Consider the following 138,229-nt stretch of genomic DNA (forward strand, 5'->3'; position numbering starts at 1 on the left):
GGAGAAAACCCAAGTGGTCACGGGGAGAACATAAAACTCCGTTTAGACAGCACCCATTGCCAAGGTCGAACCCAGGTCCGTGGCGCTGTAAGGCAGCAACCTTTCCGCTGCACCACTGTTCCTTCTCTACTATTATGTATAATACAAAGATTAAACGAGAACTTACCGTTTGAAGCCTGATCTTTATTTTATGAGAAGTTGGAGTGAGGGATTACGTGAAGAACCCGCCAGCCCGCATGCGCATCAATCTTCAGAGCCACTGTATGAAACCACAGTCCACTTGAACCAGATTCACGCTATAGAAACTATTAATAACCCTTGACTTACTGAATGAAATTTATGAGATTCAGGGTTGGGAGGGCACGTAGTCTCTCACTCCAACTTCTCATAAATTAAAGATCAAACTTTCAAACGGTAAGTTCTCGTTTAATCGTTCTATTTTATTTTGAAGTCTCGTGACTAGACTACGTCAAGCCTTTGAAGCTCTGTGGTTTCATGCAGTAAACCAATCTGTATGTGAACACACGACACAGATAAACCATAACTGGTAGAAAAGACATAGGCCATTAACACATGATGCTAACTTTACATACATGTACATCGTCCTTAACAGGTCCACAGTCCAATTTGTCTTGGAGTTGCAGACAAACAGCTATCCAGAATTCTATCTGTAATCGTCAAGATCTGTTAAGCTGTTTCTTATAAAACCTCTGAAAGTGCGTTCATCTGATCATCCTGCTGTTGCAAGAATGTGATCAAGAGAAACATCCATCCTATTGGCTGCAGACGTGCAAGCAGCCCAGGTAGAGTGTGACTTGAAAATATCTGTATTCACTCCCGCTTTCAACAGCGTAAACTCTATCCTTCTTGAAATAGTTTGCACCGCCACTCTCTTGTGAGACATTTTGATTTCCTTTCATCTTGTAGGTTCTTAGTAACCTCAATTTACTTTTTCACATAATTAACACCCACAATCTCTGATCTGGTGGGTATGATGCCAGCTCCAACTTGTACCCAACCGTGCCTGCTCTCCTTTATGTTCATTCACATAAAATGCTACCCTCTCGTCAGATATGACTGAGCTATCCAAACGGAGATTTCGCAAAGGCTGAGCTCTTCATGCTGAAATAAGTGCCACAAGCATGACTAACTTATGAGTAGCTGCCTCAACATTAGAGATGCAGCTGGTGCCAATTTGCGTAAAAAATATAATACTGATTACACATTCCACCCTTGTTTGTATCTAGGCTTTAGAGGGTTCATATTAAAGACACCTTCCATAAACACTGTCACCAGTGGGTGAGAACCAATCATTTGTTGTCCCACTAGATACGATAATAAGGCACTTTAAACAGTGTTAATTAAGCTATATCTTAGCCGCGTCTCATAAGACCAAACTGAAAGACATGTTGTGGCAAATTAGGCCTATGACCAATGGGCTTATTGTAGGTAATCATAATCATAATAATCATAATCATACTTTATTAGCCAAGTATGTTTTACAACATACGAGGAATTTGATTTCTCATATGTTGCTGCCGCCCGTAGCTGCAACTGCGGAGGGCTTGGCGAGACCCTGACCACGGGGAACAGTGGAGGAAGAGACTGACTGACTTTGGTGCCTTCCCACACAGTGGGAAACTTTGGTTCTGCTGTGTGGGGATGTTTTGTGTTGAATTCTATAGTGTGTTGTGTCCTGTTTATTTTTATTGTATGGCTGTATGGGAATTCATTTCACTGTGCCATCTGGCACACGTGACAATTAAATTTATCTTGTATCTTGTATCTTGTATCTTGTATCTTGATTTACCATACAGTCATACCAATAAAAAGCAATGAAAACACAAAATACGGAGATACTGAGTTGATGATCAGCCATGATCATATTGAATGGCGGTGCAGGCTCGAATGGCTGAATGGCCTACTCATGCACCTAATTTCTATGTTTCGATGTTTCTAACATAAACATCCACCACAGTGACTCCTCCACATTCCTCAGTGATGGAAGGCGAAAAAAAAGTTGAATTTCTTCCCTTCTTTGTACTCCCATGGTCGGGGGCATCGAGCCTTCCGTTGATGGGACGATCATGGTTCCCGAAGCCAGTGGTCGGGCTCCCCGCGTCGGGGTGATCAAGCTCTCGCATCGGGGAAGGTCTCAGGTCCCCCGCGCTGAGTGATCGACCCTGGATTGGGGCTGGTTGAACCTTCTGCATCATTTGGAGCTTCCCGACATTGGCCTCTACCCTCTATTGCGAGCTCCTCGATGTTGAAATCCGCAAGTCGTGGCATCAATCCCAGGCAAAGGATCAGCTCCGATGGTAAGTCCATGGCCCCCACGTTACGGCTCAAAGTCAGTCCCGCAGAGCGACCAGAGATATGATCCAGAAAACAGTCGCATCTCCGGCAAAGTAAGAGATTGAAAAAAAGTTTCCCCCGACCCCCTCCCCCACGCCCCACATAAAACAAACCAGAGAACAGTAAAACAAACTTAAAACACACTAAAATAACAAATAAGACGAAAAGACAGACAGACTGCTGGCGAGGCTGCCATTGCTGATGGCCCCACCGAGTGGAATAGATTTTTTCAATCTGTTACCTTGCTGGAGATGCGATTGTTTTCTGAATCATATCTCCGGTTGCTCTTCGGCCTAAAATCAAGGAGCTGGAGGCTCGGGACTGACTGTGCCCCCCCAAGTTTCCCTCTTTCCAGAGTGATGTTCTATTCACCGCAGCTCAGGTGCAGCTGCAAATGGCCCAGATGGGTCTCCGAGTGAGCTGCATGTCTTAAAGAGATGGAGAACTGCTTGCTCAGTACACAGATAGAGTCTCAGCCGCCTCTGTTGAAATAAATAAGTACATTCCTGAGCATTGTGGCATCCAGTATATATTTATATATCTGGCCAGTAGCTGGATATATAGGTCTAACATGGGCAGGACCTATCCAGTGAATGGTTGGACTCTGGGGAGAATTGTGGAGCAGAGGGATAAAGGAGTGTAGGTACAAAGTGCTTTGAAAGTGGTGTCACAGGTGGATCGAGTGATCAAGAAGGTTCTCGGCACATTGGTCTTCATCAGTCAGAGTATTGAGTATAGAAGTTGGGAGGTCATGTTACAGTATATAAGACGTTGGCAAGGCCACATTTAGAGTATTGTGTTCAGTTTTGGTCACCATGTTATAGGAAAGATTTCTCAAGCTTGAAAAGGGTTCAGAGAAGGTTTACCAGGATGTTGCCAGGACTCAAGGGACTGGGCTATAGGGACTGGTTGTGCAGGCGAGTGCTTTATTCCTTGGAGCACAGGAGGATGAGGGGTGATCTTATAAAGGTGTACCAGATATATAAATATATACTGGATGCCACAATGCTCAGGAATGTACTTCTTTATTTCATCAGAGACGGCTGAGACTCTATCTGTGTACTGAGCAAGCAGTTCTCCATCTCTTTAAGACATGCAGCTCACTCGGAGACCCATCCATGTACTGGGCCATTTGCAGCTGCACCTGAGCTGCGGTGAATAGAACATCACTCTGGAAAGAGGGAAACTTGGGCTGCACACATTGTCTGAGTTGCAGCTTCGTTCATCGGAGTAACTTTTTTTTTTTAAGAGTTGCATTTGCAAACTTTTTTTTCCCATTGTCATTTGCTTGAAGGGCATTTGTAACATTCTTTGATGATGCCCAGTGCTGTTCCAAACTGAGCAGAAAAGTCAAATTTACATTAGTGTTTGCATTATTTTACATATGATCTGTACTCTTTCAGCTGGACTTTGGCTACCCAAATTCCCCTTAAATAATTGACCTGAATAAAAAATGAAGTAGGCAAATGTTACTCTTTAAAAAAAAATTACTTTGATCACTATGCAGCGCATCAGATCTTAAAGAAACCCTTCCCTTGGTAGCCCAAGGATGGCTGCTTGATACGCTGGTAAGAAGGTAACATTGGGCTACCAAGGGAAGGGTTTCTTTAAGATCTGATGCGCTGCATAGTGATCAAAGTAATTTTTTTTTAAAGAGTTACATTTGCCTACTTCATTTTTTATTCAGGTCAATTATTTAAGGGGAATTTGGGTAGCCAAAGTCCAGCTGAAAGAGTACAGATCATATTTAAAATAATGCAAACACTAATGTAAATTTGACTTTTCTGCTCTGTGGAACAGCACTGCGCATCATCAAAGAATGTTACAAATGCCCTTCAAGCAAATGACAATGGGAAAAAAAAGTTTGCAAATGCAACTCTTAAAAAAAAGTTACTCCGATGAACGAAGCTGCAACTCAGACAATGTGTGCAGCCAAAGAAGAAAACAACATGTAATAGTCAGTGCTGTATCATCTCGCAGCAAAGGGATTATAACAGCCAAGAGGGGGAGAGGATTCCCAGCACATTCTCATCCTCCGCAATGACACAACAGGGCCCAGCTAGACTCAAGGCCGAAACATTTGCAGCTACATTCAGACAGAAGCGCCGAACAACTAATTCTCCCCAGTTGCGCACCAACGCCAGTCTTCAGCCAATTTGATTCATTCCAGATGTTATCAGGAAATGGTTGACAGCACAGGACACAATAAAGTCCACAGGACCAGACAACATCCCAGCTGTATTACTCAAGAACTGGATTCCAGAATGAGCTGTGCCATTTCCCATGCTATGCCAGTCCATTTACAACACAGGCCTCTACCCAACAAAGTAGAAAGCTGGGCAGGTCTGTGGTGCATTTGTCAATAAATGTAACTTGAACTTGAACTTGAACAAGACTTTTAATGGTGTTACTATTGTTGAAGCCCCCCACTGTCAGCATCCTGTGCGTCATCATTCACCTGAAATTCAACTGGAACAACAATGTAAATATTGTGGCTATAAAAAGCCAAGTTCGGGTGTGTGTATCTTGCAGCAAGGTATTATCTCCCAACACCCCAAAGCCGTCTCACTATCTACAAGGCACAAGCGTAATGGAATACTCTATGTACCTGTACTCATGCATTGTCTTTCCACTGATTGGTTAGCACGCGACAAAAAATTTTCACTGTACCTCGGTACACGTGACAATAAACTAAACTGAACTGGACCTGGATAAATGAAGCACTAATAACTGTAGAGAGGTCTGACAATCTCCAGAATAAATCAGTCCACTTTGGGGACACAGAAACTACTGGTGTAGTCTGGATCAAAAAGCAAAGTGCTACAAGAACTTAGCGGGTCAAGCATTATCTGAGGAGGCAAGGAGTTATGGGCCTCTCCCACTTAGGCGATTTTTCAGGTGACAGCCAGCGACTGTCAAGTTGCCGGCCGTCGCCTGAAAAACCGGCAACTGGAACGGCGACTGTCGGAGTGGAACACATACCCGCACACATCGCTTCCTCCCAGCCTGTTTTACAGGCGTGGGGCAGGACAAGTGGGGGGAGCGCTGCCCGAGTGAAATTCACACGGTGCAAAGCCAAGGTGATATAGACACATACCGCAATGAACAGGAAGGTTGGCGCTGTAATTAAGGGCTAAGCACAGTGTACGGTAAGTCCTTTAAAAGGAAGGGGGTGGGGGAGAGGGGGGAGAAGGGGGCAGAAAGAGTGGCGACAACATTTAAGAAGCCAAAGATACACGTCTGTGAAGCTCGGCGGACATTTAACATTACCGGTCGGTCATCCTTGGTTCTGAAAACTACTGCTTACGTTTTTTTCCCCAATGAACCAATGAAATTCACCGGTCAGCACCGGCTACAAACGGTGAGAACCTACATGAACCTTCGACCTCCTGGCAACCCACTCGGACCTCCTGGCGACCCACCTATAGCACGAAAATTCTCGCTACTCTCCATGGCGGCTTCAATCTACTCGCCGCTAATTTTTCAACATGTTGAAAAATTCGCAGCGACCATAATGAGGCCGCGACTAGTTCCCAGAATGCGGGAACTCCTCACGGCCATGACAGCAACTCCCCGGCAACCACCCGCGAACATGTGGCGACCAAGTGGCGACCACAGAGTCTCCTGCAGTCGCCTAAAAAGTCGCCTAAATGGGACAGGCCCATAAAGTTGACAATTTGGGTCAAGTCCTTTCATCAGGATTGACGTGGGGCCTTGACTGAAAAGATCGACTATCCCTTTTGCAGCCACAGATGTTGGTTGAGCCACTGAGTTCCTCCAGCACATTGATTTTAATTCAGTTCACATTGCGTATGGACATTACATGCTAGTCTTGCCAGTAACACTAGGACCCAAGAAATTAATTAATTAAATGCATTCTGCTCATTATTGACACATTTATTTTACTTGAACCTATTTGCTTTGTTCCTCATCTGACTGCTGTAAATAAAACGCCAATAAATAAACTGGGTAATTGTCGTTCCTTTAGGTAGCTTTAAAGAAGCACTGTAATACAGTTTACATTCTTGGACATGCATAGATAGTTAATCATAGGGATAAAGGATGGGGCTGCTCACACAGGCATGGGAAATTACATATATCTTTATACATCAACCAGTCAATAACAAAAACATGTAATTTATTAATATACAAATATTCAGCCTTCAGGATTAGGACTTTTTTTTTAAAAAGCTTTAGTTCAAGTATTTACAATCTCGATAATTTCTGGTTTTAGCCTGCATTTCTGCCCCAGGGCCTGATGGTCTGCATCCCAGGGTACTTAAGGATGTTACTCTAGAAATCATGGATGCAATGGTGATCATTTTCCAATCTTCTATAGATTCAGGATCAGTTTCTGTGGATTGGAGGGTAGCTAATGGTCTCCTACTTTTTAAGAAGGGCGGGAGAGAGAAAACAGGGAATTATAGACTTGTTAGCCTGACACCAGTGGTGAAGAAGATGTTAGAGTCAATTATAAAAGATGACATAGCGGCACATTTGCATAGCAGGAACAGGATTGGTCCAAGTCAGCATGGATTTACAAAGGGGAAATTATGCTTGACTCATCTTATGGAGTTTTTTTAGGGTGTAACTTGGAAAATGGACAAGGGAGAGCCAATTGATGTAGTGTACCTGGACTTTCAGAAAGCCTTTGATAAGGTACCACAAAGGAGATTAATGGACAAAATTAGAACACATGGTATTGGGGGTAGAGTGCTGACATGGATAGAAAATAATTTGGCAGATAGGAAACAAAGAGTAGGGTAACGGGGACCCTTTCAGAATGGCAGGCAGTGAAGTGGGGAACCGCAAGGCTCGGCGCTGGGACCACAGCCATTTACAATACACATTGATGATTTAGATGAAGGGATCAAAAGTAACAATAGCAAATTTGTAGATGACATAAAGCTGGGTGGCAGTGTGAACTGTGAGGAGGATGCTCTGAGGATGCAGGGTGACTTGGACAGGTTGGGTGAGTGGGCAGATGCATGGCAGATGCAGGTTAATATGGATAAATGTGATGTTATCCACTTTGGTGGCAAAAACAGGAAGGCAGATTATTATCTGATTAGTGTCAAGTTGGGAAAAGGGGAAGTACAATGAGATCTGGGGATCCTTGTTCATCAATCACAGAAAGTAAGCATGCAGGTACAGCAGGCAGTGAAGGAAGCTAATGGTATGTTGGGCTTCATAACAAGAGGAGTTAAGTATAGGAGCACAGAGGTCCTTCTGCAGTTGTACAGGGCCCTAGTGAGCCACACCTGGAGTATTGTGTGCAGTTTTACCATAGACAATAGTCAATAGTCAATAGACAATAGATGCAGGAGTAGGCCATTCGGCCCTTCGAGCCAGCACCACCATTCAATGTGATCATGACTGATCATCCCCAATCAGGCAGTTCCTGCCTTCCCCCCCATATCCCCTGACTCTGCTATCTTTAAGAGCCTTATCCAGCTCTCTTTTGAAAGTATCCAGAGAACCGGCCTCCACTGCCCTCCGAGGCAGAGAATTCCACACAATCTCTATGTGAAAAAGTGTTTCCTCATCTGCGTTCTATATGGCTTATCCCTTATTCAAAGGTCTTTCAAATTTGAGGAAGGTCATTCTTGCTATTGGGGGAATGTAGCATAGGTTCACAAGGTTAATTCCTGGGATGGCGGGACTGTCATATGTTGATAGAATGGAGCGACTGGGCTTGTATACACTGGAATTTAGTATAAGAGGGGATTGTATAGAAACATATAAGATTAGTAAGGAATTGGACATGCCAGAGGCAGGAAACATGTTCCTGATGTTGGGGGAGCCCAGAACCAGGGGCCGCAGTTTAAGAATAAGGGGTAAGCCATTTAGAACAGAGATGAGGAAAAACTTGTTAACCAAGAGAGTTCTGAATTTGTGGAATTCTCTGCCTCAGAAGGCAGTAGAGGCCAATTCTCGGGATGCTTTTCAGAGAGAGTTAGATAGAGCTCTTAAAGATAGCGAAGGGATATCGGGAGAAGGCAGGAACGGGGTACTGATTGTGGATGATCAGCCATGATCACATTGAATGGCGGTGCTGGCTCAAAGGGCCGAATGGCCTACTCCTGCACCTATTGTCTATTGTCTATTGTCTATTGTTTATAAAGGTTTTCCATACCTTTCTGGGATTTGCAACATTTAAGTATATTCACAGAGGAAAAACTGAATATTCCTTTTCAACCATAGGTTCAAAGTAACTCGATTTTTCCAAAATATCTTCTGATGATCCTGTTAATATTAATCAGCCAAAATATCAAGAAAATCAACAATTACAAACTCCATAATCTACTATAAAAATACAAACATGAAATAAATAGATATGCACTTAACACACGCACATTAAAAATAACCTACCCAGCAAAAGTGTTGCCTGCTTCTAAGCTTATGCTCACAGAAACGCATAATTTATTAGATCTATTTTATATTCAAATAAACCTATTCATAACCACCAATCTGCAACTGTTGTACATGAATATCCGTCAAGGCCAAAATAACTTTTTGTTTCCAGTGAATGTCGTCACATTACATATTTTTCTTTAGTTTTGTGGCTTTAGAAAACAAACTCGGGTCTGAGTATCTTGCGACAAGGTATTATCTCCCGACACCCCAAAGCCTTCTCACCATCCAAAGACACAAGCATGAAATACTGAAATACATACCTAGATGAATGAAGCTCTAATAAGCTCTGAGAAGTTTGACACCACCAGGACAAAACAGTCCACTTTGGGGACACCAGAGACTACTGGTGTTGTAGCCTGGATCAAAATATATGGATTCTAATAAACCCATTCATAGCCGCCAATCAGCAGCTGCTATGCATAAATATCAAACGAGGTCAAAAACAAAATTATTTGCCAAGGAATTTCATCACATTGCATGCCTTCTTTTATCAGAAAATCAACACATCACATAAAAATCCATGCCAACATCTCTGGTATTTTTGATACGACACAAAATGCTGGAGTAACTCAGCGGGACAGTATCTCTGGAGGGAAGGAATGGGTGATGTTTCGGGTCGAGACCCTTCTTCAGAACTATGCAGTGTCAGATGCAGAAACAACAGCTTTGAAAGCATGTTTTGTCAATTTACGGCCTTCACAATATAAACTGAATCTCAAACGTGCAGATAGCGACTGTAGGAAAGCAGTCACAAATAAAAGGTCTCCAATATGCTGCATTTTCAATTCAGATGCAACTGAATTGATGAAGGTTTGGCGAGCCAGGCAAGTTGAGATAATGATTTTTTATTGACAAACAAAAAACAAGAATTGAACTCAGTATACGCGTGCCCGGTCAGCTAACTCCAGAATAGCTCCTGCTGCTGGGAGGAGCTAGAATAGCTCCTGCTGCTGGGAGGAGCGCTGTCGACTGAACAGAAAAGTTTGTGAATGAACCCCCGCAGTCACGTGATCGAGCCAACCAATGACGAGGGTTCACACTTCCCCAAACCACCACTAGGTGCCGCTACAAAGGGATATTTTGGAAAGGTGTTTCAAAACTCTCCGAAGACCTCACATATCTTCCATAGGTCATATTATTTGATCAGTTTAACTCCTGAAGAAACAAATAATTTGATACTTCAGTGCTCACGATACAGGCAGCTTCATATTAAGTTCACAGTATGACTCGGGACTCTGATGGCGGAAACATAGAAAGTCAAACGTTCAGAGCCCCTTTCCCCGGAGAGGTTTCACCAACATACAACCCCATCTTCACCTGTCAGTGAAGCAATGAAATGGCAGTTTCTTGTTTCACTGGGCAGGCTTCACGGTGAAATGTGGACATAGGCTGGAAAATATTCACTTGTAAAATTGGACAAAACTGTTGAAGAGCAAACGACCTGTTCAACAATCTCAAAATCCAGCGTCAGCAGCAGATATGGATGTCAATGATTAATTGTTCCTTATGGCAGTCCGCCATAAGGAACAGTTGGCTCTGGTGTGTTTACTCTATGATGAGGGTTCACACTAACGAGACCTGGGGGTCATGGTACACCAAGGCAGGTGCAGCAGGCAGTGAAGAAAGTGAATGGTATGTTAGCATTCATAGCAAAAAGATTTGAGTATAGGAGCAGGGAGGTTCTACTGCAGTTGTACCTTGTGAGACCACACCTGGAGTATTGTGTACAGTTTTGGTCTCCTAATCTGAGGAAAGACATTCTTGCCATAGAGGGAGTACAGAGAAGGTTCACCAGACTGATTCCTAGGATGGCAGGACTTTCATATGAAGAAGGTGGGGGAGGGGGAAGGTGATGAGGGGAGTTTCGAGGTGGAGTGTAGGGGTCTCCCCAGAACCGTGCGTTGGAGTTGGGGAAAGGCACGGTGTCATGCGTGCGGTGGTTATGGACATCTCCGAAGGGAATGTCCTAGCTGGTTTGTGCCTCTGCCCGGATGGCGATGGCTGGGGCTCGGCCGAAGGAGAGGAGCTACTCAGCGGTGGCATCGAGGGGTCGCTGCTAGAACTTCTCGCGCAGCGGCCCAGGAATGCACTGCTGGCCCATCAGGGGTTGCTCGTCATGTCTCGGAGGGGCGGGGTGGAATCGCTGACCTGGCTGGGGCTGCCGGCTCTGCCTCGGTGATCCGGGGCTGCGGGGATAGCCCTTCTGGGTCAGCAAGTTCTGCCTTGGGGACCCGGGGCAGCAAGGGCCCTCCCCCCACATCCTGAACCTGTGGGGGTGGCTGAAGGTGAGGCACAGGGGGAGGGTGGAGAGAAATGGGAGCAGCAGAAGAAGAAGAAGAAGAAGAAGAAGAAGCTGAAAAAGATCACCCAAGTGAGTCAAAAGCAGGCGGGTGTGCTACTGCCGAGTGCGGAGATCACCCAAGGGGCGCCTGTCAGCTCCAGGGGGGTCCAGAGTGAAACTGCCGTGGCCCAGCAAGGAGCTGAGGTGGCTCTGAAGGGGGTAGGGAAGGCAAAACGTGCGGGTGGTAAGGAGGCAGGGGGTAGTGTAGAGGAGGAAGATCCTCTCCTCATGGAGGTTACCACACCGCCGCATGCCAGTGGGACAAAAAGGAGGATTGGGCCTGGTGAGGAAGAGCAGGGACGTGAGTCCAAAGTTAGGGGGGTGGATTTTTCCAGATCTTCCACCACCCATGTGGTTGGAGGTCAGGAAATGATGTCGTCTGGGTTGGAGGTTGAGCCTCCACCTCAGGGAGCTCCCGAGGGTACCACATGGTCAGGTGATGGGGTAGACCCCTCTGGAGTTGTGTCCTCTGGGCGGGTGGATGTCGTTTTGTCTCAGGGGCCCTCCGAGGGGGGGATATCATCGTGTGTTGATCTTGGCTCCCCTGCGGGTGTGTCCTCTGGGTCGGAGGAGGTCCCCTTGTTTCAGAGGCCTACTGAGGGTGTTAGCACGCAGGAGGGAGGGTGGGCTCCCCTGGTAGTGCGGACCCTGAGACGGGGGATGAGCAGAGTCAGCCCGAGGGGGGGGGGGGAGTCGGGGGGAGTGGTGTTCCAATCAGTGATCAATTTTAGAGCCAATGGTGGTTCTGAGGTGTTCTATTGTATTGCCGGTTGATTTGGTAGGGGAGGGGGAAAAAACTAGTGGAGAGCCTCTGGGTGTTGCTAGTGGAGGGGGTGCTTTCATAGAAACATAGAAACCTAGAAATTAGGTGCAGGAGTAGGCCATTCGGCCCTTCGAGCCTGCACCGCCATTCAATATGATCATGGCTGATCATCCAACTCAGTATCCCGTACCTGCCTTCTCTCCGTACCCCCTGATCCCCTTAGCCACAAGGGCCACATCTAACCCCCTCTTAAATATAGCCAATGAACTGGCCTCAACTACCCTCTGTGGCAGAGAGTTCCAGAGATTCACCACTCTCTGTGTGAAAAAAGTTCTTCTCATCCCGGTTTTAAAGGATTTCCCCCTTATCCTTAAGCTGTGACCCCTTGTCCTGGAGTGTGCTGTGGAGGTCGGAGTTATTTCAGGCAGCGACCTTCTTTCAGATTCTGGGGGTGCCAGTTTACCACAGACCCTGGGGGTGCCTCTTGTTTTCTCTTCCCCAGGCCCAGGTATAGAGGGTGAGGACAGAGCGCAGGAGCCCAGCCAGTCAGTGGGCTGCGTGATGCGGATAGGGGCTTCGGGACCCTTCCCCGGCATTGATCCTGGGGGTGGTGTCATGCCGGAGGAGAGGGAGAGTGATGGGGTCGTTTTGTGTGGAGGGGTTGGCGAAATTCTAGAGAGCTCTGGTTTTTCGAATTCTGAAAATGACCTTGGTGATGCTGAGCGCGTTGTGTCAGGTGCGAGTAACTTGGACGATAGCCCAGGATCCAAGGACGAGTCTCAAGCAATTGTTATCTGTGAGGTGCGGGAGTTTCTAAAAATAAGCCGCACAAACAGAACAAGGTTAGAGGCGGCTAAGAGACGTTGGGCTGATCTGGCGTCCTTAGTTAAAACTCTCGAGGCTATCCTTGCGACCAAGGATAGTGATCTTCTTGGCTCTGAGCAGTGCCAGTTTAGGGACTTTTTGGAGTTCCTAAAAAGAGAGAGGGCTACAAAGCCCAGGAGGAAAAGTATGAGGATTTCAATTTAATGTACATTCACGTTAGCTACCCTAAACTTAAACGGGAGTAGAGCGAGTTTTCGCAGGTTCCAGCTTTTATCGGTCCTTAGGGAGGGGAAATTTGCAGTGTGTTTTCTGCAGGAGACGCATACTGTTGTCAATGATGAACCCACTTGGAGGTTGGAGTGGGAAGGTGAGGTCTATATGAGTCATCTTAGCTCAAATTCGAGTGGGGTGGCCATTCTGTTGGCTCAGAATTTCCTGCCCAATATTATAAAAGTGCAAGAAGTTGTGCCAGGACGTTTGCTCCATCTGGCCGTGAGCCTGGATGGCATGCCGTTGCATTTCATTAACGTGTATGCCCCCAGCTCCGGCACGATGCAGGCCGGCCTAATTCAGGAGGTGAATGCTCTGTTGAGCACTATTGATCGGGGAGAGTGTGTCTTCCTTGGGGGGGACTTTAACTGCACACTTGAGGTGCGAGATCGTTCTGGTACTCAGTGTGCTCCTGCTGTAGTAAAGAAGCTGAGAGGGTTGATTGATTCTTTTGAGTTGGTTGATGCGTGGCGGGACCTCAACCCAGACTCCACTGCTTTTTCGCGGAGGTCTGAGGGCGGTGGTTCCCGCATTGATCGAATATATATCTCCCGAGCGTTTGTTTCCCGTGTCTCAGCGGCCTCAATGCAGCTGGTGCCATGCTCGGACCACTGTCTGGTGCGTGTGGATTTTAATCCAGCGCGCGTTCGGGCTGGGTCTGCGTACTGGCACTTTAATAACCGGCTGCTGGAGGATCGGTGTTTCCGGGAGTCATTCACTCGGTTTTGGGTGCGGTGGAGAGAGAGGCAGAGATGCTTCTCTTCCCTAAGGCAGTGGTGGGATGTGGGGAAAGCTCACATCCGTATTTTTTGTAAGGAATACACGTGGGGGTCGACCGGGCGGCGGGACTCAGCGGTTGAGAAGCTTGAGAGGGAGCTGATGGACGCAGAGTCTCGCCTGGGTCAGGTTGGAGGTGACTCTTGCGAATGGGGGGGTGTTTCATGAGAAGAAGGAAGCCTTGATGAACCTGCAACTTGAGCGGTCCCGAGGCGCTTACGTGAGGGCGCGGGTCCAGATGCTGCACGATCTGGATCGAGCTTCGCCTTTCTTTTTCTCTCTGGAGAAAGGGCGGGGAGCCCGCAAGCAGCTCGTGGAGCTGCTCGCAGATGATGGCTCCTCTGTCACAGATCCGGAGAGGATTAGTGCCTTGGTCAGGTCCTTTTATGGTTCCCTGTTCTCCGCAGGTGGAGTCAGCGGGGAAGCTCAGCAGGACCTGTGGGAGAGTCTACCGATTGTAGATAGGGAGGTGGCCGAACTTCTTGATGGCCCTTTATCTTTGGAGGAGTTGACTCGTGCATTGCATCAGCTCAGGAGGGGTAAGTCCCCCGGGCTGGATGGGCTGACGGTAGAGTTTCTAAGAGCCTTCTGGGGTATCCTGGGGGGTGATTACATGTTGGTTCTGGGGGAGAGCCTGGCGACAGGGGAGATGCCCCTCTCGTGGCGTCGAGCAGTTGTTGTCCTGCTGCCCAAGAAGGGGGAACTCCGCCTGCTGAAAAACTGGCGCCCGATCTCTCTCCTATGCACAGAGTATAACGTTTTTGCACGGGCGATGGCAAATCGCCTGGGCTCCGTGCTGTCTCAGCTGATTCACCATGACCAGTCTTACACAGTCCCTGGTCGGTCAATTCAGGATAACATACACCTGGTTAGGGACAGGATTCATCTAGCACAGAGAACTGGTCAGTCAGCTGCGTTTCTGTCTCTTGATCAGGAGAAGGCTTTTGATAGGGTAGAGCATGAATACCTGTTCGGAACGTTGCAAGCGTTTGGATTTGGACCGCATTTTGTGGCCCGGGTCCGCCTCTTGTATGCTGCAGCGGAGTGCCTTGTGAAGGTTAATGATGCGTTGTTGGTTCCCTTTCATTTTGGGAGGGGGGTCCGTCAGGGGTGCCCCATGTCAGGTCAGTTGTACTCGGTCTGTGTGGAGCCGTTCCTGTGTCTTCTTCGGAGGTGGTTGACAGGACTGGCCCTACCTGGCCCGGGGGTGGAGTTGGTTCTTTCGGCCTATGCTGATGATGTACTCCTTATGTTCACCGATCCTGGTGATCTGCGGAGGATGCGTGATTGCCAGAAGATTTTCTCGGATGCATCTTCTGCCAGGATTAATTGGAGCAAGTGCTCTGGACTTTTAGTGGGTCAGTGGCAGGTGGACTCCCTGCCAGAGGAGATGGCAATGTTTGCGTGGAGCACCACGCACCTCCTCTATCTGGGGGTGTACCTGAGTCCCACTGAGGATGCTTGGCCGGCAAATTGGCAGGAGTTGGAGACGAAAGTGGTTGCCAGGCTGGGGCGCTGGTCAGGCCTGCTTGGAGTTCTTTTCAGGGGAGGGTGTTGGTCATAAACCAGCTGGTGGCCTCCATGTTATGGTACCGGCTGGCTACTCTTGTCCCGCCTCTCACTTTTGTAAATGCTTTACAGAAGAAGCTGGTGGACTTCTTTTGGGGAAATAGGAAGCACTGGGTTTCCGCAGCGGTCCTGAGTCTCCTGTTAGAGGAGGGCGGCCAGTCCTTGGTATGCGTGCGTACCCAGGTGGCGGCTCTCCGCCTCAGGACTCTGCGGAGGTATATGTATATAGAGAACCCGCCCAGATGGCACGTTTTGGCCACGTATTTTTTCCGACGGGGTCGTTGTCTAAGGGGGGTCTCGCGGCTCCCGGTTGCGGGCATCAGTCGACCCGCCCTAAGGGGCTTGCCTGTTTTCTACCGGGATGTGCTAAGAGTGAGGAATCTGGTTGTTTTCAGCCAGCGTGTTGATCCACAAGGGGAGGGGGATGTTGCGGCTGCGGGAGTGGCCGGTCCTCACCCAATCATGGCGGGTGTCGAGGAGAGGCGTGCGCCCAGAGTGGTTTTGAATGAGCTTTTACCCGCTCCGCCAGATCTGCTCATCGGGCCTCGGCTCCGGGATATTTCCCGGGCACCGGCTCCACATAACCACATAACGTGAGCCGCCTTTCTGAGATGACTAGCGTGCCATTTCGTGATGCAAAGAGACGCTCACTGTATAGAATGTTCCTGCACATTCTGCACCTCCTTGCCTTCGTTTCCCGTCCCGACACATCATGGCGGACGGTGTTACCACCTGAAGGCGGGGAAGGTCCCCAGTGGGGGTCCCTCTACAAGGGAGTTGTCCCCCTTTACATTGGGGACCTGGGGTGGAGAGTGCTGCACAGAGCGGTGGCACGTAACAAACTTTTGAGTCAGTTCACGGGCTCGTCCGCTGCCTGTATTTTCTGTGGCGAGGAAGAGACCATGTTCCACATTTATATGGAGTGTGAGAGGCTACTGCCCCTGTACCAATATCTGAAGGGGTTGTTCCTAAAGTTCTGGTTGCATTTTAGTCCTACGATTCTTGTGTTTGGACACAAGGCAGGGTGTGGGGAGAGCCGAGTGGGGGGGGTGGGACCTACCTGTCGGTCTACTCCTGGGCCTGGCCAAGATGGCCATACGCGGGTCCAGGCAGCAGGCGATGGATGGTCAGGCTAGAGTCGGCTGCCTGCCTCTCTTTCAGGCAGCGACGTGTGTCCCTGGAGAGGGAACAGAGAGAGGGACTTTGGAGTCTTCCGTGGGCGCTGGTCACCACGTGGGGTTGAGAGATTGTGATGATTGTAATGTTGTATTATAATGGCACTTGGTAAGGGATGACTTGATCTGTTGTATCATTTGTTGTGGTCTTGGGGGTGAGAGAGGGGGGGAGAGAGGGGGGAGAGGCAGAAAGAGGGAGGGAGAAGAGAGGAGAGAGAGAGGGAAGAGAGAGGAAGAGAGGAGAGGGAGAGAGAGAGGAGACAGAGAGAGGGGGGAGGGAGGGAGAGGGGGAGGAGAGGGGGAGAGGGGGAGAGAGAGAGGGAGAGAGAGAGAGAGGGAGAGAGAGAGAGGGGGGAGGGAGGGAGGGGGGAGGGAGGGAGAGGAGGGAGAGAGAGAGAGGATTGTGATCTCTACCCTGCTGCCCTGGACGGATACCCCACCCCATGTGATTCACAATACCAACATGGAGATCAGCAGAGGATGTGCCGCCCTCCCTAATGTCCAATTAGCCCACCACCCGACCATCGGTACATGGGACCTCCATGACGGAATACATCTAAACAGACAGGAGGTGAGGGTCTTCGCAAAGAACCTCAAAGATACTGCCCTGGGACCAAACCTTGATCAATGGGAACCCAAGAGGCCAATCTGGACTCCCTTCCCCCCACCATGTCAGGATCACCCTCCAAACTGTGAGGAGACAACAGCCCAGTCAGGGCCGCCATTGCCCCCGACTCATCATTCCAGCCACAGCCACGGATCACCTCAGAGATGGGTGAGATCAGGCAGCTGCTGCATGCCCTATGTTCCCACCGTCTATGGTAACAAAGGATACAAATATATAAACAGTCCCTTCCGAGCGACTGATAAAATCAGCACTGTTGATATTGTTGATATGATTGCACTGAATTAGGACTGTTGATATTGTTGATATTACTATTAATACTGTTGATATTGCTATTATTAATATAGTTATTATTACTAGGTAGCAGTACGAGTCTGACTTACCATGGCATACAAAACATTACCTAACATTCCCCAACTATAGAAAAAACGTGTTTTCGCACCTGCCCCACAAAATAGGTTTTATTTAAATTAAAAAAGAAAAGAATATAAATACAAAATAAATGAGTTCATTCCATATAGGCTGCTGGAATATCCAGGGTCTCTACTCTTCAACCTTCGGGATGAAGACTGGGAACCCTGAGTTCCTAAAGTCTATAGAAGACACTGATATAATGATATTAACAGAAACATGGTACCGAAAGGATACGTTCATTCACTGCCCCTCAGGGTACCATGAAGTCATGGTGTAAAAACTACTGATATACATAAGGGCAGAACCTCTGGGGGGTCTTGGTGTGGTACAAAGAAGAACTAGACAGTCACATTACATCAATAAAACAGGGGAAATCACATATATGGTTGAAACTAGATTAAAAAATTGGAATAATTGGAAAAGATATATATCTATGTGCTGCCTACATACCCCCAACAGAATCGCCATAGTTTGAAGAGGATATATTTGAAACTCTCCACAGGGAAATCAATCATTTCCAGGCCCAGGGAAATGTGCTACTATGTGGAGACCTGAATGCAAGGACCGGATGTGAACCCGATTCCATAGACCCACAGGGCAACAACCATGTGTTCGGTCAAACCCCCTTGTATGTCACACCAACTATCATTAACCGAAACAACCTTGACTGTGAAATAAATAAAAGTGGTAGAGAGGTAGTGCATCTCTGTCGAGCCTTGGGCCTGTACATAGTTAATGGTAGGCTCAGAGGGGACTCGCTGGGAAGGTTTACATATTCCTCAGCTCTTGGGTCTAGCGTGGTTGACTACGCAATTACTGACATAGACCCCTGCACTATCAGTGCATTCACTCTTATGCAGCAGTCCCCTCTTTCAGACCATAGTCAAATCAACGTGTACCTAAAATTTCCTGTTCAAACTAAAGACGTAAAAAAGGAACCCAGTAAGCTCTATAAACTAAATCAGTTACAGATGGGCTTCAGATAGTGGAGATAAATTCATCATGGCCCTGAACTCACCCGATCTCACAAATAAAATATTGAACTTCAAGGCAAACCATATGAGACTACTAGAGATGATGTAAACATTGCTATAAATGACATTTTACTTCGGAGTCACGTGAGTGACTACATGAAGAGCCCGCCAGTACGCTTGCGTGTCATTTACGCTACACGCATTGCAACTCGTCATTGTCGGGAGGAAGGACGTCCCTCCCGAACGGCAGGGTTTCGAACCTGCAACAGTAAGGTAAGGGAACATCGTTTCCATACTTACCTTTTTTCTACAGAAGGCTGTTGAAAGCTGGCGGGGGAGGAGTCTGCAAGCAGCAGGCAGCCAGCAACGGCCGGTGGCACGACAGTCTCCCTTAGCGGGAGTTGTGCACGACAGAACGCCGACAAGGAGTACTACGGGGAGCCCGCCAGTAGCGGGACAGTTCGTGAGACCGACGCTTCATGGGTCTGGGGCTGTGGAAGAGAACGCAGAGGCAGCCAGCAAGGGAAGGCACCACTATCTCCCATAACCGGAGTGCCAACTTCACCCCAGTCCGACAAAACTCGGACAACAGCCCCCTTTTAAAAAGGGGACCGACGCTCAGCTGGGAGAAAACGCCGACAAGGGGTACTGCGGAACAAGGACAAAGCCAAGGAACGCTACATGGGTCTGGGGCTGCGGAACAGGTAAGAAATTTCCTTACCTTTTTCTTCTTGTTTCCAGGAAGACTGCCGAGCTGCCGCTGAACAGCAGCAGGCAGCCAGCAACGGACGTCGGCACCACTATCTCCCATAAACGGGAGCGAGTGCCAACTTCACCCCATACGGGTGGAGAAAAACGGAGCCAATAACCTACACAACAGTAGGTTGTATTAGTGCTCTGCCCCCTTTTTAAAAATTAGGGGACAATATGAGATTGCGCTCCTGCCGTGGCTAAGCCAGGTGGAGTAAGCGCAACAGGGGACAACAGCTGCGACCGGAGTTGGCTCCCGTAATAGGAATAGCTGTGCCCAACTTTCGCTCCCGACTCGCTCCCGCAACGGGCGGGAGAGGGAGCAAAAAAGAAAAACTAATGTTTCCCCACACTGGGTCTGTACAGGAGGGGAAGCTGGACAAAGGACTGTCCATAGTGCTGCTAGTAAAGCTGGCTGGGGAAGACAGAGGCAGCCGGCAGCAGCAGCCGCCATAGGCACGTTTAACTCCCGTTATAAGGAGAGCAGTGCTGACCTGGTCCCGCACCAGCCAGAACACCACGGCCGGGCGGGAGACCATTCAAATAGAGCCGTTGATTTGACCAGTCAATAACGGCAGCAGACGGGTGGAACGACGCTCACCCCTAGCAACAACTTGGACCTGCAGGTAAGAGCTGCGGTCTTTTTTTTTTACATTTCTATGGTGATTGCAGGTGCAGAAACAACGGGCTGCGACAAAGCTGGTGGGCTAGATGGAATCAGCTATGCCAGATGTCCTCCACACCGGCCATATCCACTCCACGGAAGGAAGGACAAAGCTGGAGAAGGAGGACCGTGGAGCAGCGGGCAGCCAGCAGCAGCCAGCAGCACTTGGATCACCCGTAGTGGGATCAGCTGTGCCCGATGTCGCCCCTGCACCGGCCAGATCCATGCAGCCGGGCGGTAAGGCTAGACACAAAAACAAACAAGGTCGTGGACTCAGAGGGGTCCGACTTTGCATAACCGCCCGAGAGCGCTGGAGCGGGAAGAAGCGGTGTATGGAGCATTTGCTCCAACGTGACAGACTCCGGGAGATGGAGTCGGGTCACTGTGGGCCCTATGATAAACCCACAGCAGTACCTCTTTGAGGGCTGCACAGTGCTTCTACCCCATCAGAGGGGAGCACTGCGGGTCAGTTCTGGGCTGACCTGGAAGAGGGGTCCGCAGAAGAAAAGACAAGAGTGCAGGGGGTGCAGGAACAAGCGAACCTACTGGCACCCCCAAGCACCCACCAGAGAACTGGTGAAAGCTCGAAGGACCGGTACTCAAAACATGAGTCTTTTTAAGGCCATGGCCCAGGCCGGCCTTCCTAGAAGATGCGGGACCTCCAACGCCAACCAAACTGCAAATCCAGACCAAGCGCTACAACAACAGCGAAGAACCTACAAAAAGGTAAACCTGCCACTAGTAACATGGAGGTAGGTGGGTCTGGTTCCCTACAAACAGTGGGCACGGAGATTTGGGTGGAGATACACTCTCTTCTGAATGCATGGAGCATGATAAAAACCAATACCTACATCTTAAGCAGTATCCAGGGATATACAACAGAGTTTATACACAAGTACAGCCCTCCAGTTCAGCATATACTGAACCAAATGTTCGTGCTTCTGATAAAGGAAATCAAAAGCGCAAGCTGAACTGAAACGGCTTTACATAAAAGGTGTAATTGAGAAAACTCAACACGAACCATTAAAATTCGTGTCCAATATATCTATCAAAACAAAAAGATGATGGTCATCGCATCATCATAGATCTGACAAAATAGATACCTTTGTTACTGCTTAACAAATTATTGGAAACTAGGATTCATTATCCATCCAATTAAATCAAAATTAAAGCCTTCAAACTAAAGGGATTATTTGGGGTTCACCAATAACTCAGTTCCTCATGTCAGTAACTTTGCCAACAGAGGTTACAACCTTAACAAAGGCATACAGCAAAATCATTGACATGAGGATAAACCATCCATCAGACTGGTAGCAAGAATTGGCAACAGGTGGTACTGGGAATATGGGTTCCAGCCACATAATTCAGACCCTTACATTATAAAGATTACAGAGGGCCAAAATATGAGCTCTTAAAATTAATGGTGATCATTTCGATAGAATGATGAAGCCATACAGAAGCCATATTGGAACTAAATGGTGGAAAGATAACATTGGGCATTGCTCCAATCCTATCATTGTCAGCAACCAGTCTATGGTCCTACATATGCATGCTATGCACTAGGATGGTGTGTTACCAATTCCATCTCCAGCTGTGGAGGAAGATGGAATACACAGGAAGCATCATTATTACTAACACTGGGCATAACTACCTGGAAATGTTGGGTGTTTTTTCATGGCCTAAAGTCATGTTGCTCTGGAATATGTTAAACAGGTTATTAGATTATAAATTAACAATACCACTGTGGTGGCACATATCAACTGTGGTAGCACATGGGTGAAAGGGAATCTACATCATGTAACAATCTGGCCAACACAATTTGGCAACCTCATCAGTAGGGGTGTTTTTAATAGTACCCCACTGACCTACCCAACCATGATTCTCGGTGGTACTGGGAATGAGATTAGAACCATGCAGCACCGTCCTAAACAGACGATGAAGTATGGGGAAAACCACCCGTGCCATGAACATATAAATCGCTTAAATCGTAGAGTCTGAAAGCGCCGCTATTACATCTGGGACTGACGGCCAGAGCAATGGACATGATCACAGCGGGCCACAGACAATCAACCTAAAGACAATGTCTAAAATACATAAACTAATGGGAGATGTGTTGCAACCATAATACATCATCCAGCCTGTTTGGCAGCTTTGTTAACCGACAGGGGCTTAGTATTAGTGACATCAACTGTGCCAGAAGTGGTCCATCTACTTACCTATGGCAAGAGAACGGAACAACAGCTTATGGAGGACAATTTTATGGGAATTCCCCAAAGACCGGGTATTCCCAAATATGGGACATCAGCATCGTCTTAACGTTGTTAAAGAAGTGGGCTCCAGCCACAGCGCTGTCATTACAGTTTTTGACATTTTACAAAACTGTCATGCTGATGGCTTAGGTCACGGCACTAAGGACTCAGTCCCTACCAAATTAAGGCTGGATAACTAGACCAGTTCACCTGGCAACTTACATTTCTATATTCAGGAATTAGGGAACTAAACAGACAGGGGTCAGCGGGCCTTAAAATAACATTTTTAGAGCCTACCCTACAGATGATTGACTGTGTTGTGAGACATCTACAAATATACATGGAACAAACCAAGACCATCAGTGGCACAGAAGAGGAACTTTTCATCAACTACAGACAGCCTCATTAAAGAATAACAGGCCAGACCAGCTAAATGGCTAACATAGTATTGACCAAAGTTGGTGTAAACACTAACTGGGTTAAAATCTCACTCCACCAGGCTGCAGCAACGTCGGCAGCATTTAAATTGGAGGTTCCTATGGATAAAATCCTCAGGACTGCAGGATGGCCATCGGAAAGAACATTCTAAAGATTATACAAACCAGTAATGGAAACTGGAATTTTTTCAGAAACATTGTTAAGTTTCTATACCATAATTTACCCCAAAAAACAGGGGCTATCAATTATTATTAACTTTATGGTTATTTATATATATCATATTGATGTTTAATATGTTATCACTATTCTCCCCAAAACCAAGGCAGACGTGATGATGGACTCGTTCCACGGCTTGAATCACAGAGCTTTGAAATCTTCACGTAGTCACTCACGTGACTCCGAAGTAAAATAGTAAGATTAAACGAGAACTTACCAGTTCGAAGTTTGATCTGTATTTTATGAGGAGTAACGTTGAGGGAATACATGCCCTCCGCTCCCGCCCTTGATCATAATCACGACTGGTATCTTTTCTCTAATCTTACTATGCTTAAGTCATTACAGGTATCTGTGATTCACTCCGCTGCTTTGAAGAATGACACGCAAGCGTACTGGCGGGCTCTTCATGTATTCCCTCAACGTTACTCCTCATAAAATACAGATCAAACTTCGAACTGGTAAGTCCTCATTTAATCTTACTATTAATGTGATCTTTCACAAGGCAGCTATCAAAGCTGACCTTGTGAAACAGAAGAGGAAAATTATCAAAAAACATAACCATGAAAAATGGTTCGACCATGAGTGTAAAAGTGTCAGAAAAGAATTGAGGAAACTATCAAACCAAAAACACCGTCAACCAAACAATCCACACTTACGTATTAGATATACTGAAACTCTTAAAAGGTATAAACACACTATTAGGAACAAAAGACAAAATTACACTCATAAATAACTCGAAGAAATTGAAAATTCCATAAATCAAAACAATTTGGGGATGTGGCACAACAAAACTACAAACATTACCAATTCAAGACAGTGATATCTGGATAACACATTTCCAAAATCTATATAAAGACATCCCAATAAATAAAATAAACTTAAATTATTCTCATATCAAAGAAAAACTCCAAACACTAGAAACAAGAATTAAATGATGTTCAAACCGACTCTGACTAGAATCACTAAAAGAGGGAGACGCAACAGATGAGAGACTCATTCATCTAAACAGAGAATGAAAGCGTTAACAGACCATAGAAGCACTGAATGTTCCAGACAGCACTGGAACACATTTTTCATTTAAACTTTAACCCGTCAGGAGATAGAATAAACATTTACAAAACAAAAGTGTATAATTGAGGAACTAGTGACCATTAGAGCAATCTGTTGTGGATGTCACTAATAAATGTATTAAAGGACAGGTTTCTGCCCAAATTAAATATTTCCACATGGAAATTGTTTTATTTTCTGTAAAACAAATAAGACCACTTGTAGCTCAGTGGAAAGGCCTTTGAGCCGTTTCCTCACATACGTGTGAATAATTTGCCTGCATCTTGTGACAGGCTTACCAAGTGTCAACTTCTTTATTTGTAGGGTCCCGACCTGAAATGTCACCCATCCTTATTCTCCAGAGATGCTACTTGACCCGTTGTGTTACTCCAGAACTTTGCGTCTATCGTTTAATTATTACTGCCTGCTTACTTAACCAGGAGTCTGCTCAGAAGCTGCAGTCCCCTAATCAATAGAGAGGATTTTTCCCTCCACTCAAGTAGTTCAAATAGTTGCTGGCCATGACAAAAAATGTTTGCTGAGAGATGGACATTGAGAGACAAGGCCCAGTCACTGTTAGCATGGCATCTGTCACTTCTGTGCACTCTGACCATTCCAGCTGAGCCAACAGCCTTCTCAAGGTGAAATTACACCATCTACACCAGTCTGCATGTTGTTAGAGAATCCTAATTAACTAAATGTTCCACTGAAGAAGAAAAATTGGCATCTTGTAAGTTTGCATCCTCTTCATACCTCACATCTATTTACCAACAGCTTGCTGGTCAAAACAGCTGGATGATCTAGTTTTGCGCATCGCCTTCCCTCAAATTCGCTGGGCACATCTGATTGTGCTGATGAAACGAGGTCCTGCTCTATGAATTGAATTGTGATACACCAATGTTTCATTTATTCCCACAAAAAACGCATAAATTAATTTTTTTTTGCACACATTTTAGATTCTTCAGAATTTACCATAGTGCTGTGGCGGCACCTGGTGGCAAGCCAAGGGCTCAACGAACCATCGGCTCTAGAGGACAGCATCTTGGTATGGGAAGCGCTAGTCACGGGGTCGGTACCTGAGTTGGTATTTAAGGCCGGGCAACGCCCGTGACCTTGGAGGAGTAGGGAGCTGTATTGGAGAGAATAAACACGTCCAGCGCACGCAACTCGTGCCCGAGTAGTTTTTGACTGGACTCCTTCGCGTCCGCGCCACAGTGCCTTAATACTTTGGTCAACATTAACGGTAATCAATTATTACTTGCGGCAATGCAACTGAGAGTAATAAGCATTGTAGTAGCCATTTAGCTTAACTAAGTATGTTATAACTATAACCAGTTACCGTTAAATTTTATCTGCCTATAATTATTTCGGTGGGATTTATACATAGTCGGAGTCATGTTTGCAGCTGGGATTCTCGCACAGATGTCTTATAATTAATTTAGTTTAGTTTGAAGAAGCATGGGGGAGAGGTCACAGCTTTTATCCATGTACAAGTTTGACTACGAATAAGATCAAAATGTACTTAAACAAGAAGAGGCTTGGATGAATATCATACTGTTTTTACAATAAAGAAATTGTTTATTAAGAGACGGCGTTTGGAAGATTTATCTTTCAACGCCATTGAATGTCTCGTGAAGAGCTCATTGATGCATATTGATTATCTCCTAAACCCCTGTCTTCAATCATAGTGACTAGAGGAAAATGTTCTTGAATGATATGAAAATTTGTCACTTTAAGCATTATAATGTCATATACAGAGCAGCATGCAGAGGGAAAGCATGGACAAGCTTTAGTATTCCTCATGCACCAGATCTCACTGATTTCTTGAGAGTTTCCTTCAGCCAGCAGTATATTGAGCCTCTGTGGAGCATCCAGTGCAGGGATGAGAAGAATCATCTGTGCATGCAAGATAATTTTCCAGCATAAGCAGAATTATATGTCAGAGAGGGGAAGGCATTGGTTATTGGCACACATATGTAGTAAAGCACTGGTTAAGGCCTCATTTAATATCTGTCCTCAATCCCTACTGAGTTAACAACTCAAATGCATACAAAATTTCCAGCAATGTCCCACTTTAATTGCACACATTCAGAAAATCACAATTATTTGATTTCCAATAATAATGCCTCTATGAAAATCCCGAGATCATTCTATGGATGCAGCAAGCACTTCATCAACATGATGTCCTGCAATGCAACATTTTGAAGAAGACCTTTGTATTGGAAAACCGTTCTGGATAGTAGTGATTACTGTGCCAGAATTGTAGCAGGGCTCTAGTTCCATGTAGGAACATTAAACTGCCATTTGTGCATTAAAAAGTTCTTAACCTTATCTAGGTTATTGTTTGAGGCTGCAAGGTCACTGTGGTGCCTTGGGAGTTAGCTGAGAAGAGAACCCCATAATGTTAAATCCTTCATGCCCTTCATTTATAACGAAGTGAAAAAAAATGTACAAATGTATAATGGAAGCTTATTACATATTTTTTTTGTTTTGAAATTGATCATGTTTTTTCCCTGGTGACCACCTTGTGTGAGCTTCATTGCTGTCACGTTGCATCACAGTTCCCTGACCCTTGCAGATGCAGCCAGACTGCTGAAACGGTGCCTCCCACTCCTTAGGAGTCTGATAATAGTGATGATAGACACCTATAGGACAATAATAGCAGCTTGCAGTCCTCATTGAACTGAGAGATGCTGAATACGAACATATAGTTATTTTGCACCAACAGATGGTTAGGCTGCAAAGCACAAAACACAAAACTAGACAAAGACAGACACAAAGTTTAAGAAGAAACTGCAGATGCAGGAAAATCGAACGTAGATAAAAATGCTAGAGAAACTCAGCGGGTGAGGCAGCATCTATGGAGCAAAAGAAATAAGCAACGTTTAAGGGTCAAAACCCTTCTTCAGACTGATGTGAGGGTGTGGGGGTGGGGTGTGTGGGGGGGGGGGAAGAAGAAAGGAAGGAAGAGGTGGAGCCAGAGGGGCTGAGGGAGAGCTGAGAAGAGGAGAAAGTAAGGACTACCTGAAATTAGAGGTCAATGGTCATACCGCTGGGGTGAAAACTGTCCAAGGAAAATATTAGTGCTGCTCCTCCATTTTATGGTGGTCCTCACTGGCCATGGAGGAGGCCCAGGACAGAAAGGTCGGATTTGGAATGGGAGGGGGAGTTGAAGTGCTGATTGAAGTGTTGGATTAACTCAGTGGGTCAGGCAGCATCTCTGGAGAACATGGATAAGTGATGTTTCGGGTCAGAAGTCATGTCGGAAGATGATTTGGCTACCCAACCCAAAACCTTTCCTAAACATGTTCTTCAGTGATGCAGATTAACCTGCTGAATTCCTCCAGTACTTTTTGTGGGGGGGGGGGGGGGTTGTAAACCAGCATCTGCAGTTCCTTATATCTCCAAACACAATAAAAATGAGTTTGGAAAATTAGTACAGCAAGGCACATCCATGGTAGTTCACAGAACTGAAGCATTGCGTTTCGATATTGGTTATATATTTAATCACATGTTATTTGCCAAACAATCTTTGTGAATGGGGCCTCCTGTGGAGGGTGAACATCTTTCTAACCCACTGCCTTTCTCTATGGACCTTGCCATCATTCTCCCCATCATGCTGATGACTGAGGTGGCAGTTACCAATTCCAATGTTTAGGAACTTCAGAGTTTAGATAGAAACATCAAAAATGGATGTAGGAGTAGGCCATTCGCACCTTCGAGCCAGCACCGCCATTCAATGTGATCATGGCTTATCATCCAAAATTAATACCCCATTCCTGCTTTCTCCCCATATCCCTTGATTCCGTTAGCCCTAAGAGCTGTATCTAACTCTCTCTTAAAAAACATCTAGTGAATTGGCCTCCACTGCCTTCTGTGGCAGAGAATTCCACATTCACAACTTGTTTGCCTGCAAACCTGACAAAAGAGCATTTATCTTGGATACTTCCATTTATACCTCACGCTGCCACGGCAAGCCCACCAGCACAATCAAGGATGAGTCGCACACTGGCCACTCTCTCTTCTCCCCGTCCCATTGGGCAAAAAGGTATAGAAGTGTGCAAACACGCACCATCAGATTCAGGGACAGTTTCTTCACAGCTGTTATCAGGCAAATATTCAATCCTACCACCAACTAGATCGGACTTTACTGGCTTTGTTCAGTAAGTATAGGTCCTACATAACCCAGTCATTAGGTGGCAGCATTGCTCATTTCTCATCATATAGATCTCCAAAATCCATCTGTCACATTTGCTGAAAATTAAGGTATCAATTATATACATTTTTCAAAAAGCCCAGTTTCAGGTTAGCCCTAACCCCTTAGAGAAACTCAACATTTCTTTGCCGTCTGTTCCGTATTCTACAGCTCCATCCTCTGGTTAGTACAGAATGTACAGAACAGCACTGAGTCTGTAGGGCGAGAGTCGTCATTTTTATGCCATTTTACAGTTGCAGCCGTTGCCTCCATTCTGATTGTCCCGCGGACCTTCGTCCCTCTCCTCACATGGCCCTCTTCAGCCCTTGTTCCCTGGGGGTAGGGGGAGGGCCCTCATTCCACAGACCTTGAGGGCAAAGGAGGTTCGCCCGGAGACCTTGTCACCACGTGTGACTCGGTGGGTGACCTTCGCTCTCTTACCGGCATCCACCGCCAACTCTCTCTACCCTCCAACTCGGTCTTTGGGGTAAACAGGAGACAGGCCTCGGACTGGGGTACTTTGTTATTGGGATGGGGAACTGTCAATTGCTGCATAATGTAATTATATATCACACATAAGATATGTGTGATTGGCTTGTAGGGGTTGCCACCCACATGTGGTTCTGTCCCACAGGGTCCGATGACTTATAAAAGGTGATCCCCACTAGGATCGATGTCGATCTTCTGGAGGGGCGCTTGGGACTGGGTAACCTTTTGGAGGTGTCTGCTTGCACGAGGCTGAAGGGCTTGAACAAGCAGAGACAAGGATCGGACCCGCGGTGGTTAGGTATTGTGTTGGGAGTTTGTCATTGTTTCAAAGAAAAAGTTTAGTGGTCCAGTGCTTGACTCAGTGTTTTACTGAACTAGAACTAAAGGGGGTTAACTCTAGGAGCATAATTACAAAACCAGCTCTCAAAGTAAAGGACAGCTGTACAAGCAGAACTCTTCCGACTACTTATATGATTTCTATTGTTGCCCATTTGTCGAACAGAAAGTATATTTCTTAATTGTGATTTTTGCAATTTCTCTTAATATAGTTTTCAAATTGAATGATTTTTAGTGATGCAGAAACATGTAATGATCTTATTGTATAGACATTATTATGCCTTTATAAGCTTCAGATGTTAATGTTGTTTTAAACTTAAGGCCTTATAAGAATCCTAACAAAAAAGCCTAGTTTTTATTTTAATATGAAATCTTTCCAGATCTGCACTACAAATGTTCTGATTTCTAGAGTGACACTTTCTCTAACATGCAAATAAACTGATGTTTAATTGATTTATATCCCAGATGTACTTGTAAGGGAAGTCCTTAATTCTTCCTTGGAATAAATATAGAACAAAACAGCACAGGAATTAGCCCTTCAGCCTACAATTGCTGTGCTGAACATGATACAAGTTAAACTAATCTCATCTGCTTGCACATGATCTATATCCCTCATCTCCCTATATATTCATGTGCCTATTTAAAAGCTACTTAAATGCCACGATTGTAACCGTCTCCACCTTCATCCCTGGCAGCGCATTCCAAGCACTCACCACCCTCTAAACAAACTTGCCCTGCACATCTCCTTTAAATTTGCCCCCCACTTTAAAGCTAGGCCCCCTAGTCTTTGACATTTCCACCCTGGGGAAAAAGACACTGATTATGGAATAGGCTTTTCATAATTTTATATACTTCTATTGTATTCGGTCAATATTCCGTCAATCATCTTTCATTCAGTCAGTGTGATATTATTTTCCAATCTCTGACCATCCCTGAAATGTAGCAAAAAAAAATTACCAAAATAAACCTTAGTAATCATTAAATGGAATAAATGGGTACAAAATAATTAAACAGATCTTTACTGTGATGAAAATGTTTGAGCAGTGTAATTTGTTGCTCAAATTATTTATGATTAATCAAGTTCAGTTTGTTCAAAGCTGCTGCAGGAAAAATATATTTCATGCTGCTTCTGAAAATGAACCTGCAGTGAAGTAATAACTTGCATTGACTTGAATCAGGCAGATATAAGAAGGATGGATTGAAATGTATATTTATGTTTAGCCTATTTTGGTTTAGGTATGTTTAGTACAGTGTTGCTGCTTGTAAAGGCAAATAACAGAGGTAGAGCTGTCATTGGAATATCCTTAATTGAATTAATTGAGCCAACGATCAGTGGTCAGTGGTCAGTGGTCAGTGGTCACCATACAACAAGGTCAGATTAGTTAATTCACTCAGTACTTAAACGTTCCCTATATTATTGCTTAGTATTCTCCTTTAGGGGTTGAGAGGGAAAGATAGATCAGCTATGATTGAATGGCGGAGTAGACTAGATGGGCTGAATGGCCTAATTCTGCTCCTAGAACTTATGAACGTATGACCCAATTTTCTGTCTAGGTTATGTGACGATGCATCATCCCTAGGGGGCCGTCCCGATCCCCGTCACCAGCAGGTAGGCCAGGAGAAGCCGATCATCAGCACCGCAAACAGCGCCTGGCTGCCGGAAAACACTGGACAGAGCTCTGGACTGAGTTGAGGCCACAGTCAAAGGAGAAGTAGCTCCGGGGTTATGACGGCGCCCACGTGGTACTAGAAAAGGACTATGGGCTGTCCACAGGAACCCTAGTGCCTACCGTGTAGTCTAGTCTAGTTTAGAGTTACAGTGCAGAAACAGTGCAGATGGTTGTGTGTCAACACCTCCAATAAACATTTTTATCCGTATGTTCCTGGTCTAAGAGTGTTATTTGATACTTCCCAAACCAAGTGGAAGATCCCTATACGGCACATATTAAAGCTGTGTTATATAGCATTTTACTTCTGCAAGAAAGGGTCAGCAGAATAATATGGTTCCCTGAAAATGTAGGGTGAGAGAGTTGGAGTCAGATGCTTCAGCACCCAAGCAGCAGGTTTGCGGAACATGGCAATGTTTCAGGTTGGGACCCCTCGTCGGACTGATCAGCCTGAGGAATGTTAGGGCAAACAAGATACTTTTTGAAAATCTAATTTGAAAACTTTTGATGCGGGCAGGTGGCACTAGTGTAGATGGGCACCTTGGTTGGCATGGGCAGGGTGGGCCGAAAGGCCTGTTTCCATGATATATGTTTCCATCTATGACTAAAAAAGAGTACTTTTCAAGGATTTTGTTGTCCACAAAAGGAATAATGAAATACGCAGATTAAATACTACTTGTAGATACAAGGAACTGCAGGTGCTAATTTACAAACAGTATTATGTGTGTGGGATTCTTAGTGACAGGATCTATCAGCATTTGAATAGGCAGGAAGTGATTGGGGATAGTCAGAATGGCTTTGTGCATAGCATGGCTCACAAACCTGATAATTTTTTTCTGAAGACGTCAGTAAAAGCATTGATAAGGGTGGAGTAGTGAATATAGATACATAGACAACAGGTGCAGGAGTAGGCCAGGAGTAGAATCCATCTCGGAGGCACTCTACAAACTCCCTTTCTTGGGATCAAGTAACAACCTGATTTTCCCAGTCTACCTGCATGTTGAAATCTCCCTTAACCACCGTGCTGGTGCTGACCGGTTATTTGTTGTTGTTGAAGTAATGAATGTATTTCATATTTTATGGCGAAGGAGTGTCCAGTCGCCAGTTTTTCAGTGACCTTCAGTTCACCAGGGTACCTTAATGGACTATGACGGTCGCCGGCAGTCTCCTAAAAATAGTTTAAGTGGGACAGGCCCATAAGAGCGTCAAAGGTTGCGGGGAGAAGGCAGGAGAATGGGGTTGAGAGGGAAAAATAGATCAGCCAGGGCCAAATCCGGAGCGGACATGATGGCCCGAATGGTCACATTCTGTTCCTATCTCATATGGACATGACCCAGGGATCAGCTCAGATAGAGACCAGACCACCCTTTTGATCATGCTCAGGGTCTGCAATTTGCCTCATCAGTTCCACACCTCACATCTGATTCTGCAGCAGACCTGCAGACCAGCAGCCCAACCCATTCACATCCCTTGCTTAAAGAAACTAACTGCCATGAACCAAGGTTACCAACACAAAACATTTAATGGACAGGAATTAATGGCAGGGTTTAGATATTTTAAGAAAGTATAGAAGTTCCTCATGGTAGGCTGCTCTGGAAGGTTAGATCGTGTGGGATCCAACGAGAGATAGCTGAATGGATAGAACATTGGCTTCATGGAAGGAAGCAGAGGGTGATGGTGAAAGGTTGCTTCTCGGACTGGAGGCCTGTGACTAGTGGTGTGCCTCAGGGTTCGATGCTGGGCCCCGTTACTGTTTGTCATCTACATCAATGATTTGCTTGAGAACATACATGGCAAGATTAGAAAGTTTGTAAATGATACAAAAGAGGGGGGTTTGCAGATAGTGAAGATAGTTGTGTAGAATTACAGCAGGATCTTGATCGATTGGCCAGGTGGGCTAAGGAATGGTTGATGGAATTTATTACAGAGCAATGTGATGTGTTGCATTTTGGGAAGTCACACTGGATAGATATATATGAGTAACACTTGGTTTTATAGTCAACTGGCCATTTGTAATTGTGGACTCACAATATATGCTGTCTGTATTAAACCTCCAGAGTCACTTATCCATCAAAATTGAATCCATAACTGCAGCTGGGGCCATTTCTGTCTGATGTGGAAGTGTAGATGTTCGCAATTGTTGGCAAAGGTGGAAAAATTGAAATGTTATGTTTTACTGATAAACATTTAATGCACCTCAAAAATGAACTAATATATATATATATATGTAACAGAAGACATAAGGAGTCATTTAACAATAGCCATTTTAAGTTTAGGTAAAATTTATTCAGTAAAGTGAACGAGAGGGTAAAAGATTCAGAGACAAGAAGTACAGTACTATGGGTTGTAAGAAGGAACTGCACAATCTGGTTTAAACCAAAGATAGACACAAAATGCTGGGGCAATGAAGCAGGACAGGCAGCATCTCTGGAGAAAAGAAATGGGTGACATTTCGGGTTGAGACCCTTTAAGAAGGGTCCCGACCCGAAACATCACCCACAGTACGATAGGACCATTTACAGCAGAAACACATTAGCAATGTAAATAATCTATGTCTAGATTAATCCTACAAAGAAAAGAAGCAGTTTTATCTGAAGTTCCCATGACAAGGTCTGTAAAATATTACAATTGTAGTTATCTTGAATACAATGCAGAAAACACATTAACAATCTTCCGATAAGACAAAACAATGAACAAACTATTTGATCAAAAACCTTAGGAAATTATTTATATTCCATCGGTTAGTTGACCAGATAAATCACCTCTAATGAAATAACATTTGAATTATTTGTATCAGCAGGATTTATCATATAAAATGGATTGTCATCATGTGTTCTATTTTCTACCATTCCCAAGGTACGCAGTCTAAATTCAATGGTAAAAGTTAATTGATAGTATGTTGAAGGTACGTACTTCAACCTTAAAATCACATGGTGGATTCAGTTGCCACTCAACCCCTAAATAATTGTATTCATTCCAACAGAGTTCAGAGCAGTCACGTACTATGTCACCATTTTGATATATTGAAAAGGGGAACAATTTACCTTCCTGTAATGCTTTTCTAACATTCAGGTAATCAAATACCAAAGAAAATACTGTCTGATTATTATTCAAATGTTAGAGTGTCCCCTCAGCCTCCAACGTTCCAGAGAAAACAATCCAAGTTTGTCTAATCCCTTCCCATAGCTAATGCCCTCTAATCCATGCAGTGTTCTGGTAAACCTCTTTTGCACCCTCTCCAGGGCCTCCACATTGTTCCTGTATGAGGGGATCAAAACTGCACCCAATACTCTACATGTGGCCTAATCAAACTCTTACAAAGCTGCAACATGGCTTCTTGACATTTGTACTCAATGCCCCAATCGATGAAGGCAATACTCAATGCCTTCTACACCATGCTATTTACTTGTGTTGTCACTTTCAGCGAGCTATGGAGCTGAAATTCACATTCCCCTTCTCATTATCACACCATGGGTGCAGTCTGTATCCATTCATAGTAGGCAAAATATAAATTTATAGTCATAGAATGATACAGTGTGGAAATATGCCCTTCGGCCCAACTTGCCCACACCGGCCAACATGTCCCAGCTACACTAGTTTGATCCATATCCCTCCAAACTTGTCCTATCCATGTACCTGTCTAACTGTTTCTTAAACATTGTGATAGTCCCAGCCTCAACTACCTCCTCCGCCAGCTTGTTCCATACACCCACCTCCCTTTGTTGAAAAAGTTACCTCACAGATTCCTGTTAACTCTTTTCCCTTTCACCTTGAACCTATGTCCTCTGGTCCTCAATTCCCCAACTCTGGATAAGAGATTCTGTGCATCTACCCGAACTATTCCTCTGATTTTGTGCACATCTATAAGATCCCCCCTCATCCTCCTGCGCTCTAAGGGATAGGGACCCAGCCTACAACCTCTCCCTATAGCTCAGACCCTCTAGTCCGGGTAACATCCTTGCAAATCTTCACTGAACCCTTTCAAGCTTGATAATATCTTTCCTATAACATGGTGCCCAGAACTGAACACAATGCTCTAAATGCGATCTCACCAATGTCTTATACAACTGCAACATGACCTCCCAATTTGCCAAAGGCTTCCTTGCCGCTTAAACCCCTTTGAGCTATATTGCCCAGAGCACAAAGTGACTGTTATAAGACTACAATGGTAGTCATCTAACATGTTCAGTATTTGTATCGGATAAGCTAATATTGAAACCGCCAATTCCAGAATTATCTTCAACATTAGCAACATTCTCTGGGATATTTATTACATTTCTCAACTTTCATCAGCTCATTAAAACAAATCAATCAAGTTCTTGTGACATGTTTAATCTATACAAATACATGTTAGATCTCTCATAGAAACACAGAAACATAGAAAATAGGTGCAGGAGGAGGCCATTTGGCCCTTTAAGCCAGCACCGCCATTCATTATGATCATGGCTGATCGTCCCCAATCAATAACCCGTGCCTGCCTTCTCCCCATATCCCTTGATTCCACTAGCCCCTAGAGCTCTATCTAACTCTCTCTTAAATCCATCCAGTGATTTGGCCTCCACCACCCTCTGTGGCAGGGCATTCCACAAATTCACAACTCTCTGGGTGAAAATGTTTTTTCTCACCTCAGTCTTGGCCTCTGCTTTATTCTAAGATTGTGGCCCCTGGTTCTGGACTCGCCCAACATTGGGAAAAATTTTCCTGCATCTAGCTTCTCCAGTCCTTTTATAATTTTATATGTTTTTATAAGATCAGCCAAATCTCATCGGCCAAATTAGCACGGATTGAAAGTCATTTGAAGAAAATTTAGAAAATTGGTATGATCTTGATTAGACTGCCTAAAGGTATTGGTGAAGCATATTCAACAGATATTTTAAAAATGTAGTTGGATAAACAATCTCCCTGTAAACCTGTCGCTCCAAACTTGTTCTATTCATGTACCTGTCCAAATGTTTCTTAAATGTTGCAATACTATCTGTCTCAGCTACATTTGCTCGTTCCACACACCCACCGTGTGAAAGATTGCACACACACACTGTGTGAAAGATTTACTCCTCAGGTTCCTATTAAATCTTTCCCCCCTCATCTTAAACCTATGTCTTCTGGTTCTTGATTCCCCTACTCTGGGCAAGAGACTTTGTTTGTCTACCCGATCTATTCCTCTCATTTCACACCTCTATAAGATCACCCTTCATCCTCCTGCGCTTCAAGGAATAGAGTCCTAGCCTGCTTTACCACTCCCTCTAGGTTAAGCCCTTGAGTCCTTGCAACATCCTTGTAAATCTTCCCTGCACCCTTTCCAGCTTAACAACATCCTTCTTACTAGACCACGTGCAAACATTTTGGGTCTGCTCCCCCAACGCAATATTCCATCACTCACCTGTTCCCCCAATGCAATCCGTTCCCTCAATACAATATTTCACCACTTTCTTTCTCCAACGAGGGGTCGTGGGGTGAATCACCCTGATGTGGGGGTCGGGTACCGGGTGCGGGTGGGGGCTGTCCCAAGGGATCTGCTCCTACCGCCGCTTACACCTGGTGTCTGAATGTCCCTTGGTGCTCGGATTCAGACCGCTCAGTCACCCTCCAGCCCCAGGTGGGTGTGGTCCGGGACTTGCCCTCAGTCTGCCGGCACGCTGCTCTTTCACAAGTCAGTCACGAAAAACATTTCTATCTTCTCTGTCCATGAGCAGCAGTGATGTTGGCGGTATTTACCAAGTAAGAACGTACGTGTTGCGTGTGTGGTACGTGTGTGCAGAAGGCTTGATCGACTCACGTCCTTTGGCCTTGTGACCTTCCATGCAACCCCCCTATTTAAATGCAGCCCTCCCCCTGACCTCACTCGAAGCTGATGCCTGCCCACCCCCCTGTTGCGGGACATCCAAGATGAGACTTTTAATAGTATACTAGACTTAGAGGGACCCGTTGGGTCCCATGTTCACAGGGGGGGGGGGGGCGCTGGTACCCCAATGCAATATTCCACCTCTCCACCAATTCCAATATTGGTGGCCAGTGGGGGGGGGGGGGGGGGGGGAATGGATTCTTGGGCTGGCAGGTCAGTCACTCAGGCCTGGTGGGCTGGCAGTTCACTCACGGCTATTCCTTGAAATTCCATTTCAAGCAGAGTGCAGGCCACCAAATCCAAATACAATTTCATACCATTTCAAGCAGAGTGCAGGCCACCAATGCAAATACAATTTCATACCATTTGGGCCACCCTATATACCTGTGATGTCACTTTCAACAAATTATGTACCTGTACTCCTAGGTCCCCTCTGCTCTAAAACACTCACCAGAGCCCTACCACTCACTGAGTAGGGTCTGCCCATATTAGACTTCCCAAAATGTACACCTCACATTTCCCTGTATTAAATTCTGTCAACCAGTCCTCACTCCAACAGTCCAACTGATCAAGATCCTGCTGCAATTTTTGACAACCAAATACTTGAAAATTTAAAAAAAAACAGATTGGAGAGAAAGAATGGGATAGAGAATGGATACAGCTGTCATGTGTATCTGTGATCTTTTAAAATGTCCTTATGCATTCTTCAACAGAGATTTGACCATAATTAAAGAAAAATGAACTTGTCTGGAATGTGCTCAAGTAGAGAATGAGCAAAATTGTTGCAATTCCTAGCACATCTTGCAAACATTTGTGATAGTACATGAGAAATGCAATTTACACTGAAACTTTGCAACATTATGTAAAATACTAGGCAGACCGCTTCTGAATTTGCAGTATTTTTTCACTGCACCCTTCCTTCATCAGGACTAGTTCTACCAATATTTTTAATTGCCTGACCAGTATTAGCCAACCTATGGGGAGAAATTGAATTAAATGTAATTGAGCTTTAGACAAGAAGGATAAAATAATGAGAAAGTAAAATTAACAGGATGTAAAGCAATTCCTTTGGCCCAACCCGCCTGTGTTGTGTAAGCAAGCTAGTTGTCTGCACCTAACCATATCCTTCCAAATCTTTTATTTTCTGTGCCTGTCCGATTGTCTTTTAAATGTTATTAATTGTGATGATTTGTAAAAGACAGTCTGCTTATTTATTTAGGTGGGGGAGCTGGAAGCAGTTTCAATTCACAATCACTGGGCAAGCGGGGTCAAAGGGCCTGTTTCCACACTGTATCACTCCATGACTCTATGGAGTGATACGGTGTGGAAACAGGCCCTCTGACCCCACTTGCTATCATCAGCCAACAAGTCCCAACTACACAATTCCCGCCAGCCTGCATTTAGTCCATATCCCTCTAAACCTGTCCTATCCATGTATCTGTCTAACTGATTGTTAAATGTCGGGATAGTCCCACCCTCAACTACCTCCTCTGGCAGCTTGTTCCATACATCCACCAACCTTTGTGTGAACAAATTACTCTTCAGATTCCTGTTAAATCTTTTCCCCTTCACCTTAAACCTATGTACTCTGGTCCTCAATTCACCCACTCTGGGCAAAAGACTCTGTGAATCTACCCAATCTATTCCTCTCATTATCTTATACACCTCTATACAATCACCCCTCATCCTCCTGCACTCCAAGGAATAGAGTCCCAGCATACTCAACCTCACCCTGTAGCAATGTTACAAAATTTTGAGATTTTAAAAATCAAGTCTGCAATTTATCCCATCAGATAAAGCATAACAATAAGTTTAATTTGACACCAAATTCACTTTCATATCTCAAGTATTAAAAAAGTTATGGCCATTTCCATACTCGGAAATTAGCATCTTGTTCCCTATTGATTTTCAATGGACATTACAAAAAAGCTGTGATCTTGGAGTCAAAAGCCCATTTCTTAAGGAAAGATTAACATTTTTAAATAGCCTAAGTGTCCAAAGATTATTCACAAATAATTCACAATATAACATGATTTTTATATCTAATTTACATTAATTTATAGGCCAAATGGAAGGAATTTAGTGCTCAATTGCTGTAAATAAATGCCCATTTAAATCGGCTTTCTAGTGGGTTCATGTGGAACGCGCTGGTTTAGAATGTTGATATCGCGCTGGATTAGTGCCCTCAAATGCCGAGAAAAATACTGCGGGATATAAAAAGCCCAAAAGGAACTACTCGCTATAGATAACGTGATATATAGGGTTATATATATGCCCCATTTAATGTAAAAATAAGGTACATACCTTTAATTGTTTGCTTTATAAAACCCTGGGGCTGCGAGATGTTGCGGAATAAGACAGTAATTTTAAAACTATTAGAACTATATTATCGAGGCCTATAAAACTAATAATACCTTTTGCGACCGGGTCTTGCAGCGATTTTTCGTTAATGATTTACTAGGCTGAACATCTGCGATTAGTACAGCCTAGTAAAAATCGCGTTTTAAACCCGCCCCCTCCAAACAGCGCCAAAATCGCGGACCTGGCTGAGGGCAGATTCCCAATGGCGATTCAGGTAGGTTTTGTAACATACCTACACCCTGTAGCTCTAGTCCTAGCAACATCCTCATAAATATGTACCCTTTCCAACATCTTTCCTATAACACAGTGCCCAGAAATGAAGACAACACTCAAAATGTGGCCTCACCGACGTCTTATACAACTGCAACATGACCTCCCAACAGCTATACTTAATAGGTACACAAAAATGCTGGAGAAACTCAGCGTGTGCAGCAGCATCTATGGAGCGAAGGAAATAGGCAATGTTTCGGGCCAAAACCCTTCGTCAGACTGAAGAAGGGTTTTGGCCCGAAACGTTGCCTATTTCCTTCGCTCCATAGATGCTGCTGCACCCGCTGAGTTTCTCCAGCATTTTTGTGTACCTTTGATTTTCCAGCATCTGCAGTTCCTTAAAAACAACCTATACTTAATACTGTGACCCTGATGGAAAGCCAATCTCGCCAAAAGCCTTTTTGACATCACCTGATCTACCTGCGTCTCAGAATTTCAAAGAACTATTCACCTACACTCCTAAATGGAACTTATGAACTTTCTGATATTGTTTGCCTTTTATTATTCTGTCCTATGCAATTTAAATGCTTCCAATAATCTTATCTCACCAGTAATGAGATAAGAGGTATGTTTATTACCAGCACGATTAAAGTGCTTCATGCCATATATTCTTTACACTGCAAAAGCTCTTTAGGGTTATATCTAAATATGAAAGTATTTTGTTTGTTTTTGCACTTTATGGATGTTGACTTTGTACCTCGAGATTGCAGCTGCTGAAATTATTAATGTTTCACCTACAGATATGCATCTCCCCTTTTCCTAATCGGCCACCATTTAGATAATAGTCTACTTTCCTGGTTTTGCCACCAAAGTGGATAACCTCACATTTATCCACATTATACTGCATCTGCCATGCATTTGCCCACTCACCCAGCCTATCCAAGTCACCTTGTAGCCTCCTAGCATCCTCCTCACAGCTAACACTGCCCCCCCCAGCTTCGTGTCATCCGCAAACTTGGAGATGTTGTATTCAATTCCCTCGTCCAAATCATTAATATATATTGTAATAAATAGCTGGGGTCCCAGCACTGAGCCTTGCGGCACCCCACTAGTCACTGCCTGCCATTCTGAAAAGGACCCATATACTCCTACCCTTTGCTTCTAGTTATTCTGTTAACTTTCATTTCAGGACTCCTCAGCTCTGCGAAACCATCTTCCTGCATCCAATATGTCAAAGCCTGCAATAAATTTGTAAGTTTCAATTCCATTCCTCTAAATTTTAAAGAATGTAGGCCTGATATGCCCAATCTCTCCTCGTGTATCAACAACCTACCAACCCTGGACGCACCTAATGAATAGCTCTCTACATAGTAATCACATCCTTCCTCAGATGAAAAACCCTTGGGGGCAGATTGAACGCTGGTTTAATAGAATTTGGCATTCATGGTCCTCTGATCTGCCCACCAGAAAATGACGCACACATACAACTTGCGACCAATTCCAAATAATTCAATCAATCGACGCAAAATGAGCAGGGATTTTTCATAATATCACTTCAGGAACTGGCCTCCCTGATCAGTTCAAGAGAGATCAAAGAGTAAAGGTCTGAAACATAGAAACATAGAGAATAGGTGCAAGAGGAGGCCATTCGGCCCTTTGACTCTATGGAGTGATACGGTGTGGAAACAGGCCCTTTGACCCCACTTGCCCACATCGGCCAACATGTCCCAACTACACTATTCCCGCCAGCCTGCATTTAGTCCATATCCCTCTAAACCTGTCCTATCCATGTATCTGTCTAACTGATTGTTAAATGTCGGGATAGTCCCACCCTCAACTACCTCCTCTGGCAGCTTGTTCCATACATCCACCAACCTTTGTGTGAACAAATTATTCTTCAAATTCCTGTTAAATCTTTTCCCGTTCACCTTAAACCTATGTACTCTGGTCCTCAATTCACCCACTCTGGGCAAAAGACTCTGTGAATCTACCCAATCTATTCCTCTCATGATCTTATACACCTCTATACAATCACCCCTCATCCTCCTGCACTCCAAGGAATAGAGTCCCAGCATACTCAACCTCACCCTGTAGCTCGGAACCTCTAGTCCTAGCAACATCCTCATAAATCTGTACCCTTTCCAACATCTTTCCTATAACACGGTGCCCAGAAATGAAGACAACACTCAAAATGTGGCCTCACCGACGTCTTATACAACTGCAACATGACCTCCCAACAGCTATACTTAATAGGTACACAAAAATGCTGGAGAAACTCAGCGTGTGCAGCAGCATCTATGGAGCGAAGGAAATAGGCAATGTTTCAGGCCAAAACCCTTCGTCAGACTGAAGAAGGGTTTCGGCCCGAAACGTTGCCTATTTCCTTCGCTCCATAGATGCTGCTGCACCCGTTGAGTTTCTCCAGCATTTTTGTGTACCTTCGATTTTCCAACATCTGCAGTTCCTTCTTAAACAAGCTATACTTAATACTCAGACTGATGAAAGCCAATCTGCCAAAAGCCTTTTTGACCACCTGATCTACCTGCGTCTCAGGCTTCAAAGAACTATTCACCTACACTCCTAAATGGAACTTATGAACTTTCTGATATTGTTTGCCTTTTATTATTCTGTCCTATGCAATTTAAATGCTTCCAATAATCTTATCTCACCAGTAATGAGATAAGAGGTATGTTTATTACCAGCACGATTAAAGTGCTTCATGCCATATATTCTTTACACTGCAAAAGCTCTTTAGGGTTATATCTAAATATGAAAGTATTTTGTTTGTTTTTGCACTTTATGGATGTTGACTTTGTACCTCGAGATTGCAGCTGCTGAAATTATTAATGTTTCACCTACAGATATGCATTTCCCCACTACAATTGAAAAACATTGGAGGAGGATAAGAACTTAACAAAGAAAAGCAGGAACAAGTTTGGAACCTGCTCTATCATTCATTAAAATTATGGCAAATTTACCATCTCAATATTTGTTTTTCTGTACTATCCCCAGATCCCTTAATTCCCTAACTATCCAGAAATCTATCCTTCTCTATTTTAAACTAAGTCCAAGCCTGAGCCCCATCTGTGCTCCAAGCCAGAGATTTTGAGATATTCGCCGACATCTGCATCGAGACATTTCTCCCCAAAGGCATAAGAAGGTCTTACATAGAAACATAGAAAATAGGTGCAGGAGTAGGCCATTCGGCCCTTCGAGCCTGCGCCGGCATTCAATAAGATCATTGCTGATCATCCAACTCAGTATCCTGTACCTGCCTTCTCTTCCCTTTAGCCACAAGGGCCACATCTAACTCCCTCTTAAATATAGCCAATGAACTGGCCTCAACTACCTTCTGTGGCAGAGTTCCAGAGATTTAGCACTCTCTGTGTGAAAAATGTTTTTCTCATCTCGGTCTTAAAGGATTTCCCCTTTATCCTTAAACTGTGACCCCTTGTCCTGGACTTCCCAAACATCGCGAACAATCTTCCTGCATCTAGCCTGTCCAACCCCTTAAGAATTTTGTAAGTTTCTATAAGATACCCCCTCAATCTTCTAAATTCTAGCGAGTACAAGCCGAGTCTATCCAGTCTTTCTTCATATGAAAGTCCTGACATCCCAGGAATCAGTTTGGTGAACCTTCTCTGAACTCCCTCTATGGCACGAATGTATTTCCTCAGATTTGGAGACCAAAACTGTACACAATACTCCAGGTGTTGTCTCACCAATACCCTGTACAACTGCAGTAGAACCTCCCTGCTCCTATACTCAAATCCTTTTGCTATGAATGCTAACATACCATTTGCTTTCTTCACTGCCTGTTGCACCTGCATGCCTACTTTCAATGACTGGTGTACCATGACACCCAGGTCTCGTTGCATCTCCCCTTTTCCTAATCGGCCACCATTTAGATAATAGTCTACTTTCCTGTTTTTGCCACCAAAGTGGATAACCTCACATTTATCCACATTATACTGCATCTGCCATGCATTTGCCCACTCACCCAGCCTATCCAAGTCACCTTGTAGCCTCCTAGCATCCTCCTCACAGCTAACACTGCACCCCCCCAGCTTCGTGTCATCCGCAAACTTGGAGATGTTGTATTCAATTCCCTCGTCCAAATCATTAATATATATTGTAAATAGCTGGGGTCCGAGCACTGAGCCTTGCGGTACCCCACTAGTCACTGCCTGCCATTCTGAAAAGGACCCATATACTCCTACCCTTTGCTTCTAGTTATTCTGTTAACTTTCATTTCAGGACTCCTCAGCTCTGCGAAACCATCTTCCTGCATCCAATATGTCAAAGCCTGCAATAAATTTGTAAGTTTCAATTCCATTCCTCTAAATTTGAAAGAATGTAGGCCTGATATGCCCAATCTCTCCTCGTGTATCAACGACCTACCGACCCTGGACGCACCTAATGAATAGCTCTCTACATAGTAATCACATCCTTCCTCAGATGAAAAACCCTTGGGGGCAGATTGAACGCTGGTTTAATAGAATGTGGCATTCATGGTCCTCTGATCTGCCCACCAGAAAATGACGCACACATACAACTTGCGACCAATTCCAAATAATTCAATCAATCAACGCAAAATGAGCAGGGATTTTTCATAATATCACTTCAGGAACTGGCCTCCCTGATCAGTTCAAGAGAGATCAAAGAGTTAAGGTCTGAAACATAGAAACATAGAAAATAGGTGCAAGAGGAGGCCATTCGGCCCTTTGAGCCGGCACCGCCATTCATTGTGATCATGGCTGATCGTCCCCAATCAATAACCCGGGCCTGCCTTCTCCCCATATCCCTTGACTCCACTAGCCCCTAGAGCTCTATCTAACTCACTTAAATCCATCCAGTGATTTGGCCTCCACTGCCCTCTGTGGCAGGGAATTACATAAATTCACAACTCTCAATTAGGTGACCAAAACTGTACACAATACTCTAGATGTGGTCTTACCAGAGCCCGAGACAACTGCTGAAGAACCTCTTTACTCCTATACTGAAATCCTCTTGTAATGAAGGCCAACATTCCATTAGCTTTCATTTCCATTGCCTGTGATAAAATGTATGCTCGGATTCACTGGATTATGATCTAATAGTGTAAACTATTAGAACCGATAAAGTGAGATTGTTATTGAGTGGGGTGTTAATCAACTCAAATCATTAGGTCATAAATTATATAGCTGTTAAAGGTTAGAATTTCCTACCTGATAACTTTAGGAGCATTAATATTCACATGAAGAGCCTCACAATGTAATCTCCTACATCACAGCAACTTTATGCTTTAAAATTACACAAAGGCTTAAAGATGGAGTAGCAATGTTACAAAATTTTGAGGTTTAAAAAATCAAGTCTGTAATTTATCCCATCAGATAAAGCATAAAAAGAAGTTCAATTTGACACCTAATTCACTTTCATATCTTCAGTATTAAAAAAGTTATGGCCATTTTCATACTCGGAAATTAGCATCTTGTTCCTTATTGCTTTTCCATTGACTTAACACAAAAGCTGTGATCGAGGACAGTCAAATGGCCATAACTTTCTTAAAAATTAAGAGAACTGAAAGAAATGTTCAGTTATTGTGGATTGAAGCATTCTGAAACAAATATGAAACACTTACTTAGATGTCTTGAAATTAAAGCATATAATTAGTTAGTTACCTAATTGTAGCTAATTACAAAATTCAATTACTAGATCTAAACACCTATCGATTTCTTAAGAATAGATTAACATTTTTAAATAGCCTAAGCATCCAAATAACATTCACACAAGAATTCACAATATAACATATTTTTTAAATCTCATTGTCATGGATTTATAGGCCAAATGGAAGGAAATTAATGTTTAATACCTGTAAATTAATGGCCATTTAAATCAACGTGCCTGTGGGTTTTTCTGGCACGCAATCATTTGGAACGTTGCGGTTTGCGGTGATTTAGTCCCCATATCGGCATGAAAAATACTGCCGGTTCATATGGGGACTAAATCACCATTCCGCAACTTAAAATGGGAACTAAAGGCATCTTAAGGACCACTTTGATACATAAAATAAACGGCTTTTGTTTACGTGTCCCCTACCTGAAATCCGTCCCTGTTGTGGGCGTTGACGGCTTTAGAAGCTGATTTTAAAATGACTCCAGCATTGAACTAATCGGGCGATTAAAAAAAAAATACACAGAACGCCCGTCAGAACGATTCTTCAGCAAAAGCTTGCACTCCAACCAAATATAATCCAGGACAAGATAAGAAAAAAACGCGTTTTAACCCCGCCCCCCCCAAAGGCGCCAAAACCGCGCACACAGCCAGTGGCAGAATTGCAGCGCCGCTGAAGGGTAAGTTTTGTAACATTCCTAGATGGAGAGGAGCCATGCAAACATTCAGCTACTTCCTCATCTATGGCAGAAGATGGATTCATACATCATTCATTTTTAATGGATTCTTAGCTGCTTAAATGTTTCCTGTTAGGCACTGGCACTATTGTTACAGCCCCACATTCTGGCTAAACCTAATCGACATGTCTCTACAGCTTCCAGGTCATCCTTTTGCTCATGAGGAAATTGCATCATCAATATCAGCACACTTTAAGCACGAAGTAAGAATAGTAATGCTGCAGGATCAACATCACCTCCTATTTCCCAAGATGATGCACGTTAACTTGTCTTGACATACAGGCCCATTCTTTTTATCTTCAATATCTTTGACCACTGGAATAGCAAGAGTCTGTCCCCATCTATTTTCCAAAAGCATGAATGAGCCAGTTCATGGAAGCATGTTAGCTGAACAATAGTATGCAACGGATGCCTGAATTTCAGGTCTATCAGCTTAAGACTAACTTGGTGGGTCCAAAAAAAAATTCTATTACTAAGTCAATTTCAAATCATTCATGGTTTCACCAGCTTAAGCCCTTACAAAAATCACATGTCCTTGCATTTGAGCTGGCACCAACTGTGCCCTTCCTTCCAGCTCAGTAGATTAGAAGACTTCCATTGCTTCTAGATGGTTATTTCTAGCCTTGGTGTAAATTAATTGAAGGGGTACTAAAACATTGGGAGGTTGAGGATGATGGTAGTAGGTGGGAAAATAGTGCAAAAATAAAAATACACATACTGTGGTTGAAAATATGTTAATAATGCAAGACAATCATATATGATTAATCAGATTTATTTCCTAGCATCAGCATATCCAAGGCATTATCTAATTTTAATTAATTACAATGACAAAATTACACATTAGAATATAATTTAGCTTAAACATGCTTGAAAGAATGCATTTCTGTTGTATCATAGTAAACGAAATTTTAAAATAACCATCAACCACACACAAAAAACACCAAATAGGCTTTTTTCCCTCAAAATAGAGAAGACAATTATTTACATGAAATATCAGAATCGTGTTTATTAACATACACTGTAATACCAAACACATCATTTACACTTAATCACATTATCGGTCTCATTTATTTTCTCTCTAGCATAAAACAAAATATACTCTTCCCAAATGTAAAAATGCAACCTTATAAACAGTGTTTTAGGAAACGGTTTGCTTCGGGAAAATTTAGTTTTTCAGGAAGTGCACTCATAAAAGGTACTCAGCTGTTTCATCAATTTAATAGATTATATCACAAGGTTGAGATTAACTTTCTAATAATGCATTTACGATGGATGAGGAACAGCTTCTACAATAATACCATCACATTGCTGAACTCGGAGTCCCGCCGATAGATTTCTCCGGTCCCCCCGTCCCCATTGTTTAATTATTCTGTATATTTTGATTATTCTGTATCTTCTCTCTTTCTATTTTTTTATTTTTTGTATTACTTCTTTATGCACAACTACTACGGACTGACGCAAAACTGCATTTCGTTGTACTCATACTTGTATTTGTGCGATGACATTAAAGTTGAATTGAATTGAATTGAAAAAACGTCTATTCCTGGATTAAACAGCCTAGCCCCGCCTACAACAGAACCAAGGCGACAGACAAGCTCCAATTGATCTGTATAGGTAACAATTGCGCCAATAAAATGTCAGTTAAATGTTTGCATCTAATCTGCAGGATCTTAACCATTTCTTCACTGCTCAGTCAGGATCCCCATTTATCAGGATCCCTATTTATCAGGATTTATGGATTTCATTGTCAGAAAAATCGATGTATTAATTACACCAATACCATGCCTGTACAGGAAAACTAGATAATAAAAGCTCTCTGACTAAAGGCTCGCTGGATCGGGACATTCCAGGACTTCCCAGGCTGGACTTTGGACTGGTTGTGTTTTATGTGGGTTTTTTTTTAATTGCGCTAAAATTGTGGCGACTGTGCATTTGCTGTGCTGGCTGTGTAAAAGAATTTCACCGTGCTGTACATAGGTGACAATAAAGAACCACTGAACTTTACCCCTCTCTCTTCCCCCAAAAAGTCCACAATTAAGCTCAGGGAATAAAGTTGAGTGCAACAGAATACTTAACTGAACAATCAATATAGCCACAGCCATACTTTAGAAGCTCAAGAACATACTTTGAAGTACTTGAGATCAATGTTGTTTCATTAATAATGATTGCAGCAGGATCTTGATTGATTGGCCAGGTGGCTGAAGAATGGTTATTGGAATTTAATACAGCAAAATGTGATGTGTTGCATTTTGGGAAGTCTAACATGGGCAGACCTACACAGTGAATGGTAGGGCTCTGGGGAGTGTTGCAGTGCAGAGGGATCTAGGAGTGCAGATGAGGTTGAAGGTTGAGTCGCAGGTAGATAAGGTGGTCAAAAAGGCTTATTTGGCACATTTGCCTTCATCAGTCAGAGTATTGAGTATAGAAGTTGGGAGGTCATGTTGCAGTTGTATAAGACATTGGTGAGACCACATTTAGAGTATTGTGTTCAGTTCTGGGCACCATGGTTTTAGGAAAGATGTTGTCAAGCTGGAAGGGATACAGAGAAGATTTATGAGGATGTTGCCAGGGCTAGAGGGTCTGAGCTATAGGGAGAGGCTTAGGCTGGGACTCTATTCCTTGGAACGCAGGAGGATGAGGGGTGATCTAGACGAGAACCAGAGGACGTAGGTTTAAGGTGAAGGAAAAAATATTTAATAGGAATCTGAGGGGTAACCTTTTCACGCAAAGGGTGGTGGGTGTATGAAACAAGCTGCCAGAGGAGGTAGTTGAGGCTGGAACTATCCCAACGTTAAAGAAACAGTTTGCTGGTGTGGGCAAGTTGGGCCTAATGACTTGTTTCCGCACTCTATCACTCCATTACTCTATTAGGGAATTATTATCTATTTCCATGCTGCAGCTGCAGGACATAGGGCAGCACGGGTTCGATCCCGACTACGTGTGTTGTCCGTATGGAGTTTGTACTATCTCCTCGTGAGCGCATGGGTTTTCTCTGAGATCTTTGGTTTCCTCCCACATTCCAAAGACATACCGTCTGTGGGTTAATTGGCTTGGTTAAAGTGTAAATTGTCCCTAGTGTGTGTAGGATCGTGTTAATGTGCGGGGATCGCTGGTCAGCACGGACTTGGTGGCTCAATGGGCCTTTTTCCGCGCTGTATCTCAAAACTAAACATACAATACAAAGTTAGTAAAATAATATATACAGACACTGACAAAATAATAGTTACTATTCTGCAGGAATCTAGTGAGGAAACTGATGATGGGTGAATACTAAATGTAGAGCTAATTATGGCATGAAGTATTTGAGGCAAATATCAATAATATTTAATGAGTAGCAAACACAAGAAATAAAAATGAATAAAAGGATATGTTGAATATGATGTGGGAATGAAGAAAAGGTAAAGGACTCTGGAACATCATATTATACAAGCACCATCAATAGTCAAGCTGTTTCTAGGTTGTGAATGTAATGTAATTTCACAATGTGTCTTTTGTGAATCTTATTTGAATCTTACATCTAAACATTTATACAACCTTTCATGGGGAAAAAAACTACCTGAAACTAAACGCAGCCAGATTATGATGTTAAACCAAAGAATCAGTGACATTGTGTATGTTTCATTCCTTTCCGAACATGAAATTGGACAATATATAAGGTTTTAGCACAATTAGATATTTGATTTTGTCAGATTTGAATATGGTAGGTTTCTGCCTCATTGTTTTCAAGTGCAGGACACAAATATTGGGAGAAACGATATCCCAATTTTTCCCTAATCCACAGGATCAGATATTTTTTAATGGGTAAAAGTACAACAGCCGATGCACACTCGTACATGAACTTTCATCCAGGGAATGATATTCACTGGTCTAACATGAATAAAAATTCACCATAGCCCTTTTAAAGGTACATAAATCTGTTTAAAAGATATTCATAAGTATGGCCGAAAATATTTTCTCTTATTGCATTATCTTATCAGTCTACAACTTATTGCCTTTACTTATTCTTTATCCCAGGTGAACTCCAATGGCAGGTCCTTCATTCTTTCTTGGTAAATTTTGTCAAACCTCTCAGATTGAGCAACTGTGAAATTATTTTTCCAGTCACCAACTGTCCCTGAAAGAAAAATGTGAAGAATCACATCAAAAGTGAACTAAAAACTGAGAAATTGAGGGAAGCAAATTGTTAGAAAATATTTCAGCAAGATACCAAGCAATGAAAACAGCAAATACTGAAACATTCAACAGGTCAGATAGCATTATGGAAACATTTATGTTTTCAATTCCAGATACCTTCGCCAGAACTGGGAAAGAATAAGGCTTTTTTTCAACGAAGGTTCCTGTTTCTGAAATGTTAATCTGTTTCTTTTTGCACAAATGTTGACCTGCTGAGTATTTGTACCAATTTCTTCATTTCAAACTTCCTGCATCTGCAGCAGAGAGTCATAGAGCGATATAGTGTGGAAACAGGCCCTTCGGCCCAACGCCCCGACCGGCCAACATGTCCCAGCTACACTAGTCCCACCTGTCTGCATTTGGTCCATATCACTTCAACCCTGACCTATCCACGTAGTCATAGAGCTGCACATCATGGAACCAGGTCCTTTGGCCCACTTTATCGATGCCAACCAAGGTGGTATTCTCGGCCCGTCCCATTTTGCCAGCATTTGACCTGTTTCCTTCTAAACCCTTTCTATCCATATATTTGTTCACTTCTAAAGCTTCCTCTTGCAGCTCGTTCCTTTTATATCCTACCTTCTGAGAGAAAAAGTTGCCCGAGGTCGCTTACATTTTTCCTCTCTCACCTTAAGCTGACGTCCTTTATCTTCTACACTGGGGGGGAAAGAATGTGAGCATTCACTTTAGCAACATCCCTCATGATTTTAGAATATAGCACATAGAATTGTACAGCAAGCACAAGAACATGCTCTTCAGCCAACAATGTATGTAATGAACATGATGTCAAGGCTTTCACTTGTCTACCCACACATAATCCCTTCATTCCCTGCATATCCATTATCCTGCAAAAACCTGCCCTTTAATCTTTGTCCCTCTCACCTCAAAGCTATGCCCTTTGATTTTTCCATCCCGAGAAAAAGATTCTGACCATCTCCCTATCTATGCCTCTCATAATGTTATATACTTCTATCAGGTCTCCCCACACATCTACGGCATTCCAGAGAATACAATCCATGTCTGTTCAGCATCTCTCTCTGTAGCTAATAACCCCTTATCCAGGTATCATTCTCGTAAACCTGCTCTGCACTTTTCCTAAAGCCTCCACATCCTCCACACCTTTCCTGACCAGTGACCAGAAAACTGCACACAATACTCCAACTGCGGCCTAACCAAACTCCTATAAATCTGCATTATTCTGCCTGACTCTTATACTCCAGAGGTAAAATCCAATTTCGGCACACCTTACTCCCAAGGGATCCTACATCTGCAATAAGCCCTCATTTAAATGTGTTCAAAGCCCGAAGTAAATGATTTATCAAGAAACTTTTGAGACAAAAATGGACCAAACCAATATTATCTCAGACATTTTCCAGGTACTCTTTGCCATGAGGCTTCACCAAAGTTGTTTTTCATTTTGCCATCTGGCAATGCAAAACAGAAGCATGGACTGCTACTTTGAAGCATTGAATGGACTGCTACTTTGAAGCATTGAATGGACTGCTACTTTTTGGAAATCTGACAAGGTTTATGTTGCATCAGTGGGATTTGGGCAAAACTTGTAAATATAGAAATAAAAACTGTAAGGTTGAAAAATCTCATAGTTGTATGAGGAGTTCCTTTGGAATGGAAGTACCACATGGTTGGGAATCAGGTCTTGGTGTTAGTCCTCCCCATGATACTGATTGTCATTATTGACTTGGATTCGTTAACTCTAAAGCAAATTGTTCAGATTTACAGATGACTCCCTTTTAGGATAGGTACTAGAATCAAAACTGGCATTAAGAGATGATAAATGGGGCAGAATTCAGTGGGAGATGACATTCAATGGGGCCAAAGGTAAGGTACCAGATGAGATGGAGAAATACGCAGTTCGTGTTTTCCATTGAAGCTGGAAGACACCTTGGAGTTCTCAAAATCTAAATAGTTAACTTCTTCATGAAAGCAAACTCATGGTGCAGTACTTTACTCAGACCACAAGGCCTATAAGCCAACCCTGGTTACAGAGAGAAAGGAGATATTCAAGCACAGAAAGCAGCAAGTGTCAAGAGAATCAAGAGGGTTTCATCGTCATATGAATAGAACAGAATAATGAAATTCTTACTTGTTGAAGCTTAACAAGCCTGTAAATACAATATATATCATCAATACAATACATTGATAACCATAAGACAGGTAACATTAATAGTATAAAACCAAAGTTCATAGTGCAACCAAAGAAACAGTTCATAAATGATCATAGTTGCAGAGGTTAATGCTGTGTCGTGTTCACAAAATCAATGGTTGATGGGAAGAAGCTACTTTTAAACCTGATGGTCACAGTTTTAGGCTTCAGTATCTTCCCAATTGTAGTAGAGAAATGCGAGTGAGGCAAGGGTGATGGGAGTCTTTGATGATATTGGCTGCTTGTTTAGCAACACCTCCTATAGATCCCTTCAATAGAGGGGAGATCAGTACCTGTGATGGACCAGTCTATGCCTTCCAGTCTCAGTAGTAATTCCTGGGTATTTGAGTTGCCAAACCATGCTATGATGCAACCAGTTAGTAGTGTCTCTCCCGTGCACCTGTAGAAGTTCAATGGAGTATTCGCTGACATACCAAATGTTCTCAATCTTCAATGGAAGTAGAGATATTGATGAGCTTTGTGATTACATTGATGTGCTGGGCCCAGGGCAGATCTTCAGATATATACACGCACAGGATCTTAAAGTTGTTGACTTTCTCCACTGCCATCCCATCAATGAAGATAGTTTAGTGGATCCCCAGCCTTTTTCTTCTCGTCAACAATCGGTTCTGTGATCTTGCTCATTTTGAGAGCAAAATTGTTGTTCTGGCACCATTTAATCAGATTACCAATCTCTCTCCTGTACATTGGCATATCCTTGTCCAACAACGATGGTGTCACCCCCAAATTTAAAGTTGACATTGGCGCTGTGTATGGCTATATGTTCATAGATATAGAGAGGGTAGCGCAGCACAAAGCTCAGTTGAGTTTATTGCTATTAGTTATTAGCTATTACAGCTAATACAGCTATTAATATTATTAGACTCAGCACGGTAACAAGCCCTTCAGCCCAACTAGTCCAATATGCCCCCATCTAAGCTGGTCCCATTTGCCCGTATTTGATCTATATCCGTCTAAACCTTTCCTATCCCTGTATCTGCCCATGTGTCTTTTAAATGTTATTGTTGTACCTGCCTCAACTACCTCCTTTTTCAAGATAGGAAAATACCAGAAATGCAAACTAGTTATTTAATGCATTTATTGAGAACTGAATGCAGTGTATGTTCCATTCATTTAATTATGGATAATGTTAGGATGAATATAGATATCTGATGAAATGAAAGAATTATGTCAAGTGTATGCAGAATAATACAAAACCAGAGAAAACGGATGACACCATGATGAGGTACTGAGAGAAAAGAGTAATACATCAGAAGGGGAGTCCCAACTGCTTTGGGCAATGGGATTTTAATCAAGGCGTTTAACTATATTGTTTGTAAATCAGCTTATGGGCAATTCTCAGGAACGAAAACCCAGTGTAACCTGTGGACTGTCTGCAAAGTAGGTGCAGGGGGAGAATTAAACAGAAAATTAAAAATACAGTAGAAGGGCAAAGAGGGAAAATTCAATATACAATTTGCAGGTAAAATCAAGGTGAAATACAATTTGTTTGTTAAATGTGCACAGGGGATGTGCATCACAGAAAAGGGAAAGATGAAGTATTATGAGATTTCAAAAAATGGATTACTCATTAAATAGTAAAATATGTTCAATTCATCTATAATACATTTATGTCATAATTTATTCCCAATTTGAATTAAAGGGAATACAGAAGAGAAATAAACAAATAGGAAGTAATAAAAATATGGAGACACAAGGCACAGCAGATGTTGTAATCTTGAGTAAAACACAAATTGCTGGAGTAACTCAATGGGTCAAGCTGCGTGTGTGTAAAGAATGGATCGGCGATGTGTTGGATCAAGAGCCTTCTTCAATCACGTGCTGGGGCTTTGTAGGAATTCCCTATAATTCAAGAATTTCTGCAGCCTCTGAGCTAAAGTTCAGTGTTCACTAGACCACAGGAAATGTGAAACAAAAATGGAGGGTATGGAAAATACTGCAGTTAGATGAATAATGCTTTGCAACGGTTGAACAGGCAGGGTTCTCGGAACTAATGAAACTGAACTGAAATTCCATTAATGAAAGTATACAAAAGTCAAAGGTGCATAGGGAGGATCTATTTTACTTGGCAGAAGTTCAGTAATGAATGGGCAGAGATTTAATATGATTGCTAAATGAATCAGGTGAAAAAAAATATCACCCAGGAATAATGTGGGTTTGGAACACACTGTTTCACAGGGTGGTGGGAAAGGTTACCACATGTAAAAAGTAGCTTGATGAACAATTAAATCACCAATATCTATAAAACCACAGATTGGGAGCAGGGGATTGGAATGACACAAAGAGCTCCATTTGTGGCTGGCACAACCATCGAGTGGAATGGCCCTTTCGATGTCAGAAACTCCAGTGATCCATTCATTTCATATTCTTCAAGCATTTAGACATGTTCCAACAAAGAAAAGTGCAATATGTGGAATCATCAATTCTGAATTATAAAAGTCATGCAAAGTACCTTTACGAAGAAACGATCCCCCTGGGGATTTTTTAGGAATTCCTTCATAGTTAGCCATTGGATCCTTTTTCATAGTATCGAACGAGCTGTGTTTTATCACGCTGTCAAGTTTTTCGTCATCCAACTGTCTTCCAACAAAGTTGCAAATTTTTTGTATTGTTGCTCTGAGATCCTGCCAACATAAATGTAGCTTGTGTAGCAACAGCTTCTGTGATACTTCCTAAAGTAATACCTTCTATGCTATTCACCAATTAACATGCAAGTAATGTATCATTCTAGAATATTGCTCATAAATGGGTATGTTATTTTAGTATTCATATATTCTGTCATTTCTCGGTTCTGATTTGATGCTTCTTATTTCATCCCTCTCCTCCATCTGCAGTAAACAGATAAATGGTGGCACAAAGGCTTGATTGGTTGGGCAGGTGTGTGGAGAAATGGTTAATGTAGTTTTATACAGATAAGTGCGAGGTTCATAAGTTGTAGGAGTAGAATTAGGCCATTCAGCCCATTAAGTCCACTCCACCATTAAATCATGGCTGATCCATCATTCCGTCTCAACCCCAATTTCCTGCCTTCGCCCCATAACCCCTGACACCCTTACTAATCAAGAATCTGTCAATCTCCGCCTTGAAATATCCATTGACGGCCTCCACAGCTGTCTGTAGCAATGAATTCCACAGATTTACCACCTTCTGACTAAAGAAATTCCTTTGAGAAGTCCTTTGAGGAGCCACACAATGCACGGCAGGGCTCTGGGGAGTGTTATGGAGCTGAGGTATCTAGGAGCGCAGGTACATAGTTCCTTGAAAATTGTGTCGCGGATAGTTAGGGTGGTCCAGGCTTCTGCACTTTGGCTTTCAACAGTCAGAGCATTGAGTATAGAAATGGAGAGGTTATATTACAGTTGTACAAGACATTGGTGAGGCCACATTTAGAGTATTGTGTTCAGTTTTGGTCACCATGCTGTACGAAGGATTTTGTTAAGCTGGAAAGATTGCAAAGAAAATTTTTGAGGATGTTGCCAGGACTTGAGGTCCTGAGGTGTAGGGAGAGGTTGAGCAGGCTAAATGGGGTAGATGCACAAAGTCTCTTGCCCGGGGTAGATGAATCGAGAACCAGAGGACATAGGTTTAAGATGAGGGGGAAAAGATTTAATAGGAACCCAAGGGACAGATTTTTCACTCAAAGGGTGGTGGGTATATGAACTGCCGAAGGAAGTATGTTGAGGCAGGTACTATCAAAATGTTTAAAAGACATTTGGACAGGTACATGGATAGGATAGATTCAGAAGGATATGGTCCAAATGCAAGCAGTTCGGACTAATGTAGATGTGGCATGTTGGGCAATATTGTTCTTGATTAGAAGAAATGCAAATGAATTGCTGCTTAATCTGGAAAGACAGTTAAATCCCTGAATGGTGGTAAAGAAAGAAAAAATAGGACAAGTGTTGCATTACCTGAGTATGCAAGGTAAATGCCATTAGAAAAGGGGGGCTGATGGAAACAAAACAATCAAGATATTCAATTACTTGAATTATATGCAATACTCAAAGTCCTGGAATAACTCAGCAGGTCAGGCAGCATTTGTAGAGGGAATAGATGCAAAATTTCAGGTTGGGACCCTTGTTCAGACTGATTGTAGTAGAGGAGGGAAAGCCAGAAAAGTGATAGGTGGATACAGGTGAGGGAGCTTTGATTGCCAGGTGGGCAGAGTAAGTGACAAAGGCTAGAGATGAGAAGGTGGCTTTGCTCCATAGATGCTCCTGAACCCGCTGAGTTTCTCCAGCTTTTTTGTGTACCACACATAATAATATAATACTTGCATAATTGCTATACCTTTTGCATCTCCTCATAGGTTAGGAACAAGAAGTTGAATTCATCCTTATGAGTGCACCAGTCCCTGATATGGTCAAACCAGCAGCTGAATTCCACTATCGGACAAAGCAAAATTCAGGTTATCTTAAATTTGAGCTGTATTAAAATAATATGATTTTATGGTGTTATTAATATGGTGTTATTTTTTCCTAATGGGTTTGCATTTCAAAAAATGAAAGTACCCACATTTTCTCTGTAAAAAAGGATATAGAACAGCAGGATATTTTCAATAAAACAACTGTAAAGTTTTGATCATGATGAATCTTATTGTCCGATGTTATTTATAAGAAATTTAATTAAAGGGACAAAATTTCTGTTTGCACTTGTGTAGCCTTACCTAGAACGGACCGTTTATTGGAAAAAGCAAGTAGTGTCCGATGAAATAAAACACTCACCACCAATCTTCCAACTGGGTAATGTTATTAATTAAATATTTACACCATCAAAAATGATGTAACCAAAATGTGGATAATTCCTAAGATCCTGTCATTTTCCTTTCGCAACAAACCTACAGTACTACAACTCAACAGGACTAAACAATATTGACATCAAGCCATCAATAAAGGCAGATAACCAATCACTTGGTCAAAAAGGTAACTTTTAAGGACTGCCAGAAAGGAGTGGGGAGGGGACGGAGAGATCTGCAAAACACCTGAAGAATTATGCTGACGTATATGTTCCTATTATCCAGATTCAGATTGAGTGGTCAGTTTACCCAGCAACTGGCAGGAATTCAGGAAGTTTCAGAGAATTCATGCACCACTATTAGTTATGGTATATAGGCCCAAACCCTAGCCTGGTTTCTGCCAACAGAAACTAATGAACAAATTCACTGCCTCTGCATTTTTGTGACAATGTCTTGGGTAGAATGTGCACACACCACACAGGTAGGATTGAACCTGGATCCATGGAACTGTGAGTTGCACAAACTTTTCTTTTTAGTGAGCTACGCGCTATTTTTCTTCTCAACTATGATTATTGCGAAGTTCTTCCTATACCATCTTCAGAACTTTAGACTTTTGAGATACAGCGTGGAAACAGGCCCACCGGCCCACCAGCCCACCGGCCCACGCCAACTAGCGATCACCCCGACACTAGCACTATCCTACACATAAGGGACAATTTACAATTTACAGAAGCCAAGTACAGTACAAACCTGTACGGGTTTAGAGTGTGTGAGTGAACAGGAGCACCCAGAAAAAACCCATGAGGTCATAGGGAGAACGTACAAACTCCATACAGCCAACACCTGTAGTCAGGATTGAACCTGGATCTCTGGAGGTTTAAGGCAGCAACTCTACAGCTGCGCCACTGTGCTGCCATAGTTTTGAATATGAAAATTGAGCGATCTCAGCAAGAATCACTGTATAACATTTTTTTTCTTTTTCTCTATTTTCTAAACTTTCCTAGCAATGTTTCATGCATAACCTTTAATACCTGTGAGCCTTAACTTTAAATCATCAGCGTTATGAAGCATTTTGAAATTCTATATAGACGGTAGAGGAATTCTCTTCTTTACCCCTGTATTCTGGATTCGATTTTATAAATCAACTAGACCAAGTGCAGACCCGTTGGGTCTGTTTCCCCAACGCGCGTTGGGGGGGGGGAGGGGGGAGGGGGGCTGTGGCATCACACTCACACTAACCACCCCCCAAACACACAGGTGGGGGGAGAGGAGACGGGGTGGGGAGAGGGGAGGGTGAGAAGAGGGAGGGAGGGAGGGGAGAGGGGGAGGAGGAAACGGGAGAGATTTGGGAGGGAGAGGAGAGAGGGGATAGGGGGGGGGAGAGAGAGGGGGATGGAGAGAGAGGTGAGGGGGGGAGGGGGGGATGGGGAGGGAGGGGGGAGGAGGGAGGGAGGGGGATAGGGGTGGGGGAGAGAGGGGAAAGAGTGGGGAGGGATAGTGGAGGAGTGGGAAGGGGGGGTGGGGGAGAGAGGGAAGGGGGGTGGGGGAAGAAAGGGATGGGGGTGGGGGGGGAGGAGGGGAGAGGAGAGGGGTGAGGAGAGGGAGAGTAGAGAGGGGTGGGGAGGGGGAGGAGAGAGGGATGGGGAGGGGGGGGAGAGAGAGAGAGGTGGGGGGGAGGGGTGGGGGAGAGGGAAGGTGAGTGGGGAGAGAGAGATGGATGAGAGGGAGAGGGGTGTGAAGAGAGGAAGAGGGGGAGGAGAGAGGGATAGGGAGGAGGGGGAGAGAGGTGTGGGGGAGGGGGGGAGGGTGGGGGAGGAGGGAGATGGGGGGTAGGGGGAAGAGGGGGGAATGTGGGAGGGAGGGGGAGAGAGGTGGGGGGGGAGAGAGGGGAAAGAGTGGGGAGGGAGAGAGGGGGGAGGTGTATGGGTAGTGGTGGAAGAGGGACAGAGGGGTAGGGGGGAAGGGAGCGGGGAGAGAGAGGGAATGGAGGGGGGGAGAGTGGGAGGGGGGTGGAAGGAGGGGGGGGGATGATGGTGGAGGAGGGAGAAGGGGAGGAGAGAGGGGTGAGGAGAGGGAGATGGAGGGGGAGGAGAGAGGGGAGTTAGCAGAGAGGGATGGGGGAGGGGGGGAGGGGTGTCGGGGAGAGGGGGGGAGGGGGATGGGGGGGGTGTAGGCGAGGGAGGGGGAAGAGTGTGGAGGAAAGGGGAGAGGGGGGAGGGGAGGAGAGAGAGGGGAAATAGTGGGGAGGGAGAGTGGAAGGGGGAGGGGTAGGGACAGTCCATCTGTTCCCCATTCCCTTTCACCCCCAATCCTCTTTCTCTATTCCCACACACGTGATGCCGAGCTTCGACACAGGCTGCGGGAGTGGGGGGGGGGAGGGGCTGAGGCTGAGGCTGGGACTGGTGCAAAAGCATATGTAAATAGATCCATTCTGATTAGACATCTGTGAGCATTGGGCATTGTGACATCACACGATGAAACGTTCACCAACATTCTATGGGTGAGAAGCCGTTTTTTTTTTTTAATTTTGGGGGGGGAGTAAAATTTTATTTAAAAATGTGTACATAAAACGACGAAATTTAATCAGGAGTTGATACTTGGAATGAAAAGTGAAATCTCTACCGAAAATTGAAAAAATCTCGGCGATTCTGCGTCTGGTGTTGGTGTAGCAACGAATCAAAGGCCGGCAGCCACAAGTCAGGCAGGCAGCAGGCAGGCGGCAGCCACAGACTTTTATATAATAATAGATAGATAGATAGATAGATAGATAGATAGATAGATAGATAGATGTTATCTGATATTCATTACCTTACATGCCACAATATCTGTTAACTTACAGGTGACCAATAATATCAGTAGACTACCAGCTAATCTTTCCATTTTCCTCATCTCTCCTATACTCTGATTGCAGTCCTCAATCACCTCTGCAAAGTCTGTTAGTACAATTGGAAATAAGGCAGTATGATCTATTGATTCATCAATCTTGTTATCGGAAGGTATGCAAGATTTGTACAAATTCCTCGGTTTTGATTTTGCACCACTTTTCGCTGTTTTGGATCTCATTGCAGATATACCTTTTTACACAGTCCCTTCCATACACACTAGTTTGTCATACCCATTTTTTGCTCCTTTGCACAATTAGTTTGTCCTCTGCCTTTCTAACTGTCACTCACCACTCTCATTATCCCTGTTTAAATATATTAAAAGTAAGTTATAATTACGATATGATACGATAGAACTTTATTTATCCCAGAAGGGAAATTAATTACGCAGAAGGATGACAATTGATGAACAAACTAACAATTACAGAAAGCTTACAAAATAATCAGATTTACCTCTGCCATCAATGAATTTTTCAAAGAAGTCGGGAAAGTTTTTTGGTGATTCATACAGGGCAAAATGTTTATGGAAATAATAAGAAGAGACAAGTACATCCTTAGGATTCCGTGCAACATAAATAACCTGTAAGAACCAGAACATGAAATGCAGAACAACTAAAATTGTACAAAAACATAAAAGATGACAGACTGCATGAATTAAATAGTGTAGTAAATTGATTTTGGATGGATCTTAATTAATATTGACTCATGAGCAAATCAAATAATGGACACTGACTGGTTATTAATTATGAGCAAATCATTTTTAGTTGCAAATTGCCACAATGACAAAACTGACTGTTCTATCCAATCCAACGTGATTCACAGAGTTACAGAGTTTTACAGCATGGAAACCGGTCATTCGGCCCATCAGGCCCATGTATTATTGCCAACTTTCACCACTCAGTCTGTAGTCTTCAATCAGTGATTCTAGTGTTCACCTAGGCACAGCATAAATGTTTAAAATGTTAAAACTAATGTTTCTTAATTTATCACTCGTATTATATCGAATTCGTTTTTATAGAAACTTGTCATAGCAAAACTACCTGGACTCCCAAAATGCATCACCTCACTGATTATCAGAATTAAACTCCATCTGCCGTTTCTCAGCCCAATTCACCAGAATATTGATATCGTCCACTCTGTCAAGGACATCATCTATCTTAGTATTATCTGCAAACTTACTGATTACGCAATTAAATCCTCATTCAAATTATTCATATATAATGTAAACAGCCAAGATGCCAGAATTGAATAATGTGAAACTCTATTCGTCACTGGCATCCAATCACAAAAATAATCTTCTTCCATCACCATCATGGTTGCTTCATTTCTGAGAATAAGTAAATATTTTCTCCTTCCTTTATCACTTTCATCAATTTCCTCATGAATCCCAACATCCTTCTATCTCCATACCAGATTTTGACCCCAAAGGTGAATCCACATTCATTCCCTCCTCTGGTCAGCTTTCAAATCTTTAATTTCTTTGGTATCCAATTTGCATGATAAAAGAGATGAAAATCCCCACCCAAGATCGTAAACACACGGTCTACACTTCAAAAGCATTTTTGCTCTCAAACTCCAATCCTTTAATTTGTGCACTCCGACACAATATGAGGCAAAATATCACTTCTTTACTCAGCAGCTACACCACAACAAAATAAACCCATGGAGCCATCAAATTAAAACCTGTGATTTTCCTTTGTGGAGGTAGACAAAAATGCTGGAGAAACTCAGCGGGTGAGGCAGCATCTATGGAGCGAATAGGTGACGTTTTGGGTTGAGACCCTTCTGAGGGATGATTCAATTAATAAAAAGCAGCTGAAATCAAACAGTTGTACACTATGCATATTTTGACAAGTATTCACTTCTTATACATTAAGCATATTTTGATAAATGTAAAACCTGAAATGATTTACATTTAAAGTAATTCTTTAAAGTTTTATTTAGAGTCATAGTGTCGTAGAGTGATACAGGGTGGAAACAGGCCCTTCGGCCCAACTTGCCTTCACCGGCCTACATGTCCCAGCTACACTGTCTAACTGTTTCTTAAAAGTAGGGATAGTCCCTGCCTCAACTTCCTCCTCAGGCAGACACCCACCACCCTTTGTGTGAAAAGGTTACCCTTCAAATTCCTATTAAATCTTTTACATTTCACCTTAAACCTAGGTCCTCTGGTCCTTGATTCCCCTCCTCAGGCCGAGAGACTGTTACTCTACGCGATCTATTCCTCTCATGATTTTATACACCTCTTTAATATTGATCCTCATCCTCCTGCTCTCCAAGGAATAGCCTCATCCTCCTGCTGTCCAAGGATTCCCAGCCTACTCAACCTCTCCCTATAGTTCAGAGACTCTAGTCCTGGCAACATCCTCGTAAATCTTCACTGTACCCTTTCCAGCTTGACAATATCTTTCCTATAAAATGGTGCCCAGAACTGAACACAATACACTACAATACAATACAATACACCTACATCCTATACAATTGCAACATAATCTCCTCTTTTCTATACTCAATACTCTGACTGATAAAGGCCAATGTGCCATAAGCCTTTTATGTACCTGCGACTCGACCTTCAAGGAAGCATGCACCTGCACTCCTAGATCCCTCTGCTCTACAACACTCCCCAGAGCCCTACCATTCACTGTGTAGGTCCTGCCCATGTTAGACTTCTCAAAGTACAACACCTCACATTTCTCTATATTAAATTCCATTAACCATTCCTCAGCTCACCTGGCCAATCGATCAAGATCCCGCTGCAGTTCTTCACAACCATCTTCACAATCTGCAAAACCAGCCACTTTTGTATCATCTGAAAAATTGCTAATCTTGCCGTGTATGTTCTCATCCCAATCATTAATGTAAATGACAAACAGTAACGGGCCCAGCACCGAACCCCGAGGCATACAACTAGTCATAGGCCTCCAGTCCGGGAAGCAACCCTCCACCATCACCCTCAGCTTCCTTCCATGAAGCCAATTTTTGATTCATTCAGCTATCTCTCCTTGGACCTCATGCGATCTAACTTTCCAGAGCAGCCTACCATGCGGAATCTTGTCGAGGTTTGGGAGGTTTTTTGCAAGTATTCATAATTGTCAATACTGTGCCGGTTCCATAATAGCATTACTATCAAGGTATAACATGTAGCCTGATACTATACATTATATATTGAAACAGGATTGGTTAGTTTTCTGATTGGATGACATATATTTGTCATTTGCATGTATTAAATATTTATTACATATAGAAAAATCAGAAATAGGTTTTCCAAAATAAATGTGTTTAAAGGAAGTTATTGGTTATCTAACCGGGGAGGGTTTAGAGATATGATAGGGATTGCCTTTAGTTGGCGACGTGATTCAAAATTAGGCATAGTTGTCCAATACATTTTAGTGCGATTAAAAAAAACCTCTTACTTTTCCCTTCTTTGCCTTCAAAGCTTTAGGAACGAGATGGTAGGGCAAATGTGTGACATTCAATCGAGGTGATGGGCGTTCTGGGAAATTTGAGTTTGGCACCTCAATCCAAGGAGCACGTTGTATTGTTGGTTTACTCTGAACATCATCCAGATCACCATCAGCGTAAATTAAACTCAATATTTGCTGCATCCATATGGTACCTGGTGTGCAGAAGAGAAGTGTAATGAATGAACAAGATACACAATGTTGCTCATATTCCAACTTACACCGAGTGATGGCTTCAAATGATAGCTTCAATAAAGAGAATCAAAAATATCTGCAGAAGCTGGAAATCAGAAATAAGCACTAATAAATGCTGATAAAACTAAACAGATCAGGCAGCACCTTTGGAAATGTTGGCATCTTGTCAGGAGTACAAGGGGAGCCAAATATGTCTCCAGAAACGCCAGAAAGACTAAAGCACCCCTTGAACTACCCCAAACTCCATTCCCTATGAACAGATTCTATCCAACTACATGCAAACAACTTGAGGCCAAACCAATTTGTGTGTAACCTTGAGTAATTTATGACAGACGTAGCAAATGGACTACTTACTCATCCCATATCAATGCTATATCTATACATCAAATATCAGTGCTGCCTCAGCTTATCAGCTGAAGAAATACATACTGTTCTGATACATTCTTTGCTTCTGAGCCTCTAATCTCTAAACTTACTGCTAACTCACAATACTACTTCTGTGCTTGCCAACTTACATGGGCTCCTGGTAATACAAATTCACGATTTTAAAATCTTTGTTCTAGTTTTCAAAATCTCTTCTGCCTACATTTCCACACACCAATTCTGGTTTCTGGCCACTCTCAAATTTCATTTTACCATCTCCTTTCAGGAATACCCTCCTTAAACTTTTCTATTTTTCTTTTTTTGTCTTAACTTTTTGACCATGTTTTTGACCACCTGTTTCAATTTCTGAAATGATATGATGTGATTTTTGTTTTGATATTGTTTTTGCAAAATGATCAACTCTTGTTGCCTCAAAACCTTTGATCCAAAAGCAGTAGAGTTGCTGCCTTACAGCGCCAGAGACTCTAGTTCTATCCTGACATTAGACGCTTGTCTGCACGGAGTTTGTACGTTCTCCCCGTGTCCTGCATGGGTTTCCTCCGGGAGCTCCAGTTTCCTCCTACACCCCAAAGATGAAGAGGTATGTAAGTTAATTGGCTTGGTACAATTGTAAGTTTTCCCTAGTGTGTAGGACCGTGTAAGCATGTGGGGACCACTGGTCGGCGCTGACTTGGTGAAGGGCCTGTTTCTGTATCTCTAAACTAAACTAAACAACAGAATAACAAGGTAGGTGTATAGCTTTAAATCCAGTGCCCTCAAAGCCCGGGGAATGAGATAGCTTAAAACAAAAATCTGTTGTTGTAAATGGATGGAAATGGTAGAGGAGAGAGCAGCGCCAACAAAACTCCAAAGACTTTGACTACTTTCAGAAATTGCCCATAGTTTCTTACCAGATTTAGGATATGTCACAATGAAGACATCCGAATCCTTTATTTCAAAATGTTCCAGTTGTTCTAAATGTTCTTTTTTGTAGATAGCTGAAACAAAGTTACAGCCTTTGTACTGAAAATAATGATTATCAGCCGTGGACATGTTTTGTGTACAAATGAGGAACCTACAAAAGATGAACATCAAAATATATTCATCTAAATGTCATATATTTGATCAGGAGGAAAATGATAACAATTTGCATTATATTGAACTTATTCCCTCATAGGATGTTTAGCAACATAGTATTCTTGCATTTTTACTTCTCCCCACTCATTGTGTTATGTGGATTTGCAGTCTATTTTATGCGGATCTAGACTGCTCAAAACCTCTGCTTCTTTTGTGACCCAAGAATAAGCTTCTGTAGCCACATGATTAATAAAGTAATCTTGACCAACATAAATAACATGGAATCACTATGTCCGTCCAACGCCCACATAAAACAATTGCTATTGTTACTTTCGGAAACTCTAAATAAAAACCATGGTCCCTTTTTGGATGTGCTAAATGCACTCTGTATTCCACTTTTGAAATGTAGCTCAAGTCATTGTTACTTTATATCACACGGTGAACACGTTTTAACCTTCAATAACAATCTCCAGGCCAGGGAACCATGTTCTTTAAAATACGGCCGTCCAAACCTCTAGCATGCTTATCCAATTCCACACGAATGCCCCATTCAAAAGGATTAAAACAAAATAACCCCACTATTTAAGAGGGAGAAAAAAAAGGATCAACAAATTGGTTAACTAATTATCTGTGGGAGGGAAAATGCCCGAGCCTATTAAGAAAACAATGTAGAACTGAACAGAGTCATTAATGCTTCATGATTTATGCCAGAATTGGCTTCATGGAAGGAGGGTGGTGGGGGAAGGTTGTTATCGGACTGAAGTTCTTTGGCTAGTGGTGTGCCTTAGGAATCAGTGCTGGGCCCATTGCTGTCTGTGGTTTATATCAACGATTTAAATGAAAATATACAAAGCATGATTAGAAAGTTTGCAGATAGTTTAGATCAGTTTAGAGATACTGCATTGAAACTGACCCTTTGGCTCAGTGAGTCACCAGCACATCAGTTCCAGACACTAGGGACAATTTATAGAAGTCAATTTGCCTACAATCCTGCACAGGTTACAGGGAGAATGTGCACGCTCCGCAAAAGACTGCACCCGCATTCAGGATCGAACCCGGGACTCTAGTGCTGTAAGGCAGCAACTCTGCCGCTGCACCACTTACACAAAAGTAGGCGGGGTATTGTAGACAGTGAAGATGGTTATCAGATATTACAGCAGAATCTTGCGCAGTTGTGAGACTGCTTTACCGAAGGAACATGAGGAAATCCTGTTTATTCCATTTCACAGAGACATGACTCACTCTCAACTCGCCGGACTACGCCCAAAGGTTTCTTGATTCAACACATGAACCCGATGGCCGCATCGGAAAATCAAAGCGGCGGTGGTGTCTCCCTCATCGTAAACTCTCCTTGGTGCTCATTGTGATCGTCCAAATCCCGCTCCCTGCACCTGAACGTCTAGCAAAGATGTGTTAACCGTTCTACCTCCCAGGGTACTTCACTTCCATCATCATGACTGTGGTCGACATCCCACCCCAGACAGCTGTTTGGCTGGCTTGCAGTGGTCGACAAACACCAGACATATACCTTGATGCATTCCCAATCTTATCTGGGGACTCACACTGGGCTAGTTTGTAGAAGTTTGACAAAATCAATACCACCTGCACTTTTGCACATCTCAAAAAGCGCATCAATTAAAAAAAAATCAGTGACTGAGAGAGTGGGCACGATACACCTCCAATTATCCTTTAACCAATGCCACATTTATCAATGTATTCAAGCGATTGCTCATTGTATTCAGGCACCAAATGCAGATAAACTCACATGATTCAGCTGTTAAAACATGTGGCAGTTTTATGTGCAAAGCCATTTAAATTTTGCATGCGCTTCCACTGATAATGATACGATTGTAACCAAACGTTGTTGCTAATGTTGATTATTTTTTTAATATAATCACATTTCATCCCCTCTGAATTTGAATGAAAATTATTACAAAAAATACTGATAAATCTAGACCTTGACTACCATATCCCTTTTCTAAATTCATTTGTTGAGTTTGTTATGAGACAGAAGCATTAGATGGTCTGAAGAAGGGTTTCGGCCCGAAATGTCACCTATTTCCTTCGCTCCATAGATGCTGCTGCACCCGCTGAGTTTCTCCAGCATTTTTGTGTACCTTAGATGGTAACATTTTGTTTGGAGGGGTATTCCTCTTCATTACATCACTTAGAGCAGCTATTCTCAAACGTTTTTGGCCACATCCCCCCGAGCCCCGTTTCCAGAGCCCCCTGTCAAACTGGGATACAACACGAACAGATAGACAGAAAATCATTTATTATTAGACACCAAGATAACTTGAACATCCGACATGTGGAATTTTTTTTTTTAAAGACTGTATGAAATTAAACACGTATCAGGCCTAATGAGATCCTTGAGTTAGGTGTTTTTCTGCAGGTTTTATGATATCATGAAAGCAGGCATCCATTGACCCTGCCTGCTTCAAAAAATCCATCATTGTATCGGTACCAAAAAATGCCCCCCCAGCCTGTCTGAATGACTACCGTCCGGTGGCCCTTACCTCGGTAGTCATGAAATGCTTTGAGAGGCTGGTGAAGAAACACATCTGCGCCTTCCTCCCTCGGAACATGGACCCGTTGCAGTTCGCATACCGTCCGAACAGATCCACGGACGATGCGGTCTCCCAGGTCTTGCACACCGCTCTCTCTCATCTTGACAGCCAGAAGGGGGGCTACGTGAGGATGCTGTTCATAGACTACAGTTCAGCCTTCAACACGATAGTCCCCACCAGACTGGCCGGGAAACTAATGGAATTGGGACTCAACACCTCCCTGTGTGCCTGGGTCCTGGACTTTCTCACCGCCAGGCCCCAAGTAGTCAAGATGGGAGGGAATACATCGAAGTCCCTCACCCTGAGCACAGGATCGCCCCAGGGTTGCGTCCTCAGCCCCCTATTGTACTCCCTGTACACACATGACTGTGTGGCTAGGTTCAGCTCCAACTCAATAATTAAGTTTGCTGATGACACTGTGGTGGTGGGCCTGATCTCAGACAACGACGAGAAGGCCTACCGGGAGGAGGTGGCTGGTCTTTTTTTTAATTAAAAAAAAAAAAATACTTTATTGATCCCCTCAGGGAAATTCAGATGTCCAGAAGCCCCCAACCAACAAACCCACAGATTCAAAACGAACGCAGACAGAAAATACATAGAATACACTGTGGACACTACCTGAGAGCAATAAATACTTAAAAAGACCAATAATTAACAATTAAAAATTAAAAATTGCAAGAATGCATCCCCCTACAGCCTAGTGGTCCGAATTATAAAATTTAATGGCTGCAAGGGTGAAGGATCTCCTGAACCGCTCCGTTCTACAGGGCAGGGAGAGGAGCCGGAAGAGAAGTGCTCTTTTGACTCTCCAGAATTACATGGAGGGGATGCCCGGGGTTTTTCAGGATGACCTGCACCTTGTGCCTCATACGCCTCTCAAGCACATCCATCCCAGAGTCTAGTCTCCCCTCCAGCACTGAGCTAGCTCATTTAACCAGTTTGACCAGCTTCTTGTTTTTTTCACTAATGCTGTTGCCCCAGCAGACAACAGCGTAGAAAATAACACTTGCAACCACAGTGTTGTAAAACATGTGCAGCATATCACTACACACGTTGAAGGATTTGAGCCTTCTGAGGAAAAAGAGTCTGGCCTTTTTTGTAGAGGGAGTCAGAGTTGACAGACCAGTCCAGTTTGTTATCAAGGTGCACTCCAAGGTATTTATATGTCTGCACCACCTCAATGTCAGCCCCAGCAGCGTTGACCGGCTGAAGGGGGAGCTTGGACCTGCCAAAGTTAACCACCATCTCTTTTAGTTGTGTTCAGGATGAGACAGTTCTCTTCACTCCAGGCACAGAAGGAACTGGTCAAGTTCCTGTATTCCTCCTCCTGCCCGTTCCGTACACATGCCACAATCGCTGTATCATCTGAATATTTCTGTACGTGGCATGTGTCAGACTTATAGTTAAAGTCTGCTGTGTAGAGGGTGAAGAGGAACGGGGCCAGAACCGTTCCCTGTGGGGCACCAGCATTGCACACCACTGTGCCAAAGACACTGTCCCCCAGCTTGACAAACTGTGGTCGACCCGTCAGGTAGTCGTATATCCAGGAGATAAATGTGGAATCCACCCCCATCTTCTTAAGCTTGTCATTCAGAATCAGGGGTTGGATGGTGTTGAACGCACTTGAGAAGTCGAAGAACATAATCCTCACATAGCCACCTGGTTCGTCCAAAAAGGAGTATATCCGGTGCAGCATGTAGAGGACTGCGTCATCCACCCCAATGTTCTCCTGGTACGCAAACTGTAGTGGGTCGAGTGTGTGCTGGACTTGTGGTCTCAGGAGACGAATGAGTACCCACTCCATTGTCTTCATGATATGGGATGTAAGGGCCACCGGTCTGTAGTCGTTGATCTCGGTCGGCCGCCCTGCTTTGCGAACCGGCACGAGACATGATGTTTTCCACAGACCTGGTACCCTCCCTGACTGGAGGCTCAGGTTGAAAATGGTCTGGAACGGCTCCGCCAGCTGAGCCGCACAGTCTCTCAGTAGCCTGGGACATACACTATCAGGGCCAGCTGCTTTACCAGGGCACACGCAACCTCCTCAGCTCAGCTCTCACCTTGTCCGCCGTGAAGAACAGTTGAGGAGATGCCGGCATAGGAGGTGCTGCAGCTGTGGTGTTGGGGGGGCTGCCTCGTGGAGGTGATGGTGGGGGAGAGGCTGCACCTGTAGAGGTGGGAGGGGATACCAGATCAAACCTGTTATAGAACAGGGTAAACTCATTGGTCTTGTCCACGTCTCCTGACGGCTGGCTTCTCTTCTCCTTGAAGCCAGTGATCTAGCACTCTGGTGCCAGGATAACAGCCTCCTCTTGAACATCAGAAAAACGAAGGAGCTGATCATGGACTTTAGGAGGGCACATCATCTGAGGACATACACTCCATTGAGGATAAATGGGGATCCTGTGGATAGGGTGAACTGTTTTAAATATCTGGGAGTCCACATCTCTGAGGATATGACATGGGCATCAGACGCCTCAGCACTCGTGAGTAAGGCAAGGCAGCGCCTTTACGACCTCAGGCAATTGAGGAAATTCAGAGTGTCTCCGAGGATCCTTCAGTGCTTCTACGCAGCGGCGGTGGAAAGCATCTTGTCCAGGAACATTACCATCTGGTTTGGGAATTGCTCTGCCAAGGACAAGAAGGCTCTGCAGAGAGTAGTGCGTTCGGCCGAACGCACTATGGGAACTTCACTTGCCCCCCTGCAGGAACTATACATCAGGAGGTGCAACTCCAGAGCCAACAATATCATGAGAGACCCCTTCCACCCCTGCAACGGACTGTTCGAGCTGCTACGGTCAGGCAAACGCCTCCGTTGCCATGCGGTGAGAACAGAGAGGTTGAGATGGAGTTTCTTCCCAGAGGCCATTCGGACTGTAAACGCCTATCTCACCAGGGACCAACTGTACTGAACGTTTTTCCTTCCATTATTTATTATGTAAAAGAATATGTGTGTTATGATTGTGTTTATAGTTTGTTTGGTTGTTTGGTTGTTTGTCTTTTGCATAAAAGTCAAGTTCAACTTCAAGTGAGTTTATTGTCAAGTGTCCCTGTATAGGACAATGAAATTCTTGCTTTGCTTAAGCACACAGAAAATAGTAGGCATTTATTACAAAACAGATAAATGTGTCCATATACCATGATGTAAATATATACACACATGAATAAATAAACTGATAAAGTGCAAATAGTAGAAAGTGGTTATTAACAATCAGAGTTTTATCCAAGCCAGGTTTAATAGCCTGATGGCTGTGGGGAAGTAGCTAATCCTGAACCTGGTTGTTGCAGTCTTCAGGCTCCTGTACCTTCTACCTGAAGGTAGCAGGGAGATGAGTGTGTGGCCAGGATGGTGTGGGTCTTTGATGATACTGCCAGTCTTTTTGAGGCAGCGGCTGCGATAAATCCCCTCGATGGAAGGAAGGTCAGAGCCGATGATGGACTGCGAGCATTGCCACTTTCATTTCACGGCACATCTCGTATGTGTATGTGACAAATAAACTTGACTTGACTTGATCAGGCTCCAAATTAGCCAATGACTGTCGGAGGTCTCCTCTTGTCGCGATATCAATTCTGTTTCTAGATTTTATCCAGGAAACTACCTTGCTGAATCCGCACTCAACCAAATATGTTGAGGGAAAGGCGATAAAAAATCTTTGGGCTTTTTCCCACAGTATTAGAAATTTATCTGGCAGATGACATAACTGACGACGTGCAGTTATATCACTCTGAAAATCAATCAAGCTCTCTTGAATTTCTGCCCCAACTTGGGTGGGTTGTATGTCAAATGGATTCAAAATCCAATCCGGTTTTGAACATTTCAAAATCCAGCGGCAAGCAAAAGGTTAGAGAGATATGCCATTTATTGTCACTATACATGTACAGTGAAACTGAAAGCTGCTCGTACTCAGTGCATACATACAATTTAGCACAAAAAACAAGAAACAGAAAAAACAAAAAACAGAAGGGAGATGGGGGGGGGGGGGGGGGCCATATATACATATATCATATATACATATATACAGATGGAAGTCCGTGTTGGGCGGTGTAGTCAGTGCATGTGTGAATTTGAATTTATGGTAGATATAATTCTCGGAAAGCAACTATTCCTGAGTCTGTTTGTCCTGGATTTGATGCACCTATAGCGCCTTCCAGAGGGCAGCAGGTCGAACAGTCCAAACGCAGGATGGGAGCTGTCTTTGATGATCTTCTTTGCCCTGCTAAGGCAGCGGGAGGTGTAGATGTCCATCAGGGAGGGGAGAGGGCAGCCAATGTTCCTCTGCGCTGTCCTGGTTACCCTCTGAAGCCTCTCCCTGTCTGCCATGGTGCAGCTGCCATACCATGCTGTAATGCAGTATGTCAGCAGGCTCTCGATGGACGAGCGGTAGAAGGTCAGCAGCAGGTTAGAGTCCAGGTTGTGCTTCCTGAGGACCCTCAGGAAGTGCAGCCGCTGCTGAGCCTTCTTGATGACCGCTGTCGTGTTGTCCGTCCAGGAGATGTCGGCAGCGATATGGACACCGAGAAACCGGAAGGTGTTGACCCTCTCCACACACTCGCCGTTGATGTGTAGGGGGGCTAAGTCGGTGCTGTGCCTCCTGAAGTCGACAATGAGCTCTTTTGTTTTCCTGGTGTTCAGAGCCAGATTGTTTTTGAGCACCAGGTTGTCAACTTCAGGACTTCCTCTCTGTAGGCTGCCTTGTCTCCCTTCGAAATAAGTCCGACCACAGTAGTGTCGTCAGCAAATTTGACGATGCGGTTGTTGTTGTGGGCCGGACTACAGTCGTAGGTGTAGAGACAGTATAAGAGGGGGCTTAGCACACAGCCCTGTGGGGAACCGGTACTCAACCTGCGAGTGGAGGAGAGGTGGGGGCCGAGTCTCACAGTCTGGGGCCGGTTGGTGAGGAAATCCTTTATCCAGGCACATGTGACAGTGGGGAGGCCGAGAGTGACCAGTTTACCTATGAGAATGTCCGGAATGATTGTATTAAAGGCTGAACTAAAATCCACAAAGAGCATCCGGACGTAGCTCTGCCCCTGATGGCTCAGCACAGAGTGGAGAGCTACGGTGATGGCGTCTTCTGTGGATCTGTTTTGGCGATAGGCGAATTGGTGGGGGTCGAGGTCTGGTGGTTATGACTCTTTAGGTGATTTGAGGAGACAACTCACGACCATACAGGCATCACCCCGCGAACATGTGGAGACAGCATAGTCGCCAAAAAATTGCCTAAGTGGGACAGGTCCTTTAGTGATGTGGGGAAACTCGCTACATATGTTTAGTCGTGAAATCATCCAAATTACCGTGAAAATTACAATTTCAACTGAGATTTAGCAAATGACATAACGTAGGGGACTGTAGTTTAAAACAGCTTCTGAAAAATCGGCAAGAGTTTGGTAGGCTATCTCTATGTTGTGTCTACGTGGCAAGATGTTGTCCTTGGGATTGTTTAACATTTTAGACTGATTTTGTTTTGTCGAATTCCTCAAGCTGAATAGCTTTTGTACAGCTAAGTTTTAGGTGAATTGTTACACCAGAACATACAGGAATTCAGGGTTTTTGAACGGACTTTAAAAACAAAGAGAACGACACGATGGCAGCGTCCACGGGCTACATCAGAAACCTTGGCACTTTTGACAAGAGTAGAGAGCCGTTCATCTCCTATATAGAGAGAGCAAACATGTTTTTCACGGCAAACAATACATTGGAGATTAGTGGTGAAGGAGAGATAGTGACTGAAACAAATAAAGCCGTTTGCGAACGCATGAAAGCGATTCTGCTCACGGAGATCGGGGGCGCCGTAATGGACAAGCTGCTAATGCATCTGAAGGCAACAGCGATTTTGCGATCTCCCGCAGCTACGGGAGCCTCCGACTGCAAGCGTTCCCTAGACCGCTGGAGAGAACCCGACCCATCTAGAAATCAAAGGGACTGTACCTGGAAACACCTCCGGACCGTCTGTGTGGGAATCTCATATCGGAACGGAGCTGGAGCTGCCGTCTGCAAGGGAATCCCCGTTCTAGTGAAGGTTTGCAGAAACAGCAGGTACAGTAAGCGCAGTACCTGGAAACAACAGAGAGGCCTCCATTGTGTCCGGAAACGAGGCTGACAGGCAGGACTTCAGGTCAGACTGAAGTGCAGGGGACTTCGGCCCTCTCTCCCTACTATCCTACTGGCCAACGTACCGTCCCTTGAAAACAAAGTGGAGGACTTAAGGTCAAGGCTGCTTTACCAAAGGGAGCTGAGGGAATGCTCTGTGTTCTGTTTCACAGAGACATGGCTCACCCCCAGCTCCCCAGACTCAGCGGTCCAGCCTGAAGGGTTCTCCATCCACAGTATGGACCGTATGCAGGCATCTGGGAAAGGGATAGGAGTCTGCCTCATGGTCAACTCTGCATGGTGCTCAGATGTGGCAGTCCTGTCCAACTCCTGCTCTCCACACCTCGAACATCTGTCGGTGAAGTGCCGTCCCTTCTACCTCCCAAGGGAATTCACCTCCATCATCCTGACCGCGGTCTACATCCCACCCCAGGCAGATGTCCGTCTGGCACTGGAGGAGCTGCACGCCATGGTCAACAAACACCAGACGTCTTACCCCGAGGCGTTTACCACCAAAGCAGGGGACTTCAATAAAGCAAACCTCAAGAAATCGCTCCCTAACTTCCATCAACATGTCTCCTGCTGCACCAGAGGACCTAACACCCTCGACCAATGCTACACCACCATTAAGAATGCCTATCACTCTATCCCTCGCCCTCACTTCGGTAAATCCGACCATTCCGCGGTGCTGCTTCTTCCTGCCTACAGGCAGCAATTGAAGAGAGCACCCCCAGAGGTGAGGACAGTACAGAGCTGGTCGGGGGGGGGGGCAGAGGAACAACTCCAGGACTGTTTGGAGTCTGTAGACTGGGCAATGTTCAGGGACTCGGCAACGGACCTGAATGAATACAACACAGTCGTTACAGACTTCATAAAGAAATGTGTGGAGGACTGCATCCCTACAAAAACCTTCCGAGTGTTTCCCAATCAGTAACCTTGGATGAACTATGAGATCCGCACTCTTCTGAAGACCAGACACCGGGCATTCATGTCTGATGATACAGTGGTCTACATGAAGTCCAGATATGACCTTGGTAAGGCCATCAAAAAGGCTAAAAGGGACTTCAAGCTGGAGGATGAGACGGATGTTTGGCAGCTGTGGCGGGGCCTGAATGCGATCACCTCCTACAAGGCGAAATCAGGAGGTAGATCGAATGTCGGCGAAACATCACTCCCTGACGAGCTCAATGCGTTTTACGCACGTTTTGATAGGGAGAACACTGATGTGCCTTCTCGAGCCCCCATTCGCTGTGATGGTATTTCAGTCTCAGTCACAGAGGTCGATGTCAGAAATCCTTCAGAGGGGTGAACCCTCGAAAAGCACCTGGACCTTATGGTATACCCAATTGAGTTCTAAAAATCTGTGCGGACCAACTGGCTGGAGTTTTAACGGATATTTTCAACCTCTCACTTCTGAGGTCTGAGGTTCCCACCTGCTTTAAAAGGGCATCAATTATACCAGTGCCCAAGAAGAGTAAGGTAACATGCCTCAATGACTATCGACCTGTGGCACTAACGCCGGTGGTGATGAAGTGCTTTGAGAGGTTGGTCATGGCGCAAATCAACTCCTACCTCGACAAAAACCTGGACCCACTGCAGTTCGCCTACCGCCACAACAGATCAACGGTGGATGCGATCTCGCTGGCCCTCCACTCTGCTCTGGACCACTTGGACAACAAAAAATCATATGTCAGGCGGTTATTCATTGATTACAGCTCGGCGTTTAACACAATCATCCCCTCCAAGCTCGTTACCAAACTCGCAGGACTGGGTCTCTGCGCATCGCTCTGCAATTGGATCCTCGACTTCCTTATTTACAGACCACAGACTGGTCGAATTGGTGGAAAGGTGTCAGCCTCGATAACAATCAGCACGGGAGCACCTCAAGGCTGCGTGCTCAGCCCCCTACTGTACTCACTCTATACTCATGACTGCGTAGCCGGTCATAGTGCGAACACCATCATCAAGTTCGTTGACGACGCCATTGTTGTGGGACGTATCACTGATGGGGACGAGTCAGAGTATAGAAGAGAGATCGACCGACTGACCAAATGGTGCCAGCATAATAACCTGGCCCTCAACACCAGCAAAACCAAGGAACTGATTGTGGACTTTGGAAGGGCTAGGATGGGGACCCACAGTTCCGTTTATATCAACAGGTCGATGGTGGAAAGGGTCAAGAGCTTCAAATTCCTGGGCGTGCACATCTCTGAAGATCTCTCCTGGTCCGAGAACACTGATGCAATTATAAAGAAAGCACATCAGCGCCTCTACTTCCTGAGAAGATTACGGAGAGTCGGTATGTCAAGGAGGACTCTCTCTAACTTCTACAGGTGCACAGCAGAGAGCATGCTGACCGGTTGCATCGTGGCTTGGTTCGGCAACTTGAGTGCCCATGAGCGGAAAAGACTACAAAAAATAGTAAACACTGCCCAGTACATCATCGGCTCTGACATCCCTACCATCGAGGGGATCTATCGCAGTCGCTGTCTCAAAAAGGCTGGCAGCGTCATCAAGGACCCACACCATCCTGGCCACACACTCATCTCCCCGCTGCCTTCAGGTAGAAGGCACAGGAGCCTGAAGACGGCAACGTCCAGGTTCAGGAATACTACTTCCTCACAGCCATCAGGATATTAAACTCAATTCATACAAAACTCTGAACATTCATAGCCCATTATCTGTTTATTTGCACTTGATCTGTTTATTTATTCATGTGTGTATATATTTATATAATGGCATATGGACACACTGATCTGCTCTGTATTATTCGTGCCTATTATATTCTGTTGTGCTGAAGCAAAGCAAGAATTTCATTGTCCTATCCGGTACACATGACAATAAACTCTCTTGAATCTTCTTACACCCTTAAAGGCAAAAGACGTGTCATTCAATGACATTATGAAAAAGTTGGAGGAGCACTTCAACCCAAAGCCTCTGGAAATTGCAGAAAGCTATAAATTTGGCACTAGAAACCAGAAGCAGTATGAGACAATCAATGAGTACATTATTGCCTTGAAAAACTTAAGTTTACACTGTAACTTTGAAACCTTTCTCGGACGCGCACTGTGACAGATTTGTCTGTGGTCTAGTGAATGAACAAATTCAGTCCAAACTCATGAACACTCCACATTCGAGAAAGCATGCAAGATTGATACCACAATGGAGATGGCATCAAAGAATGCTCGCGATTTTCACCCACCACGGACTGCAGTGGCCGTTTACAGTCACAAGGCAGTGCCTATGGCCAAACCAAGAGGCGCTAAACCAAACCAAAGTATGGCAGGGAGCTGAGTTCAGCCAGTTGTTATCGTTGCAATGATAATCACTCATCCCAATTTTGTCAGTTCAAAATGACCAAGTGCTACAACTGCCAGAAGAAAGGCCATATCGCCTCAGCATGTCGGACCAAGCTTAAAACAGGAAACCAACAATCTACGGGAATCAAGCAACAACACCAGAAAGGAGTTCACAACTTGGAGATGAACAGAGATGGAAATGAACTTGGGTTGTACACCATTTATGCAACCAACATTGATAAGCCTACAACCAGCCAAGGCAAGGAGTTTCGAATGAAACTATTGATAAATGAACAGTTAATCGATATGTGTATTGACACGGCAGCAGATTGTTCGGTCATGAGCAGAGAACAGTATGAAACAAAGTTCCCACAGATACCATTGTTTGAGAGTAAAGTCAAGCTGAGAAACTACTCGGGCGAAGTTTTGGAGACATGTGGACAAATGAAATGTAAAGTTCAGCATAATGGTCAGTCAGTAACACTGCCCATCACAGTGGCCAGCTACAGAAATAACCCAACCCTCCTTGGAAAGGTTTGGCTGAGTAGAATAGAGTTAGACTGGAAGAACATTTTCAGCGTCAATTTGTCAAATCTCGTCTTGAAAATATCATAAGCAAACATGCAGAGATTTTTGCCGACCATTACACGGGAATAACATGGTACTCTGCACACATTCGACTTAAACAACATGTGAAACCAGTGTATTGTCCACCAAAACCTTTACCATATGCACTAAAGCAACAAGTGGATGAAGAACTTGACAGGTTTGAGCGTAATGGAGAACTCGTGAAGACAGACCAGAGTAACTGGGCAACGCCAATTGTGGCCGTAACCAAGGCCGACAAAACTGTTCGACTATGTGGTGACTACAAAGTCAAAATCAATCAAGCCGTTGATGACGAACAATATCCGTTGCCAACCTCGCAAGATCTGTACGCAGAACTTAGAGTCTTCACTAAACTTGATTTGTCTCACGCTTATGCCCAACTCAATGTCGATAAGGAAAGTCAGCAGTACTTGACGATCAACACACATACGGGCTTGTATTCATATACAAAGCTGCCCTATGGTGTGAAATCCTCCCTGAAAACTTTCCAATCTGTCATGGACCAAATATTACAAGGTATTCCGCATTGTGTGCAACCAGAATGACCTACTGATATTCACAGAGGGCCTGGTAGAATATCTGGAGATCCTTGAGCAAGTTATCACACGACTGAACTGCCACAATATCAAACTGCGACAAAGTAAATGTTCATTTGAGCAGTCAGAGGTGGTCTACCTTGAAAGTTGAAGCAATATTGAATGCTCTAAAACCCAACAATGTGTCAGAGCTACGATCATTCCTTGGCATGGTGCAGTTCTATGCATGATTCCCTCCAGATTTAGCAACTGTGCTAAAGCCACTACATCATCTGCTACTACAAAAATATGTGAAATGGACGTGAGGAAAGGAACAGCAACGTGCATATGACATCTGCAAGGTGAGGTTTGTAAGTTAAGTAATTCACTGTATAGGTAAAATGAAAATGTGTAAATATGTAAAATAAATATATTATGTTTATTATTTAAGATTTCATGAATACTGGTTTATATCAAGTATCATAACAACAAGAAAATTGTAACTGTGTACTTAGATTTAATACTTTAAAAAAGGAGAGCGGTGTAATGTATTCATGCATATTCATGTATATGCTAATGAGTTGGTGTTGTATATAAGTAGGGAATGTTGGGTCATAAATCTCTCTCGTGATCCAGGCAGCCTGCGTGTAAGTTGTTATTCATTCTGCTATCCAGAATATAATAATGGACTTTTTATATAATTGCATCGTTGTGTTGGGTCCAGGAAAGAGCTTCAGAAATATGCACGCCCAGGAATTTGGAACTTTTGACTCTCTCCACCATCGTCCCGTTGATATAGACAGGTCTGTGGGTCCACATCCTTCCTCTTCCAAAGTCCACAATCAGTTCCTTGGTCTTACTGACATTGGGAGCCAGGTTTTTGTGCTGGCACCATTTGGAGAAATCGATCGATCTCACTTCTATACTTTGACCGATCACCATCTGTAATTCGTCCAACAATGGTGGTGTCGTCGGCGAACTTAAAGATGCAGTTCGCACTGTGTCCGGGGAAGAATCCCAGCCACCCCCCACAACTCATGAGAGACAAGCAACATTCACTGCTGAAAACATTCTGGGAACTTGGCATTTCAAGACACTTGGCATTCCAGGCTATAAATAATATATATTATTTATATAATTTTTATATTATATATAATATAATATACAATATATTTTATATTATATATTATTTATATATAGATAAATAATCATTTAATATAAAAAATATAAATAATAAATAGTAATAAGTTTATCTTATTAAAATATGCCAGCTTGATTGTACCACAGATCAGGAAATGTTCTCTCATTTCATGACAGTGCAGCATGTTCAAATTCCTAGGCGTTAACATCTCCTTAGAGCTATCCTGGGCCCAGCACAAAGAATCTTGAAACAAGAAGTACCAACATTTTTACATTCTTACATGCTTAAAGAGACTTGGCACACCATTGAATGTTCCTACAAACCTCTACAAGATTTTCACTACCCTGGAGTCTCATGTGCTACAATAGAATCTCCGGTCTGCCTCCCCTAATTAATGAGTTTCCTACCACTATGGCTCTGCCTGACATTACTCTTCCCTGCTGTGCTCTGAGTCAGGTTCAGTGTCATCCCCCTAACTGCTACTGCTCCTCACTTTTAACATGTCACTCCCATCAGGGTACACCTGTTTTGAAGTGGAATGGCCACAGGGGTCAGTTGCACTCTCTGTTTACTCATAGAGCCATACAGCACAGAAACAGGGTCTTTGGCGAACAAAGTGCCCATCTACACTAGTCCCACCGGCCCGTGTTTGGTTCTTATCCTTCTTAATATTTTCCATCTATATACTTGTCTAAAAGTGTTTTAAATGCTGTTATGGTTTCTGCCTCAACTATCTCCTCTGGCAACTCATTCCAAATACCCACCACCCTCGATGTGAAAAAGTTGTCCCGTAGATTCCGATTAAATCCTTCCCTTCTCATCTTAAACTTAAATCTTCTGGTTCTTGATTCTGAAAAATCTGGGTAAAAGAATCTGTGCATCTACTCTATCTATTCCCCTCAAGATCTTGTTCAGTTCTGTAAAATCACTTACCATCCTCCTACTCTCCAAGGAATAGACTCCTAGGGTCTGTTCAACCTCTCCATATAGCTCAGGTCCTCAAATACTGGCAATATCCTCGTAAATGTCTGCAGTCTTCCCAGCTTCACATCAGCTTTACTCCCTTTCCTCGTGGCCACCCCACCTTCGTTCCTGTATTCACACAGAGAGCTCTCTACTAGAGAGCTGCACCTGGACACAATTCCCACAAGTATAGTCATCAGGGACACCAACAGTGTCCCTGACTTCCCACGTCCTGCAGGAAGAATATTGAACCATTCTACCTGTCATCACTACCACACTAGACAAAAGGAAAATAAAAGCAGAGCAATCGCACAGAAGAAACAGCAGACTGTACCTTTACTATAGATAGATATAGATATGCCATTTATTGTCACTATACATGTACAGTGAAATTGAAAGCTGCTCGTACTCAGTGCATATATATAATTTAGTGCAAAAAACAAGAAACAGAAAAACAAAAAAAAACAGAAGGGAGGGGGGGGGGGGGGGGGGGGGGGGGGAGGGATAGGTGCACAATTCTGCAGCGCTATATACATATATACAGATGGAAGTCCGGGTGTTGGGCTGTGAAGTCAGTGCATGTGTGAATTTGAATTAAGAGTAGTTATAATTTTCGGAAAGCAGCTATTTCTGAGTCTATTTGTCCTGGATTTGATGCACCTATAGCGCCTTACCAGTGCCCGTCTGCTTAGCCTCGTTGCCTCAGCCTCCTCACCAAAGGATCTTGAGCCAAAGCCTCACACTTATGGGCCCGTCCCACTTAGGCGATTTTTCAGCAGACTGCCGGAACAAGAATTCTCGCTACTCTCCATGGCGGGCGGCTTCATTCTAGTCGCCGCTAATTTTTCAACATGTTAAAAATTTGCGTCGACCATAATGAGGCCGCGACTAGTTCTCAGAATGCGAACATGAAGGCGACTCCCCAACAACTACCCGCGAACACGTGGTGACCATGTGGCGACTGCATAGTCTCCTGCAGTCGCCTAAAAAGTTGCCTAAGTGGGACAGGCGCATTACACTCAACACAGCACTTCATCTCTACACAGCCTCTCTCCCAACATAACCGTTCCCAATAGGCCGCTCCTCTGCAACATGACTTTTTTTTTTAATCGGCTATACAATTGGCCAATTTTCATCACTCAACCAATCCAACAGCCTTTTGAAATCTCCTGCTGCTGCTCCAATTCCACCTATTGTGGGCCTTGTCTGGAGTGTGGCGGTGTCTAATGGCAGTGGCTCGACTGCTGTCCGTACGCCTTTTTTATTTTTTTTTATCCCGTTAGATGTATATTTTTGGTTTAAATTTTTTTTAGCTGTGTATATGTGGGGGGGGAGAAGGGGGGAAACCGTTTAATCTCTTCCCTGTACGGGGACCTGACTTTTTCCCTGTCGGGTCTCCGGTGTCGTTGGGCCTAACATCGTGGAGCCGGCGGCGGCCTCCAACCGGAACGAACCTGAGGGCTCCAGTGGCGGAGCCAGCGGACTCGCCATTGCGGAGCTGGCTGACTTCGGATTGGGGAGAGCTGTGGTGGCGCGTGGCTGCGACCCGACTTCGGAGCTTCGGAGGCTCCCGTAACAGCAACTTTTCCCACCGGAATAGCGGGGTTTAAATGACTCGGAGCAGGGCCTAACATCGCCCGGCGCGGTTTAAACGGCCGCGGGACTTACCATTGCCCACCGGGGGTTTTAACATCTTGAGCCCCAGTTGCCTCGATGCTGCAGTTGAACTGCTGGACCGTGGGAGAAGAACAAAGGGATGACATAAGACTTTTGCCTTCCATCACAGTGAGGGGGTGTTGGAGATTCACTGTGTAAAGTGTGTTAAGTGTGTGTCTTGGTCTTTTTTGAAAAGTCATGGCTGCAGGAGTGAAATTTTGTTCAAACCTTGTCTGTTTGAATGACAATAAAAGGCATTCTATCTTCTATTCATTCTATCTATTCTATTACTTGCCAGCCTTTGTCTTGCGTCAACTTTTTTTCCGCCTTCACTCTCTCCCCGCACTACAATCAGTCTGAAGAAGGGTCTCAACCTGAAGCATCACCTATCCATGTCCTCCAGAGATACTGCCTGACCTATTGAGTTACTCCAGCACTTTGTGTTGCCCACAGTGCAGAGGTTGTGTGTACATTCTATATAATGCATGTCAGCAATTCACCTGAACTTTGAACGCACCACCCATGTCACAGTATGTCTTCAACATCTAATTAATCTGTTTGTCACATACCATCCGAATTTGGAAGTTTATTGCCATTTCTTCGTTATTGTGCTTAAACTTTGATTTGCTCCAGTAACATTACTTTTTGTATCTTTGCCACACAATGGTTCAATTTGTGACTCATAACACCTCCAGGGCAAATTGGGATGGGCAATGCCCATCGCCAACAGATTAATTAAACAATGCAAAGTTGATCATAGTCCCTTACTAGAATTATTACTAGTTAAAAAAAATACTGGAGTAACTCAGCAGGTCAGTCAACATTTCTGGCCAAAACATGGATTAGTGATATTTTGGGGTTTGGATTCCTGCTTAACCTTCAGAAAAAGTGTTTCCCAGTTTTGGATGACAACCAAATTCATGTACACCCAGGAAAGCACTGCCAACTCTAACATGTTGTTGCATTCAAAGGATTTTAATCATATGGCATTCGATACCACTTAAACCGTGATTCAATAGGATAATAATAGCATTGAAAGTCAAAATTGAGAGGAATCTTTCCTCATTGATGCACTGCGTGATTTTACTTCTGTCCCAGTAGATTTTTTCCACTTCCCAGTGACTTGAAATCTACCAATATTTGTTTATTTCTCCACCTTCGACCCTCTTTGTACCAGTTCCATCCCGTTCTCCAAATTGCCAACTTTTGCACTTCCCAACGATTTCCTGTTGACTCAAAGCCAGTAGCCTAATGGCCAACAAAGGTTTGTGTTTTCAATAGCAAGGCCAGAGAGCTGGGAAACTGAACTTAGTTGAAAGCTACGTCAACCTGTATTAGTATGAACAGATCAAAGACCTGCCCAGGTGAACAACCGCACATACAGTTCCAAACATCCACTGGGCGAGAAAATTGCCAATTCTGGCCTGCACCCAGATTCACTACCTGCACCACCCACATGCCTGCCTGCACTTGGGTTTTCCAGACTCAGAACACAAACAACCATGGTAAAGTGGTGCAGCGGTAGAGTTGCTACCTTATTGCGCCAGAGACCTGAGTTCAATCCTGGCTGCAGGTGCTGTCTGTTGCTACGTGTGGGTCCGCGTGGGTTTTCTTCCGTTGCTCCGGTTTCCACTCACATACCAAGTTTAGTTTAGCTTAGTTTATTTATTTTTCACTGAACCTTGGTACATGTGACAATAAATAAACTAAACTAAACTAAAGATGTGCAGGTTTATTGATTAACTGGCTTCTGTACAAAAACATGTCCCTCGTTTGTAAGATAGAGCTAGAGTATAGGTGATCGCTGGTCGGCGTGCACTTAGTGCGCTAAAGGGCCTGTTTCCTTATCTTCCACACACAAAGTGCATTGTCAATAGAGCAGGAAAGCCTCAGGCTTTGTACCACTGAAGTATTGCCTCCAGTACGGGCTTTGACAGTTTCCCAATGACTTTTTGAAAAAGTTAAAATGTTAATGCCTATTTGAAATTGTCTTATAATAAATTGAAAAGTAAAATAGAATTCTGAACAATTAGAAAGTAAATAATTCAAACATCTCATTTCTGTGGGAATGACCCCCTTTCACAACTCCAATATGAGTAGGGACAAAAGACATCAAATATCCCAAATGGGCATCAGGAACATCTCATTCAAGCATAAGGTTCACAGTCAGTTCAATACCACAGACAGAAGAAGAATGAAGGACAGAAATGAGGAAAAAGCCACAGCCAGAACCAGCAAGAGAGAAAAAGCACTGCGTTCTGAAGATCAGGAACAGCATGGTACTGAACATAGCCCAGCGTTGGGAGATTGGAGCATCAACTCATTAGACCAGAAGCTGTCATAGGAAAAGACGACAATGATCATGAACCCGACTGGTCTAACTGTGGTAGAATGCACTCCTTGGGGTGATCAGGTCTGTACCTCGGTCCAGCACAAGTGAAACAGCTTGTGTAGGCTCTGGGCACATAGTGCTGTGCTTCCAACTAGTAACATGTCCGATTCCAAGAGGAAGAGCATCACCCACATCTACAAGCAGAAGAGGATCAGGGCGGAAAGGGAGAAATTATGACCCACGTCACTTCAGGTTTAAGTTTAGGTTTAGGTTTATTATTATCACATGTGCTGAATAGATTGAAAGACTTTGTTTGCATATTATCAAAACAGATCAGATATATTATGCATAAATATAATCGTCAAACTCAATAGATCGAGCAAAGAGGAAGATATAGAGTGCAGGATATAGTTCTCAGCATTGTAGCACATCAGTTCCATCGACTAGGTCCAATGCCCAAACTGGGATAGGGTGAATCAGACTGAACACCATTGTATGGACGGATCATTCAGAAGCCTGATAACAGGGGAAGAAGCTGTACCCAAGTCTGGCAGTGCGTGCTTTTAAGTTACTGTGCCTTCCGCCACACGGGAGCAGGGAGAATAACGAATGACTGGGGTGGGACAAGTTTTCAATTATGTTGGCTGCTTTTCCCAGGACATGGAATACAAGAACATAGAATAAAAGATTCTGTCCAAGAATATCAACAGAGCTGCGTCATGACTAGAATATAGATCTCTGACAACTTTGCATTCCTCAAGAATACGAATCCATGTTTGAGATAGCATGATGGATACTTGCCTGGTCAGTGTGGACCAGGAGAAGACCTCTGACAAAATATCACACATGTATATGATGAGTATGCTCTCCAAAATGAGCTATGTAAAAATTCCCTAATTTGAAAAGACTTCTTCATATAGACATCAGTAGTACAGTCCACCAAGAGGTAGGAAACAAAGCTTTCCAACCAAATCCAGAGTAGGCAAGGCGGCCTTCTCTGTATTATTTCTGTGCTTTTGTGAGTTCTACTGAATCCAATGCAAAGTATATGGGCACAAGAGTGACAATCCCAAACCATAGGGGCACACAGATCAAAACCTTCTTGGCCAACATCACCATATTCCGTTTCGACGCATAGTTGGATTGCATCTGCGACCAGTTTGAACCAACCTCAAGAAGCCAGGTCAATCGCAGCAAAAGCACGGTTACAAATACAACCAATCCTTCGTTTCCTTCACCGCCACATCTGCCTACCTGAAGACACTGGTTGGTGCACGTAAGCATGCTAAAAGAAAAGTTGGTAATGTAGTAGCAGCACTCCCTCTCAATGGTTATATGATGAGATGTGCTCTCAGAATCAATGTACGTGGAACAGGGTCCAGCTGTACTACAACCATCAATCATGCCCTGCAAGAAAAGATGGTTGGCACAAAATGCTGGAGTAACTTGGTGGGGCAGGCAGCATCTCTAGAGAGAATGGGTGACGTTGTGAGTCGAGAAGAAGGTTCTCGCCCCGAAACATCACACACTCCAGAAATGCCGCCTGTCCTGCTGAGTTACTCCAGCATTTTGTGAGAACTGTCTCGCACTGAAACGTCACCCACTCCTTCTCTCCAGAGATGCTGCTTGTCCCACTAAGATTACTCCAGCATTTTGTGTCTATCTTCGGTATCAACCAGCATCTGCAGTTCCATCCCACACTAGAGAAGAAGGTTGATGGTGTTGGATAATTCCCTGAGCTGGCTGTCAAATCCATTTGTAGAAGGCTTCATTGCCAGTTCCTCAAAAAAATATAAAACTTTGCCTAACTAGTGGAAAGTCAGTTATTTCAGGCACACACAAAGTCTTAATCTTACCACCTGCATCTCTTGAGGTGGCTGTGATACAACTGAGATGGGCATCCACCTCCTTGTGGTCTGTGTGTTTGCCAAAAAAGTTTAGAAAATACTTTATTTGAGGATTGTCCCAATCAGCCATGTAACACAGGGCTATGTGCTCTGCAGGCTATCTATCGCACACTGAAGCAAACATTGACTACCACTGGAAGATCATTAACTCAATGGAAAACACACTTTAGATCTGCCTGAAACTTATCAGTCTACCATTGAAAGATGTCCACAAGTGAATACTGCAGATTGGCACAACAATGCTGCTAGCAGTTTTTAAATGAATGTATTGAATTGGTTGGCACGATCAACATAAATAATTATATTTCATTAATATATTCTTTGAATCAAATATATTTCAGAAATGAAAAATCAATATTGGCAATGTCAAATGTTAAGGTCATTTCGGTCATCTATGGTTGAACAGTGTGTACGAAGGAACTGCAGATGCTGGTTTAAACTGGTCAAACAGTGTAGGCCTGAAATGAGCTAAGCTGTTAAAGGCGAACAGCTGAAGATCACTTTTGAAACCCCTGGCTGCCAGTTTGTCTGATTTGGCCGGTAATGGTCGAATTAAGGAGCAGCAGGATTGTAAATCATAGCGCAAAGCAGCAGTACACGTGAATCTCCATTCTATCCCCCTTGGTTAAATCCCTCCCTACCTATGTTCAAGACACCTGACACGCTCTTCGTCTACTCCATGACTCCGTTTTCTAGGCCCCTATTCCCTCATCTTCACCATGGATGTCCAGTCACTCTACACGTCCATCCCCCACCAGGAGGGTCTCAAAGCCCTCCGTTTCTTCCTCGACCGTAGAACCAACCAATCCCCATCTACTGATACTCTCCTCCACCTAACGGAGCTGGTCCTTACCCTTAATAACTTTTCGTTTGACTCCTTCCATTTCCTCCAAGTACAAGGCGTAGCTATGGGCACACGCATGGTCCCTAGCTATGCCTGCCTCTTTGTTGGGTACGTCGAACAATCCTTGTTCGAGGCGTACCGTGGCCCTATCCCCGAACTCTACCTGTGCTACATTGACGATTGCATTGGTGCTACCTCCTGCACCCACACACAACTCACTGACTTCATCCATTTCACCACTAACTTTCATCCGGCACTCAAATACACTTGGACTATTTCCGACATTTCCCGACCATTTCTTGACCTCTCTATCTCCATCGCAGGTGATCGACTACTGACCGACATCCACTATAAACCCACTGACTCCCATGGCTATCTGGGCTACACTTCTTCCCACCCTGCTTCCTGTAAGGACTCCATCCCCTATTCCCAATTCCTTTGACTATGCCGCAACTACACCCAGGATGAGGTGTTCCACAGCAGGGCATCGGAAATGTCCTCATTCTACATGGAATGGGGGTTCCCCTCTTCTACTATAGATGAGGCTCGCACCAGGGTCTCTTCTATACCCCATGACATTGCTCTCACTCCCCATCCCCCCACTCGCAACAAGGGCCGAGTCCCCATTGTCCTCACCTTCCACCCTACCAGCCGTCACATACAACAAATAATCCTCCGACATTTTTGCCACCTCCAACGTGATCCCACCACTGGCCACATCTTCCCATCTCCTCCCCATCTGTTTTCCGCAGAGACCGCTCCCTCCAGAACTCCCTGGTCAATTTGTCGCTTCCCACCCGAGCTACCCCCTCTCTGGGCACTTTCCCTTGCAACTGCAAGAAATGCTACACTTGTCGCTTTACCTCCCTCCTTGACTCCATTCAAGGACCCAAGCAGTCTTTCCAGGTGCGGCAGAGGTTCACCTGCACCTCCTCCAACCTCATCTATTGCATCCACTGCTCTAGGTGTCAGCTGCTCTACATCGGTGAGACCAAGCGTAGGCTTGGCGATCGCTTCGCCCAACACCTCCACTCGGTTCACAATAACCAACCTGATCTCCCAATGGCTCTGCATTTCAACTCCCCGTCCCATTCCGAATCCGACCTTTCTGTCCTGGGCCTCCTCCATGGCCAGAGTGAGGACACACCATAAATTGGAGGAGCAGCACCTCATATTTCACTTGGGCAGTTTGCAACCCAGTGGTATAAACATTGACCTCTAATTTCAGGCAGTCCCTACTTTCTCCTCCCCTTCTCAGCTCTCCCTCAGCCCACTGGCTCCAGTCTGAAGAAGGGTTTCGACCCGAAACTTTGCCTATTTCTATTGCTCCATAGATGCTGCCTCACCCGCTGAGTTTCTCCAGCATTTTTGTCTACCTTCGATTTTCCAGCATCTACAGTTCCTTCTTAAACATCTTAAGTATTAAATGTACACTCAATTGTACACACATCGAGAACCAGAGGACATAGGTTTAAGGTGGGGAAATGATTTAATATTAATCTGTGGGGTCACTTTTTCACGCAAAGGGTGTTAGATGTATGGAACATGCTGCCAGAGGAGGTAGTTGAGGCAGGTACTATTGCTGCGTTTAAGACACATTTAGACAGGTACATGGGTAGAACATGTTTAGAGGGATATAGGCCAATCGCAGTTGGGACCAGTGTAGATGCAGAATTTTGTTTTGTGCAGCCAAGTTGGGCTGAAGGGCTTGTTCCCATGCTGTAAGATTCTATGACTATGACTAAATAATATGCTAATAATGTAATATGCTAATACATTAAAAAGTCCAGATTGTACGCTTTATGTTCAGCATACCTCCGAAGTCTTCTAAGTGCAATACAAGATTCCACAAAATAATAATGAGAAGAAATGACATTGCTTTCACAATATAAAATGGCCAGGGCAAGGTCTTTTCCCCTTCACATTAAACCTATGTCCTCTGGTCCTCAATTCCCCTATGCGACTCTGTGTATCTACCCGATCTATTCCTCTCATGATTTTATACACCTCGACTTCCTCATTCAAATACCACAGTCTGTCCGTATTGGTGGAAATGTGTCAGACTCGATAACAATCAGCACGGGAGCACCTCCAGGCTCCGTGCTCAGCCCCCTGCTTTACTCATTCTATACACATGATTGCGTAGCGGGTCATAGTGCAAACTCCACAATCAAGTTCACTGACGTCACCACTGTTGTGGGACGTATCACTGATGGGGACGAGTCAGAGTATAGAAGTGAGATCGACCGACTGACCAAATGGTTCCAGCACAATAACCTGGCCCTCAACACCAGCAAAACCAAGGAACTGATTGTGGACTTTGGAAGGGCTAGGATGGGGACCCACAGTCCCATTTTTATCAACGGGTCGATGGTGGAGAGGGTCAATTGCTTCAAATTCCTGGGCGTGCACATCTCTGAAGATCTCTCCTGGTCCGAGAACACTGATGCAATTATAAAGAAAACACATCAGCGCCACTACTTCCTGAGAAGATTACGGAGAGTCGGTTTGTCAAGGTGGACTCTCACTAACTTCTACAGGTGCACAGTAGAGAGCATGCTGACCGGTTGCATCGTGGCTTGGTTCGGCAACTTGAGCGCCCAGGAGCGGAAAAGACTACAAAATGTAGTAAACACTGCCCAGTCCATCATCGGCTCTAACTTCCCTTCCATCGAGGGGATTTATTGCAGTCGCTGCCTCAAAAAGGCTGGCAGTATCATCAAGGACCCACACCATCCTGGCCACACACTCATCTCCACGCTGCCTTCAGGTAGAAGGTACAGGAGCCTGAAGACTGCAATGACCAGGTTCAGCAACAGCTACTTCCCCACAGCCATCAGGCCATTAAACTAAACTGAAACAAAACTCTGAACATTAATAGACCATTATCTGTTTATTTGCACTTTATCTGCTTATTTATTCATGTGTGTATATATTCATATAATGGTATATGGACTCACTGATATGTTCTGTATTCATGCCTACTATGTTCTGTTGTGCTGAAGCATAGCAAGAATTTTATTGTCCTATCTGGGACACATGACATTAACCTCTCTTGACTCTTGACTTGGAGTGCACAGCCTAAAGTTGGAGGATAACTTGTTCTATTTGATCTTATTTGATTGTGCACGCCAGGTTGATTGCATTCGTTGAAACAGGGAGGACCAGGTGAAGGTTGCAATCTCTCACCCCAGGACTCGCCCGTGATAATTCTAGGACTGTGCTAAATTTTTAGATTCCAAATTTTGCTCAATTTGAAATGCTCATATTGAGTACTTTTGTTTATGTGTGATATATTCTTGTAATATGCTCTTGTAAAAACTAATTGTGTGAATTATAGACTGATCTTGTATTATAGTAGCTGCCTTTATTTGAGTTTGTGGGATTCTGTCCTTGCAATGTAACTGATTCTGTTTTTGCAATGTAACTGATTCTGTTCATGTAATGTAACTAATTCTACTCTTGTGTTGTAGCTATTTGCTCTTGTTTGCTTGAATAATGTAATTTAGAACTGTGTGATTTATGCTTATATATTATATTACAGTCTGTTTCTGCATTATAACTGTTAGCTGCATTTTTTCCTTGTCTGAGTGTGATTTTGCTCTTGTGTTATAGTTGTATTTGGCCTTGTTTGAATTTGAGTGTTTAAGTTTGAGTAATTTTCTGCTGTATTGTAATTGCTTGTTCTTTTGGGAAGGTGGTCCCGCCTTGGGTCGGGGTGTGTTAACTGCTTTAATTTACCATTTTAAAAAGCCTGTGTGGATCTGTGTGTGAAGGATGTGTGTGAATGGTTCTTGGGTACCCGTTTGAAAGGAGATAGAATTGTGTGAAAGACTTGCCAGTGTGTTAGAAATGTTGCTCTTGTTTTGTGAGTAGACTTGTGTTTTTTTTTTGTTTTTTTTTAAATATTTTATTTTATTAGAAGTAAGTACAGTCATATGGCACCAAAGTGCCTAATATATATTTTCATAATACATTTTATGTACAACTTCTTTTTTTTTTGTTACATTGAAAAAAGATGAGAATAAGAAAAAGAAGTTAGATAGTAAAGGATAGAAAGATGTGAAATATATAGTGTGTGAAGAAAGAGAACGAGTAAATGAAGAAAGTTGAGAGAGAAAATAGTGAAAAGAAAATAAAATAAAAAAGAAAAGGAGATCATTATTTATAATCTTGACCAACCCTCGTCCAGTCCTGAAACAGTTATTTTTTACAATTGTGTTGCACCATATGATTAAAAAAATACGACGAATGGAGACCAACTCGTTATGAATTGGTCTGATTTATCCATTAGGAGGAATCGCATTTCCTCAAGATGAGCGGTGTCCAACATACTTGCAATCCAATGTGAGTAGACTTGTTAGTGTGGATATAATCATTTGTATATCGAAACAGACCGCAAATGCCCTTTACAGATACTTTGCATGAAATATCCTGAGGAAGCTGAACGATTAAAGCATTTGTCTGGGACTTTTAACAAAGAGTTAGGAGATAATCTGTGGTATGAGGGAGCGGTTGGAACCCTCAGAGGCGTAAAATATGTAGAGAAAATAATCTGGAAGTACAGTCAGAATGCTGATGTTGAGAGATGTATCAGTCTTTGGAGACAACATTATGAAGAGCTTAAGGAGAAAAAAGAAATGGCTATGCTAGAGAATTGGCAGAATGTGGCTTTAAAGCCAGGAATAAATTTAGATCAAGAGGGATTGACTAAACCTATGGAACTATTAAAGGAAGAATGTACTTGTAAAGAATGTACAGGATATGTACAGAATGTACATCTATAAAGAATGTACAGGATACTAAACAAACCCCAGAGGGAATGAAGGAGGATAGGGAGAAAAAGGGGTTGATAAGATGCATGGCATTGGCTCGGATGAGGGAGATTTGAAAAGTTGGGAAAGTGGCCGTATTATAAACCGTCTGAGATCCCCACACCGAGGCACCTCCTCCCGTAGTCCCTGCAACAGCACAGCTTCTGCTCAGAGTTCTGTGACCCCAACAACTCCAATACGACAATTTTCCTCAGTTGGGCAGGGTACTCTAAGATAGAGTAAAACTAAGATAGAGACCCTTGCCACCAGTTCAAAAATCTCCTAAACCTAGAAGGATAAGGCACAGACCAAAAGAAAGAAGACAGTCCTTTGAATATGATTAAATGCCCCTGCTTGAGAGAGTAGATACGGAGAGTGGCTTAACCTCCGGTGAAACTGAGACAGAACCTGAAGCAAGAGCAGGCAGAAGAATTAAACAAAGACCTACTTGCCATCAATTCCCGGTTAGGGAAATGCAAACCCCGCTTTTGATCCAGAAAATGCAATTGGTGCTGTTAATCCACAACCATAATAGAATTCTACCCGTGGAAACCTAGTGAGATTGAACACTATTGAACACTATTCCCGATGGGAAGAAGTCACCTGCCAAATTTGTGGACTTTCTCCAAACCACTATATGGGTATTCCATGCAGATTCGAGAGATTTATGGGTTCTAGTGCAACATGTTTTATCTCCAGCAGTGCATGCCAGATTTTTGGCTCATTTAGGACACGATGTACTAGCCAATTTGATTGCTGAGAATACAGCAAGAGAGGCTGCTATCCTAGCTACCGTTACTGCAATCCTGCAGAAGTCAATTGACATTGCCAACATTTTAGACACTAGACCTCGAAGAGAAGGGGCAGATGAATTTCTGGAAAGATTTTCGGAGATGTACATAGACCAGTCGGGAGATGTTAATTTTCGGAATGGTGTAAACCCTCACCAATAATTTTAGTAAACTGTTTATCAACTCCTGTGGCAGAAGCGATAAAAACAAATAACATGGATTGGTCAGAAAATAGTCCTACTCAGATGACTCGGGCAGTAAGGTATCATTGGAAAGATAGTAAGAAGTAAGAAAGTCAACCCCAGGCGAAAGTCAAAAACGTTGTTAAAAAGGAGATACCAGGACTGTCCAGAACTATGGGTCAATCCTCAAACAGAACCCCATTATGTTGTACCAGAGTGGGCACGAATACCACAAACACCAGAATATCCGACCACCAGTTACCGTCGTGAATCATATGCCCCTTTGGCTCATAGCCAACCCTACGTTTCTCCGAAGCCACGTGTTAGAGCGAATAGAGCAGTGAGACCAGACTGTTGCTATGCCTGTGGGGGGCATGGTCACTGGAGCAGAGAATGCCTGACAAGAAAACACCAGGAGGAGGGGGCTATCAGCGGGAGCGCAGGGAAGGCTGGCAAAGGGAAAAATAGATCATATTTCTACTGCTATTTGCACTGTCATAAGCCGTGATGAGTGAGCAGAGGGAGGGAGTGTAATAGGCGTAAGAGGACAGCTTACAGGTTTGTGCCTGTGTTTATATCTGAATGGTGTGAATGTACAAGCAGGCCCGTATGAAGCTTTTCAAAAAGGGGGGTGGCATGATAGGATTCGCGCAGTTTGTGGAACCAGGGTTGGCCAACGAATGCCCTTGCATTAGCAGAAGTAGTGGTAAATGGCAATATACATTCAGGAGCACCTGTTCTGTTGTTTTGCACAATCCGCAGGTATTGCCACTTTCATTTTACTGCACATCTTGTATGGGTATATGACAAATATACTTGACTTACCTTGACTTGACGACTTGACTTGACGACGACTTGACTTGATTTGGCAGCATCATGCCAATCACATTTTGCAGTTGCATTTTGCTGTCGTTGCTCATGGAAGTCCTGGTGTAGTGATGCAGGCGACGACACTCGTGGCAGTCCAGCATATATTGCCATTTAGCCATAAATCATGTTTTCCCAGTTCCATTTTCCAAGAATGTAACTGCACAAACCTAGTCACCACTTTGTCCATGTTATGGGCAAAGTCATAGTAAACGGGGATTAAGGCGAGTGCAGACAGACTGGCAATGTTCATGGAATTCACATTTTTCAGGATAGTTATTAAGGAAAAGAAAGCAGTTCCAATTGTTTAATATTATTTGATATTATTCATGAGGAGAAAATATAATAGCTGTAACACCTACCTTACTTTAACCTACACCCCCCCCCCCCCCCGGGCCCGGAGAAATGGGCACTCCCTTTTGTTACTAAATAACCCCGCGGGCCGGATTAGACCCTCTCACAGGTAGTTTGCCACCGAGGATTCTCTGGATTTTTTCTTACTCTGGAGAAAAAAAGGTGGGTGCGAGTGCACCCAACACACCCCCTTCTGACGGCCATGACAAGCTGGCTGTGTTGGGTGTCAGCAAAAGTAAGGTGCAGTTCACAGCGATAGAACACTTACCGTAACATATCTTGTCAGGTTATGGCATTGCTCCTTGGTGAAGGGTGAATTATTCCTGAAGAATACCTTGGCTCCATTTTCATGTCAACTTGACCCCCCCCCCCCCCCCCCCCCCCCCCCCCCCCCACCCCTCCTGCATTCATTATTCATAAGGATATTGCAATCCTTATCAAGAAACTCACATCAGCAAAGTAGTGATTCATATCAAACTACCATAATTTCTGCTATACAGAACATCCTTTTTAAATGATCTGTGTAAAATTAATTTCAAAGTTTTTATTTGCTGTTGCACCAACAGTTTACGGAATATGACTGAGACAATGAATGCAGTTTTTGTATCAGTACAGTGAAAGTAGTTTAAGTCGTACTTAATGTTGCCGAATGTTCCAGCACAAACAAATCAAAATGTATTAGAAATAGAAAGGCAATCATGGCAAAGATCAGTATTTTCATTGTAGAAAAAATGATATGAGGATGAAATTTACCGTGGATTTTAGTGGGTCAACACAACAAAATGAGTTCTTGAGGGTCAAGATCGCAAATCTGGTACCAAACTCAAATTCTATCAAGCAGCTGTGATACCTGTTTTCTTGTTAGCTCTGAGACGAATTCTCCACTAGAATGCTGTCTCCATAAAATCACAGGGGTGGCAGGACTATAAAACCCCGGATGCCTGAGCATGACTCAGTCACTCTGCAAGATCGCGGGGGAAAGGCCACGACTCTCATTCTAGGCTGTGAATCAACTGAACTGTGAGTCTGCAATGTACTTGCAATAAATGATTTGTTAGCACTTAATGAAAATGAAATGAGTTGTTGAGCCTGCCCTGTGCTTGAAACTGCAATGGCAATGGAAATGAAGTGAAAATGCAATGATCTGTTTGGCTTGGCCTGTCCTGTGCTTGAAACTGCAATGGCAATGGAACTGAAGTGAAAATGCAATCAGCTGTTTAGCTTGGCCTGCCCTGTGCTTGAAACTGCAATGGCAATAGAAATGAAGTGAAAATGCTATCTGTTTGGCTTGGCCTGTCCTGTGCTTGAAACTACAATGGCAATGGAAATGAAATGAAAATGCAATCAGCTGTTTGGCTTGGCCTGCCCTGTGCTTGAAACTGCAATGGCAATGGAAGTGAAATGAAAATGCAATCAGCTGTTTGGCCTGCCCTGTGCTTGAAACTGCAATGGCAATGGAAGTGAAATGAAAATGCAATCAGCTGTTTGGCCTGCCCTGTGCTTGAAACTGCAATGGCAATGGAAGTGAAATGAAAATGCAATCAGCTGTTTGGCCTGCCCTGTGCTTGAAACTGCAATGGCAATGGAAGTGAAATGAAAATGCAATCAGCTGTTTGGCCTGCCCTGTGCTTGAAACTGCAATGGCAATGGAAGTGAAATGAAAATGCAATCAGCTGTTTGGCCTGCCCTGTGCTTGAAACTGCAATGGCAATGGGAGCGAAATGAAAATGCAATCAGCTGTTTGGCCTGCCCTGTGCTTGAAACTGCAATGGCAATGGAAATGAAATGAAAATGCAATCAGCTGTTCGGCCTGAGCAATGGCAATGGAAATGAAATGAAAATGTGTGAATTTTGGTGCTGACCGTTATTCAATCACATCTTTGACACTCTGCAGTTGACACCAATTGTTTAATTCAGCAGCTGAACACAGAGCAGTATAGCACAGGCCCTTTGGCCAACATTGTCCATGCCAAGATAACTAATCTCATCTGCCTGCACATGATTCATATCCATATGCCTCCATTTCCTACATATCCAAGTGCCTACCTAAAAGCCTCTTAAACAAAATTCTTTAAAAAAGAAATGGCATCAGCTACTTCCCAGTCTTCTCTTGACAGTTAATCAGCCATTGCACGCAAGCTCAGTCTCTCGGTATTGACGGGAAATACAATAGTGAACGATGCTGAGCGCACTAAAAAAATGTGAAAAGATCTTCACCTTTAATGTCCACAATAATAACAAAACAGCATGTTGGTATTTTTAGGCGACTGCCCGTGACTGTCATAGTCGTAGCAGGTCGACGAAAACCGGCGACTGGACCCCCCTTCGACATAGAATTTGAAATAGAATCATTACTTTACCAACAAAAAAAACTAAGTCAGCACCGGCGATAACCTATGTCACCTGGCAACAACCTACGCTAACCTGAATCAAGGAATTATCAACATTGCAAAGTCATGGGAAATGGTGAATGGGGTTGAGATGGAAAGATAGATCAGCCATGATTGAATGACGGAGCAGATTTGATGGGCAGAATTACCTAATTCTGCTCCTGTGACTTATGAACCTCTTGCTTCTTGAAAGTCCAAAAAAGATGGATGGAAGATGTGTTTTTACGAGGAAACAAAAGGCGACCATATCTCTCGATCACCACATCAAGAAGATCGAATGGCCTTTGTCTGCTGCATAGTGTATAATGAACTTAGTTACTAGATGAGGAAGCTGAGCAAGCTTGGATGGTGTTAGTTAAGGTAATTGCCATTACTATACAATTTTTTTAGTGAATTTTAATTCCTTATTTTTAATGAATGTACCGTCCAGTAAAATTTAAATTCATTAAATTATTTTAAAATATTTATTCCAAAAGGTAATAGCCAGTACTGTACAATGCATTAGATAATTTTTCATTCAATATACAGTGTCTGCTGTACAGTATAGTACATATGTAGTCACATTACATGTGTACAGTGGTACTCAAGGCAATTCTGAACTATGTAAAATCTGACTAACGCAGATGGTTTACGGGACATGAACCCTTACTTAAGTCGGGGACGGTCTGTAAATGCCAAACTGGTTAATTAATACTTTTCATGACTCAAAAGCAATGAAAGCATCTACATAGGGCGTTGACTCAAAAAGGCAGCATCTAGGATCTGGGCCATGCCCTCCTAGTCATAGTCATAGATTTATACAGCGTGGAAACAGTCCCTTTGGCCCAGCTTGACTACACTGGCCAATATGTCCCAGCTACATTAGTCCCACCTGCCCGTGTTTGGCCCATATCCCTCCAAACCTGTCCTATCCATGTACATGTTTAACTGTTTCTTAAATATTAGGATAGTCCCTGCCTCAACTACCTCCTCTGGCAGCTTGTTCCATACAACCCCAACACTTTGTGTGGAAAAAGGTACCCCTCATATTCCTATTAAATCTTTTCCGCTCACAAACCTATGTCTTCTTGTCCTCGATTCTCCTACTCTGGACAAGAGACATTTTGCATCTACCCGATCTATGATTTTATACACCTCTTTAAGATCACACCTCATCCTCCTGTGCTCCAAGGAATAGAGTCCCAGCCTACTCATCCTCGCCCTATAGCTTAGAGCCTCTATTCCTGGCAACATCCTTGTAAATCTTCTCTGTACCCTTTCCAGCTTGACAAAATCTTTCCTATAACATGGTGCTTCTCACTACTATCATTGGATATAATGCACAGAGGGCTTATGTTCCACATCACCATGTTCACAAACAGCTACTTTCCTTCAGCAATCAGGTTCTTGGGCAACCTGAACAACCCTAGTCATATCTCAGCAGCAGAACACACTAGACCATCACTACCACGGGACAGTTTTCTAATTTGTTTTGCATTTACATTTTGCATTTGCACATTCATTTTCCTTCTTGCTACCTTGCATAATGTAAATTTATGTGTAATTTATTTTGTCTGCTGTTTGAGACTATGAGTCTGCTATGCTGCTGCAAGCAAGATTTGCAATGTACCTGTACGTCACCATACTCGTGCATATGTCAATAAACCCAACTTGAATTGACTTGATCCATATTGTTTTCACTCTTACAGCAAAACAGCATAAATTGGGATATTAAATTTTTTCAGTTTTTACTTTTGGCTCAATGCTGAAATGAGGGGGAAATATTTTAGGACCGAGATGAGAAAAACATTTTTCACACAGAGAGTGGTGAATCTCTGGAATTTTCTGCCACAGAAGGTAGTTGAGGCCAGTTCATTGGCTATATTTAAGAGGGAGTTAGATGTGGCCCTTGTGGCTAAAGGGATCAGGGGGTACGGAGAGAAGGCAGGTACAGGATACTGAGTTGGATGATCAGCCATGATCATATTGAATGGCGGTGCAGGCTCGAAGGGCCGAATGGCCTACTCCTGCACCTATTTTCTATGTTTCTATGTTTCTTCACAAGAAGTGACAAGTATTGTCAGCGTTTGGCAAAAATATATTTTTGGTTACTTGAAAGATTCATGCATGGGATACAATTATTTTTGGTCTACCTTACTTTTTTCACTAAGTTTTCAGTTACTTTCATATCACAAATCAAATTCCTTCTTTTCTTTCACCCCCTCTACCAGCACTTTACTTCATTTACCCCTATCAATACACTGGCTGATACAAATAGATGGATTTATGCAGTATTCATATGAACATTTGGCATTCTCAACCCCAAATTAATGAAAATGTGAAATTTGTGTGTTTGACGTTGATATATATAGCCACCGCGTTTTATTGAGCTATACACAACCACAATATTTTATTTTAAATAGATCTGTGGGCTGCTTTTACTTTTTTATTGCATTGAAATTGAAAATTCAAGCCCTATGTTTGTCATAAATGTTAAACAACCTTGAAGAAAAAGCATAGACTTTCCATATCGGCTCTCGACTGCACATTTGCACATTTGCACAAAACTGCACATTTTACCCATTCTTAATCACTCCTAACGTGAGGTGGTAGTTAAGAATCAAATAGATAAGTGGGTTGGGTCTCAAGTACAAAATGAAGGGTACCAGTGGACTAGATTATTTTTTTTAACAACAGTCAAGCAGTCACCATCAACATTTTGCTTTAAAATGTTTGATTTATTTAATTAATTGAATTAAAAATCAATTGTAAGTGTTAAACCTAGCTACCAATGAATGATCCAGGGCTCTGATTGCATTTTATAGTCATAGAATTAAAAAGCACAGAAATAGGCCTATCAGCTCATCTCATCCATGTGAACCAACTTACCTGAACTAGTCTCATTTACTTGAGATTCCCCATATCTCTGTGAACCTTTCCTATTCATATATTTGTCTCAATGACTTTCAAATATAATAGTAAGATTAAACGAGTACTTACCAGTACGAAGTTTGATCTGTATTTTATGAGGAGTTACGATGAGGGATTACGTGAAGAACCCACCCAGCGCGCAGGCGCGGCATACTTCCAAGCAGCGGTGTGGAATCACAGATATACACTAGTTGAAGTAAAGATAGTAAAGACCAACGAGACATTAGTCCGAATTTGATCTATATAATGAGGGTGGGAGCGGAGGGCACGTAATCCCTCATCGTAACTCCTCATAAAATACAGATCAAACTTCGTACTGGTAAGTACTCGTTTAATCTTACTATTTTACTTCGGAGTCACGTGAGTGACTACGTGAAGACTTCAAAGGTCTGTGATTTCAAACCGTGTAACAGTTATATCACTCACTGCCGAAAGATCATCGAGGGAGGAAGTGGTAGCTAAAGACCAACAAGTTTGTTTAGTTATAAAAGAAATGTTTATTAACTATAACAAAAAGTAGCTCCCATGGGCTTTAAATCATAACTTTGCGGTTTCTAAAATGGTATCCGCAAAGACGTCCTGTTCCATCAGCGGTTTTCTGTAAAATCGTTGGAATGTCGATTCCCTTGACCATCCCGCTGCTCTGAGGATGTGGTCTAGGGGAACCTGCATCCTATCCGCCGCTGAGGTGGACGCTGCCCTGGTTGAATGGGATTTAAAAACATTTGTGTTAATCCCTGCCATGCTGAGGACCTGTTTCAACCATCTGGGTAATGTCTGGCTGGTAACCCGTCCAAAAGGCTTTCTGTGGCTAACCCATAAGGCTTTCTCTCTCCCTCTAAGCGTTTGGGTTGTGTCTAGATAATGATGAAGGTGGGTCACCACACACAGCCTAGGTTCTGGAGGGTAAGCCCGGAAGATCAACGGGGAGTTTGATGTACCTGGTCTACTTTGTTTTACCAACCCCGGCATGGTGAAAGTAATGGTATCTGGGGTGGTCACCATGTGGTTCAGATTTAGCTGATGGAGCGACTGAACCCTTTGAGCTGAGACAAGCGCCATGAGCATGAGGGTCTTATAAGTGGACTGTTCCAGGCTCAGGGCCAACCTCGAAGGTGTGTCAGAACTACACTCACATCCCACATGTGGGTGTATCTAGGTGTAGGGGGTTTGGTATTAAAGATCCCCTTAAGGAGTCTGATGACCAGAGGGTGGGATCCCACACTATGCTGTCCTATCGGCATGAGGTATGCGGACAGTGCGCTCCGAGCCGTATTGATGGCACTGTAGCTCATCTTGAGATCATGGTGCAGGTGGGCCAGGAACTCCAGCACATCCGAGATCGAAGCCGTCTTGTAGGATGTCCCTGCGTCCAGACAGTACTGTTCCCATTTCCTGATGAAGGTCAGGTACTGTTTCTTGGTGGAAACTCGCAGGGATGCCGACATGGTGGTGATTGTTCTGTCTGATAACCCCAATCCCCGGTAAGGCCTGTTCAAAATCTGGAAACCAGGAGTTTCAATTTTTGGTGGCATGGATGGCTAATGCCAGTTACCGGGTGAGTCAATAATTGGGGGTGGTGTTGAAGGACCATAGGTGTCTCTACCACCATGTCGTGGAACATTGGGAACCATGGTTGGGTAGGCCAGTCGGGCACGACCAGAATGCCAGAGGCTGAGTCTGCCTGAATTTTCTGGAGTACCCGACTGATGAGGCAGAAGGGAGGGAAAGCATAGAAAAAGAATTTTCCCCAATCCAGCGTGAAGGCATCTACCGCTGCTGCCTCTGGGTCTGGTTCCCAAGCCACATACATGGGTAGTTGGTGATTTAACCTAGACGCAAACAAATCTATATCTGGCGTACCATATTGCTTGACAATTTTAGCAAATAATTTTGGGTCCAACATCCATTCGATGTTTGTCGTTGAATTTTTCGTGACCTGGTGTCCGCCACTAAATTTAGCTTGCCTGGTAAATAGGCAGCTGATAGCCAAATATGTCTCTCTCGACACACCATTGCCAGATTATAGCAGTTTAATTTGTCGCATGATACTGATTTAATGCCACCCATGTGCTGGATATAAGATACTGCCGTAGTGTTGTTGATCATGATTCTAACATGCACGTGCCGCATATCAGATGCATATGCTTTTAGCCCATAAAAGGCGGCGAGCATTTCCAAAAAGTTAATGCCCAGTGATCGTAGTAGCGATGCCTCTGAGTTAGTCCATCTGCCACCTGTGCTGTCTATGGAGTTAGTAGCTCCCCAGCCTAAAGCACTGGCATCCGTTGCAATGGTTATGTTAGGATTGGTTACGGCGATAGGACTGTGACTGTGCCAAATATTGTCAACCCACCACTGAAGTTCTGATTTGGCTTCAGCGGGTAAATCCATTTTGCGATCATAATGCCCCCTATGAAGGCGTAATGCATGAGTCCTTGCTCTTTGTAGATTTTGATAATGCAAGGGCCCATGTTGGGCAGATCGTCCAGATAGGCCACAACTAAATGTTTTAGTTCTCTCAATTTCTTCATGGCCACTTTAAGAATTTTCGTAAATAGTCTGGGAGCTGTCGTTAAACCATTGGGCAAAGCTCGGTACTGCCATAGCTGGCCCCTCCAGATAAATTTCAGATATTTAAAGTAATCTTTATGAATGGGTACCAAATAGTAAGCATCTTTGATATCTATGCTTGCCATGTAGTATCCCTTGGAGATCAGTTGTCTGGCAGTGACAAATGTCTCCATTTTGAAATGTTGATACTCAACAGACTGATTAAGTGACGTCAGATCAATAATAATGCGACATCCACCATCTTTTTTGGTTTTGAGAAAAATATTTGATACAAATTCTTGCGGCTCGTGTGTGGTCATTTCTATGATGCCTTTAGCCACGAGCCGATCAAGTTCAGCTTGTCCTTCTACCTTCTCAACTGCCGAGGGAAGGAACACCCTTTGGGGCATGTGCTGAACTGGCGGTTCTACGCCTGGTTTGAACTCAATTTTGTATCCACTAATACTGTTGAGTATAAACTTATTGTTAGTAAGGGAGCACCAAACATGCTTGAAGAACCTCAAACGTCCCCCTGTTAATACTACACCCTTTGTCTGTGTATGTTGACAGGAACCAGACCCACCTACCTCCATGTTCACTTGTGGGGTCGTTTTCGGTGGGTCTGGCCCAAGGTTGTCCGTGTTGGTGCTGCGATGGGGCGGCGCATCTTCCCACGGCTCCGCCCTGGGCCCCGCTCTAAAAAAGAGCTCTGGGGGTAGTGGGAGGCGGTCACCAGGCTTTCACCAGCTCGGTATCTGCTGGTGGCTGCCGAGGCGTGCGGCCAACTGGGTGTCTTCACCCTGCTCGGTCCTGGCCCTGCCCTCATGAGGCCTACTGGTTTTGCCGCCTCTTCCAACTCCTTCAGCCTTTTGGCCAGATCCGTACCAAATAGCAGTGCCTGTCGTTCGGGCGATGGAGCTTTACAGAGGCCGGCATATGTTGGGTTGAGGGCAGGCCTGATGTTGTCCCGCCGTAGGCTATTTAGCTCATAGGTGGTGCTGCACATCAGTGCGAGGGCATCCTGCTGGGGGTATGGTCAGGTCTTCATCCCCAACGGACCGAGCAAAGGCGGTGACGGCTGCTGAGTGGAGCTTCAGGACTCCGCTGCATTTTGACTTCCTGAGCCCTGATTTGCTGCCCCAGCTGGTTCCAGATCTGCCCATTGACCGTTTTGACCCTCAGCGCCTCGCAATTTTCTGGCGCTATGTAATTGTCAAGGGCCTGCTGGACAGCCTTGTCCTGCAACGGGTTGTTGGACAGCCTGTTTTATGGTGGCCGCCATTCTGGGTGGCAACACCATCCCAGTTGTTGGGGGCGCTGCATATCGGCCCACTACACCCAGTAGCTCTTCTTCCGGCACGCCCGGCATGCTGATGGTATCCTCCGCCTGCCCTTGGGATAGGCCAGCCCAGTCCTGGCCTCCCTTACTGCCCTCGAACATAGAGGGTACAGAAGGGGTGTGGAGAGGAGGAGGCCAAAGCCCGTCCTCCTGGGAGATGCCGCATCTCCTCGTTTATCATTCGCTCTAGGAGCTGCCTCATGCAGCTGATCCGAGCGTCTCCCCTTTTCGGTGGGGGAGAGAGTTCCTGTTCCTCCGATTCATCGGAGGACACCGGCCGGTCGGTTTTATGTGTCGCCTTCCTCCCTGTGCGGGGCGTTGAAATCTGCAGCACTGGGGGCGGCTCGGTGTCGGGTGAGCGGGAGCGTTGAAAAGGCTCCTCCGCTGCGAGAGGCTGCCGTCCCGCTATGGACCCGTCCTCGGGTGGAGTTGGGCAGGCAGTCCTCCTGGCTGGTCGCTTGCGAGAGGCCATGATTCTCTCTGGAGCGACTCTGTAACAAAAAGGGCACTTACCTGAGGTCTTGTCTTTATGCTGCAGCTGGAGAGCCTGGCTCCAGCTGCTGCCGCTGTTGCACTGCTGACGTAATGCCGCGCCTGCGCGCTGGGTGGGTTCTTCACGTAGTCACTCACGTGACTCCGAAGTAAAATTGTACCCACTACCATTTCTACCCACTATGTATACAAGCCCCTAACACTAATTCCAGTTAAATGGTCAATTCTTTATCTACGGTTAGCACAGTTATTTTATACAATTTTAGATATTTAGTTATGCAGACTGCTACAGAAGTAAATGCATGACAACAGAAGCAACAAAAATGTTTTCTTATAATAGATTGTTCCACATGCTCGCTACCCTCTGTATGAAAATGTTTCCCTCAGATCCCTTTAGACTTTATACTTTACTTTAGACTTTAGAGACAGTGTGGAAACAGGCCCTTCGGCCCACCAAGTCTGCGCTGACCAACAATCACCCCATACACTTGCACTGTCCTACACACTATGGACATTTTACAGAAACAAATTAACCTCCAAACCTGCATGCCTTTGGAATGTGGGAGGAAACCAGTGCACCCGGGGAAACCATGCAGTCACAGGAAGAATGTACAAACTCAACACAAACCGCACCTGTAGTCAGGAATGAACCTGACTCTCTGGCGCTGGAAGGCAACAACTCTACTGCTGCACCACTGTGCTGCCCTTTAAATCTTTCCCCTCACCTTAAATCAAAGCTCATAGGCTTCAGACTCTACCACCTTGTGGAAAAAACCATGACCATTCACAGAATGTATGACCCTCATGGTTTTATATAGCTCTATAAGGTCACTGCTCAGCCTCTTTCATTCCAGGGAAAAGAGCCCAGTTTATGCAGCCTGTCCGGTTAACTGGCAGTCCTGGCGGGGGTTTTCTGCACCCTTTCCAGTTTAATGACGTTTTGAATATAGCTCAGCAATTGGAAATGCAGACAATTACAAAAAAGTGTAGTCTCATCAATGTCTTGTACAATTGTAATATGATGTCCCAATTCTTGTACTCAATGCCATCACTCTTGATGGCAAGCTGCTAAACCTTTTCTCGCCACTCTTTCTACCCGTGACTCTACTCCGGAAAAGGTGGCATACTTTTCACCATACAATCTTCCAGTGTAGTTTGCAGACAATTATATTTAAGAAAACTATTTAAACTATTTAAATTATTTAAAGAGTGTAAACTAGTGCATAGTGGTGGAAGATTGCAACCTTCACGTGGTCCGCCCTGTTTCAACTAATGCAATAAACTCGATGTGCACAAACAGAACATCAAATAGAACAAGTTGTCCTACAACTTTAGGCTGTGCACGCCACACGAAAGAAGAAGAACAAGTGCATAAGGTTCAGTACACATACAAGCAAGCCTCAGATGCTCATTCCAGTTAAATTGTCAATTCTTGAGCTAATGGATATTTAAGCCATGCAGACTGCTACAGAAGTAAAAGCATGACACCAGGAACAACAAAAATATTATAATAGACAATACAAATTTCTGTCCATAGCGTCAGGTGAATGATCAGTTCCTGACACAGAGAAAAAGAATCGGAGACAAAGTGCTGGAGTAACTCAGTGGTTCAGGCAAGCATCTCTTGAGCAGGGGCGGCCTTAGGAGGTGCGGGGCCCAAATGGGAAAGTTTTTCGTAGAAATATAAATAAATAATTATAAATGAGTCACGTGTCGTAAGTAACATGACAATTCGGGGGAGTGTTCCTTTCACAGCGTTTGGGGAATCTAGCCAGGGATAAAGTTGCGGGAGCGTTGAGAAGGAGGGGGTCGGGTTCATGCCAGTTATGGTCGGTTCTCACGGTGCGACCTGACGCAAGATGTCACCAGAGTGAAGTGGTCGTGGTCCAGCACGAGTTCTGCACGATTTAAGGGGGGGTAGATAAAGAGTTCCCACGGTACTCGGCAATTCTGTCATTTGTGCGTGTGACTTATCCGTCTCCCGATCTTTCCCGTTAATCGTGAATGACCATCGTGGACTGTAGTGTAGTTAATCACGTGGCACAAATGATGTCACTTTTTTTCACACACTATATAAATATCCTCCGTTCGTAGAATTGGCTCATTTGCAGACAGGCCTATACAAAGTTGGTTCGAGTACAGGTTGGTTGTTATTTTCATTGTCTGTCTGTCTGTCACTACTTTTACATTGCAGCTGCAGGGAACAGACAGACTTATAAGATAAATTAAAGGTAACTGCAAAAACAGCACTTTTACATCTGTAGCATTGTATGTTTTTAAATCATGGATAACATTAAATTGTTCTCCTGTACATAAACTAATATATTGTTATAGTTACTCACATGAGCACCGGGGATACTCCGTAGCCTTCGTCTCCAGCAGGTTGCGCTTTCTCTCCCTATTTCTATAATCCTCTCTGGATTTGTCATAGAGAATCTCATTGCATTGGTACCACTCCACCAGTTTCCCCTCTTGTTCCCTGTTGAAGTTATATGACCTTACCTTCTGCCATCTTACCTTTATGTTATCGTCTGCTGAGGATATTGGGGAGACAACAGCTACTGGGGAGGCAATCTCAAATCCACCTTGATCACCCTCTCCCTGCTCCAAGGAGCCCACAGGCAGTGGAATCTCTGGCATCTCCTCTTGCCTCTCCACCTGTCTCTCTTGCTGAGTTTCCTCCTCATTTACCTGCATGGCTAAAAACTTTCTGACTTTCTTTGACCCCTTTCTTTGCACTTTTCTGAGAGGCATCTCTGCAAGTCTTTTTACTGTGAAAAAGATTCTCAAACAATGACAATTAGGTGGGACTTCCTCGATGGACACATGGTCCATTGGCGATATTGAGACCACCTTTTTTACTCACCTTCTGTCCCTTCTGTCAAGCTTCCGGGTTTACCGTTCGCAGGAGTTCCCACGGTACCCGCAAGAGTCATTACGGATATCGCACGGATATCGCACTGGCATCTGCATTCATACAATGTTGCAACGCTGCTCAAGTCACTCTTGGAGAAATTCAAAAATGTTTGAATTTTCTCCCGACCTTACAAAGTTACACGACTATCTGCCGTTAGCGCCACGGAGGTCCTCGGTGGTCCACGAATGCTGTACTGCTATCGCAGAAGGTTCCCACGATGTTAAACTCTTGTTAAGTCTTGCTTCAGGTCCCACCGTGAGAAAGCCCTTTAACACTCACTCACCGCTGCCGCGGCGCTCCGGGTGCGGAGCCACCGCATTGTGGCCGGGGAGGGAAGCAGCTCGCGTGGCTACGAGCAGCTTCCATCACCGGACAGCGGAACCGACTGCCATCTCAGCGCCTTCTGCCGGCCCGCTCGCCTCTGGCAGTGCTCTCCGTCTGAACGGTGAGGGGACCAGCTCAAGAGCAAAGATCATAGAGCGGAGCGGGTCAGCGGATGATTGATAACATCACAGCGGGCGATGGAGCTTACTCCTGTGTCAGCGCGAACAAGGGATCAATTGAGGTCACTCGCCCTGACATATGGAGTAAGCTCTACCGCCCACTGACCCGCTCTTGAGCTGGATGATCCCCGGCCGACCCCCTCCATCTCAACCGTCCTGCCCTCCCCGCAACTTTACCCCTGGCCAGACTACCCACACACTCTGAAAGGAACTCCCCCCCCCCCCCCCCCTTCCAGCAGCGCTGTCCTTATACATCCGCTTCCCATCGGCTGCTAGCAATGAAGGATAGACTTGGCTATATCTCAGTACAGCAACATCGTTCTTGATGTTTCTTTGCTAATAACCTAACCTTCGGCCTCCAAGATGCAGGTACATTTTCTAGCAATGTTACCAAATTTTGAAATTTTAAAAATCAAGTCTGCAATTTATCCCATCAGATAAAGCATAAAAATAAGTTTAATTTGACACCTAATTCACTTTCATATCACATACATTCAACGTGATCATGGCTGATCATCCCCAATCAGTACCCCATTCCTGCCTTCACCCCATATCCCCTGACTCCGCTATTTTTAAAAGCCCTGTCTAGCTCTCTCTTGAAAGAATCCAGTGAACCTGCCTCCACTGCCCTCTGAGGCAGAGCATTCCACAGACTCGCCACTCTCTGAGAAAAAGTGTTTCCTCGTCTCCGTCCTAAATGGCTTACTCCTTATTCTTAAACTGTGGCCCCTGGTTCTGGACTCACCCAACATCGGGAACATGTTTCCTGCCTCTAGCGTGTCCAAGCCCTTAACAATCTTATATGTTTCAATGAGATCCCCTCTCATCGTTCTAAACTCCAGAGTGTACAAGCCCAGCCGCTCCATTCTCTCAGCATATGACAGCCCCGCCATCCCTGAATTAACCTTGTAAACCTACGCTGCACTCCCTCAATAACAAGAATGTCCTTCCTCAAATTAGGGGACCAAAACTGCACACAATACTCCAGGTGCGGTCTCACTAGAACTCTGTACAACTGCAGAAGGACCTCTTTGCTCCTATGTTCGATTCCTCTTGTTATAAAGGCCAACATGCCATTTCTTAGCGCTAATGGCAGGTACTTGGGAAACGTGGTAACTCGTGAAGATTTTTCAACGTTGAAAAATGTCCACGAGTAATAAATACTCAGGATGTAAAAATTTGATAGTTTTTAACACGTAGTCATACCGTAGTAGCTCGTGAGTTTGCCGTAGTAGGACTGATGAAGCCGAATTTTAGTTAAAAATATAAGAAGATATTAAATTGGTTTCTGGGCTAGCTTACAGCTTATATTTAGTGTCAAATTAGGCTTGCCTAAGGTTGCGGTGTGTGAGATAATAAATCCTATAACATTGTCTCCCAAGTGACAGGCAGCTAGAGAGATATCTTTGAAAGCAAGAGGCAATAAAGCAGATGGCCTATGTTTATGAGGGACCAAGTGACAAAGAAGAACCAGGGAAGTGGAGATAAAATGGCCTATGTTTATGGGGGAGGAGGTGATAGAGGAAGAGAGACATAGTTGGTCACATCTTTGAAGCAAGAGGCAATAAAGCAAATGGCCAATGTTTTTAGTATATCTTGTACCATGTAAACAAAAGGCCTTTGATGTGATGCAATCTGTGGAAACCTTTTCCTGTACCTCTGACATGATTAATGTCTGTGGAATGTGCTAAGGGGACAAAAAAAACCCTATTTAAGGCAATGTAATTCTGTTGTTCAGAGAAGGTGGCTGAGCACAGTCAAGTGTCTGTGTTGGTCACTTGACTGGAATTCTCGCTCCCTTCCATCGGCCGATGTTAAGTAAAGTTTTGAACTGGTCTACCAAACAGTTTGTGTGGTGTCTGTTTATTAAGAAGCGAACCTGGTTTAGTAGTTAAGATAAGTAGCTTTTTCAGGACCTGGTGTCCTATATCACTATTGTATGTTCATGATGGAAATAAGAATACTCTGTATATTCATTACCTTTGAATTGTAGTTTTATGTAATCCTCCCATAATTTCTGAGTTCCATTTCACAATATCTATCAGACAGTTAGATTTCACAATATCTATCAGACAGTTGCAAGGTAATCTTGCCCAAATCCGTTGTATCTTTCTATCTCAATAAATATCACGAAATATGCCATTGTTTTAGCCACATTATGACAAAATACAGAATGTGGGTTATTTGTTATCAGTCACCCCCATCCCAGAAACAACAGAACTTAAAGAACATTTGTTTTACTAATTTACCAGTATGTACCATACAGAGTCCGTTGATCCATATCCAACAAGCTATTGTGATAATTGTATAAAAGGTATTATTGTATAAGAAATTTGGTGTGGAATGATAATCCATCTCAGTACTCATTTAGGCAAGTCCCACGCTATAGATATGTTTCCCCGACCGCCAATCCCCCTCGCCCGATCTTCATTTGACCGATCTTTTACTCAGCTGCTGTAATGTTTCCTTCCTATCAAAATCTCTGTGTAACATCTCTGCCCTTATCTTCCAATTCACACTTTGAAATAAAATACAACTTACGACTTAAAAATTTCGCAGCAGGTTCGCTATATAAATGCAAATATATTGTATTTTATCCTAACATTCCCCCCTTACCACCACACAAGAAGCGTAACTTGAAGCGTTTGCATTTGGAGAAATTCGATACGGACCAGGAATGAAAATTGATAGCTATGAATCGATTAACAGCGAGCTGTGAGGTGAGATTGAAACACCTGTCAGAGGGCTAAGAAACAATCCTGAGTTGACGGCGTATTGTTTTAAGTGAGCATTTTGCAGCGACCTCACCATATTCTGGTTAAATATTCTTTCCACGGAAATCTCCTATTTCACTTTGAAATTATATTCATTTATAACAGTTTGTAACATCAGTAACCACCTTAATGTTTGTGCGTTTAGTACTGGATATGCTTGAAACTATTTATTGTAATGTACTGTATATTTAAAAAAAACTACATCAACCAGGTGTGAAAATTACACTGTATCGAGCGACGATTGAAAATGCGTGGGAATCGACTAATCGCGATCCTGCTACAATTTTTTTAAGTCGAAAATTGTATGTTATTTCAAAGTGGGAATTTGAAGATAGGGACAGAGATGCTACACAGAGATTTTAAACTCGGGAGAGCTCTTGGGTGAACTCGCACAGTGGGACAGGGCTTGAGGCAGCATCTATGGAGCGAAGGAAATAGCCAACGTTTCGGGCCGGGTCTGAAGAAGGGTTTAGACCCGAAACGTTGCATATTTCCTTCGCTCCATAGAGGGGCGGGGGGAGAATTTGCAGGGAGTCAGATAGACTGCGCAATGACAGGGGGGGGTCCCAAAGAAGGAGGGAGAGGGAGGTAGTGAGAGGGAGATCTAAAGGGTAACTGGTTTTGGTCTCCAATCATCTCACAAAGGGCAGCCAACAGTGGTGAGGCAGAAGGGAGAAATCTCTCTATCTCCCCCTTTCTCTCTCTCTCTCCCTCTATCTCTTTCCCACTCTCTCTTTCTCTCTCTCTCTCCCTTCTCTCTCCCCCCCTTTCTCTCTCTCTTTCTCTCTCTCTCTCTCTCTCTCTCTCTCTCTCTCCCTTCCTCTCTCTTCTCTCTCAAATTCTCTCTCTCCTCTCCCCCCCCCCATTCCTCTACCCCAGCCACGTTTATATCTACAGATCATTCCACGTGTGTGTGTGTGTGTGTGTGTGAGCCGAGCAGTGTTTCTCATTCTGACTCTGCTCCGTGAGCTGCTCGTATTGACAGTAATCGTGTAACTTAAAACGTGTGGTTTGCATCTGAAAATCCCCCCTCTGTCTCTCCACGGCTCCCCCCCCCCCCCCACACAGACACACACGCAGATAGACACACACACACGCAGATAGAGACACACGCAGATAGAGACACACACACACACGCAGATAGACACACACAGACACACACGCATAGAGAGACACACACACACACGCAGATAGAGACACGCAGATAGAGACACACACACACAGCCACAGAGACACAGAAACACAGAGACATACACAGACACAGTCACAGACACACACACACAGACAGACAGACAGAGTTAAATCCCACCCGTACCCCGGCCCAGACATTAACTCCGACACCAATGTTAACACAGACTCAAACATCCAACCTGGTCAGCTGTTGTACCGGCACCGAACGAGTTAACACAACCCCCAAGGTACACAAAAATGCTGGAGAAACTCAGCGGGTGCAGCAGCATCTATGGAGCGAAGGAAATATGTGACGTTTCGGGCCGAAACCCTTCTTCAGACTAAACCCTTCTTTATTGTTATCCATGTTCGTTTTGTAAAAAAATCCGTATGGCAAATATTTTTATTTTAATCTTTATTTAGACCCCCTTGAGCGCGGGGCCCAATTTGGAAAAATCGGTCCAATCGGACTAGGACCGGCCCTGCTCTTGAGGACATTATCCACCTTCTCAAAATACTCAGCCTGGCCGCTGAACTACTAAATGCCTTTTTGAGACTAATTTTCCAATGAAGGCTGCAGAGATGTAATATTACCTTACCCGGAGCAACATTTCGGCAATGCTCACATAGCGATTGCAACAAACAAAACATGCCCGGAACGCGGATATATTCGCGGCACCTCTGTGATCAGAGGGGCAGAGCTAATATTCTGAGAACATTCCCCAATACTTTGTTACTGTTTCTCATCCCGCAGATGCGGCTTGACCTGCTGAATATTCCCGGCAATGAATTTTATTTTGTTGAAGATATCCAGCACCCGCTTTCGTTTTTGTTCTGATTCTAGGGAAGGGAACTTGCAACCCGAGTGCGCCGATCCGACCCCCTGGCCGGACAAACTGGGTAGATGCGGGATCTGCTCTAGGTCCAAACACGCCGGGGAAGCTGAAACATAGTTTAAATATGTCAATATTGCAGAGAGGCAGGGATTTGATGGAAACCGGTTCGGGCTGGTGAATGGACTTTGAAGTGAGCTCCACGACAATTATTTGCAGGAATATTAAATGGTCTTACAAGCATCATTTGACACACAGTTATATTTAAAACAGAAAGTCCTGCCACTCGTCTCGCCTGGTCGGCTTGAAATTATATCGGCTTTTGCTTCTGCGGTAAGTAGTGTCACAAACTAAACTTACACAAAACAGTGTGATCTTTTTTTTTATCTTAACTTATTTCCCACAGTAAACGGGTTATAAAATACACATTACTCGTGCTAGCATGCAATGTACTCACTGCGAATGACACCCGCAGTGAAAATCCACCTCGGCTCCAAAGTCAAATCCCCTTCCTAGTGTTCAGAAGTAACCCTAATATGTCCGATAGACGAACGATTAGTCGTTAAACTATTTGCGACGTGACACCAGTCTCCACTGCCACCGTAGAAATGTATTGGTCCGTTTTATCTCCGCCTTCCCTCCCCATGGCGCGCTCAGAAACTTTGATCCGTTACCACTCCCGGATCAGTTCACATTGATCTGTTAGCTTTGAACATAGAAAACAGGTGCAGGAGTAGGCCATTCGGCCCTTCGAGCCTGCACCGCCATTCAATATGATCATGGCTGATCATCCAACTCAGTATCCCGTACCTGCTTTCTCTCCATACCTAAAGGATCCCTTTAGCCACAAGGGTCACATCTAACCCCCTTCTTAAATATAGCCAATGAACTGGCCTCAACTACCTTCTGTGGCAGAGAGTTCCAGAGATTCACCACTCTCTGTGAAAAATGTTTTTCTCATCTTGGTCCTAAAGGATTTCCCCTTTATCCTTAAACTGTGACCCCTTGTCCTGGACTTCCCCAACATCGCGAACAATCTTCCTGCATCTAGCCTGTCCAACCCCTTAAGAATTTTGTAAGTTTCTATAAGATTCCCCCCTCAATCTTCTAAATTCTAGCGAGTACAAGCCGAGTCTATCCGGTCTTTCTTCATATGAAAGTCCTGACATCATAGGAATCAGTCTGGTGAACTTTCTCTGTACTCCCTCTATGGCAAGAATGTCTTTCCTCAGATTTGGAGAACAAAACTGTACACAATACCCCAGGTGTGGTCTCACCAATACCCTGTACAACTGCAGTAGAACCTCCCTGCTCCTATACTCAAATCCTTTTGCTATGAATGCTAACATACCATTTGCTTTCTTCACTGCCTGCTGCACCTGCATGCCTACTTTCAATGACTGGTGTACCATGACACCCAGGTCTCGTTACATCTCCTCTTTTCCTAATCGGCCACCATTTAGATAATAGTCTACTTACCTGTTTTTGCCGCCAAGGTGGATAACCTCACATTTATCCACATTATACTGCATGGCCGACATTCTTTGAAAGGAACACTGACCCATCTGCTTGATGATCTTGTGGAGACATAAGAGATTTAGATGAAATATTGAACGTCCGACATTATCATCGTTAAATTATATTGCTGACGATCTTTCATCTTTTGACCGTTGTCTCTCGAAGGTCAGCGGCTAAGATGTTTCTTCTTCCTTGGACTCTTCTTCATTCAGTTTGGCTTTGCTCCTTCTCGAGAGATTCCACAAATCTTGGTGTAATACCAACCAATGTGTTCAGTAAATATGGTTGCTATTTTCCTTTAAATTATTTTGTTGGACATCATTAAATTATCACTATCTGAAAACTCGCTTTTTGGTATTTTGGCCGATCCAATAGCCTGAGATTCAGTATTCAGTATTCAGTACCCAGAATTTAGTAGCTTAAACTATGAAGACAGTCCACGAATATTTTTTAGGAATTTCCTTGGCTTAGTAGTTGGTGAAACGCACATAGTCATGTAGTGAAACAGCACGCAGACTGGCCGCTCTCCCCAACTCGTCATGCTGAGGAAGATGTCCTATCTACCCAATTTCCCAATGTTTGGCCTGTATCTCCCATCTGGCAGAAGGCACAGAAGCTTGAAAGCGCGCACCACCATCAGGAACGACGTCTTCACCTCTGCTGTTATGCATTTGACAGTGGTCCTTTCATAAACAAGGCGCCCTGACCGATTCACTTCTACCCAATTGTGGACACTGGGCTTTGTCTACAGAACGGATGCATTACAATGCTGAGACCTATATTCTGCACTCTGTACCTTCCATTTTGCTCTATCTAATGACCTTATTTATTTATGTTTAATATATCTTATCTGTTTGGATTCATCAGATATGATTTCCCATGCATAAAGCGATACAAAGTATTCTTAAGCACTCCTTTCCTTTCCAAATGTAATTAAATCTTGTTTCTCAGAATCCCTTCCAAAAACCTTTCCACTTAGCCTGTCATTCCATGGCTTATCCCTGCTGCAATTCTTAAATAAAGATGTGATAGTATCTATCTTCCAGTTTTGCTGCACCTCACCTATGTCTGAAAATATGACTTTTTTTTTTTATCGTTCTAGGAATCCTCGGAATAACATCCTAAGATAACATCTCTCAATGTCAGCAAGACAAAGGAGATAGTGATCGATTTCAGTAAGCGAATCGGTACACATACCCCAGTTTGCATTGATGATGCCGCAGTAGAGATGGTTGAAAACTTCAAATTCCTAAGAGTGCATATCACCAACAACTTCTCCTGGACCACCCATATTGAAGTAATGACCAAGAAAGCACACCAACGCTTCTTTTAGGACATTCTTTTAGGAAGGAGATAAAGAGGAATTTCTGTAATCAGAGGGAGGTGATTCTATGGAATTCTTTGTCACAGAAGGCTGTAGAGGCCAAGTCAGTGGATATTTTAAAGGCAGAGATAGATACTGTAGATACCGCTGCTCTAGATGTCAGCAGATCTATATCGGTGAGACCAAGCGGAGGTTGGGCGATCGTTTCGCCGAACACCTACGTTCGGTCCGCAATAACCAAGCTGACCTCCCGGTGGCTCAGCACTTCAACTCCCCCTCCCACTCCGCCTCCGACCTCTCTGTCCTGGGTCTCCTCCATGCCCACAGCGAGCAGCACCGGAAATTGGAGGAACAGCACCTCATATTCCGTTTGGGGAGTCTGCACCCCGGGGGCATGAACATCGAATTCTCCCAATTTTGTTAGTCCTTGCTGTCTCCTCCCCTTCCTTAGCCCCCCTGCTGTCTCCTCCCATCCCCCAGCCTTCGGGCTACTCCTCCTTTTCCCTTTCTTGTCCCCACCCACCCCCGCCCCCGATCAGTCTGAAGAAGGGTTTCGGCCCGAAACGTTGCCTATCTCCTTCGCTCCATAGATGCTGCTGCACCCGCTGAGTTTCTCCAGCTTTTTTGTGTAACCTACTGTAGATTCTTGATTAGTACTGGTGTCAGAGGCTATGGGGAGAAGGCAGGAGAATGGGGTTTGGAGGGAGAGATCGTTGGAGGGAGAGATCGATCAGCATGATTGAATGGCGGAGTACATGGTAAATGGTAGGGAATTGAAGAATGCAGTTGAACAGAGGGATCTGGGTATAACCGTGCATAGTTTCCTTGAAGGTGGAATCTCATATAGATAGGGTGGTAAAGAAAGCTTTTGGTATGCTAGCCTTTATAAATCAGAGCATTGAGTATAGAAGCTGGGATGTAATGTTAAAATTGTACAAGGCATTGGTGAGACCAAATCTGGAGTATGGTGTGTACAATTTTGGTCGCCCAATTATAGGAAGGATGTCAACAAAATAGAGAGAGCACAGAGGAGATTTACTAGAATGTTGCCTGGGTTTCAACAACTAAGTTACAGAGATAGCTTGAATAAGTTAGGTCTTTATTCTCTGGAGCGCAGAAGGTTAAGGGGGGACTTGATAGAGGTCTTTAAAATGATGAGAGGGATAGACAGTTGATGTGGACAAGCTTTTCCCTTTGAGAATAGGGAAGATGCAAACAAGAGGACATGACTTCAGAATTAAGGGACAGAAGTTTAGGGGTAATATGAGGGGGAACTTCTTTACTCAGAGAGTGGTAGCGGTGTGGAATGAGCTTCCAGTGGAAGTGGTGGAGGCAGGTTCATTGGTATCATTTAAAAATAAAGTGGATAGGCATATGGATGAGAAGGGAATGGAGGGTTATGGTATGAGTGCAGGCAGGTGGGACTAAGGGGAAAAAAAAATGTTCGGCACGGACTTGTAGGGCCGAGATGGCCTGTTTCCGTGCTGTAATTGTTATATGGTTATATGGAGTAGACTTGATGGACTGAATGACCTAATTTTACTCATTTATGACATGACCTTAGGACCTCAACTTCCCAGGATGCTTAGGAAGTTTGACATGTCCCCTACAACTCTCACCAATTTCTACAGATGTACCATAGAAAGCATTTTATCAGGATGCAACACAGCTTGGTTCGGGAACAGCTCCATCCAAGACCGCAAGAAATTGCAACGAACTGTGGACGTAGCCCAGATCATCATCACACAAAAATGAACCTCCCTTCTATTGATTCCATTTATACCTCACGCTGCCACGGCAAGGCCAGCAGCATAATCAAGGACAAGACGCTGCACCCTGGCCACTTTTATAGCCGGACTTTGCTCACTGGGTCTGTCTGTTGGAGCAAAGAGGTCTTTCTGCAGTTGTACAAGGCCCTAGTGAGACCACACCTGGAGTATTGTGTGCAGTTATGCTCCCCTAATTTGAGGAAGGACATTCTTGCTATTGAGGGAGTGCATAGTAGGTTTACAAGGTTAATTTCCGGGATGGCGGGACTGTCATATGCTGAGAGAATGGAGCAGCTGGGCTTGTATACTCTGGAGTTTAGTAGGATGAGAGGAAATCTTATTGAAACATAAAAGATTATTAAGGGTTTGGACACACGAGAGGCAGGAAACATGTTCCTGATGTTGGGGGAGTCCAGAACCAGGGGGCACAGTTTAAGGATAAGGGGTAAGCCATTTAGAACGGAAATGAGGAAACACTTTTTCACACAGAGAGTTGTGAGTCTGTGGAATTCTCTGCCTCAGGGGGCGGAGGAGGCCGGTTCTCTGGATACTTTCAAAACAAAGAATTTCACTGTACCAAAGTATATAAAATATCAGTGAGTATCATTGAAAGTATAGGCCGATAAACCTAACATCTATTATTGAGAATCCATTAGTAACACCCAGTAAAATCATTCTCTAGGTAAGCACAATCAAAAGTGCTTATGTACTGCCTTTCCATTTTCTTGGCTAGCAGTGCTATGTTTGAAGTTTAGCAATCTGCTAAACCTTTCTAGAATCTGCAGCATTTTGATTACAACCCACCATTATTACCACAGTCATTTCTTTCAGACTTTAGGAATCAGGACATCAGGTCCAGGAATGTTTTGGTCTTTATCCTCACAGGTTTGCCTTGACTTTACCCCTACAGTGAGATTGTTTAAGTTTCATCCTCCCACAGCCCCCTGGATTATTTATGACTGAGGGTTTTTTTTTTAAACAGTGATTTTAGAAAACTATTTCTTATTATTAATTCTTTAATCTTATTCTCTAAGAGAACAACATTTATTTTAGCCACCTTTTTATATACATTAAGGAACTCCATCTATCTTTTTAGTTGTATAGTTTTCTCTCATCTTCCTACTTTTTTTGGTCACTCATTGTGGGTTTCTGACCTATTGGTCTATCACGAATCTTCACACCATTGTGCGTCTTTCCTTTCAATTTAATATCATCACTAACTTCCACAGTTGGCCACTGATGTTGCACCTTCTCACAGAATGTTTTTTTTTATCCTCATTCTCATGCCTTTGCTGAGATTTTTGAAATATTTCTGCCATTTCAGTAGGTATGGCACTATTGATTTACCATCTTATCTATATTACTAAAAGTCTGTTCTTGACCGGGTTTGGCCATCTGTGCTGCGATTTCCGAGAGAACGCCACCACCTACGGCCGTCATTTTTGGCCACCTTGCTCAGAGCCCCCCTCCGCCATATGTGTGCCGAGGATATTTCCCGTCGATGAAAAATGACAGAGATATTAATGTTTTTACAAAATTCCCCATTCTCTCTGTTGCCCCTGCTGGCGGCAGGGAGGAGGGACTATAAAATCAGGAAGTGGTGTGCCTCACAGTCTCTTCAAGATGGAGGAAGGCAGAGGGTCACGTTTCTCTGAGCTGTGAATAACACTGAACACATGTCTACTCAAATGTAAGTGTCCTTAGTGGTTCTAAAACGCTTGCAGAATGTGTCTATTGGTTCTAAAATGTTTGCAAACAGTGTCTCTTTTGGTTCTACAATGCTTGCAGAATGTGTCTTTTTTGGTTCTAAAATGTTTTTTAGGTTCTCCCCCTCTCCTCTCCCCCCCCTCCTCTTCCTCCCTCTCCTCTTCCCCCCTCTCCTCTTCCCCCTCTCCTCTCCCCCCCCCCTCCTCCCCCCCCCCTCTCCCCCCCCTCTCCTCTCCCCCCTCTCCTCTCCCCCCTCTCCTCTCCCCCTCCCCCTCTCTCCTCTCCCTCCCCCCCTCTCCCCCTCACTCCGTCTCTGCAAGATGGAGGAAGCAAAAGGGTCACGTCTCTGTATGTATATATATCTATCTCTCTCTCTGTCTCTCCCCCCCTTCTATCCCCTTCTATCTCTCTCTCCCTCTCTATCTATCCATCTCTCTCTCTCCCCCCTCTCCTCCTCTCCCCCCTCTCCTCTCCCCCCCCTCCCCTCTCCTCTCCCCCCCCCAACCCCTCCTCTCCCCCCTCTCCCCTCCCCCTCCCCTCTCTCCTCTCCCCCCTCTCCTTTCCCCCTCCCCCTCTCCTTTCCCCCTCCTCCTCCCCCTCCTCTCCTCTCCCCACCTCACCCCTCCCCTCCTCTCCTCTCCCCCTATCAGGTGTCCCCCCTCCCCCTCTCCTCTCTCCTCTCCCCCCCTCTCCTCTCCCTGCCCTCTCCTCTCTCCCATCTCCCCCTTCTCCTCTCCCCCCCTCTCTCTCCCCTCCTCCTCTCCTCTCCTCCTCTCTCCCCACCTCACCCCTCCTCTCCCCCCCTCTCCTCCCCCCTCCCTCCTCCTCCTCTCTCTCTCACCTCTTTTTCTCCCCCCTCTCCCCTCCATCCCCTCCCCACCATTCCTTCCCTAAACCCCCCTCCCTCCACACAGCCCTACCCCCTTCCCTCCACCCTCCCTCCCCCTCCCTGCTCCCCACCTCTCCCCCTCCCCTCTCAGCACACCCTCTTTCCCCCTCTTTCCCCTCCCTCCCCCCTCCTGCCTCCTCCTCCCCCCCTCTCCATCCTCCCCTCTTCTCCCCCCTCTCCTCACCCTCTCTCCTCCCCCCCCCTCTCCCCCCTCTCTTTCTCTCCCCTCCTCCCCTCCCTCACCCTCCCTCCCTCCCCTAAAACCCCCTCACCTCCACACCCCTACACTCTTCCCTCCACCCTCCCTGCTCCCACCTCTCCCCCTCACCCCCCTCTCAGCATCCCCTCTCTCTCCCCCTCACTTTCACCCTCTCTCTCTCTCCTCCCCTCCTCCCCCACCTTTTTTCCCCCTCACCACCCTCCCTCTTCTCCTCCTCTCCACCCCCTTCTCCCTCTTGCCCCTCTCTCTGTGTCTCTGTCTCTGTCTCTGTCTCTGTCTCTGCCCATTCTCTCTCTGCCCTCACTCTCTACCCCCCTCCCCCTTCCACCTCTCTAGGTGTGACTGCAAGTCGGGGGCTATGCGTCAGTAGATAGGGTGGTTATGGGGTAAATGGAGCAAATTAATAATATTAATATAATATCAAGGGGGGTAATTAGCGTGAGTGCGGGGGGGGGGGGGTAGTTAGTGTGTGTAACGCTGCGTGCCGCCCCCCCCTCCCCCCCCCCCCCCCCCACAACCCCACAACCGCACGTTGGGGGAACAGACCCACTTGGTTTAGTTCCTTAATATATTTTCACAATCCACTTTAGCCAAACTGCACATCCACACCATTGTAATTGTCTTTATTTAAGTTTAGGACATTAGTTCCAGACCAAGTTTCTAAATGAATTGGAAATTCTACCATGCTCTATGATAAAGTCTTTTCTACGGATTAGATCATTAACAAATCTTGTTGCATTACAGTATACCAGATCTAACATGGCCAACTCCCTGGTCAGTTCCCCAATTTACTGCTTTAAGAAACCAACCTGAATAGACTTCACCAATGTGTCCTCAAGACTACTCACGTCAATTTGATTTGTACAAAATGAATGCTAAGTAAAAATGCCAATAATTATTACAATTTCTGACGTCTCCATTAATTTATACCCTGTCCTACTATTAATTACTCCATACTTCTCATATATTTCTTCCACTCACGATGCCTTCTCTTAGTACTTGTTTTCTTTCCGCACCAATCTCTCCTCGCCCTCCGAAGTGATTCTACATCATGGGCCAAAATCATTCCTCACTCAATCATAATTAACAATGATTCTCCACTTCTGTTTTCTTTATGATTATCCTTTTGAAATGTTAAATCTGATCCTTGAAAATTCATTCCCAGCTTTGGTCACGTTGTGCCTATATCTTTATAAAGCCAATCTGATCATACCCAATTATTTCTATTTGTGTCATCAAATTAATTGTCTTGTTAAGAACGCTGCACACATTCAAATAAAGATTTAATTTTACTTCATCATTTTTCCTCAATCCATTTGCTAATGCACTCTTGATTGCACACTGCTCCTTCTTGATATATTCTCGTCATCGTTAACCCTGCTATTGTCCTGTATAGAACAGTACAACACAAGAACAGGTGGCCCGCAATGTTTGTGCCAAAAATGATGCCAAGTTAATCACCTCTGCCTACAGTAGATCCATTTCCTTTCATTCACTGCAAATCCTTGCGCCTGACTAAAAGCCTCCTAAACATTTCCATTGTAACTGCTTCCTTCACCACCTCTTGCAGCGGATTCCACATTCTCTGCAAAATAAATTTGTCCGTACATTTCCAGCCTGGAAAAGTGTTCGACTGTCTACTCAGCGGGGGTCACAGTGATGAAGTGGTAGAGTTGCTGCCTTACAACGCCAGACACCCGGGTTCGATCCCAACTATGGATGCTGTCTGTAGCGAGTTTGTACGTTCTCCCTGTGACCGTATGGATTTTCTCCGGGTCCTCTGGTTTCCTCCCACACTCCAAAGACATACAGGTTTGTAGGTTAATTGACTTCAGTAAAATTGTAAATTGTCCCTAGTGTGTAGGATAGTGCTAGTATACGGGGTGACGGGTGGTTGTTGGGCTGAAAGGCCTGTTTCTGTGCCGAATCTCTAAAATCTAAATCTAAAATTCTATTACTGTTTCTAATAATTTTATATAATTCTATCAGGTCTCCCCTTAATCGCTGACACTCCAGAGAAAGTAATCAAAATGTGTCCAACCTCTCCGTATAGCTATTACCCTCTGATGCATGCAGCATCCATGCAGCATTCCCATTCCAAAGCATTCACATCCTTCCTGTAGTGGGACGACCAGACATGCTCAAAATAATCCAAATATGCCTAACCAAAGTTTGATAAAGCTGCGACATGACTTCCTGACCATTGCATTATTGCCTTTACCTTCTGAAATATTCCTCTTGCTGAGCCTCTTTCTAATGTAGCCAGCTTTACTTTTCTCCCTTCTGATTCAATAGTGTGATTCCATATCTCAGCCAATTTAGGTCACATCTCCCCAACAACACTTGCAAACCTCTGCAACAACACTGCTACCATTAAACGATACGATAAGATAGAATTTTATTTATCCCAGTAGGGAAATTGATCTGGCCATAGTCATAAAACACAAGATACAAGAAACATTAAATTAAAGTGACGAGTGGAATGGATTGGGGAAGTACAAAGATTGGGGAGGGGGGGGGGGCATAAGGGAAAAGGATCTCCTGTGGCATTCTGTACTGCAACTTGGTGGAACCAGTCTGTTGCTGAAGGTGCTCCTCAGGTTGACCAGTGTGTCATGGAGGGGGTGAGCTGTATTGTCCAAGATACTCAACAGTTTGAGGAGCATCCTTCACTCCAAGTCCACCTCCCATGAATCCAACTCCTGTCCCAGGATGGAGCCAGCCCCTTCCTGGTGAGCTTGTTAATCCCATTGGCGTCTGCAGCCTTTGCCCCGCTACCACAGCATATGACAGCGAAGGATATGGCACTGGCCATCACCAATTGGTAGAACATCTGCAGCATCTTACTGCAGACGTTGAAGGAGCAGAGCTGTCTCAAAAAGTACAGCCGGCTCCGTCCCTTGTTGTACAGTGCCTCAACGTTCCTGGACCAGACCAGTTTGATATCCAGGTAAACTCCAAGGTATTTGTACTCCTTGGTAAACTGCACATCTACACCATTGATGAAGACAGGGGGCAGGGGTGTTCCTCTCCTCTTAAAGTCCACCACTATCTCCTTAGTCTTGTCGGTGTTGAGCTGTAGGTGATTCAAACCACATTACTCAACAAAACTGTTGATTACATCTCTGTATTCAACTTCCCTCCCCTCACTGATTCAGCAGAGTCATCCGAAAACTTCTGCAGGTGGCAGAAGTCCGAGTTATATCTGAAGTCCAGGGTGTAGGTGGTGAACAGGAAGGGCAAGAGGACCGTCCCCTGCGGGGCCCCTGTATTGCCCACTACCTTGTCTGAGACACAGTTCTGTAGCCTGACATACTGTGGTCGGCCAGTCAGGTAGTTGGTGATCCAGGACACCAATGGAGCATCCACCCACATCTTCGTCAATTTGCTCCCTAGAAGTGCAGGCCGGATGGTGTTAAAAGCACTGGAGAAGTGAACTAATATGACTCTCACAGTGTTCCCGGCTTATCCAGGTGAGTATAGGAACAATGGTGTGGATGGATGATTGCGTCCTCAACCCACATCTTTGCTTCGTAAGCGAACTGCAGGGGGTCCAGGTAGGTTTAACTAGGGGTCGCAGGTGAGTGAGCACCAGCCTCTTGAGGGACTTCATGATGTGTGGTCAGCTCCATCGGCCTGTAGCCATTGTAGGAGCTGGGATGTATCCTCTTCGGCACAGGAACCAGGCAGAATGTCTTCATCACAGGAACCCTCTCCAGGCTCAGGCTCAGGCTGAAGATATGCTGGAGAACTGTGAAATTGCAGGAACTGAAGTTATTATTTTGTAGCACAATTGTTTAACGTATGGAAGTAATTATGAAAGTGTGTTTTCACTTGACATCTATTTTAGATTACTTTTGTTTATTATTGTCACTTGCCCCGAGGTACAGTGAAAAGCTTTTGTTTGCATGCTATCCAGTCAAAGACTATAGACAATTACAATCAAGCCATCCATAGTGCACAGATAAATGAAAAAGGTACAACATTTAGTGCAAGATAAAATTTGATACGGTCTGATTAAAGGTAGTTCAAAGGTCTCCAATGTGGTAGATGGGAGTCAGGACTGCACTCGAGCTGATGAGGACGGTTCTGTTGCCTGATGACAGCTGGGAAGAAACTGTCCCTGAATCTAGAGGTTTGCATTTTTCTGTATCTCTTGCCTAATAATAATAATAATAATAATAATAATAATAATAATAATAATAACAACTTTATTTGTTAAGCACCTTAAAAACAACCAAAGCTGACCAAAGTGCTGTACAGAAAAAAAGAAAACAAGCAAGACATCATAAAACAGGCAGAACAACAGAACATACAACTAACACGAGGCGCATAAATTACATACAAAAATCCAAACAATAAATTTAAAAAAAAACATAAAACACGAGTACGAACAACGCAGCAAAACCAAGCAAATAAAGTTAATAAACAATTCAACACCTCACTGGTCTACAAAGGTCATGGAGAATAGATATGTCTTCAGGAGTGACTTAAAAACAGCTAGAGAAGGGGCCTGTTTAACGTGCAAAGACAATTCATTCCACAATCTCGGAGCCGACACAGCAAAGGCACGGTCCCCTCTGAGCTTCCGCTTAGTCTTTGGCTCAATCAGGAGCAGCTGATCATCTGACCTGAGAGAGCGGGAGGGCGAATAAGGGTGAAGAAGCTCAGATAGGTAGGACGGGGCAAGACCACTTAGGGATTTAAAAGTAAATAAAATAATTAAAAAACGAATCCTTTACTGAATAGGCAGCCAGTGGAGAGAGGCCAAAAGGTGTGAAACATGATCATGCTTTCGTGTGCCAGTCAAGAGATGAACAGCCGCATTCTGTACCATCTGGAGACGGGCGATGGGGAGAGGGGAGATGAGGGAGTGACCGTGGTGAGACTTCTCCTTGATTATGTTAGTGGCCTTGCTGAGGCAGCATGAGTGTAGTTGAAATCTAGAGTTAGATAGATCTCTAGGGGCTAGTGGAATCAAGGGATATGGGGAGAAGACAGGCACGGGTTATTGATTGGGGACGATCAGCCATGATCACAATGAATGGCGGTGCTGGCTCGAAGGGCCGAATGGCCTAATCTTGCACCTGTAGATTGGTCATTGCATGTGAACCAATCAGAGTAGTGTAGCATCATTAACCCCACCTTACTGTACACTTTATATTAACACCCACTTCCTACATTAGGTAGTCTTGGAAGCGGTAGTGATGAAATAACAACCTGATGTACTGCTCTGCTATATGTTATAATTAAAGATGACTTAAACTCCAGTCTTGTGTTCCTTTATGCGGTGTCAGACAACGTGAAGTGACCCACTGCATCCGTATATCGGGTTTAATTTGCGTTTTATCAGTTTTATTTGTATTACCATGGCTCACTTGTGCCGCAAACCAGCACAGCTCATCTTTGATTCAGACATCGGAGAACGATGGAGGCTCTTCTAGATCAACTACAAACACTACATCAAAATCGTCCATCAAAATGACCCAGAAATCACCAATAAATTTGAATAATAAAAATTATAATAAAAATCCAATTATACATAGCACAATTAGAACATGGAAACAAATAAAACAGAATCTAAAATTAAGAAACCTATCTCTTTTAATACCAATAGTCAATAATCCATCGTTTAAACCATCAATCATAGACAAATCATTTATACAATGGGAAAGAATGGGAATCAAAACGCTCGAAGATCTGTATGAATTGGGAAAATTACTATCATTTCAACAACTACAACTGAAATATAATTTGAAAAATAACCAATATTTTAAATATCTTCAAATTCGTGATTATCTGAAAAAATACACAAAAGACTATCATAATATGCCTTCCGACTTACTGGATGAAGCAATGAATACAAAGGCGGAATCAGCTAATCTAATATCGTACCTATATAATATCATTTTAAACATAGAAATACCCACAACAGATGGAATTAGAAGAGACTGGGAACAAGAATTAGCTATAAAAATTTCAAAAGAGAGCTGGGATAATCATTTACTACAGCTGCATAAATGTTTGATCAACGTACGACATTCGCTCATCCAATTCAAAACATTAGATAGATTATATTATTCAAAAACTAAATTAAATAAAATCTTCCCTAATGTTTCACCAATCTGTGATAAATGGCTGTGTCAAGAAGCTACCATAGCGCATTCTTTTGTTTTTTGTACAAAAATCCAAAGTCCGCGAGCATTGCCACTTTTCATTTCACTGCACCTCATATGTGTATGTGACGAATAAACTTGACTTGACTGATCAAAAGCTAAAGACTGAGCTACTACGGAATGCTGACATAACCTTTGAACAAGCTGTGCATGCTTGCCGCATGTCTAACCAGTTTGTGCCGTCTGACCACTAAGTGACACTCAGAAAAAGAGTATAAACTTGATGGACTTCAACAAATGAGCCACACCGACAGCTAACAGAAGATTTATGAATGAACCGCTGCCAACGGCTAATCGAAGGTGTCAAAGGTTTTTATTAGTCACATACACCGAGGTGCAATGAAGTGAAATGCTTTTTGCCATTTTGCAGCACACAAAGAAAGAATACAGACATAACACCAATGAGAGTCTTAAACACAAAGAACATCCCCCCCACAATGGCTCCCACCATGAGGGAAGGCACAAAGTCCAGTCCCCAACCCCAGTTCACCCATAGTTGGGCCTATTGAGGCCTCCACAGTTGCCTCTACGGAGGCCCGATGTTCCTGGCTGTTCTCGCCGGGTGGTGGTGCTCCGGCGTCGGGAGAGTCCTCACAGCGGCATGGGAACCCTGGAACGGCCGTACTGGAGGCCGCGGCTTCCGAAGCCGAAAAGGCCGCGCCGGTTGGAGCTCCACAACTGGCGATTTTGTCGTGAGATCCCAGGCTCCCGGTGTAAAATTCGGCGCCACCGCCCGCAGCTGGCTGCTCCACAGTCCCGCAGCTCCGCGATGTTTTACCCGGCGGTCTCAGCTCACCGGAGCTCCAACGCGGCGACCCAGGCAAGGCATCGCCCGCTCCACGATAGCGCTCCAGCGTTGTGCCGCCGCCGAAGCCGTGGTTCTGGGCGGTCCGTGACAGGAAACGTCGCTCCAGGCCCGCTGGTAAGCCGCGAGGACGGGTCGAAGGTGCAGCCCGGAGAAAAGCTGCCTCTCCGACCAGGTAGGGACCCTGAAAGGTAGTCGAGTATTTATCAATGAACCGCCGCAAAGGTGCCCGAAATGCAACTATTTCCACAACAAGGGACGGACGTTCTGTCCAGCGAATGGCAAACCATGTAACTACTGCAAGGAGATGAAGCATTTTGCCATTTGCTGCAGGTCCCGTGGGAACAGAACTTCCAGCTAAGCATCTAATCTGCATTTGCTGCAACAAGACCAAACATTTTCACTCACAGGACCAGCTTGAAGTTGCCCACAAGGACAATCCAATTAGCTCGTATGAAGAGTCTACTGTGCACACACTCCTACACACAACTGGTAAGCATTTGTATCCCTCTGTGTCCATGCTAATTAACAACAAGCCTGCGAAGGCCAAATTGGATACTGGGGCTCACGTGAATGTAATGTCTGCATGTCTCCAACAAGATAAAATATAATGAGACCTTGACTAGAGATGGCTCTACCTTACATGCTTATGGGGGGGTGGGGGGGGAGGTCCTGCATCCTCTTGAAAGAACTACCATTAAATGTGTACTGCAAAACACCACAAGAAATCTGACCTTCTATATCCTAAAATCAGACTCTGTGACTCTGCTGGGCATCCATGCGTGCCAGGACCTCGGGCTAGTCTCCTTCGATCGCTCCATTCACAAGTTACTTATATCTGAGGACCCGATTAAAAACTACCCTGATCTGTTTGATGGTAAACTGGGCAAGCTGCCTGCGACTTATAAGATCGCCATTGACCCCACCGTGGACCCAGCTGTTCGCGCCCCCCCCCACGTGTGCCACATGCCACGCGTGACAGAATCAAGACTGAACTAAAAAACATGGTTTCCATGGGTGTACTGGCTGAAATCAGCGAACCCACAGACTGGGTCTCCACCATGGTTGTCACACAAAAGAAAGACAAAAACGAGCTCCCTGTGTGCATCAATCCAAGAGACCTAAACACTGCCATCAACCGCCCACATTATCCGATGAGGACTGTCGAGGACATCGCAGCACAAATTGGGCGCGCAACAGTATTTTCTGTACTAGACGCAAAAAGCTCGTTCTGGCAGATACCTCTAGATGACGAGTCCTCGAACCTTACTACGTTTGCTACACCATTTGGCAGATTCAAATTTCTCAGAATGCCATTCGGTATCAACTCAGCTAGCAAAGTTTTTCAGAGAACCATGGGACAGTTGTTCACAGGCTTCCCATGTGCCATCATCGTAGAAGACATCCTGGTGTATGGCAAAGACATAGCGGAGCATGACCACAACCTCAAGCGGATTCTGGACAGGGCACGAGAGATTAACCTAAAGTTCAACCCCATGAAATGCAAGTCCCGAGTTCCAGAGGTCACCTATGTCGGACACGTATTCACTTGTGATGGTCTAAAGCCTGACCCTGAAGAAAAGTGCAGCCGTCTGAGAAATGCTAGCCCCTGTCGACGTGCTCAGCCTACAACGATTTCTGGGTATGGTGAACTATCTGGGAAAGTTCATACCAAATCTCAGCAAACTCAGTTCACCACTGAGACAACTCACCCATAAGGACACTTAATGGACCTGGTACCTGCAACATCAACAGGTATTTGACTTTTTAAAACTACAGCTGGCCAACGCTCCTACCCTGACATACTTCGATCTGAAGCGACCTGTCACGATAACCTGTGATGCCTCACAATACAGGCTGGGTGCAGCCTGCCTTCAAACATCTGCCAATGTACTACCTGTATCATATGTCTCCTGCACCATGATGGACACCGATCAGCGCTATGCCCAGATCGAGGAAGAGCAGCTAGCCGCGGTCTTCGCTTGCTCAAAATTTAAGGATTTCATCTTTGGGAACTCTTTCACAGTCGAAACCGACTACCAACCACTTGTAACCATCCTGAACAAAGCTATACACGCAGCACCTGTACGACTGCAGCACATGATGATGCAGCTCCAGCGGTTTGACTTCAGAATCGTTTACAAAAAAGGAAAGGACATGCTCGTTGCCGACACTCTCTCTCGTGCACCACTTGCATCTAGTGAACGACATCCCTATGAATGTGACGAGCTTACGGTTCTCAAGGTTGACTTCGTTCCCACAGAACGCCTGCGTCGCCTGGCTGAACACACAGCCGCTGACGGCACTCGACTTCCTCTGCTACAACAACCCCCACCAGCACTGCCTTTGACATGTCTGGTAACAGATATTTTCGAATGGCACGGTAAACACTACCTAGTCCTAGTTCGACTCCTACTCCAACTGGTTCGAACTCAATTTACTGCCCACCATCACATCCGACATGGTTATACAAAAGCTACAGAGACACTTATCTGTATCCGGTGTACCAATTCGTCTGCAAACTGACAACGGAAGCCAATTCACCAGCCACGCATTTAAACACTTTGCCAAATGATGGAACTTCCACCATATCACAAGCAGCCCTGAATATCCCCAAAGCAACGGGGTCGCTGAACGTGCCATCAGGAGCACAAAACAACTGATGGGACGATCCCATCTGGCCAAGTCAGGTGTTTATCTGGACTTTTTAAACCTTAGAAACATTTCCAGAGACGGGATCCTGGGTTCACCAGCTCAACCCCTGATGTCTCGGACAACACGACCTCCGATACCAATTGCCCAGCGACAGCTGTTTAAACCAGCCAGCTAAGTTGACAAACTCCAGACCTGTGTTCCTTTAATCATTTACAGCACCTATTTTCTATGTTTAATAGAAGGGAGGTTGGGTTGCATGATGATCTGGGTTACGTTCACATCTCTCTGCAACATTTTGTGGTCTTGGATGGAACTGTTCCCAAACCATGCTGTGATGCATCCCAATAAAATGCTTTCTATGATGCATCCGGAGAGGTTGTTGAGGGTGTTGGGAACATGCCGAACTTCCTAAGCATTCTATGGATGTAGAGGTGTTGGTGTGCTTTCTTTGCCGTTGCTTTGATCTGGCTGGTCCTGGACAATTTGCAGATGATTTTTACTCCTAGGAACTTGAAGTTGAAGTTTCCGATCATCGCTACTTTGACACCATCAATGTATGATGTATGATGGGAGTGTGAACATCTTTGTTTCCTGAAGTCAATTACAAACTCCTTTGTCTTGCTGACATTGAGGTGTTTTGTACTTAGAGGAGGGAAGGCATTATTCTGGAAGTGAAACTTTTCTAGAAGCAACATTTCCTTACCAAAACTGGTTCATGGCTTTAGACTTTTATTAGTGAAACTCTGGGAATCAATCCTTTCTCCAAAACGTATACTAAATAAATGCTGCATCATTTCAAATTTCCTTGCTGATTGCTCAGCTTTCCATCCAGCAACCTTGTTATCTGTGTTGTGCAGCTAATGCTTAGTTTATACGGATTGGCAATGATACCAAAAACAGCAGTGGCTGGGGAGTTTCCAGAATTTCTGGTAATACATCCTGATCATATTTCAAAGAATGTTCGAACTATGTTTAAAAAAAAAATCTGATATAGCCTAGCAATTAACAGCTTAATTAAACCAACCAGAATAAATGGAACATGTTTTCACAGGACTGCAGTGGCAAAGCTGGGTGTCAGGGGTTATGGGGAGATGGGAAATGGGGTTAGGAGGGAGAGATAAAGCAGCCATGATTGAATGACGGAGTAAACTTGATGGGCCAAATTACCTAATTCTGCTCCTATCACTTATGAACATAAAAATCTGGCAGAGCAGCTGCCTCACCTGCAGTGACACAGGTTCAATCCTAACCTCTGATGTTGGCTGTGTGTGAACTACTCGTTCTCCCTGTGACTACGTGATTTTTTTTTCCCCTCACATTGCAAAGACAGCAGGTTGGTGGTTAATTGCCCACTATAAATCATCCATGGCATGCAGAAAAGTGGCAAAATCTGGTGGGTGATTGATACAAATACATCGATAGATGCTCCTGAACACATCATCAGTGATGTAACCTGGGGTCATTGGGTGTTTCGGGTCTTTCAACATCAGACACCCTCGCCCAGGCGACCCAGCCGTGGTTGATCAGACCATGACTTGTGTTCAGGTGGCATTAGCTCCTCCCCATGGACCTCCTCTCCTGATCCAGAGCCATCTCGATGCCTTCTCCGCTGCCTCTGTGGTGTTCTTGATGGCCCTTCTCCTCGCCACTCCGTTGATGCCCAGTGCAATCAAGGCTTTGTAGAGCGATTGCCCTGCAAAACCTCTGCAGCCAACCTTGATGGGCATACACCTTGCCTTCCAGCCCTGCTTACTGCAGTGTATGACCAGCTCTTCATACTTGGCGATGTCCTTGTCGAACTGATGCCAGACTGTCATCTTGCAGGCCTGAGGCCATTTGACTCGAACCTTCTCCGGAGAACAGTTCCGAGGAACTAGTTGCGCCACTTGGAGGCTTCGGGCTCTATGGGGTGATTCCGGGCCCGGCTCCTCCTGCGTCTCACCAGGTAAAATAACCATGCGTTGGGAGAATAACGTGGGATTCGTGTCAATGGGTATTTGATATTTGGTTCCTGCTTCTGTGCTGTAAGCTCTATGATTCACATTGATTCATATCTTAATGTATTGGAAATCTTAGACAGTTGGCCTGATTTTTCACCCATTTATATTTCTGAAGGCAAGTTGGGTTTACTATAATATGCACAAGTGATGTACATGTATAGAGAGGCCCAGGGAGCCGATGGTGCGAGGGGAGGAGTACCTGTGCTGTAAGTATTAGGGAAGTCCAGGACAAGCGGTCACAGCTTAAGGATAAGGGGGAAATCCTTTAAAACCGAGATGAGAATAACTTTTTTCACACAGAGAGTGGTGAATCTCTGGAACTCTCTGCCACAGAGGGTAGTTGAGGCAAGTTCATTGGCTATATTTAAGAGGGAGTTAGATGTGGCCCTTGTGGCTAAGGGGATCAGGGGGTATGGAGAGAAGTTAGGTACGGGATACTGAGTTGGATGATCAGCCATGATCATATTGAATGGTGGTGCAGGCTCGAAGGGCCGAATGGCCTACTCCTGCACCTAATTTCTATGTTTCTATGTTTCTAAGTATAATATACATCGCGGGGCTTGCTTTCACAGAGGCCCAGGGACCTGATACCAAAATCGGCAACGTTCCAGAGAAGGAGTCTGGTGGAAGCCTCTGATTGGTGGAAGAGGACCAGGTTTACATTTTTACATTTCTGCCTTCAGGTTGAGGATTCTGGGAGTTAAGGATTCTGGGAGTTGAGTGTACAGTATTTATTAGTATTTATTAGTAAAGTTTAAAGGATAAAGTTTTGTGTTTTTTAATATTTAATATAGTTAATTTGGGGGTAAGAATTGTCAGTGGAGATTGGCCCCGTGGTTTGCTCAGCCTGCAACATGTGGGAGATCAGGGATATGGTCGGTGTCCCTGGTGACTACGTTTACAGGAAGTGTGTCCAGCTGCAGCTCCTGGCAGACCGCTTTGAACGGTTGGAGCTGCGGCTGGATTCATACTGGAGCATCCACGATGCTGAGAAAGTCGTGAGTAGCACGTACAGTGAGTTGGTCACACCGCAGGTAAAAGGTAAGAGGACAGAAAGGGAACGGGTGGCCAATAGTCAGCAAAGCAGTAGGCAGGTAGTGCAGGAGTCCCCTGCGGTCATCTCCCTCCTAAACACGTATACCATTTTGGATACTGTTGAGGGAGATTGCTCATCAGGGGAATGCAGCAGCAGCCAAGTTCATGGCACCATGGGTGGTTCTGCGGCACATGAGGGGGGGGGGGGGGGGGGGGGGAAAGAGTGGAAGGGCAATAGTAATAGGTGATTCAATTGTCAAGGGAATAGATAGGCGTTTCTGCGGCCGCAAACGAGACCAGGATGGTATGTTGCCTCCCTGGTGCAAGGGTCAGGGATGTCACTGAACGGCTGCAGAACATTCTGGAGGGGGAGGGTGAACAGCCAGTTGTCATGGTGCATATTGGCACCAACGATATAGGTAAAAAAAGGGATGAGGTCCTACAAGATGAATTTAGGGAGCTAGGAAATAAACTTAAAAGTAGGACTTCAAAGGTAATAATCTCTGGATTACTACCAGTACCACGGGCCAGTCAGAGTAGAAATAGGAAGATGTTGCAGATGAATACGTGGCTTGAAAAATGGTGCAAGGGGGAGGGATTCAAATTTTTAGGGCATTGGAACCAGTTCTGGGGGAGGTGGGACCAGTACAAACAGAACGGTCTGCACCTGGACTGGAATGGAACCAATGTCCTTGGGGGAGTGTTTGCTAGTGCTGTCGGGGAGGATTTAAACTAATGTGGCAGGGGGATGGGTACAAGAGCAGAGAGGCAGGGGGGTGTAAAATGAGGATAGAAGAAAGAGGTGGCAAGGTGAAAAGTAAAAGTAAAAGTGGCAGGCAAACAAAACCAGGGCAAAAATCAAAAAGGGCCACTTTTCAACATAATTGTATAAGGGGTAAGAGCGTTGTAAAAACAAGCCTGAAGGCTTTGTGTCTCAACGCAAGGAGCATTCGTAATAAGGTGGATGAGTTGAACGTGCAGATAGCCATTAATGATTATGATATAGCCATTAATGATTATGACATGGCTCCAGGGTGATCAAGTCTGGGAGCTGAACATCCAGGGATATTCAATATTCAGGAGGGATAGAGAGAAAGGAAAAGGAGGTGGGGTAGTGTTGCTTGTTAGAGAGGAGATTAACGCAATGGAAAGGAAGGACATTAGTTTGGAGGATGTGGAAGCGGTATGGGTAGAGCTGCGAAAGACTAAGGGGCAGAAAACGCTGGTGGGTGTTGTGTACAGGCCACCTAACAGTAGTAGTGAAGTTGGAGATGGTATCAAACAGGAAATTAGAAATGCGCGAGACAAAGGTAAAACAGTTATAATGGGTGACTTCAATCTACATAAAGATTGGGTGAATCAAATTGGCAGGGGTGCTGAGGAAGAGGATTTCTTGGAATGTATGCGGGATAGTTATCTAAATCAACATGTAGAGGAACCAACGAGAGAGCAGGCTATTTTAGACTGGGTATGGAGTAATGAGGAAGGATTAGTTAGCAGTCTTGTTGTACGTGCCTCCTTGGGCAAGAGTGACCATAATATGGTTGAGTTCTTCATTAGGATGGAGAGTGACATTGTTAATTCAGAAACAATGGTTCTGAACTTAAAGAAAGGTAACTTTGAGGGTATGAGACGTGAATTGGCCATAATTGACTGGCAATTAATTCTAAAAGGGTTGACGGTGGATATGCAATGGAAGACATTTAAATACTGCATGGATGAACTACAAAAATTGTTCATCCCAGTTTGGCAAAAGAATAAATCAGGGAAGGTAGTGCATCCGTGGATAACAAGGGAAATCAGGGATAGTATCAAAGCGAAGGATGATGTGTACAAATTAGCCAGAAAAAGCAGCATACTAGAGGACTGGGAGAAATTCAGAGACCAGCAGAGGAGGACAAAGGGCTTAATTAGGAAAGGAAAAATAGATTATGAAAGAAAACTGGCAGGGAACATAAAAACTGACTGCAAAGGTTTTTATAGATATGAGAAAAGAAAGAAATTAGTTAAAACAAATGTAGGTCCCTTGCAGTCAGAAACAGGTGAGCTGATCATGGGGAACAAGGATATGGCGGACCAATTGAATAACTACTTTGGTTCCGTCTTCACTAAGGAAGACATAAATAATCTGCCGGTAATAGCAGGGGACCACTGGTCAAAGAAGTTGGAGGAATTGAGTGAAATTGAGTAGTTCCTGAGTATTGGCGGGTAGCAAACGTAACCCCACTTTTTAAGAAGTGAGGGAGAGAGAAACCGGGGAATTACAGACCAGTTAGTCTAACATCGGTAGTGGGGAAACTGCTAGAGTCAGTTATTAAAGATGGGATAGCAGCACATTTGGAAAGTGGTGAAATCATTGGACAAAGTCAGCATGGATTTACGAAAGGTAAATCATGTCTGACGAATCTTATAGAATTTGTCGAGGATGTAACTAGTAGCGTGGATAGGGGAGAACCAGTGGATGTGGTGTATCTGGACTTCCAGAAGGCTTTCGACAAGGTCCCACATAAGAGATTAGTATACAAACTTAAAGCACACGGCATTGGGGGTTCAGTATTGATGTGGATAGAGAACTGGCCGGCAAACAGGAAGCAAAGAGTAAACGGGTCCTTTTCACAATGGCAGGCAGTGACTAGTGGGGTACCGCAAGGCTCAGTGCTGGGACGCCAGCTATTTACAATATATATTAATGATCTGGATGAGGGAATTGAAGGCAATATCTCCAAGTTTGCGGATGACACTAAGCTGGGGAGCTGTGAGGAGGATGCTAGGAGACTGCAAGGTGACTTGGATAGGCTGGGTGAGTGGGCAAATGTTTGGCAGATGCAGTATAATGTGGATAAATGTGAGGTTATCCATTTTGGTGGCAAAAACAGGAAAGCAGACTATTATCTAAATGGTGGCCGATTAGGAAAAGGGGAGATGTAGCGAGACCTGGGTGTCATGGTACACCAGTCATTGAAAGTAGACATGCATGTGCAGCAGGCAGTGAAGAAAGAGAATGGTATGTTAGCTTTCATAGCAAAAGGATTTGAGTATAAGAGCAGGGAGGTTCTACTGCAGTTGTACAGGGTCTTGGTGAGACCACACCTGGAGTATTGCGTACAGTTTTGGTCTCCAAATCTGAGGAAGGACATTATTGCCATAGAGGGTGCAGAGAAGGTTCACCAGGCTGATTCCTGGGATGTCAGGACTGTCTTATGAAGAAAGACTGGATAGACTTGGTTTATACTCTCTAGAATTTAGGAGATTGAGATGGGATCTTATAGAAACTTACAACATTCTTAAAGGGTTGGACAGGATAGATGCAGGAAGATTGTTCCCGATGTTGGAGAAGTCCAGGACAAGGGGTCACAGCTTAAGGATAAGGGGGAAATCCTTTAAAACCGAGATGAGAAAAGCTTGACAAAGTCTTTCCTATAACATGGTGCTTCTCACTACTATCATTGGATATAATGCACAGAGGGCTTATGTTCCACATCACCATGTTCACAAACAGCTACTTTCCTTCAGCAATCAGGTTCTTGGGCAACCTGAACATCCCTAGTCATATCTCAGCAGCAGAACACACTAGACCATCACTACTACGGGACAGTTTTCTAATTTGTTTTGCATTTAAATTTTGCATTTGCACATTCATTTTCCTTCTTGCTACCTTGCATAATGTAAATTTGTAATTTATTTTGTCTGCTGTTTGAGACTATGAGTCTGCTATACTGCTGCAAGCAAGATTTGCAATGTACCTTACGTCGCCATACTCGTGCATATGTCAATAAACCCAACTTGAATTGACTTGATCCATATTGTTTTCACTCTTAAAGCAAAACAGCATAAATTGGGATATTAAATGTTTTCAGTTTTTACTTTTGGCTCAATGCTGAAGTGAGGGGGAAATATTTTAGGACCGAGATGAGAAAAACATTTTTCACACAGAGAGTGGTTAATCTCTGGAATTTTCTGCCACAGAAGGTAGTTGAGACCAGTTCATTGGCTATATTTAAGAGGGAGTTAGATGTGGCCTTTGTGGCTAAAGGGATCAGAGGGTATGGAGAGAAGGCAGGTACGGGATACTGAGTTGGATGATCAGCCATGATCATATTGAATGGCGGTGCAGGCTCGAAGGACCAAATGGCCTACTCCTGCACCTAATTTCTATGCTTCTGTCTACGTTTCTATGTACAATGAAAATCGTGCCTGCATTTGCATCGCAGACGCATACTCAAACAACATGCAAAAACTTAGATTATGAATTACACATAAACCTATTAGGAAAGTGAAAGGAAAAGCCTGCAAATAAAAACAAGGTTGCTAAAAATGGGCTAACTAGGCTGGAAATATTGTACAGGGTCCATTGAAAGTTTTCAGTAATCTGCTAATTCTTGCTGCAAGTTTAGTCTCTGACCTCCACCCAATAATCTTTACAGTTCATGAATTTGAACGAGGGCATATTAGGCTTTCTAAGGGAATGGCCTTGTTTTCATTTGAGGAGGATGGGCTGGTCAATCAATGCAGGGGAAAAGCAGTTTCTTACTTGCAACAATGTTGCATCAGAATTTACAAATCAAGGTCACTGGAAAAGCGAATGTTATGAAATATACAACACCAACCTGGCTATCGTCCATTTCAGTATGGGCACAACCCTCCAACTAACTACTCTGAATTTGTATACCATGTAGTTATAGTCATAGACATAGAGTCATGCAGCATGGAAAAACATACCCCTTCCCAGAGAATGAGAGAAAATAACAATCATCATTGTGCTCTCAATGGCGGCCAGTTCTTTTTTTTTCTCTTTCCTTTCCCTTCCTTCCTTCCTCTGATCTTACATTTGGATGTGCATGTGCGCTTGTGCATCTATCTATCTATCTATCTATCTATCTATCTATCTATCTATCTATCTATCTATCTATCTATCTATCTTTCTATCTATCTATCTATCTATCTATTTAAAACATAACTAAAACTCTGATCTTGTGCTCTTCCGGTTTGCGTGGTTTTTCTTATTGTGCAAAACGGCACACGATAGCACTACGATTTTTAGCCACCTTACTCACCATTCTGCTGCGTTGCAAGTGGAACAAGTTTTGTTCTGATCAATGCTATATTTGAACGGTTATTAAGGTTTATAAATCTTAAAAACCACGCATGCGCAGATTGGTCTTCTCACCTGTTAGTCAATGCCACGGCCGGGACGGTGACGCCCCTTCCTGCACCACGGCCTCTCCCGCCTCACAAACTCCTCTCTCCCCTCCTCAGGGGCTTCACCGTCCCAGCCCTGGCATTGACTGACAGGAGAGACCAATCTGCTTGACGCTGACTGACAGGAAGAGAGACCAATCTGCGCATGCGTGGTTTTTAAGATTTTTAAACCTTAATAACGCTTAAAATATACCATTGATCGGACTGATTTTGGTGCTTTCCCTCTCAGTGGAAAACTCTTGATTCTGCTGTGGAGATGTTTTATGTTTAAATCTATCGTGTGTTGTGTTCTTTATTTTAACGTATGGCTGTATGGTGATCACATCTGGCACATGTGACAAATAAATGTATCTTGATCTTGATCACAGTAACTTGTCTACTGTCTCCCCCACCACCGGCAGCTGCGGGGAAGGTCAGTGGAGGCCCTTAGTCCTGTCTCTCTCTCCCTCACTCATCCTTCTCCCCCGCTCCCCCCACTATGGCAATGGCGGTCCCGTTTACCCGTCTCCCCCCTCTCTCTCTCTCCCCCCTCTCTCTCTCTCTCCCCTCTCTCCCTCCCACCTCACTCTCCTCCCTCTCTCTCGCTCTCTCCCCCTCTCTATCCACCTCTTTCTCTCCCACCTCACCCTCTCTCTCCATCCTCTCACCCCCCCCTCTCCCCTTCTCTCTCCCATCTCTCTCCCCCCTCCTCTCCCCCATCTCTCCACCCTCTCCCTCTCTAACCCCTCTCTTCTCTCTCCCCCTCTCCCTCTCCCCTCTCTCTCCCCCTCCTCTCTCTCTCCCCTCTCCCCCTCTCACTCCCCTCTCGCCTCTCTCCCTTCCCTCTCCCCTCTCACTCACCCCCTCTCCCTCCCTCTCTCTCCCTCTGTCTCTATCTCCTCTTTCTCTTTGTCTCCCCCCCTCTGTCTCCCTTTCTCTCCCCTTCTCTCTCTCTCTTCCCCTCTCTCTCTCTCTCTCCCCTCTCCTACCCTCTCTCCTCCCTCTCCACCCCCTCCCCTCTCTTCCTCTTCCCCCTCTGTCTCCCCCCCTCTCCCACCTCACTCTCCTCTCCTTTCCTCTCTCTCCCTCCCCCTCTCTCTCTCCCCCCTCCCTCTTCTCTCTCCCCATTCTCTCCCCCTCTGTCTCTCCCTCCTCTCACCCCCTCTCCCTCTCTTCCGTCTCCTTCCCCACTCTCTCTCCGCCTCCCTTTCAGATTGTCTGTCCCTTCGGCACAGAGACTCATGGCAGCTGCGCAACGCTTCCGACGCCTCTGATGGCCCGGGACTCTTGCACTGCTCCATGGCCGGAGCTGCAGCGTGCAACTTGCCAGCCCGCAAACACTCGCCAGCCCGACAAACACTCACCAGCCCGGGCTCTCCAACACCCGCGGCCCATTCAGTTTATCTGAGTTTTGAAATTTTCGTTGATCACAGAATTTCTCACGACAGAGCATGAGAAATTTGTGATCAGCGTGAGAATTTGTTCAAATGAGTGATTCTCACGCTGAAAGTGTGAGAGTCGACAGCCCTGTACCTAAAATATTTTAGGTTATGAACTTTGACTTCTCTAATTTCAGAGAGTCCTTGCTTTCTCCCTCCTTCCCCTCCCTTTCCCAGCTCTCCCACAAGCCTACTGTCTCAGCCTCTTCCTTTCTTTTTCCTGCCACTGCCCCCACCCCCCCTCCCATGGGCCTCAACCCAAAACGTCG

At 44.4% G+C, this 138,229-nt stretch overlaps 1 protein-coding gene across 1 annotated transcript; it reads right to left on the reverse strand.

The window, feature by feature from the left end:
• Positions 1-46,117: 46,117 nt before the first annotated feature.
• On the reverse strand, positions 46,118-112,684 carry LOC129697344 (amine sulfotransferase-like). The gene is made up of 7 exons (XM_055635795.1): positions 111,703-112,684; positions 64,264-64,427; positions 62,747-62,949; positions 59,787-59,913; positions 56,007-56,101; positions 54,169-54,340; positions 46,118-49,472 (listed from the first exon to the last, which is right to left on the reverse strand). The coding sequence occupies exons 2-7, from the start codon at positions 64,403-64,405 to the stop codon at positions 49,357-49,359; spliced, it is 855 nt and encodes a 284-aa protein (XP_055491770.1). The 5' UTR covers positions 64,406-64,427; positions 111,703-112,684; the 3' UTR covers positions 46,118-49,356.
• Positions 112,685-138,229: the final 25,545 nt, after the last annotated feature.

The sequence above is a fragment of the Leucoraja erinacea genome, chromosome 5 (genome assembly GCF_028641065.1).
Source record: "Leucoraja erinacea ecotype New England chromosome 5, Leri_hhj_1, whole genome shotgun sequence".
Taxonomy (NCBI): domain Eukaryota; kingdom Metazoa; phylum Chordata; class Chondrichthyes; order Rajiformes; family Rajidae; genus Leucoraja; species Leucoraja erinaceus.

Excerpts from the sequence above, each read along its gene's own strand:
- LOC129697344 (XM_055635795.1), bottom strand. The coding sequence starts at position 64,405 with ATGTCCACGGCTGATAATCATTATTTTCAGTACAAAGGCTGTAACTTT. Across the intron at positions 62,950-64,263 it reads TGTGACATATCCTAAATCTG|GTACCATATGGATGCAGCAA; the intron begins GTAAGAAACTAT and ends TCTGCACACCAG. Across the intron at positions 54,341-56,006 it reads CCTATGAGGAGATGCAAAAG|GATCTCAGAGCAACAATACA; the intron begins GTATAGCAATTA and ends TTATGTTGGCAG.